The following is a 134,244-nucleotide window of genomic DNA, read 5'->3' as shown; positions in this document are numbered from 1 at the left end:
AAAAAAAAAAAAAAAAAGAAAATTTCAATTAAAGACATTAGAGCCTCTGAAATTAAAAAAAACCCGTGGTGAGCTGAAGCTGTTTGTGCAGAGCTCCTCGACCTGGGCTCTGCGTGCCTGGTGGCCCTGGCTGTGAGGTGACTTTGGGGGGTGACAGGGACAGGCGTTGTGCTGTGGGTGCAGTGGTGGCCATGCACTCAGCTCTCCCTCACACTTCAAACCACTCTTTTCCTTTTGTTTCTACGTCCAGCGGTGGCTCATGTAAGAGGGGGAAAGAGCATTTTGCTGCTGTGTGGACCAGAAGCATTGCCCTGTGCTCTTTGCTGTCTGTCCCGAGGGACCCCCACTGGGGGGTGGCTCCCGTGGGAGCCCCACCCTGGGGTCAAGGTGTCCCAGGGATGGATGGGGCACGGCAGGGGCTGTTCCCTGGGGACTTGAAGAGGAAGGCGCCCTGAGCCACTGTAACCCGAGGCGCAGGAGGAATTCGCCAGGTCTGGGGAGAAGGGGAAGCCTTGCCTGAAACAATGAAGGGAGCCTGCTGGCTTTGCCAGTGTTGTTTTGACCTGGGAAAATATTATTGCTGAGCAAGAATAGAAGGAGCCGACAGCGTTTTCCTGGGCTGGACGCGGCGATACGGGAGGACCTGATGCTGGGAGGGCACCGGGAGGAGGGTACCAGGCTGGGTGGAGGGACCACCACTGCCTGGAGCCAGCTCTGCTTGCAAGCCCAGGGGGAGGATGAGGATGGAGCCGCTGGGACTATATCCTCTGTGCCACTGGCATCAGCAGTTAGGGCACTGGGACTGCCCTTGAGCAGGGATAGGATGTGTGATGGGGTGAAGGTGTCATCTCCAGCTTGGGATGGACCTTGTCTCCCTTGCAGGATCTAGATGAGGCATTTGTCACCAGGATGGGGCATTATGTCGCTGGCCATCTCCTTGCTGGAAGTGATAAATATCCTCCCAGCAAGAGCAGGACTTGGTACCCCAGTGTCCTGACCTGTGGTGTCTGGATTTGTCCCAGTACCACCTCCCCTCTTACAGGGACATGTGTGAGAGATGCTCAGGCTGGGTGTTTCCCTGGGGTCAGCAGCAGTGGCCGGCGCTCTTCCGGGCTGGAGGGTGTTTGGGGACAGAGCTGTGCTCATCAATGGTGCTTTGTCCTTCTCCTTCTGTCTGGCAGGCACAGTGGCCTGGCCTGGGGTCGGGATGGGTTTTCAGAGCCCCACAAAGCTGAGCAATTCCCTCTGTCCCTCTCCCTCTGGCAGCTGTGGAAGCTGTGTGGGCGCCACCATGCCGGCTTGATGACCCTGAAAGTAATTTCCCACTGGAATTCAGTCGAGCCAGTGCCCCCGTGTCATCGTCACTGTGAGGCATCCCACGAGATTCAGGCTTGGGCTTGCTTTGGGGGCTTTGACTGTCAGACCCTGTTGCTTTGGGATGTGATGTCCATCCCAGGGATGCAACCTGTCCATCCCCGGGATGCCCTTGTGCTGGTGCCTCTCCCCAAGTGCCTCATCTGTACCATGGGGGTACAGCCTTCCTATCAGTGACTTCTGGTGGCAGTGGCAGCAGAGGGCTTTGTCTGGCAGTTTCCCCATGGCACTGGCTGGGTGCCTGCTATTGTGTCCTTGGCTGGCACTCAGCAGGGACAGGACCTGCCTTCTGCCCACCCTGTGTCCGGTCTCACCACCACCCCAGCTCTGTGTGAGCCCAGCCTGGGGCTGATGGCACAGCCCAGCTTGCTGTGGCACGGCTGCAGTAGGAGTCTGGAGTGGTTCAGCCAAACCTTGCTGGGGGTGGCAACCTTGCCTGAGACCCTGCTGCTTGTTGGCTCTGCAGCTTTGTCCTTGGCTGGCAGGGAGAACAGCACTCCAGCCGGGTTGAGGCTAGGATGTTCATGTCTCCAGGAAGGGATGGAGACACATGCTGCAGTCTGGAGTGGCTGTGAGCAGTGTTGCTGACTCCAGGACAACTCCATGATACTCAGAAGCAGCAGCTCAGAGGAACCCTTGGGGCTGGGCTGGCTTCTGCTGATGCTTTCATCTCTTCCTGGCAGAGCTTTTAGGCACCAACCGCTCCGTCCTCTTCTTTGGTCACCGCGGCTTCCTGGGTTTCCGCTCCCTCTACCTGGATGAGTATCGTGACCGGCTCTTCATCGGGGGGAAGGATGTGCTCTACTCCCTACTCCTGGACAGGGCTGGTGCAGATGCCAAGGAGGTGAGCTGGGTGCTGCTGAACATCCTGGGGTATCTGTCCCCACCCTGGCCCCCTGTGGATCTGTCGGTGCCCAGCTGAGCCAGGCAAAGTCACTCTGAAACAAGACCTGCCCTGGGGACAGCCTCAGCTCAAGTGCCTCCAAGTTATTCCCTAAACTTGTAGTGCCTGTCAAGGGCAGGCTGGCTGTGGTAGCTGGAGGAAAATTAGTTGGCAATAGTAATTATTATCAGCCTAGAAGACTGGTGGTGCAGCTCACTAGTGATTCCTGCGTACTGAGCATTGTTTTGGACCTCACTCTTCTAAAAAACTGCCATTGGGAGATTGAGTGCTGCCCATCCCCATCTGGGCATCCCCTTCACAGGCCAAATATTCAGCTGAATGCCTGCAGAGACAAGGAGCTAAAGGGATCCACCACTGCAAGAAGTTTTTCCAGGGTTCACCTGGCAAATCCCCCAAATCTCTCCTGGTTCCTTGGTGGGAGAGGTGATGGACCAGAATGATGGTGCTGGGTGGTGGCTCCTCTCCTCTTTCACCCTCTCCACTTTGACTTTGTTTTTCAAACGTGGCTCTGGGCTGTTTCTAGCTGAAGAAGGAGGAGGAGGAGGAGGAGGAGGAGGAAATGAAGTGCCCCTCGGCCTGCTGGGTCACTGCGGTGGGGTCAAGGGCTTGTGTACCCAAGCTGCCCTTGGTCTGAGAGCTGCTAAAGGCTGTGTGGGACATGGACTCCATCACTCCTGCTGTCCCCTGGGCACCCTTTCCCCAGGCCACCCACAAGCCCACCCCCCTCCAGGCCAGCTCCAGCCATCCCCAGCATAACCACCCAAATCCAGCCCAGCTGTGGGCAGTGACTGCCAGGATGCATCTCCCCAGGAGGGTCCTGTTCAGGGTTGTAGGGTGGGAGTTCTGGGCTGGGTGGGCTCCAGGGAGCTGTGGTCACTGTATCCATCCCCTTGTCACTGGCAGCCTGGGGATGTGGATTTGCATGCTGGGTCCCTGCTGTCCCTGGTCCCTGCTCCAACAGACCCTTTGTGTTCCAGATCTATTGGCCACCACGCCCTGGGCAGACGCAGGAGTGTTTTCAGAAAGGGAAGGATCCAGGGGTGAGTCTTTCCCCATGTGTGTTCTGCTCTGAGCTGGGGGCCCCCTTGTGCCAGATGGCTCACCCCATGTTGGGGCTGTGCCATGTCACCTGACAGGGATGTCCCTGGGGCTCAGGGGCCAGTTAATCCTGGTACAAGAGGGAAACTGAGGCAGGGAGTCCATGGCCAATCCTGGCCACACAAGAGGCTTGCTCCAGGCTCTGGAAATCCTGTCTCAGTTGCTCTGCTCAGCCCTGTGGCCAGTGTGTCCCACTGTGGCCGCATGAGCAGGCAGGGATAGCTGGGCTCTGGGACCAGAGCTTGGAGGGACCAGAACCCCCATGCTGTGCTCCAGACCCCAGCAACACTGCCTGGCCCATCCAGGCTGTCCCTGATGGTGGGAAATCTGTAACGAGCTCAGGTTTGGTGACCTTGTTCCCTAAACCTTACCCCTCTTTGCATCCCCCTGCCCCAATATAAAACAGGACTGTGGCGGGGAGAAAGTCCCCAAGGCTCCCCTGGCCCAGACAAATTGCTCCCAGGAGTCCCTGTTCTGCTCTCTGTGTTTATTTTACCAGCTCTCACCGACAGATCCAAGCCAGGGCAGGCTTAACTTTTTATTTTTCTTGAACATATATTTTTCTTCACTTGCTATTTTAGAGGCTCTTTGCAAAGGGAAAATAAACAGCAGGAGGCTGGGAACCCCCGGGGCGGCTCGGCAGCGGTGTTCCCAGCAGATGAGGGGCCTCACATCCCGCTGTGGAGGGGACAATGGAGGGCAGGCAGGGCTGGTGCTGGCCAGGGGGAGCTGCCAAACTAATGGTGGAGAAGGATGGGAGCCCTTTTCCAATGGGAACTGCCAGGAGAGAATGCACAAAGTCAGAGGTGGCAGGTCTCCAGCCCTGGGAGTGTCGCTGCTGCCGTCCCCCAGAGAAGGGGACAATTCCAGACAGCAGCGACCAGGGCTGTTCTGGAGGCAGCCCAGGATGCCTGTGGGTCTCTGTCTCCACTGTTTCCTCCTTTTGTTTCATCCCTGGCGTAAGCAGGAACATGACAGGGAAGGATGTCTCCACATCTGGTCATGTCCTGGGCGCCAGAGATTTGGTGGCAGGGTTTGGAGCTTGCAGGGCAAGTGATGTTGCTCCCCTGTGGACCGTGTGACAGTGCACAGGTGCCTGTGGGCAGGAGATGCCCAGGTGGCAATTGGATGCCTTGTGGTTCCCCTGGGATGCTCTTGGCAGCAGGAGGACCAGTAAAAAGCTGTGTCACTTTGCAATGGGCTGGGGTCCACCCAGATGGAGTCCATACAAGCCCTGTCAGTGGGCACAGGCTGCCACCCCAGATCCCTGGCACCAGGCTGGAGGCAGGGAGCCAGGGCTGGGGCTCACCCACTGTCATAGGGCCCCAGGCAGAGGCAGGGAGCTGGGGTTGGCCAAAGCACCAATACCTGGTGACCCTTCCTCTCCCCTGGTGTCCCCCCAGACTGACTGTGCCAACTATGTGCGTGTGCTGCACCCCTACAACCGGACACACTTGCTGGCCTGCGGGACAGGTGCCTTCCACCCCATGTGCACCTTCATCTACGTGGGGCACCGTGGCGAGGTAGGGCAGCATCCCCAGCAGGACACCCCTGGAATGCAGATCCCCATTGCCTGCCTCTCTCCTGAGGGGCTTTGGGACTGCATGGGGACACTGGATGTGTAGTTTGCTCTAACCTGAATACTGGTGGCGGGGGGAGTGTCAGGAACCAGCTCCCTGCTGTCCCTTTGTCCTTCTGCTACCCCTGGATTGGGGTGGGGGTGGGGGGGGGTGTAAAATCCAGCTTTCCCACCTGTCTGGCTTGGGATCTCCTTTATAAACATGTCCCCAGGGGCTGGTGTCCTGACAGGGGCTGAGGTGGGGGTGGCATTTGCACCTCTCCCAGCTCACTTCTCATAAACCAAGTTGGCTGGGGTGGAATGGCAGGACAGCCCTCAGAGCCCTCCCCACAGTCTGGCCCTGTCTGGGCAGCAGGAGCCTTCTCTATACCATGATGACTCTGACCAGGCGGGTGGGCAAGCAACAGGGCTGGTGGATCCCCTTCAGCTGCTGTGCACCCTCATGGGATCAGTCTTGCCTCAAAAAGCGTGGATCCTGCTTCCAGATGGTCCTTTGGGTGCACTGAGTGCAAGTTGGGCAGGCACCTGAGCTGGCCCCTGCCTGCCTGGTCACAGCCCAGGGCTCACCTGCCTGCTCCCTCCCCAGCACACCTTCAGCCTGGACCCTGCCAGCGTGGAGAACGGCCGGGGCAGGTGCCCGCACGAGCCCAGCCGTGCTTTCGCCAGCACTGTCATCGGTGGGTTGTCTTCCTCTGGATCTGGGAGCCTCTGGGGTGTGTCCCAGGGATGGTCCCCGTGCCACCCAGCTGGGTGTTTTTGCAGGTGGGGAGCTGTATGCTGGCCTCACCGCAGATTTCCTGGGACGTGATCCCGGTGTTTTCCGCAGCATGGGGACCCGCGCCGCCCTGCGCACAGAGGTGGACCAGCGCTTGCTCAACGGTAACAGCTTCCCTCTGCCTCTCCATTTCCCCCAGCAGGGCTAATGCCAGGGACCATGAACCTTGTGGTGGCCAGAGCATCTGTGGCCATGGTGCAGCATACCCTGTGCCAGCAGGGAATGGCACCAGGGCAGCAAGGTCTGGGGGATGGTCCCGGCTGGCATCCAGCCCCAGCACGGACTGGGGGTCTGGAGCTGGTGGCTGTGCCCTGTCTCCCCACCTGACATGGCCAGATCTTGCTTGTAGATCCCAAATTTGTGGCAGCCCACTTGATCCCAGACAATGATGACCGGGACAACGACAAAGCCTATTTCTTCTTCACGGAGAAGGTGGTGGAGGCAGACAGCAAGGAGCACGCCATTGTCAGCCGTGTGGGGCGTGTCTGCGTGGTAAGATGCTGGTGGGGACCATGGGGGACAGCCATGAACCAAGTCACAGCAGTGGCCCTGATACTCCCTGTCCCTGCAGAATGATGCTGGTGGCCAGAGGGTGCTGGTCAACAAGTGGAGTACTTTCAACAAGGCCCGGCTGGTGTGCTCAGTCCCTGGCCCTGGTGGCATTGACACCTACTTTGATGAGCTAGGTAAGGTGTGCATGGAGGTGTATCTCACTGGGGCTAGACACTTAGCTGGTGGCCACTCACTTAGTTGGATTCCAGGAGAAAAAAACATGCTTTCATTTCCAGAGGATGTCTTCTTGCTGAGGACGAAGGATAGGAAGAGCCCGGAGATCTATGCCCTTTTCAGCACTGTCAGGTGGGTGGTCCAGCTCCAGCCTCTGGGGACATCTAGCTGCAGCTGCCCATGACCTGCCCTGTCACTGTCACCAAGGGTTGCTGGCGGCTCCCCTGGTCTGTCTGGGGTTGTCAGTGTTCCCACTGCCAACAGCACCAAGCATGGCTCTGCTCAAGCCACTCTCCATCCCCTTGCAGCCACGTTTTCCGGGGTTCTGCTGTCTGTGTGTACCGCATGTCTGACATCCGGGAGGTCTTCAACGGGCCCTTTGCCCACCGAGAGAGCCCCCATCACCAGTGGGGTGCCTACGAGGGCAGGGTGCCCTACCCACGGCCAGGCGTGGTGAGTGACTCCCTGGAGCTCCTGGTCCCCTCTGCTCCTCCAACTGCTCTTCTGGGGTGGTGATGGAGCCATCCCCCATCTTCTCACCTGCTGGAGAGGTCAGCTGGTCTGGCAAAGGGGTGGAAAAGATGGATTCCAAACTGGAAGGCAGAGAGGGACCCAACACAGCTCTGATGGGTGATGGAGGGGGAAGGAGTGATGGGTGCTGGGGTGGCTGGGCTGAGCTGGTCCCCTCTTGTCCCTGCAGTGTCCCAGCAAGACCACCAACCAGCCCCGGCGGCAGTACGGCACCACCAAGGACTTCCCTGACGAGGTGCTGCACTTCGCCCGCGCTCACCCGCTCATGCACAAGCCCGTGTACCCCCGGCACCGCCGGCCCCTCCTCGTGAAGACCGACCTGCCCCACCGGCTGCACCAGCTCGTGGTGGACAGGGTGGAGGCCGAGGATGGGCAGCACGACATCCTCTTCCTCGGCACAGGTGAGCAGCAGGAGCGGAGTGCAGGACGGAGCCGCAGAGCTGGGGGTCCCAGTGGGCACCCCCCTGGGCTGTGTGATGCAGGGTGCTCACACCTCCATCCTCCTTGGTTCCCAGATGCTGGCTCGGTGCTGAAGGTGGTGGTCATGCAGAAGACTAGCTCAGCCGTGACTGAAGAAGTCATCCTGGAGGAGCTGCAGGTTTTTAAGGTGACATTTACTGCCCCACTTGCAAGGGAGGGGGTAGTGGAGTGGGCTCAGGTTGGGGACACATGTGGGGATGGAGGCTCAGGGCTGTCACTGGAAGGTCTCAGGGTTGTGAGGGCAGAGGGTGGCTGGGGGTATTTTCACCTTCCCCAAAGCATTTCTGATGCTCTGCCATGCCCTGATGTCTCTGAATGAGCCGGGCTGTCTGTGATGAGGATTATGCCAGCCTGATGTCCACTCCCCTCCCCTACAGATGCCTGTGCCCATCACCCAGATGGAGATCTCCGTCAAGCGTGTGAGTACAGACGCGGCTCGGCCATGGGGCTGGGGACTGGCCCGTGATCACCTGTGGTCGCCAGCCTCTAAAAGCCATGTGATGCTTGCCCTGGGATGTCCTGGCTGGGCCCCCAGGAGCCAAGCCCATGGGGGTTGCCAACAACACCACCTTGGTGCTGTTCCCCCAGCAAACACTGTATGTGGGCTCCAGCCTAGGGGTGGCCCAGGTACGGCTGCACCAGTGCGAGTCCTACGGCACTGCTTGTGCTGAGTGCTGCCTGGCCAGGGATCCCTACTGTGCCTGGGATGGCACTGCCTGCACCCACTACCAGCCCTCCGGCAAGCGCCGCCAGCGCCGCCAGGACGCCCGTCACAGCAACCCTGCACACCAGTGTCTGGACCAGAACCTGACTGGTGAGAGACTGGGGGGCCCGCAGGGCTGAGGGGCTCCTCCAGGTGCCCCAAGATGTCCTGACATGCACAGCCCTAGCACACAGAGGGGCTTGTAACCATTCTGCTGTTCATCTCATAGACCAGGGCATGCCCCAAGAGAAGGTGGGTGCTGCTGGGGCTGGGGCTGGCCACTGGGAGAAACGGGGATGAAGCCCCACAGTGGCCAAGGGGGGCTGACACCTGGGCAGGTGGAAGCCTGGCTCTGCCCTCCCTGTGAGCCTGTGCCTGTGTTTGTCCTAGTGGATGATTTTGAGAGCGTTGAGGAGAAGGTGCTTTATGGGGCAGAGGACAACAGCACTTTCCTGGAGTGTGTTCCCCGGTCCCCACAGGCCAGCGTGCAGTGGTTTGTCCAGAGGCCCCCTGATGAGCAGCGGGATGAGGTGAGGCTCCCTTGCTCCCCGCCCCCCTTGTGGGGATACAGGAGGGATGTGGGGCCAGACCTGGATCCTCCCAACCTCCTGGTGGCCGACAGGTGAAGACAGATGAGCGGATCCTGCAGACGGAGCACGGGCTGCTTTTCCGCAAGCTGCACCGGCATGACGCCGGTGTCTACTACTGCAAAACGCTGGAGCACGGCTTCACCCAGACGGTGGCCAAAACCACCCTGGAGGTGATCACCAGCGAGCAGCTGGCACACACCTTCCCCCAGGGGCCAGGGGACGAGCTCCCACACCTGCTCTGCCCTGAGCCCCGGCTGGTGCCACAGGCTCCCAAAACCTGGTTCAAGGACATCATGCACCTCATCAGCTCCCCAAACCCGCGGCGGCTGGAGGAGTACTGTGCCCGCCTCTGGTGCAGCAGCCGCCCCCACCACCGCAAGAACAAACTGGCCCAGGCCAAGCTGGTCCTGGCTGGTGTGGACGTGGCCAAGAAGGGACGGACAGCCAAACCCCACAGCGAGAGGAACCGCGTGCCCCGGCAAGCACCGGCCACTTAGAGAGGGAGGGGTAACGGATGTGGGGCAGCGGCGGGCGAGTACCAGCTCCCTGTGCTGCTGGTGGTGCTGGGGGCCTCTTGCCCTGCTGGGTGGCTTGCAGTGCTGCCAGCCTGGTCCCCCTGGTGAGTGGATGGGCAGGTCCCTGTCACCCTCAGTGGCTGCAGGATCACCTCACAAACAGGCGGTGAGGTGGGACACGTTGCCCCCCCCTTGCTCTTGCAGGTGATGTAGCAGCTGGGGGCCGTAGTCCCTGGGTGGGCTGGGGCACAGTGGCACGGTGGGACCCAGGCCATGCTGTCTCCCAGATGCTGGCTGGATCCCTCTGTGAATACTGGACCGTGTGTGGTGCCGTGGGAGCGGCTGATGGCTCCAGGCTCTTTCCACAGCAGCACAAAGCCTGGGGAAGATGATGCCCGCTCATACTGGGGGAAAGCCAGCATCATCCCTAAAAGCCTCTATGTGCAGGAGGAGCCCTGTCACCCACTGTGCCTGGGGAGCTGGAGCTGTGCTGTACCACCCAGGGTGGATCCTGGGCGACAGGGCTCCTTCCTACCTTCCCTTGGCACTGGGACACACTCAGCAGTGCCAGCCCGTTCCTGGGTGCAGCTCCCCACTTCCCCTCTGACTGCTCCACAGCCACAGTTTTAGGGCTGGACAGGGCTGGGGAGAAAAGCAAACGGCTGTGGGCAGGTTAGACCTGTTCCTGGGTAAACACTGGGAGAGGCACTAATGCCACTGTTGTCACTGTGCCCAGGTGGGAGCAGGGACAGGCAGAAGACAGCTCCAGCAGAGTTTGGGGGGCTGCACCACAGCTGGGGTGGTTTCTGCTGGTTGGTGGCCCCACAGGGCTGGGTGGGACATGGCTGGTTTGAGTGGACCCCTGCTGCCTGGTGGAGCTAAACCAGCACCCAGGGCCTTCCCCAAACGCAGGGGCTGGGGGTAGGTGCATGGAGGGCACCTCCAGGCTGCCAGCAAGGTGCTCCTTGCTTTCCTCACCCGACATGAGCTCACTCATGGTCAGCCCAGGGTGATAAAGATCTGCCCCTTCCTGAGGCAGGGCAGTCCCACACAATGGTGTGAACTGCAGCTCTGCTGGGACCAGCATTGTTCAGAGCTGGAGGAACGGGAAAGAAAAATAATAATAATAATAATTAAAAGGCCCTAAATAGCTCACACAAAGCCAGGTCGTGATATCATCTCTCCTCCCTGTGTGTGTTTGTGCTGCCGCAGTGGCTCCCCGGGAGCAGAGGCCCTCGGCAGCACTGCCCCATCCCATTGAGACAGACTGGGGGTCCTGGCCCCCTTCTCCAGCTCCCTGTCCCACCTCTCCTGCAAACTCCATGTGTCTCCTGGGATGGGAGAGCTGCGGTGGGGCTGGCAGGCTGGGACATGTCCTGCAGGGAGGGGAGTGGTGCTGGTAGTGCTGATTTACGGGGCCAGACGGGAGCCAAGCACGTGGATTTGGATAATCGCAGGCCTGGGGGCACAGGAAAACAACGGCCAACAAGCAGAGACAAGGAGGGACCTGTGTGGAAAGCCAGAAATGAGACAGGAGTCTGATTCCTCAGGGCCTGGATTAAACAGCTCTGCAGTGCCTGCACTTACCCGTGCTGGAATGCCTGCACTCTTCTGCCTCTGAGTGATCCCTGTGCTCCACAGAGCAGGGGCTGGGCTGCCCATTTTGGGGGAGGTAGCAAGAGGGGGCCTGAGGTGAACTGTGACAGGCTGGAGGTGGCACCAGAGCCAGCAGTGCTTTAGATTGAGCAGGAACAGAGACCAGAAGCAAACAGTCCCCCAAATAGTGTCCCCCTTTTGGGGTGACTGTTTGTCCCTGCTCCCACTAAGTCTCTGAGGTGGCTGAGCTTAGGCCTCCTGGGTAGATTTACCACTATGGCTGGAGCAGGAAAGATTTTGTCAGGGCTGCACACAGCATTCTGCAGGCTCACAGCCTTGTCTCTGCTGATCACCAGCCCACTGAGGCAACCTGTGTCCCTAGAAACTTCCAGGGGCTGAACAACCACGAACACACCCTGATGCACCTGGGGGTTGGAAGGAGACACCATCCTCAGGCAGATCCAGCAGAGGGGAGTTCTACCTGGGCTTAGCTCTGTCCTGGGGCAGGAGTGGGGTGAGGGGAGCGCTTGGGGCCGGGGTGTGCGTGGGAACAGCCACAGAACAAAGCCATGCAGGGGGAGACAGGCCCAGCCGCCCGTCCCACTCCTATTTTTATCCCACTTCCTAAGGAAGTGCAGCGCAGGGGCGCACGCTCACCCTGGAGCCTTACAGCCTCTGAGGCGGCCAAAGTGGAGCTGCTGGCCAGGTCAGGGCTGGCCCCAGCTTCACCAGCAGCCCCCACACCTCCACACACAATCACAGAATTGATTGGGTTGGAAGAGACTCCTGAGATCATCAAATCCAACCCAACACCACTGTGTGACCCAGACCATGGCACTGAGTGCCAGTCAGCCTTTCCTTCAACACCTCCAGGGACAGTGACTCCACACTTCCCTGGGCAGCCCATTCCAGTGTCTGATCATCTGTGCTGTGAAGAAATTCTTCCCAATGTCCAACATGAGCCTGGTGCAGCTTATGGCTGTGTCCCTCTCATCCTGTCTTCAGCTGCTTTGCAGGAGAGCTGGGCAGTGCAGCCCCTCACTGCAGCTCCTCACCAACAGGGCAGTTCAAGCTGCCGAGCCTGAACCCCGTCATCGTCATCATCATCATCCCCAAACAACCCCACAAACAAAACTACAAAACCCTGCCAGGCAGATGCACCCACTTTTGTTATTCTTGCTGTTTCTTTCTGCCCAACATGCACGTTTTCAGAGACCTTGTTATGAGCACTAAGCATGGGGTCCACCAAACAGTCCTGGATGTTGCAAATTCTGGTAGAGGCCTCTGCCCTCAGCAGTGCTGTCAAGTGTTACAATAAGCAGATCCTCCTTGAAGGCACAGGGACAGAACTAAAATAGTATTCAAGTATCACAATGTCTAGAAAATTACAGGCATAAAGCTCAGGAGCGTGTGCTATTAGCTGCATTCCCTGGACAATAAAGGGAAATAGCAACACACAGTGAGGAAAGTGAAAAAAGAGAGGCTGGAAATCAGTCACCAGAAAACACAGAGGAGCGAGATGTGACAAACCCTATTGTTTTAGAGGCAATAAACTCTAGACATCCATCCTTCCTGCCCAGAAGGAAGAACACCTCAGCATTCCCACTTTTCCAGGGAGCCCGCGCGGCCCTCAGGCACCAGCTGCCTGCGCGCGACCGCGCGTCGCAGCCGCGTGACGTCACGGCGCACGATGACGCACAGGGGCGAGCGACGGCGGGTCCCGCAGTCGGGGCCGGACATGGCGGCGCGGCCCGGCCCGCGGGAAGATGAATAAGGGCTGGCTGGAGCTGGAGAGCGATCCCGGTGAGCGGGGGCTCGGCAGCGCGCAGCAGGCGGGACTGGGCGCCGGCCGGGGCACGGGTGGGGGCGGTGAGCGGGCTCTGATGGACACAGGGGCAGCGGGGCCTGGGCTCGGGGAAGAGTCGTGAGGGACAAGTCAGGGGGGCTGCAAGGGGCAGGATGGGGGTGTGGGGTGTGCGGGTGGAGTTTTAGGGAGTGGGATTTGTGGTGCATAGGTTTGAGTTTTGAGGGGGAGCTGGGGATGGGAGGTGAATTGGTAAAGTTTGGGGGGGGGGTGCGGGTGTGGGGTGTACAGGGGAAGGTTTGGGGGGCTGGGGCTGTGGGGGCGTAGGTGAAGTTGTGGTGGTGTGGGTGTTCAAGTGGAACTTTGTGGGGTGCAGGCCTAGGATAGGAGGGTGCAGGAGGGCAGGAAAGGTGCTGAAGAGGCCGGCACCGAGAAACTGGGAGCAGGACGGTGACAGGTGTCCCCTTCCCGCTGCCCTGAACGTGGATTCTGTGGCGGAGTCCCGGATTTGTTTCATGGGTTGGGATTTCAGGGCCAAAGCTGGTGTTGGCTGGGGCATTATCTGAAATGTTTAACCCTCTGAGTCTCTGTAGTGTGGAATGGGGTTGTCCTACAAGGAGCTGGGAGTTGCTCTCTAGGATGGGGTGGTGAGTTTTTGGGGTGTGGGTGAGGAAATTTGATCACTGGAATTATACTTGTCTCTTGCATTCAGCAAAGGATTCTGTTTGGTGTCAGAGTCACCCCCAGTTTTGTTGCTCTTGATTCTCTTTACTGGTACTTGGAGAATGCTGAAATCATCCCCATCCTCTTCATCATGGCAGAAAGTCCCAGGACATAGTTTGGATTCTCACAGCTGGGAGGGAAGGTTATTTGCTTGGGAAGCAGTCTGTGTGGGCAGAGGCAGGTTTTTTAGGATATATGGCAGTTTGGATGCAGGGCTGGCAGCTGGGACAGATGTTAGGAGTGACCCATGTACTGCTCTCAGCTTTTCCATTCAGCATGTCTCATGAGCTGAATATCTTCCCACTGGCTCTTGCCATGGGGCTTGGGATGAAATCTGTGGGTGCTTTAGTTGTCAGGAAGGATCAGTAGATCCAGGTTTGGGCTGGCTGCTGTGTGGGGAAGAGAGCCTTGGGGACATCCAGACTGCTGGCATAGGGTTATGTGTACGTGTGCACACCAGAATGTGTCCCTGCCAACCCATATCATTTGGGATGGGTGTTTGAGTGTTCCAGGAGAGGTGTCAGCAGCAGGACTGTGCCTTCTGTGGCTGCTGAGGTAATACAAAATACTGAAATATGGCAGAGAAAAAAGTGGGGTTGGAAGGGACCGGGAAGCTGATAGGGTTTGGTGCAATGGCCTGGCCTCCCAACTGGTTTGAAGCATGTTATTTCCACAGCATATTTCTTCTCACTTATAATTTTGTAAGAAATATGATGTTTTCTGCTAAATTAATGAAGACTTCTTGCTCCCAGGAGTTTTGTCCCTGCTTTAATCATTTTAACTTTGGTGTGGAAGCCCCTTGGGCTCTTCTTAATTGAGCCACATACATCAGGGTCCTTAAAATCCATTGCTTACAGGGATGTTTCCAATAAGGACTTCCAAGAAGGACTTAATCCTTCTTATTGGTATTCCCTGGACTTCCTCCCAGGCTTCCAGCAGCCTTTCTAAGGGAGCTAAAAAAGCAGGTTTGTTATTCCAGTCTCGAACTCACTAACTCCATGTGCAGAGTGACTGCCTGAAAATTGGGCTGTTTGCCTTTGCTCAGTCGCTGATGTCTGATAATCCTTGTTTTCTTGCTGTTGTCTCTGTATTTCTGGTTATGTCCTCCTGAATTTTGTAGTCACTGGATACAGGCTGTTGGATTTGGTTCCCCCAAAGAGACAGGGAGATGAATCCTCAGACTTTCCCCTCAGCCCTGTTGCTGTGATCTGGATTTCCCCTCACTGGCTTTCATTAATGTGAACAGAAATTGTATATTTTTAAAATATCTTGTAATATCTTCAGCCATTTTTCTCTGCGGTTACAAGTGTGTGTGTCATTTCGGTGCTCCCTGCTGCTCACTTGGCAGGCCATCTGCAGGGGGTCAGGATGCATTGGGCTCTGGCAGGAAAGAGTTGGTTCAGGTCCTCTTGAGGAAGAGGATGATCAATGGGGATGAAGGGGGGAAGGGAGTTGGAGCACCTCTGAGTTCAGCAGCCCCACTGCTGGGACTCGGTGTGATACTGGTGCCACTCTGCTGTGGATTTTCTGGCTATGCCTTGGCCTGGGACTATGTGGCACTCTCAGGGGATGATGACAGCAGATTTCCTTTCTGCTGTCTTCAGCCAGAAGTAACCTGTTGCTTTTGTTCCTTTCAGGTCTTTTCACACTCCTGGTTGAAGATTTTGGTAAGTCCTAGAAACCTTTCTGAGAAGTCGGTTTTGTGCCTGATATTACCCTGTCCTTTCTGGTGGGCCTTACACCAGCTTCTCTCCTTTGTCTGCAGGGGTCAAGGGAGTGCAGGTTGAGGAGATTTATGATCTGCAGAGCAAATGCCAAGGGTGAGTCAGAGGCCTGAGAGTGAGTTTTGCAAAGCAGAATGGTCTGTGGGCCTGGGAACGCATCACCAGGTGTTCAGAGCTTGTGAGCTTGTCTGTTATGGAGGTCAGGGCTGTAAGTGATGGACCAGAAAGGCTTCATCAGGTTTGGGGTAGGTTGGGGACATCCTCCAAGGGATTCATCTCCCTCTTACCATGGAGAGGTGGTATAGTTGCAGTGTGAGCTTTCTTCCTGTCCTGGTGCTGTGAAAAGGCTTTGCGGGTGTTGCTTCTTAAAAGCCATTGCTGAATTCCTTTCAAGAATGAATTCAAGGTAGGTGTAAAAGCAGGGGACTGGCCATGCACTGTTCTGCAGGTCAGTCAGTGTCCAGAGGGGAATTTCCCATTTCTTTGTCTTCAGCCTCTTAGAACTTGTCAATCCTCAAAGTTTTCTTGATTGTTGGCTGAGCCTGTAGCATCAGCGCTGGAGTGTCCTCAGTAGTGTCGGGCTGGGGACATTGTGGCAGGGATGGTCACTTCCAGAAAGACAGCACTGGTCATTCAGGTTTTCCTCTCTCTCTTTGCTCTGCCTGTGAAACAGAAGGTTTCTGATGCTGGGCAGAGCAGCCCCACTGGTGTGGTTGGCCCAAAGTGCTGCAGCTGCTGCTTTCTCTCTGCAGCCCCGTGTATGGGTTCATCTTCCTGTTCAAGTGGATTGAGGAGCGCCGGTCCCGCCGGAAGGTCTCCACGCTGGTGGATGAGACGTCAGTGATCGATGATGACATCGTCAATAACATGTTCTTTGCTCACCAGGTAGGCTCCAGGAGGGGGGAAAGTTTCTGTGGGGTGTCTCCTGTGACACCTCAGGGAAGCAGTGTGGTATACTGAGAAGCTGCACTGATCTTGCCATGAGGGCAGCTCTTCTTTCCTTGGAGTGTCTTCCCTGAGCTCCAGGTTGGAGGGTATCCAGTGAGGGCTGGGTGACTGTGGCCTGCACTGTGAGCAGATGCTCATGGGGCATGGTGAGGCTCACTTTGTGATACTGACTCCCCTTCTTCCTGTGAGAGCTGAGGTCAAGTCAGCTGCTGTCACAAGTGATGATGGTTTCTGCATCAGTGCTTTCAGTTGATTGTTGTCAACACTGAGAGGTAGTTGAAAGGCTGCCTTGTTCCTGCTGGTTAAGTTGGTCTTTGTGTTACTCTCCAGCTGATCCCCAATTCCTGTGCCACCCATGCCCTGCTGAGCGTCCTCCTGAACTGCAACAATGTCGACCTGGGGCCCACGCTGAGCCGCATGAAGGATTTCACCAAAGGCTTCAGCCCTGAGGTAGGACCAGGGTCAGGCAGGACTGTGCAGGGGTGGCACAGGTGGCTCTGCCTTCTGCTCCCCTCTTGGGGTGATGCTCTAAATGAGCTGGCTCCTTCCCTGCCCTCTGAGGCTGCACGCTGCAGCAGGATTGCCTCTTCTCTTTCATACACCTGCCTTGCCTTGCTCAGAGTCTTGGTCCTCTTCAGGCTGGGCACAGCTCTCAGCCTTCTGTCATGTTACTCGCTGAATCAAAAGTCCTCTCTCCTCCCTTCACACCTACTGTGAAGTCTGATTTTCCCCAGCTGTAATTTATTCACTAGAAATTGTGTGCTTTCTCCTCTTGGACTTTACCTGTAAGAGGATGTAGAGCCTGAGGGTTTCTGTCCTGGTCCTGTGGGTAGATGGAGGGAGGGAGTGGGAAGGTGGAAGGTGAAGCATTTTGTTTGTTCCTTGTCACATCTCAGCTGTTCTCCTCTCTTGCTGTTGGCTGCAGAGCAAAGGCTATGCCATTGGCAACGCCCCGGAGCTGGCCAAGGCCCACAACAGCCATGCCAGGTGAGTGAGGGGTGTCTGCAGCTCCCTCTCTCTGGAGGAGGCAGACTCTCCATGACCTCTCGCCCTCACAGGCCAGAGCCGCGGCACTTGCCAGAGAAGCAGAACGGGATCAGCGCAGTGCGGACCATGGAGGCTTTTCATTTTGTCAGCTATGTCCCCATCAAGGGACGGCTCTTTGAGCTGGATGGGCTGAAGGTCTATCCCATTGACCATGGTAAGAGTCAATCTGTCCCTGCTTATTGACATAGGTGAATAACACCCTGGTGTGTCCAAATGTATTGTTTTTCATTGCCTCTTAGTGTTAACTGGAGTTACTGGAGAATCACTCCAGTGGTTCCCTGATTTGTCCTGAGTTTTGACAGCTAATTTTGGAGCCTGTGTGCTGGGGACTGTGCCTAGAAAGAAGTTATTTCTAAATGCATTGCTTTTGTTTTTCCAGCCTTGCTATTTTCCTCCCCAGTCACTCAGGGCCATGAGGTCCTTCAGCTCTGAAATAACTTCATATAGCAAGGAGAATTTATCTCCTCACTCACTCCTTATGCCAAATAATCACTGTGTGTTGAGGCAACTGGTCCAAACAGATCCCACTGGAGTGCCTGGGTTACTCCCTTCTCTTACAGCTTGACCCCTCAGTTCCTTTTTTCGGGCAGTTATTTATCCCTACCAGGTTTCTGCCTGTCAGTCCCTTTGGTAAGGTACCCACTTCATGTACTTGGTTTACTTAAGCATAGTCTGCTTTGCTAAGTCCAGCTGTATCTTGTTATCACAGGGCCATGGGCAGATGATGAGGAATGGACCGACAAAGCCAGGAGAGTGATCATGGAGCGCATTGGCCTGGCCACTGCAGGGTAATGTCCTGGCCCATGGGGCAAGCACTGGCCTCTTGCCATATTCCCCTGAATTATTTGTACTGTGGTTTCTGAGTGGCAGGATGTGGAAGTGGAGGTTGCCTATGGAGAGGTGCAGGTGGCTCTGCCCCTTGCCTTCTCTTGCCTGCAGAGCATGCATTCCCTGTGTGATGCAGAGTCCCTGCAAATGCTGCACAGCATTGAGTGGCCTGGTTAGGTCTGTGTTAGCTCAAGTCCATAGGAGAAGGAATCGTGCTTCTGGTCTTGAGCTGGACCTCTTGGATGCTTGGACATGAGGGTGACAGCACTGGCACAGGTTGCTTAAAGATGTTGTGTAATCTCCATCTTTGGAGGTATTCAAAAGCTGTCTGGATGTTGTCCTGACCAGCTCTGGGTGATACTGCTGGAGCAGGGACTTGAGCAGACGACTGTTCCTTCCCACGTCAACCAACCTGTGACTGAGACTGTTTTGTGTGGGAACTGAAATGAACCTTGCACTGCTTCTTCAGGCACTGTGAGGTTGACTTGGTTTTGGGGAGAAGCCTTGGGAGTGTGGGTGTTAAATGCCCAGGCAGGAGGTGGGGATGGGGCTGTCACCATGATCCCGTGGCTGAGGGCTGCTGTCTTTCCTGCAGGGAACCGTACCATGACATCCGCTTCAACCTGATGGCCGTGGTGCCTGACCGGAGGATGAAGTACGAGTCCAAACTGCACATCCTGAAGATGAACCGCCAGACTGTGCTGGAGGCCTTGCAGCAGGTGGGACAGCCCAGGCCCTGAGGGAGTGCAAGGCAAATAGGCTTTTTCAGGGCATCTACCTGTGGTGACAGGGTCCCAGTTTTAGGGGTTTTGTTTGGCCTTGGGAAGAATCTTGTGGGAAGAGGAGATAGCCAGCCTCACAGCTTGGCCATTGCTGCTCATCTGGGAGGTGGCTCACCTGTGTCATTTGCATGCCTGGGACTTGGTGTTGGCTCACCCTCATGAGCTGTGCAGCGCTTGAGTGGGAAGGATGTGGTTTGGGTCATTGCTGGTCCAGCATGCAGTTTCTGTGTCATTTGCTTTCAAGCTTATCCGAGTAACTCAGCCTGAGCTGATCCAGACCCAGAAGTCTCAGGAGTCTCAGCCTGCTGAAGAGGCAAAGCCAGCCAGCAGCAAGACCGTGACTCCAGAGAACACTCATCCAGGTAGGACCTTGTACCAGCAGTGTTGCCAGCCTGGCCTGCCATGGAGTGAGCACAGGGTGGTAACAACAGCTGACTGACCTGGGCTTGGGGCAGTTTTACTGTCAGCTTCACTTTTTTTTCCGTGAGCCCTGCTCCATGCACGCTGTGCTGGGTGTGGTGATGCCTGGGAATGTGTAATGTGTTGGAGGGTGCAGAGCTTGAAAGTGTGAGGGCTGGAGCTTGGGAACACCAGTGATGGATGAAGGCGGTTGGGGTGGTCTGGGGGAGTGAAGAGCTCTTCTCTCACCTGGGTGAATAAGGGGTGGTGGAGGATATGAAGATGACAGTGCTGGTGATGAAAGGCTGTGCTGTGTTTGTGTGGCAGATGGCACTGATGAACCCACCAGCCAGGGCCACCCCACGGCCACACAGAGCCCACCCAGCAAATCCAAACCGGTGCCAAAGACAACAGTGAGCGGCATCAATGGGGCCCCTCCAGCAAACCCCAACCCCATTGTGCAGAGACTGCCAGCCTTCCTGGATAATCACAACTATGCCAAGTCCCCCATGCAGGTATGCTGGACTGCCAGACTAGTGGCACACCTGATTCAAGCTAAGCTCTTTGCCTGCAGTATCTCACATTTGTGGGACCACAGCTGTTAGCTGGCCTAAGCCCAGCCCTGCCTTCCAGCTAGCCTGGCCCAGCACTAACCCAGGCTGGGAGGGGAGAGGGTAAATAAAGATTGACCTGACAAAGGATCAAAGGATGTTAACCTTAATGTGGGTAAACTGAGCAAAAATGGGGAAGGGTTCCTGTTTCCTCTCAAAAGAGCCAATTCCTGGTGTTGGGCTGGACCAAGGACGAGTCCATTGGCTTCTTCCTCCTTGCCCTGTTACCTTCAGCAATTGTGTGTTGCAGGAGGAGGAAGACCTTGCGGCAGGAGTAGGTCGCAACCGAGTCCCAGTCCGACAGCACCAGCAGTACTCGGATGATGAGGATGACTATGATGATGATGATGAGGAGGAAGTTCGTAATACCAACTCAGCCATCAGGTGACAGCTTGAGCTGAGGGTGGTGGGCTGGGAGCTGACATTTGCAGAACTGTCAGTGAGGATTTCCCTGACCTCCTTCCTTTGATCTTGATAGTTATGTTCTTCACCTGCCATTTTACTTTTCACTCAGTGGATTTTGTGAAGTCCTTTTCTAGCTCTTTACAGCCAACTCTGAATTTCAGCTGCCCTGGGAGTAACTGTGTATTGGCAGGAGGCTTTGGGGCTTTGAGGAAGCTTGGTTCCGCAGCAAGAGCACTTTGGGGGCTTTGGAAGAAGAGCAGGGGGGTACCCAGCACCTTGTGCCCTCTAGCAGTGTAGGGATCCCTGGGACTGAGTGGCTCAGTGGTGCTGAGGTGTGCTGCAAGAGAAGCCGATGGCAGTGGGGGTGATGTTGAAGTGTTTCAGACCTTGTTTTATCCCAGCAGGCAGCCTGGACTACTGAGCACAGGGCTGGCAGTGTGCATGCTGGGCCCCCACCTCCTTCTACCAGCTTCTCACCTTCCCTGCTGTGTTTCTGGGCAGGTACAAGAGGAAAGGGCAAGTGAAGCAAGAGCACGTGGCAGGGGCTGCAGATGGCCAGCTCTCCGTCCTGCAGCCCAATACCATCAACGTCCTGGCTGAGAAGCTGAAGGAATCTCAAAAGGATCTTTCCATTCCCCTGTCCATCAAGACGAGCAGTGGGGGTGCCGCCGTGGCAGTGGTCACCCACTCCCAGCCCTCCCCCACCCCCAGCAATGAGAGCACAGACACCGCCTCCGAGATCGGCAGCGCCTTCAACTCCCCGCTGCGCTCCCCCATCCGCTCGGCCAACCCCACGCGCCCCTCCAGCCCCGTCACCTCCCACATCTCCAAGGTGCTGTTTGGCGAGGAGGACGGGCTGCTGCGTGTCGACTGCATGCGCTACAACCGGGCTGTCAGGGACCTGGGGCCCATTGTCAGCTCCGGGCTGCTGCACCTCACCGAGGACGGCGTGTTCTGCCCGCTGGCTGCTGCAGGTAAGTGCCTGCGTTAGGGGGTGCTGTCTCGCCTGGGGTGGCAGGACAGTGACCTTTGACTTCAGGGGCGGATGCCAGTCCTTTGTGGTGGCTCCAGTGCTTCCTTCCCACATGTGTAGATGGGAAAAACTCCCCCTCTTCCATCAAACCCGGTGAAGAGGCCCCGGTTGCGATCAAACTGGAGGAGAAGGAGGGCAGTGAGGCCAGTGACAGCAAAGAGAAGGTGGGACTTGGCAGGACCAGTGATCACCCTGGGGGGGAAAAGTATTCTCCCAAGGTGAGTTTTGTGCTGCGACAGCCCTGGGAACGTGGAGCTCACCCGGAGGCGCAGCAGCGCTGGCAGTGACTGAACTGCATGTGCACGCTGTCCCCTCGCGTGTCGTCGCAGCCGTGCCTCGAGGCACAGGGCAGTGCAGGTTTTGTGCCTTGCGTCATCTCGGGGACCTTTGCCTTGGTAGTGGGCACAGCCCCTGTCTCTGCAGCTGAGACGTTCAGCCTGCTGTGCTCTCTTCTGGGCCAGGAGCTGGTGAGACCCTGCATCCCCACGTCCCAGCCCGCTGGTAACTTCACAGCCTGTCTGTGCCCTCCAGCCAGGGTCAGGACCAGGCTCAAGGCAGCACAAGTGCACCAAGCTCTCTGGAGGAGAGCTGGATAGAAACTTCCCCAAAGGGAAGTCTTCAGATTTTGTTTTTGAGGGGAAGGAGACCCTGGGGAGGGAAGTGGGGGCATTTCTGGTACACAGGCAGCCCTTCCCCCTGTCCTGAAACCAAGTATATTGGGCTGGGGCAGAACCCACCTCCCCTGGGGCTGGCCATAGTGAATTCCCTACAATGAACTGATCTTTCTGTTTTTCCCCTGGCAAGTGCTTTTCCTTTGATGGATTCTCCCTTTCCTAGCACAGAAAGGAACACCTGCCAGTTCACCCTGCTGGCTCCTGGGCTGTGGCTTATGTTTTGTGCTCATGTTTGGTCTGCTTGATCCTGGTAGGAGCTGCTGGCGCTGCTCAAGTGTGTGGAAGCAGAGATTGCAAACTATGAAGCCTGCCTGAAGGAGGAAGTAGAGAAGAGGAAGAAATTCAAGGTGTGCTTCTTTGCACTGCTGCTTTACCTGCCCAAAGGCTTTTGTCTGGAGTGGTTTTATGTAAAAATGGGAGAGTGGTTCAGCTGAGAATGGCAATGAGCAGCATTCAGAGTCTCTTCCCTATTACCGAACAGCCCAGCAGGGCATAGCTCTTACAAGACAGACCACAGCACCAAGGCAGCACTGGCAGCCTGGGGGAGGGTGATACAGTGCCGGGATGAACATCAGCACTGATGGGAGGCAGGGGAGGGTCAGTAGATACCTCCCCTGCCTACCCTCACTTTTTCCCAGCTGCCCTTGGTGGAACATACTGGCATCTGAACTGGGATGGAGACAGTCCCAGTTGTGCACTGGCCCAAGATAGGCTGGGAGGTGGGTCCCTTCCTGCTTCAGTCTTAGTCTGTATGCTGGGCCAGGCATGCCAGTTCTTTGTCCCCTGTTAATCTTGAACTCCCCCTTCTCTCTGCTTGTGGATTATTTGTGGATTTGTCTCTTTGTAGATTGATGACCAGAGGAGAACCCACAACTATGATGAGTTCATCTGTACCTTCATATCCATGCTGGCCCAGGAAGGTGAGCTGTGCTCATGGGACAGAAGGTTTGTGTTCAGCCGGGGGAGCTGCACTGAGCATGATGGAGCCTGGGCCGCTCACCCTGCCTGGGCTCCCTTGTTTAGGCCAGGCCTGGGGCACAGGCTCAGTCTGGGGAGCCACAGATCCCTGCTTTCTCCTTACAGTTTATAGTCCCAGGAGGTGCCCACTGATGGCTTTTGAGCAAGAGGGGCAGGGCTGCCCTCTGGCATGGGTAATCCCAGCACCCCAGGCCCGTGTGTGCTCTCCCTGCAGGCATGCTGGCCAGCCTCGTGGAGCAGAACATCTCTGTGCGCAGGCGGCAGGGAGTCAGCATCGGCCGCCTGCACAAGCAGAGGAAGCCGGACCGCCGGAAACGCTCCCGCCCCTACAAAGCCAAGCGCCAGTAGCCAGAGAGCCAAGACTGAGAAACAGCAGTTGGGTTTTGTGGCTTTGGGCACTAGCACTTGGATCTATGTTACCCTTTGCCCAAGGAAGAGGGACCACAGTGAAAAGCCCTCAGCCCAGGTGGAGCCTGGGGACAAAGGGAAATCTGGTTTTTCTCTGTACCCAAGCTGTGAAAAGCAAGAACCTGTCTGGAGGAGTCCCTGCAGCAGAAGGGAGTCTGGAGTGCTCAGCTTCCCTGACCAGGCCATGGCAGCACCCAGACATTGTCGCCTCCATCTCAGCGCCCTGCCTGAGGACTGTGACCGGAGGGAAAGAGCCCACCCAGCTGGGGCTGGGTCTGGCCTTGTGGGAATGCTGGCAATGCCCGAGGCTGTGCTGGCCGCAGCTGGCTGTGGCTTGTGTCCTCCTGCATTGGGGCCTTCAGCTCTGTGCTTCCCTGGGATGTTCATGTCTCTTTTCTATCTATCTTTCTCCCTCCCTTCCCCAAGCTTATTTTTGTTCCTCACCCAGGCTCTGGCCACTCCTGGCAGGGTGGCTCCAGGGACATGCCACTTCTGCACCCACCCCACACTGCACTGGCTGAGCTCCTGGGGATGGTGACACCTTCCCAGTGTAGCTTGGCTCCCCAGTGGGCCATGGCAGCTCTGTTTCTGGATGAGGGTGGGTAGGCTCGTCTGTGGAGCTGGGCCTTGTGCCTAGCCCTCTGTGGTGCTGCTGGGGATGGCCTGTGCCTCTTGCTGCCCTGGCTGCTCTCCTTGGGACCAGCTCTGTGACCCTGGCAGTGTCTATGGGTCATGTAGTATTGCACCAGGCCCAGGCCCCAGAGAAACCCCGGGTGCCTAGCGTGGCCTTGGTGGTGCTGGGCACAACAGGAGGGTGGACACTGGCTGTGGCTTGGTGAAGCAGGGGCAGATGTGTCTGGTTGCTGCAATGGTAGAGGTGGGATGGGGGCCAGCAGTGGAGGGAGCCACAGGTTCTCTTTCCCCTGGATGGCTGCTACCCAGAGCTTGCTGGTGCAGCCTGGCTGCCTCTTGCCCACTGCCTCCTGCCAGTCCCCAGGAGCCTGGCAGAAATCTGAGATGTCAGAGGTGAGCATTGCTCTCCACTGCTGTCCTGGGGTGGAGCTGCCACAGGAGAGGACTCAATTTTTTCAATATGTGTACAGATTTTGACTATGGAATGAAACAGTTCTTTAGGTATTTGTTGAAGGAAAGAAAATCCTTCTGTCTCTTGCTGTGTCTAATATCAAGTGCTGTAAATAATGAATCTGTCTGAAGGAATAAAGCTATCCTGTAATGGCCATCCACAGAAGAGGTGTGTGAGGGAAGGGGGTGGGGGGCAGTGGGGCTGGGAGCACCACGTGCCAGCTCCAGGCCCTGTTATCCCTGCTGGCAGCTCTTCCGTGGTGCAGAGATTTTGAAGTCATCACGGGGAGTGCAACACCACCAGGCTCAATTTATTGACACACCTCAACAGAGGGAAGGGCAGGACTCACCTCAACAGATGGAGGGCAGGAGGAGAGGGGGGCAGCAGCCCAGCTCAGGCCCTCAGCTGCAGTGGCATCCTGGGCTGGCTTGAATGCATTTTCTGGCTAAAAGTCCAGGGCACAGATCAAGGCCGTACCCCGTTTGATCCAGTGCTTCTCTGGCTTGTCTGTAGGGATCTCCACAGCAATCACGTAGTTGGTGGAGTGGCCCGTTGTTGACAACGTGCCTGTAAATGGGAGGGTGGTGCTGCTGCACACTGACCAGGGAGCCCCAGACCAGTCACCTCATCCAGGAGCCCTTTGTCCCCACCCTAAGCCAGGTGACTGCCTGAGCAGGGCTGGGGGAAACAGGCTTGAGGGGTGCCTGGCCGCTCCATCCTCTCAACCACAGCAGGAGAAATCTTTTCTCCCTTGCTGGCCGCTGCCAACTACCTTGTGCTATGCCCACGTATATCAGGAGGAACTCCCGGGCTGCCCATCCTAGCTGCCCCCGCAGCTCCCCTGTTCCTGGGAAGTCTGCTTTTAGGGCACCTACCTGCGCGAGTGAGAGTCTTATAGATGGGGCAGAGGTAGGAACCGGATTCTGGAGGCTTGCGGTTGGGCTCAGGCACCAGCCAGATGACAGCCATCTCCGTGTAGAGCTCCTTGGGGCGTGACTCCGCCAGCTGACCCGCAGCGGCGTCCCAGCGGGCGCCCTCCAGGAACAAGCCGTAGATGTAGCAGCCCACGTTGGGCTGGTGCGTCAGCTCCTTCACCGACTCCTTCATGACCTGCCCAGGGGAGGGGCCGCCGGGCTCAAGGCGTGTCCCTGGGGGCTCAACCCCGAGAAGCCTCTTAAGCAGCTCTTAGTTAGGCTGGCGCTGCCAAAGAAGAGCGTGCCACAGCTCTCAGAGGGGCAGCCTGTGACAGAGCTGGTGGAGGGGGATGTGAGCAGCTCTGGAAGCAGAAGCTCTGCCAGCCTTGGGGAGGTGTCTGACAGTGTGGGTGGGTGGGTGGGTGTATCCAAGCACAAAGATTGGGCCATAGGCAGCTGTGTAGCCTGGTGGCTTCACCTCTTGGGCAGGTCAGGGACTTTGTGGCCTTCTAGCAGGATATTTCAAATAAATTCAGACTTTCCACCTGATTTACTGACCTTGAAGCCAAATGAGATGGTGTCAATGGAGATGACAGACTTCCTGGCGAAGTTCTGCAGTGTCCCCGTGAGGAAGGCCTGGGGGAAGAAGAACCCACTGATCCAGAACACGGAGGGGATCCCATGGCTGATCCAGTTCTGCAGGAATTCAATCCGCTGCACCAAGTCGTTCACCCACGATGCCAACGGCTTCAGTGACGGATAGGCCTGTGGGACACCCACAGAGGGCAGTGCTGAATGCAGTCAAGGACAGCCCAGACCTTGTGCCTCAGTGCTGAGAGCTGCCCAGAGCCCAGGGGCTGGGAACAACTGAGAGCTGCACTAGGCAGGAGACCAAGAGCCATCTCCATTGTGAGACAGCCCAGTCCAGCAGCAGTTGATAACCCATTCCACTGGTTTGGGTGCGCTCTGGCAGGCATCTGGGCTGGCTGGGGCACATACCTTGGCATTCCATATTTCGGGAACAGTGTTGTTGTACAAACTGCTGGCCATCAGCTCCAGCCGAGAGGACATCACGACCAGGCCCTTGAGAGCTTTCAGCAAATCCCTCAGACTTGAGGCAACCTCGTCCAGGAGCTTGTTGTACCTACAGAGAAAGGGCAGAGGGAGCAGAGTGACTCGGTGCAGTGGTTTATTGCCCACTGCCTGCACACTATACACAAGTATAAAGAAACTCCTCCATGTAACCCTCAGCCCAAATCCTCTTTATCAGGGTCTCACAGCTGCTCCATCAGCCCTAAATTTCTGACTGTAGGAGATGGAGACAGAGTCAGCCAAAGGTCCTGGCTGGGACAACACAGTTGTTAGTGTGACTGGCAACCCGCACTGTTGTACTGAGGTTTCCCAAAGGTGGGTGGCAGCAGGGGCCTGCAGATCTCTGCTGTTCCCTAGGATGTGATCCCACTGGAGTTTTACCTGATCACCTCTTGCACCAGCACTGTGTTCATGGATTCTTCATAGAGCAGTGGGTATTTCTGGATCACTTCCTGCACGTTCATGGGCTCAGGCAGCTTTGCCAGGATGTCCTTGGAGATCTCCTCCACAATCTGGAGGGAAAGCAGCAAGTGGCAACATCCTTCTAATCCAGCTCTATGGCTGCTGAGAAGGGGCAGAACTAATGCTGGCATGGCAGTGGCATGGCAGCCATCAGGCAGGGTGGCACCTGCTGAGAGCCGGTGCTTGTGGTCACTGCCCACACTGGGCACTGGCTGCCAGAGCACTGTCAGGACTGGGACACCCACCTCTTCCCGGCTGCGGCCTCCCAGTGTGATGGTCTTGGGCTGCAGCTGGGCAATGGCCCCCAGCAGAGCAAAGGTCTCGTTCTGAGCAAAGGTGATGTCAGCATTGTCGTGTAAACCAAAGAGCTCTGGGCTGTCGTTGAGAGGCAGGTCCTTGACATATTGGAGGTAGCCCTGGAGAGGAATCCACACAGACTGTGAGGCCAAGAGCAACTGAAGATTCCCAGGTTCTTACAAACTTCTATTTCCCCGGGGACCTGAAAATGCAGTAGGTTTCAGAGAGGATAGATCCCCTTTGCACTGTGACAATCGCCCTGGCTCTATGAGCTGCAATTTGTGACTTGAGTACTTACACTGAGGTCAGAAGAGGTACTGATCTGCTTGTAGATACCTGATTCGGAATAGACAAAGTCAGGACTTAACACCTCAGGTTTGTAGAAATCTTCCAAAATGCTCATGATGCAGCGCCGGTCCCAGTCATCGGTGACCCGGCCGCCATAGTTGATCTCCCCAGCTGTGTATTTCAGAACCTGCAAGAGACCCCACCATGGCTCTGATCCATGTCTGCATCATGAGCCTATTCCCTTGTAGGAGGGGCAGCTCTCACCTTGTAGGGAACTTCTGCATATTCGTTCAAGAACATGAGCAGCTGACTGATGCAGATGCGGAGGTCTCCGTCTGTGAACTCATAGGGGATATTGAACCCCAGAGGCCCAAACTTTCTCCTCTCCAGCATGTTCCCATGGAAGAAGCAAAGTGACAGCAACAAGGATTTAAACTCTGTGACCTGTGGGAAGCAGGGAGAGAAGTTGCTCAGCTTGGGAGGAGACATCCTTAGAGGGAGTCAGGTCCTGCTGGGGCCTGGCAGAGCAAATGCGCCAAGTCAGAAGCGTCAACTGGAGCTTGGAGAGGGGGAAACCTCTGTCAGGCTGCTGTGCTGGGGAAGGCCATGGCTCACTCCTTGCTTGAAGAGAGCTGCAAGTGTTTTATGCCAGGCCTCCAAAATACTGTTGCTTTTGTTTCTCAAAGTAAAACTTCCAAGTGGCTCTTCACAGATGTGAGTTTATGAGAAACCCCTCCTTCCCTAGCACGTGGATTCTCTAATGGGAGGGAAGATCTATGCCTGGAGAGGAGCAACATCCAGGTGGAAAGCATACATTGAAGCAGGCATGGAATGGGGACAACAAACCAAAGCATGATCTGGGTCTTACCTTGGAGCAGGAATTCAAGAAGTCATCACTGAAACTAATGTAGGACTTGAGCAGGTTGGCCTTGACGCCACGGGGGGGCTCGATGGTCATCTTGGAGCCATTCTGGAGAATGGACACAGGGAAGTGGTTGCTCGGCAGACTGGTGAGCCAGAGGCGGAAGTCTGGATGCACCTGGAAGTCCAGAAGGCAACAAGTGCTCAGAGGGTGCAGACACAGCCCCTGCAGCTGCTCCTGCACCGACCCTCTGGTTCTATGAGGAGCCTATGTATGGATCTGAACAAGAGCTGGGCTCCTCCCAAGCTCCAGCCTCCTGTTATCCTCAGAGTGGGCACCTGCTCAGTAAAACATCTCACCTTGCCGGGGTCAATACCCTCAATGAGTCTCTCCAGTGAGGGCATCCAGCTGGGGGCCAGGTGGCAGTTCTGGAAGAAGACCCAGTTGCCCTGCTCCATGGCACTGTGCAACATGGCTTCAGCACGGGGACCCTGCAGAGGCAGAGAGGGAGAGCTCAGAGACCCTTCCCATGGCGTGCTGAGCAGGACAGGGAGGCAGCTCCCTGGAGCTGGGTGGAAGGACCACTGTCCAAAGCTATGGCCTGGCTTTTCCCCCATGGCTCAGCTGGATCTTTGCTGTTTGATGGCACAGAAAAGTTTTTTACAGCTTTTACCAGTCTGTGAGGGAGGGTGGAGGGAATAGAAGAACTGCAGATGGATTCAGGAAGGCACTGGAGTGGGAGCTGCTGCAGCTCCCACCCCAAGGGAGTAGAAGCAGAAGGCTGGTGAGTAAGGACCCTGGGGCACGAGGGTGTTTTCACAGTGCTGCAAGTGTTTGACCTATTTGGAACTTGGTGAGGTTGATACAAGCGCCAGGGCACTGCTGTTCCAGGTATGCACTGACACCTTACCTGTCCTTGGCCCAGAGAAATGGCAGAGAGCTTCTGTGTGAACTTCATTTCTTCAGCAAACTTGTAGAGGTCAGCAGCAGGGTCAGTGCCTGGGGACAGCACGAACACCAGGGGAGTGGTGGCAGTGGACTCCTTAAACACGACTGAGAGGTCAGTGGTCTGCAACAGAGAGTTGGTTAGAGTGGAGAGGCCGTAGTGGAACCTCATCAGCTTTCCTGGCCTCCAGCTCTCCTCCAAGGCTCCAGCATCCTCTTGGGTGCCAAGGCCAGGAACATGTCAGTGAGGGCTGTGTAGAGCTCTCCTTTGGCTGCATTAAGGTCAGGGCATGAACCACTTTCCCATTTGTCATTCAAACTCTCCCCTTGTACCCCTGCAGTATCTGCCCCCTCCTAGTGTGGTTTAACTGGTGGACATCAGAAAGGGTATCCCTCATTTAAGACGTAGTTATTTTTCCCCAGCTGTGGGAGGAACACTGCTGCAGACGGGGACGAGCACCCTCACTGCAATTGGTGGCCCATATATCACAAGCTCAAGGCTTCCTGCTCCATTCCTGCCCCCACCAGCACCTGCTCTTGGCCGGTTACCTGTGGCTCAATGAAACGCTGATCCAGGTTCAGCACCACGAAGTCCTGCATGGCATTGGTGATCTTGTCTCCACGTAGACACCGCAGAACCAGCAGCTTCTGGAAGGGATCAAGGCCATCTTCCCATTTCCCGGGCAAAGGCTCTCTGCAAAGCAATTAGGGTACATTTTGGGGGAATGTGCCAGATCCCACACTCTACAAGTACCCAAGTTGCCTGCAGGCAGCCATTGGGGCTTCATAAGGGACAAGGACCTTCCAGTCCTTTGGTTGAGGTTGTTGTCTGTAGCTCTGAAACTATCAGCAGGCAAGCCAGAACTGCTTCCAATGGGAAAGCAGCAAATACTGCTGGGATAAGGCTCTGCCTCAGGCAAGCAAAGGTCACCCCTTAGGAGACAAGGCAGTGCCTCATCCTTTCCCTTGCACGGCACTGCACTGGGAGCAGAGCTGGCACTGTGGTTATATCAGCTATTCTTGCTTTCCCAGGGATGTAATGTGCAGTAGAGCTAAGCTAACAAAACAGGGGACACTTGCCTGTGAGGTTTGTGGCTATCAAAAATGGTCCTGAACCCTTCAAGGTTGTCTGCAAAATCGTTGTCGAAGCCAGAGAAATTCTTCAGGCTGCTCATGGCCAGGATGTCTCCCCATGCTCTCTCGTTCAGCCAGGCTGGAGCTGGGTTGTCCTTCATCTCCTTTATGGCCCCTCCTGACAGCAGGTATCGCCACTCATTCTGGGAACAGGATACGATTTGGTCATGGATAACAGCCTACCCACCTGAGCCCAAGGCACATGGTGCCATATCCAATTAAAATCCCATACTATCCTTCTGGCTGCTCTCCTGCCAGGTGTGTGTGTCAAGGAGTAACTGAGCTGGAGGGTCTGGTGAGATCAACATAGTGACTGCTCAGCTGCCACTCTCTGCTAACCCCTGCCTGCTCTCTCTGAACTCATTAACCTTTGCAGCAGTCTGGCAGGAAACTGGCAAAAGCTGCAGGTGATTCAGGCTAGGCAGCTCTGCATGTAGACAGAGAGATCGGTTTGAAAGCTGAATAAAGATAGAGGCCCTTTGTTTGTCCAGCAGGCTGCCAAGCCTGTTTCTAACCCCAGGGAACGAGGCTCCTTTTCCACCCAGCACACAATTCTAGGCTGAACAGGCTGTGCTTGAGCTGCCCTGATGGGATCCCTTCAAGGACTAAGGTGACTTGCTCACCATATCGATCTTCCCCTCGTTCATCAGAATCCGGGCGCTGACCAGGAAGGCAAACATGAGCTTGTGCTTCTCGAAGAGGCTGCGGCACACGTTGCAGTAGAGACTGAAGGTGATGTAGTTGTTGATGTTCTCCACCCGCTCCGTCAGCACCTCTGAAAAAAAGGCAACAACCAGACAAGGGTGCTGGGTGCCATGGGGGACATGGAGGGTGCTCTCCATGTCAGCTCTGGGTTCCTGCTCACAGAGGCACACCCCCACCCTGCCTGGGAAGGACAGATGCTGCTCTCACACACAGACTCTGTGCAGATGTGGGGTGAGGGACAGGAAAGGAGGGGGCTGTTCTGGGCAGGCACCTGATTTCTCAGAGTTACGGATCCCCAGGAGGAAGATGTTGAGGAACCACTCGAGCGAATACTGGTACATGGGGTCCACGTTGGACAGGTCTGAGACACAGAAGTAGAGGATCTGAGAGCGGACAGCCACAGGCACATACTGCATGCGGGTGATGTTGATGTCCTTCTCTGTCTGCTCTGCCACCACAACCTTGGCCTGGAGGACAGAAGCAATGTCATAGCTAGTGGAGTGCTGGCAGGGGATGCACAGCTGCAGCGAGGAGAGCACCTTTCACTTCTGACCTGGATCTCTCCTGCCTTCAGCTTGGATGCCTCCAACACTTTGATGAGCTCCAAGTCATCTACAGGGTTTCCTTCAGAAGTGCTGAGCCGATACAGGATCTGATCTTCTATCTCCTTTAGTTCCTGACGCATCTGGGCGTTGCTAACAATTAGCTGGTTTCTGTCTTCTTCTAAGTCAGGCCGCTCTGCAGCCACCACTTCTCCCAACAGCTGGTCTTCCAAGCCACTACAACAAAAGTCATGGAAATGAGGGTGTCAGGTGAGGGGGCAACATGCCCAAGGGTCTGAGGACTGCAAGGAATGAGTCTGAGCAGCATGGGCAACTAATGGGGTAAAAGCAGGTACCTGGGTGAGAGAGTAAAGTTGATGAGGGTGAGCTTTGTGGAGACCTCGGGGCTGTAGTGAGGGTTGGGCAGCTTGGTGGTGATGTACATCTTGAAATCATCATGGTAGGGGATCACTGTATCCCCCAGCTTCAGCACGGTGCTGCCTTGCTGTTTGAAGGTCTGTACCAGAGGAGGACAATACAGTAAGGTTAAGTAAGATGGTTAATTACTGTGAGGGAAGACATCCTTCTGTGCCCTGGGCTCTGCAGTGAGGAGGGAATCTGAAGGCTCTCAGGACAGAGGAGCTCCAAGCTTCCCTGTGGAACTAAAGGCCTGACTGTGAAGCCAGCAGTTGTATTTCATGGCCCTGCCTCCCAGGCAGAGATGCCTGCTGGTAGAAGGCCAGCATGTGCAGGAGGCTGTCAATGTGTTAGAACCCTGGCCAAGGCATGGCACTCACTCATTCACGTGAGTTCTGCCTGCCCACAGAGACCCATGAACACACCACAGCCCATGGCACCCTGGCCAGCTGGGCCCTCACAGCTCAGCCAGGTACCCACTGCCCTCCTTGCCAAGGTGAGAAATAGGACCTCTTTCAGCAGGACAGGCTCAAGGACTGGATCCAGCTCCTCGCCGACATTCTCCAGCAGGAAGGGCTTCCCAAAGGTAATGGTGTTTTCCAGAGTGGAGAGGAAGTCACGGTCACTCAGCTTGGCCACCTCCAGGCTGTTTGTCCTCTCCTGAAAGGCAGCAGGGGAGGACAGGGTTTCTGTGGTGTCCTGTCACCTTCACGTCCAGCTCAGGTGCACAGTACACCTCTCACTGGACTAGTTTAGTTCCCTGGGGCAGAAGAAATACATTTTCTTGCTCAGCTAGACTTTGGCTGTTTTGGCAAGTTTATCCCACATCAGCAGGCACTAGAGACAGCTCAATGAGGCAGCAGAAAAGGGGGGAAGCAGGGACAATGTCCTTCACAGAGCTATACCTATCTGGAGCCCCACACTGCTAATTGAGGGCAGAGCTTGCAAAGTGACAGCAGGTGGGTGGGAAATGCCCTCAGAGCAAAACAGGAGCAGCTGCCTCAGCCTCCTGCCTGATCCTTCAAAAGGGCCAAAGAGGTGGTAGTCAGTGTTTTCAGCACTTTGGTAGTAGAGACTGCTTGACAGTCAGGTAATGCTACTCTGATCCCTCCCTCTCTCTCCTAGAAACCTGAAAACCATTATGGGAGATGCTGATGATATTTTGTGAGGTGAAGTCTCCCAGAATATTAGTGGAGGGCCAGAGTGGGAATCTGATGCTTTGCTTGCTTACATGAGGGCTCCTCCTACCCTGTACCCATTTCTCTGAGACAGGAAACCCAGCTGGGATGAATGTGGATGTGGAGACTGTCTGGTGGTGGATAGCTTGGGCTGGCACAGCCTGGAGTTTTGCAGCTCTAGAGCCCAAAGCCCAAGGCCGCTCTGCACAGCTCCTGATAGAAAGCTGTTTCCCCTATCCTGGTAAAAACAGGCTGAAACCTGGCTTTCAGCCCCTCAGCTCTTACCAGATTCTTGATCCACTTGTTTGCTTGTCCTTGTGGGTCTATGTAGTGAGTCCAGCGCAGGGAGAATCGAGTTATTACCCCGTTCTCCACCGACAGGGCATCGTTGGGTAAACCAGCAATCTGACAGGGTAGAAAAAATTGTTGAGACACCTAGTAGTGCACATGGGTGACCAGAGAGAAGCCCTAACCCCTGAGTGCTCCCTGTGGGTGGACAGGAGATGGTGATGAAGGTACCTCTGCCAGCAGCTAAGCCCTGGGATGGGGCTGTGCTGTGAGGTCAGGCTAGGGCAGGCTATGGCCAGAGCTTGGCTCTGGGCATGGGGATTGTAAAGGACAAGTCTTACAGGTCCAGGCTGATACCCTCTTTTCTGCTGCCCAGGCCTGGCAGCAATTCCAGTTCTGCAGCGTGGAGATACTTGGCCATTATCCAGCCACTTGGTCTGGGGCCTGTCCTTTGGTCCTGGTGAGTGGTGAGCTGATTGTTTAAGTCTTTACCTGAGGCCTCTTCTTCCTCAAGAATTTGGTTTGGGCTTTTTTGCAACTTGCCTGCCAGGAGCGGATTTCCACGGGATCTCCAAGGGTGTTGATGAGGCTTGCATCATCACTGTGAGGAATGTTGTTTTGGACCAGCTCTGTCATCCACTCTGTGCACAGTGCTGCACGGTAGTCTCCCTGCCATGAGAAACACCATCATAGCTTTTCTTTAAGTTGCAGCTGGTCTGTTGAGAGTATCTAAACCCTCCTGTTCCCATTCAAATGAGCCCTGTGCAGCTGCTGGCACAAGTGGAGAGAGATCCTGGAGGGATCTTGACCCTTGTGTCCTATTCCTTTCTCCCTGGGCAGGACAGCAGAGCTGAAAACTGAGTGCTGAGCACTGCAGACTTACTGTGAAAGGGCCCAGGTAGGCCACAAAGCCAGCTGCAACCAGCACGTCTCCAGAGCTGTTGCTGATTTTGTCATCCAGGCTCTCCACAGTGTCCTGCCAGCGCACCTTCTCATCAGCCAAGCTGTTGATGAGCTGTGGGATAAGTTGCATGTGTGAGAGCTGCTGTGGTCTAACCTTGTATCCTGGATCTGCTGCTCTCTAGGTAATGCTGCAGGTGACTTTGGTGACCAGAGGTTGGTGTGGCCCCTGACATATTTGAATTCTGTTCCTGGCTTTAAGCACCCAATCCTGGGGTTACTGGGCTGCTCTCAGCTGTCCTGGAGACCCATTGTCAGCTGAGGAAGCTGTGCACAGGGGGACAGCAGCTTTTTACGTAAGTGCCTGGCTAGCTTAGCTTTCCAGTCCTGTTGAGCTGCTGAGATCAGGCCAGGTAGCTTCAGCCTAGGATTGTCATGAGCTGCAGGCACAAGGATGTTTTCACCACTGTGTTCCCTGATCTGAACTTGAGCTGCTTCATTTAAGCAGGCAGAACCAGCTCTGTCCCTTACCACATCAGCACGGGCCAATCTCTCCAGACACTGCTCACACTTTCTCTCCAACTCCTCCTTATTGGCTTTGCAGGCCTCGTACTTGGCTTGCAGGGCGGCAATGCCATCTTCAACCGCCTTCAGGCGTTGCTTAGCTTCGTCCAGGACCAGCTGAGTGGCACGCAGGTCCTCCTCTGCCTCCCGCAAGGCTTGCTGCACAGATCCACAAGGAAACAGTGGGTATGTCGGGTATGGAGCCAGGCTCTTCCCCCAAAACCCAGAGATTTTGGAGCAAGGGTTGTTTTCCATAAAAGAGCTTGTTGATAAGTGTTATCTACTGATATCTCAGTCAATCCCAGTCCCTGGATGACAAAGGTGTTATGTCCTGACCTTCAGAATGTCATGATTCCCAGCATCTCCTGCAGAAGGGAGCTGCTATTACTGTGTTCCCAAACACCAAAAGCAACTGGGTCACAGAGTCTCTTACCCGCTTGGGCTCCACGACCTTGGCCACAAAGTGGTACTTGTGCATGGCACGCACCCACTGGCAGATGGAGGTACAGGCTTTGGAGACCTTGGCGATGGCAGCTGGCTGAAACTCATCATTGTCAATGTAGGGCTGGATGGCCTTGATCACACTGTCTGGAATATTGTCCTGTCAAGAACGGTAGGGGAGAGACTTTCCTCAGTCAAATCTCTAGCATGCTCATCACTGATCTCCTAAGGGCTTCCCCCAAAGGCAGCAGCATCCCAGGACCTGACAGGATGGTCAAGGCATCACACTGGAGCAAGAGGAATCAAATGGCTGCATGTTGAGGTCTGGGAGCCACAACTGCAGGATTGGGTAAATCCCTTCCCATACAACTTCCATCTAGCTCCTCCACACAAAAGAGCAGGGGGCCAGAATGTGAAGACTTGTGTGTCTGGGTCCCATTGCCCAAGGCAATGATGTACACCCAACTCCCCTGAGGGCTTCCAGGCCAAATACACCCTCATTCTTGGTGTTGTTGAAGGGTGTTGCCCACAAGGAGCTCAATTTGTTACTGCTGTGAGAAGGATGTCTGTGAGGCAATACCTGATCCCAGTCACAGCTTCCTTCTACCTCTTCTTACCTTATCATAATCATACAGGCTGTTCAGGAACTGCACTGGGTCCTGGAGGAGGGCCCTGCCTGGCTCCCAGTAATCATCCACCTTGGTGCCTATCTTTTCTCCTGCCACCCTTTTGGGCTTTTTTCCATGCATAATGCAGACAGCTTCAATCACAATCTTCACACCAGGGGGAGGCCGCTGTAGGGCTCGTACCTGCAAACACCAAATGGAAACAGTGGGTTTCTGGGACATGGGGTGTTCATCCCTCCCTCAGCTGGGACAGAGGAGACTGGGACCAGAGTTAGGATACTTAGAGGATGCAATACACAAGCAGGAAGGACAGAGGCATTTGAAAGGAAAGCTGGTTATCAGAAAGGGCATGGAGAAAGTAGGCTGAAAAAGCCTGCTCTGTTACTCTAATAGGGGTGTCCCTATGGGCTAAATAGATCTTGGTGAAGGAGCTAAATCTGTATGGCCCTAGGAGAAGGCTGTATGGAAATGGGGCACAGGCAAGCTTTCTCCCTTGTTCTATGGGCTCTCATTTGTTTTCTAACCCACCACAGCAATGAGCTGGTCTTCAGCACTTGTGGAGGACCTGCTTGAGTCTCCCCTCCATCAGGCACCTCGGAGTGCTGCTGCAGCACCCTTGAGAGATGACTGTGGGTGTCAGGACCTCCGAGGATGACTCCTGCTTTTTCCCTTCTAGTGCTGACCATCCTTGCCATGTTCAGCCGGAGATTTTCCCAGGCCTTCTCACTGGACACTGTCAACAGAGCAGCAGACTTTATGGCAACGCTGAGGCTGATCTACCCCCATGCAGACACCCTCTGTGAAAAGGACTTTGAGTGTCTCTTTGACTGCCCTGAGACAAAGCAATTCCTCGAGTGGTTCTGCAGCACAGTGGGTGAGGAGAATGTGCTGAGCCCAGCTGAGGTGGAGGCCTATGAGGCCCTGCTGGCTGCAGGCAAGCCCATCCTGGAAGGCGATGCCCTGGAGGAGGCCCTGCGGATGTGCTGCCATGTCCCGCAGCTCCCGAGCTCAATAGTGGATGAAGGGCCCTCTCAAGAGGCCTTGCAGCAGAAGCTTCAGGAGCTGAAGCACTATCGTGACTGCCAGCTCTGGAGGTACAGGAAGCTGTTGGCTTGGACAAACAAGCTGCAGCAGGAGCACAAGTATTTGGAGGAGAAGGAGAAAGCAGTGAAGCAGGAGTTGAGGATGGCTCATATAAACCTGAAAGCAAAGATCTTCAAAACCAGAGCTGTCTTGAGCCAGGTCAGCAAGGCTTCAAAGCAGATGTCAGAGTGTCATGGGAACATGGGGATGGGCCAGCTGCCAACATGGCTGTGCCAGATAGATCTTGCTCCTTACCTGGAGCAAGAACAACAGGCCACTGATGTATTTGAGAGCTTCATCCAGCAGGTCCTACCAGATAGTGTTCAGGCTCCAGATGCTTGGGAAGCAAGTGCACAAGGCAAGAGCAGCCTGAAGGAAGGGTTGGAGGCTGAGACACAAATGGACTCATACTGTGAAATACCAGAAGAAAGAAGAGGAGCTCCTTATCAAGAATGCACTAAGACACCATGGCAGGGGGCACCAGTAAGCTGGGGAATATCGGTCCAAGGCTCAAAAGCAGAGCTCCTAGAGGAGGGAGGGAATGAGAGAGATGGCAGCCAGGAAGTCACAGAGAGAAGGGACACCAAGAAAACATCAATGCCAAAATGTCTTGGGACTGATGAAGAGGAGCTGCTGGAGGACCAAGACAGCTTCTGGAAGGAGCTGGGCCGACTAGAGACAGCACATATCTGTGCCCGGAGGGAGGTTATAGTCACAGCAGCAAAAGTGGAAGGCACCCGTGCTGCGCTGGAGTGGGCCCAGAGGACTCTGGAATCTCTTGAGAATAACCAGGTAGGGACAGTGCACCCATTCCTCCACCATCCTATGTGGTAGGCTCTGCCTGTGGCACAGGCAGTCCCTCCTGCTGACCACTGGAGCACAGCTGACAAGTTGGGAGGGGGTGGCAGAGCCAGGCAGCGCAGTGTCACCAGCCTGTTTGTGTCTCCCTGCACAGCAGGCAGCCGAGGCTGAGCTCCAGAGCCAGGCTGCCATGCTCCAGAGGCAGCTTCACACCCTGCGTTTTGACATCAGGCAGGCTCTGACACGCCAGCTGCCACCCCTGCTGAAGGCAGAGGCTCGCCGCTTTCACCTGCCCATCCTGCACAAGTACTTTAGCCTGGAAGTTTCCCGCCTCCAGAACACTGCCAGGAGGCAGGAGGAGGCAGCTGCATGGCTGTTGAGCCAGCACAGCCGCCTGGATCTGCTGGAGCTCCAGCTGAAACGGGAGAGAAAGGAGCTGGAACAACAGGCTGCTTGGCTGGAGAAGATCGAAACCATGACAAGGGAGTCCCAGACCAGGCTGCAGGAGCAGAAGAACTACTTCAGGCCCTCCCAGAAGGGTCATCCACACAAATGGATAAGCCCCAAAGACCTCACTGCTGTACGGTAAGGGCCTGGGAGGGTCTGAGCTTGAAGAATGAACTAGGTGTTGGGACAGTGGCATGGGAATGGCCGAGACAGGCAGCAGACCCAAGCTACCAGATAGACTAGCAGTGCTATTCTGCCAGTGCAGAGCCACTGTGAACTCCATGGTGGTGTGAAATCCCCCAGATCTGCTTCTTTCTGGCTGGCTTGGACTGATGAAGCAAAGTATGGGCTTGGAGAATGGAACGAGTACAGAGAACAGAAGTGTCCACTCGAATGTTAAGGTAGAGAGTGTAGAGGCAAGTCTTCAGCCATGGAGAAGGAGAGCTGGGCCGCAAGAAAGCACAAGCTGCTTAGAGCAAGACCTTTCTCTGACTAGGTGTTCTGCATTGACTGGGTCTTCTCAGTCTTCCCCACACAGATTTGGAGTAGCTGGTGTCTGGCAAAAAGAAATCACACACTGGCTCTTGAGCCAGCCTGGTCCTTTATGGTGCTCTTCCCAGAGCTCCATGACATGGGATGCTCACCAGGAATGGCTGTCCACTCACTGCTGATACACATCAGCTTGCATCCCAGTCTTACAGTGCACACCAACCTCAGAGCCCTGTTCTTCCTCACTACTGGTGCTCTACTCACAGCCCTGGCTGGCTTTCCCCTCTCACAGGCTCTGGGATATGCTGATGGGGAAAGATCAGGAGCAGCAGCCCTTCCGCAGCTATGAAGCCATGGCAGCCAAGTGCTCCCAGCTGTTTCAGGACAAGAAGGCACTGGAAGCCCAGCTGGAAGGTCCTATGCCCCAGGTGTCTGCCCTGGAGTCCTCCATAGAGGTGTTGTACCACCAACTGTACAACAGCTCCAACCAGCTGCAGCTCTCCTCGCCGGTAAGGAAGCACTCCTCCTCCTCTGGGCCATGCTGGGTGGCAGCAGGTGAGCACAGGGAGCCCTCTGCCATCCCCCTGGGTGCAGGGGGGAGACCTTGCTGCCTGTCAGCCACAGAGGGAGGGGAGGTTGGCCTGATCCTTGCCTTGTCCCAAAAACCATCTGGTGAGGCAGTGGCTGGCTATGGAACAAAGGTGATTCTCACTGTCTCACATGTACTGTTCAGGGCTGAGATTGGGATTCCTTAGCCAAGGTGTCCCAGTAAGCCACCTCTGCTCCTTGGACTGGGAGGGTTTGGAGGCCAAAGCTGGGTGGGTAGTTTGTTTATTTGGGGCTGAGCTGTTCCACAGATATTAAGAAAATACCCTTATTTCTCCATATTCACATGAGTTTGGACTCTGTCCCTTAGGAGATCTCCAAGCTGATGCAGCAGTTGATCATCATGCAGGATGACCTCTATCAAAAGCTGACAGATCTCCTGAGTGACTTGGAGATCAAGCACAGGTCTCTGGAGAACCCCGTCCTGCAGGCAGAGCGCAACCTTTATGTGCATTTTTACTGCAATGAGGGTCAGCTGCGAGAGGCAGTAGAGGAGCTGGAGAAGCAGGCATCAGCTTCCTCCAAGAGACCACAGAGGGAGCTCCCCTATGGAAAGGAGTAGGTCAAAGGGATCCTTGTTCCCTGCCACAGTAGTGGTGTCCTCTTTTGGTTGGGCTGGGTCCTTAATTCTAGACTGGGAGAGAAGTCTGGTGGTCTCTACTCTGGTGACAGGTTACTTGGACCATGACCTGGCAGCTGGACTTAATAGAAACTAAGAGATTAATCCTTAAGTACAGAGTTTCTGGGGGCTGGTTTAGATGATGTGTAAGAAATTGATGCATCTTGTGGCATTGGAAGCCTTGGATAGACAAGACACTTCTCATGCCAGCTCTACAAGAGGATGGGTGCTGGGGGCAAGTGGACCAACACTGTCTGTGTCTTTCCCCACTTTCTGAGGAAAGGGGTTTTGTGTGTTTTTGGGAGAATAAAAAGGTCTGTTACTCAACTGCAGAGCAATAAGCCTGTCCCTGTGTGGTGAAATCTGTACTTATTGACTTCTGTCTTGGCTATGGGCTGTGATGCTTTGCAGGCTCAGAATCACCCTTCTTTCTCTCACTAGTCTATTTCAAGCCAGTATGCCTTGAATTCAGCCTACTGCCTCTTCTCTGCCTGTGGTGGGTCCCTCTTCAAAGAGCCTGCAGGTTCAGGGTGCTGCCAGCTCTGTCCCTGTGCTGCACAGGCAGTACTTGGGGCTGCTTGGTGGTACCTGCTGCATACTCCCATGGACAGGCAGTGGGGTGAGCCCTCCTCCACAGCCTCTCCAGGACATGCTGGAAACATCCAGGGGCCATTTACTGCCTTTCTGCCCTTCAATTTACATCTGAAGGAGTGAAGGGGAGAAGCTGCATGCCCAGAGTGAGCCCAGGGGGATGGATGGAGGAAAAGGCTGGGGATGTTGTAAGCCTATAGAAAGGGTATTGCTGCAAAGGGAGATGCTGTCCTTGACCAGACTTGGCTCTGCCACCCTCTCACTTGACACAGTTACCTCTGTAACATCATTTCTGTTGAGGTTCTTCAGGCTGGCAAGAGCAGCATCCAGGGCTGGGAGGGCTTCATCCAAGTCCTTCTGAGCATCATCTGCAATGGCTTGGGCTGTCTGAGCTTTCTCATTGGCCTTGGCCTCCTCAGCCTGCACAGCACTTCTTGTCTTTTCAGCCACAGCTGTGTCCACCTGCAATAGCAGAGACAGCCTCAGAAGTATGCTGGAGGCAGAGCTTGGCTTGGCACTGCTAGGAAAGGATCACAGCTGTCCTGGCAGCATGTGTGTCTTCTTCCAGCACATCTCTGGGACATAACTGCTGCAGGGGATGCCCTTCTTACACCATAATGGGAAAAGGTTTTTGTCAGCCTGCATAAACCATCCATAAGTGCCAGCTCTGGCTATGTATGGAATTATGTTAGTCTTGCAGGAATTAGCTGTGCTATCCATTTTCCTACTGGCACAAGTAGAGGATGCATAGGGCTGCAAATCTGTAGGGAGACTGAGGAATGGGAAGATATGCTTAGGGGTTTGTTTCTGAAACTGCCACTTCTGCATACCTCAAGGGTTAATACACTAAAAAGAGGCACGAAGGAAATGTGGAATACAGCCAAATCCTTATCTGCTATGTGGGAATATAGGTGACTGCAGACTCCCCTCTCCATGCAGAGCTGTATTGTTTGTGTCCCTATTCACTCTGTCCCAGTGTGCCCATCCCACAGGAGGAGACAGGCAGCGAGGAACACAAGGAGAGAAGGCAGGGACAGCCAGCACAGAACAGTTCCCTCTTCTGAAGTGGCATGAGTGACTGTGTGATGATCCCTGAGGTTTGGGGGGCAGGGTGCAGCTGGATCAGCTCCCTGGGACTGGGATGTGGAGGAGTGATCCTGTTCAACAATGAATCTGGCTGCCCAGGCCACCTGAGGATTGTGTTAGTGTTGCTAGACTGTATTTGCAAGGGCCTGGGAGCTGGGAGCACGGCTGACTGACCCCTGGGTGGTGGTTTCAGACAAAAACACAGGAGCCATCCCTTCTGCAACTGGTGCTCACCAGCAGCAGAGCAGGACCCCAGCAGGAGGCAGCTTTTGCTGTCAGGGCAGCTCTGCACAAACATCTGCCAGTCTGAGGCGTTTTACCTCTGATCAAGCAGGATTTTGCACAATCCCTGCCAGGCCTCTCCAGCTTGTGTCCAGTCCAGTCTGAGCAGTCAGTTAGAAAGTGCAGGGCTGCCCAGCAGCAGTACCTTTATCTGTTCTATGGTTGCCTCGGTGTCCTTGGCTGCCTGGGCCAGGAGAGGGCGGGAGGACTCCAGCTCCTCCTGCATCTTCGCTACATCCTCTGCTGTTCGCAGGAGCTATGGGAGCAAAGCAGAGTCAAGAGCAGGGCCAGCAGCCATGGAAAGCCCTAGGAAAGGGCTGTGCTGCTCTGAAGGGTGCTCCCTGCCAAGCGTTGGGCTGTGCAAAGCACAGGTCTTGCCCTGGGGTTCCTGTTTAAGCAACAATCTGACACTGTGGTGTGCTTATGAACAGCACTGCCTAATGTTGCCTGCACATGCTAGTCATTACTTCATAAGCTCAGGGCAATGAAACAGCAGAACAATGTTTCTGTTAGAGGGCTTTACAAGGTTAGCAAGGAACATCCTGAGAGCTGAGCTACACGCAGGTCTGTGGCCCCCAAAGACTGGGGCTCATTATTCTTTTAGAGCTGTTACAGATGCAGACCTTCAGAAAGACTGGCCCTGGCAGAAAGCATAGCTCTCACTTGCTTTAGCCTGAGTTTTTTCCTGTTGCACAGGACATGTGTAGGACATCTCACTGCATCTCTGCAGCTGTAAATACACTGCTCAGAGTGTGTAAGGGATCGTCCCAAAGCTTTCCTGGGTATGAGGGACAAACCTTGTCTAGGCCACTTTGCATCCTGTTCTTGGCTGTCTTCAGTTCCTGTTGCTTCCTTCCAATGAGGGAACTGAAGATGCTGAGGAACTCCAGGTAGCTTTTGGGAGTGATATAATTGTGTCTGCCCAGTTCTGCTAGGAACAACTGGCATTTCTTTGCCACACTCTGGTGGATTGCTACACATACTTGAATCTACAAGGAGACAGGAAAGAAACAGTATTATTTGGTACTGAACACATGAAAGGCAAATCTATGTGATGTCCAGAGAGAGCAAAAGGGGCTTATGAAGAACCAAACTCTAGTCACAGCAGAGCTTATGTGTGTCTGGTGGCTTTAGTGCCATAGAGGGGTGACAAATGGCCAAGACAGTTTTAAGGCATACAAAAGCTATGCAGCTCTGCATTTGAATGATCCTGCCATAGAACATTTCTGCTGCAGGGTAGGACACTTCTGAAGGTGTGCCCTGCATCTGTTGTCTTGGATGTCTCTGTACCCAGAGACACAGCACACTGAACATACAGGAGCAGAGCATTCTCGAGTGTGGCACGTACCATCCCGTTGATATCGTCATTACCGCTACCAAGAAGTGGGAGTTCATTCAGGAAGGAGGAGGCAACGCTCTGCAGGGCTTCAGCAGGCCACTCATTGAACCAGTCAATGGTGCAGCAGTTCACAAGAGAGGGGAACTGCCTCAAGCGTGCGCGGAACACTTCTCCGATCGGGCTGGGGGCAAGGCGTGCAGAGAAGATGTGTTACAGCTGGCTCTAAATACAAGGACAAAATATCTTTCCCTCTATGGAACCACCCTGAAGTCTTGCAGAGCAAGAGGGACAGGAATACACCCAGGAAAGGAGGGAAAAGGGGAATGAAAGTTCAGGCAGTGAGCTGCGTGCCGAAAGGTGCAGGTCTGAGCCCATTCCTAGGCTCGGGATATTTTGGAAGTATTAAGATGGTAGTAGGGTAGTAGGATCTCTCTCTAGGGACAACACTTAAGGGATAAGAAATAAATGTACTCTGAAGTGTATTTCAAGCAGGTGTGTGCAGAGATCACATCACCAAACCATAATCATGGCCCTGATTTTTCTAATTGTTTTTGCACTAGAGTACCCTGTACCTTCTGGTATCCCTCCTGCAAGGGAGCAAGCTGGCTCTATGCATTAGATTCATGGTAAACATGGTGCAACTGAGCCCCAAATTCAAACAAGGTATGTCTGTAACAAATGGCTCAATGGTGCAGAAAGGAGGAGCTATCTTGTGTTTCATCTGAATCACACATAATCATTCTCTTGAAAAATTAAAACTTCATCTTGAGACCAGCAAAGTGTAAAAAAATAAAAAAATCAAGTCTTAGGGAAGATGTTATGCAAACCATACTCCTATTTTTCCTCCTTCTCCAAAGTCTGGAGCTTGGAAACAAAGGTCCCCATTATACAGGGAATAATTATCATTAAAAGCATGGAGTTGTAGGCCTGAACTGTACCTCATGCACAGGACCATGTGGATATTGCTGCGAACCCGTGCTGTGTATGCAGCCATCAGATTTGCCTTGGTGGGCTGCTGCCCCAGATCTCGAACAACAGGCTTCATAGCTGTCATGATCTGGTCTTGGTCCTCGGGGTTGTAAATGTTGGGAATGTCACCAGAGTTGAGCAAGTTGTTGATATCTTCGAGGAAGGATTCACTTTTAATCTAAGTAGATGGTAAAAAAAACCCAGTTTCTTAAGTCAGAAGAAACTCATGTCTCACATGCCATGGAGATAATTTCTGCATAAATACAGCCCTCAGCCTCAGTTATAAGAAACAGTTTTTGTGATCATTTGGCTCCAGGAAGGCACACCCTAATTCTTGTCCAGCACTTCCAATTAAACAGCCATATTTCAGCCATTTCAGGGGTGGGAGGGCGTGTTTGAGATCAAACATCCTTCTGCCCATTCCCTGTCTCCTTACAGACAAATTGAGCTCAGGTTCTTGCTCCCTGTCCCTGCAGTCAGACCCCAGACACCTGGTTGCTCCGGGTCTTTGTTCCTCCAGCACAGAACGCTTCATTATTAAAATAAAGCTTATCAATGTGGGAGACAGAGTAATTGTAGGGATGTGTCACAGTCTGTGGGACGATCTCCCTCCAGCGCTACACTCACCTCTCCACCTTTGCTACATCAGAAATACATAGCATCCATCTCCTTGACTAAATGCACCCTCCTGGGCCCCTTTGCTCCCACATATGCTTCTCACTGCAGGGAAAAGGCTGCAAGAACAAGTAGCATTTGACTGATGCTCATCTCACTGCTTAGGGCTCTGCCACGAGGGAATGGTTCCTATGATAATGAAGGCAGTAAAAAAGCCTGTGGGGAACATAACTGTGATTCCAGAAGTGGAAATTGGCCTACTCATTAGCAAGTTACAGTTTACAGTTACAGCTAGCATTATCCTGTGGAACCAACAGGCGTAAGGTCCTAAATCTACTCTCTTTTTGAAAAGGAAAATAGTCATTTTACTGAGGACTTCTAATATCAGTGGCCAACAGTGCTTAGTTTCAGACAGCTAAAATCTATGTACCCACCTAACCCTTGGATGGAGCTGAAAGAAGCTTCCTTGAGCAAGAGAAGAATCCACCCACTCACACACAGCTCTGCAGACCCTCTAGCAACAAATGCACCACCTCTGGTTTCCCTGGGGCTCTTTTATAAGAGGATGAATATAAGCTACTGAAGAAATACAAGCTGTGTCTGGTTTGTGTCAAGTTCCTTAATACTCTGTAGGGGAATTTATTTAGCTTAGAGATGTGTTTTTGACCCCTTTTCAAATGGAATCCACCATGCTAATACTTTTGTACCTGTGTGTCTACAAATAAGAAGGTCTTGGGTAGACTTTGAAGGCCTGCTTTCATCATGACCTTCCTCACATCTTCTCGCCATTCGGCCATGCCGTAATTTTTTGACAGTTCAATCTGGAAACATTCATTTTCTGCCCTAAAAGAAAAAGAAGCCTGTGGAGTTACATCAAATTAAACCATTCTCTTCTGTCAATTCCCAGTAGGTCTTGTGGTCTCAGGGTGAAAGCTGTTTTTCTATACTGAGTCCTGAGCACACGCTTGTCCTTGTGCACCAAGGACAGCCACCAACCCAGGAGCATGTTTCACACAAAGCAGAGATACCTGAGCTAGCTAGAAACCCAGTACAAATGTGCATGTTAACTGAGTCCTAGCTCTTGACTCATTTGAGCAATCAGCAGCCAGAAAAACATGTAACTGGCAGTGGGAAGGGCAGAAAAAAAGATTCTCTGAAGGCAGCCCCAACGGAGCTGCTCCTCTTTACATGCATAGGTGGGAGTGCATTACTTACATGTGAGATGCCAGTCTGGTGAGAGACTGTCTCCCACTTCCCCCAACACCCAGGAGAAGAGCATTCCCCGGAGCCTGCCGCAGAATCCGGCTGATTCGGCAGATGTGCTGTATCGCATCCATGAAAAGCACAAGCTTCAGTTCTGGAGTGTTGCTTTGATTGTACTCCTCCAGGTAGTCCTCAATCACAAGCTTCAGCTGTGAGTAGAAACACTCAGTTGTGGCTACCAGATAAAAGCAATTGTGTGGGTTATTGTCTGCTGGCACAGCCAGGAGTAGGGGAGGGCAGAGCCTGGTGCTTAACAGTGTCTGGGAGCAGCTCTTCTCCAGGCTCCCTTAAGGAACTGCCATTGGATGGGCTGAATTTAGTTAGTGGTGGTGGTGGCTGCAGGTGCTCAATGGTGACCTTAAACTAACTCAGGCAAGTGACTACAGTCTGCTGTTCCCAGCTGTGCTGTTTGCCTCGAGAAACAGCAGGGTGTCGTTCAAAATAAAAGAGCTTATGGCTGCCTGATCCATACTGCTTCAGGGCCTCCCTCTGGGTTACTTTCCTTGCTCTACAGCTGACCACTGCCTGCTGCTGAATCCTGTGGCTAGGATTCTGGCTGGAAAGCACAGATGCTGGGGAAGAAAACAACACTGACTGTAGATGGGTAGAGGAGCATACTCCTCTCCCAATCCAGCCATCACATAGAATAGCTGCAGGAGCAGTTTCTCTTGCCCTTCCCAGGGCTCTCTTCAACAGCACCCTCAGGCCAGAGGAGGAGATGAAGCATGAAGACATCTGGGATTTGATCCTACCCCCTCAGCAATCTCACTGTGAAGCTGGAAAAGAAACACCAGCTGGAATTCATACAGCACTGAGATCCCTGCCTAGATGCCAAAGTCCTGTGTGCATCAGTGGGGACTGTGCAGCTGCCTCTATGTCTGGCTGTCTCAGCTGTGTTCACCTCAGTGGGGGACAGGCCTACCTACTTTGCAAAAGGGATTGGAAAGCTTAGTTAATTACCAGCCCTTGTCACAGAGCTATCACAAGAGGAGAGACAACAGAATAATCATCTGTTTCTGATAATGAGTGCAAAACGCACCACTCATTGCTTTTGCTTAATTACCACTACCCAAGTACTCCCAGTATCTTCTCCAACAGGGAGCCTGGCAGTAACATTAATTACTTTTAAAGGTCAATTGTGAAGTCCTTAATGGCAAAAGTAGTATTGTTTGGGGGTAATGTGCCATTTCTTTCCAGCAAATTTCACTTTTCAGTCCCAAGTGTGGCTCATTTGGGAGATTTGGCATAGCAGGCTGCCTCCAGGATTGCAATGCAGAGACAGCTTGTTCCACCTCAACTGCCCATCACAACAAAAACAGCCACTATTCATATGTGTGGTAGGATTTCACAGGAGACCCCTGGGGTGGTTTGTAGGTTCAGACACCTCTAATTAGAGCACCACTATTGTTACTATTACTGTTTTCCTTTGTTTGCAGAAGACTGGGAAGATGTGAGCATAGTTCACAGGGTGATTCCCAGGGTCCTTACCTTATCCTGGCTGTCGATTGCTTGGTATACTTTGACATTGGCACCTGGCTCCATGAAGTCTCCAAACAGAACTGGCTGGGAGGGAATGACCTCCTGGAAAGTGGTGCCAAACTCCTCCATTTTCTTTGTCATTAGGTTGTCAAACCAGGTCCGGTCCTCCTCACTGACCAAACGATCACGGAAAACCCGGCAGCTCTCGTGGTACCAGAGTCTCAGCAGGTGCTCTTTGTTCTGGTAGGAAATCCCAGCAAAACAGCCCCGGTGAGAGAAGCAGAGAAGTGTTATGAGCATTGCTGTCAGGAAAGCTGGTTCCTGCCCAGCATGTGGCCAGCTCCACTCCTGTTACAAGGCAACTGGAGCGGAGAAAGAACTGGGCGGAGGAAGCTGCTTTCCCTTCTCCTCTCAAAAACAACTCTTGTCAAAACAGCTGCTTTGCAGAGAGCTCATTACAGCATCAGTTTATCCCCCTCTATTTGCCCATATGTCAGGCTTTCTTTGAGAGATTTAAATTTTATGTTCTTTGTTCTTATCGTTCCCCAGTTTGATTTAATTTTTACAGTTTTCTCGTGTGTTTTTTGAAAGATCCTTTTATTTGGCTGATAGCACAGAACCTATAAGTATTTAGAGTCCTAAGTACTTCCTGTGATAATTCAGTCTCTACTGGCCAGGCTGGAACCAGAGCAAGGTCCTCAGGAGAGATGAAGGGGCAGAAGGAGGTAATAGGACAACACCTCTGCACTTCCTTGGTCCCTGTCTGATCCCCCATGTCTCCATCCAGCCCTCTATGGATGGGCTGTGTCCTGCTGACTCCCTGTGGCCACTCACAGGCTTCCATGCCAAGGAGGGACTGTGATGAAGGGGGAGTCTGCCTGCTACTGGTACCAGGCAATAGCCAAAGGGGAGGCCACCACACCCACTGAGCAGTATCAAAATGCATCTTCAATGGGAAACTGAAGCCAGTTTGCAGGCCTGTGAATGAGGCTTCAACTAGAACACTTCTGGTCTTGCCCTGGGTGGCAGGGCTGTGCTGATGGGAGGGAGGACTCACCTCGACCTTGCCAGGCTCAGCCATGAGCATGCCCTGGAACACCTTTGAGAGGTCTCTCAGGTTGAAGGTATAATGTGACTTTGCTGGTGTGGGCAGCAGCTGGGATGTGATGGTCATGTACACGGAGATCGTGGCATCGACTAGGGGCTCATTCAAGTCTTTCACTGCATCTGCTCCCGCTGCAGAAACAGAAGTAGTTGGAGAGGATGTCAAGATGGGCTGAGAAGGTCCTTGCAGTGCAGGAAGGTGGCACTGAGTGGCAGAGGTGCTGGCTAGGACTTGGGCAGGAACACACTTTTTTCTGCTTTTTTCTGCAGAGACTGAGGGACCTGACCAAGCACCTGCTCACTGCAGTGGACAGCTGCCAATGGGTTTATCAACTAATGTGAACCAGATTTGGGGTGGAAGAATGCTTTACACTGATTCTGTGGTGTGAAGATTTCATGCCCCCCAGGAACAGAGGAGGCACTGCCAGACAGGTAATTGATGCCTACCCGAAATATTCCAGACAGGCTTTCCTTCTCCCTCCTTGCACTCCTGCAGTGAAATCTCAGCTACTTTTAAGGTAGAAGATGTGAGTGCCCTCTTAGCTAAACCCTCTGCAATTCATTATGCTCAGCAAATGCAAAGCCACTGAGGAATAATTTCTTATGCAATAGTCTGGCAAGATTTAAACACAGCTGCTGGTTTTAGAGTGCAATTTTTTTTCCCCTCCCAATGAAGTTTATTACAAACACTCCTGGAGAAGTAGAGCCCTGTGACACCCCAGCATTTTGCACTTTTTTGCATTATTTCAAAAATCCTTTAGTTTCTTTCTAAATCACAGCTAGATGTTTCAATGTGCCCCTGAGATCACAGTCAGGTACTGGTGCTTCTGAATATTGCAAGCACTCAGAAAGCTCTGCTTTACTTCTCCCATAGCTGACTATTCTCACTTCTTTCTACTAGCAGATTTGCAGATGAGGACATATTTGCAAAGATGATCCTGAATTCCCACCCTGTCAAGTATAAGAGGACTCATTTCACTCCAAATGAACCCTTTTTTCATGGTGGCTGTAGCACCATGCTCAGATCCACCCTGCTCAGCTGTCCACAGGCTGCAGCAGATGGAGAGTAACAGAAGGCTCTGCTTCCACAGAAGGCTGTTGTCTGGCCAAGTGTCTGTCTGCTGAAAGCACAGGTAAGCTGTGCCATGCTGCGCTCACCAGCTTGTTCTGTTCACAGTCTCTCTCATCTTTCTGCTCTTACTTACGCACTGGATTTCTGTAACTTTTTTCTCCGAGGAGTCCATCTAGAAAAAGACAAAAAAAATCAGTTTTAGCTTTACCTGCTGAGATTAAGAATATCTGCATCACCCATCACAAACAAAATCTTCTTTGAAAGGCCCAGGCTACAGGATAACATACTGCAAATGTGAAAGACAAAGCTGAAGTTTTCTGATTTGCACCAGCAGAATTTGGCCCTGAGACTAAATAGTGTATGAGCTCACTGTTTGCTAAGCCTCATAAAACACTTTCCCTAAAGCATCTTTGAGTGACTACTGCAAGTTCCAGCTTTCAACACTTTGATCAGATCATCAATATTAATTGCTCCCCTTCCAAACTCTGTAGTCATCAAGGTGACTTCCAACATGAGGAGAAGGTGGCAGTTTTCTGCAGGACTTACCCATCCAGCTGCCAAGGATGGTGGAGAAGATCGTCTTCTTGCTGCTGTCATCCATCTCAGTGAAGGAGAGGTAGTTGAAATGGCGAGTGAGGCGTGGAGTGACAGGATTCCTTCCCCCTCCAGGAGGTCCCATGGCACAGACAAAATTAATATCTACCAGCTTCTTAAAGGTACCTTTGAGAGTGCAAAATCGGGAATGAGTGCTGAGTTGTAGGTAAAAGCCCTCACCACAAATCTCCAGGGCAGGTATACAAATCGAACAGGCCAATCTTGCCAAGAGCTCTGGGCACAGGATCTGGGTCCTACCGATCTGTTTCCGGTCGTACCAGCCGTGGTGGTCCATCCACTGCCGCAGCAGCTCAATGGGTGGCTGAGCTCCATACTGCTCCAGCATGGGCATGTTCAAGTCGTCGATAAAAAATATGAAGTAGCGACCAACTGGAGGCCCGAACACTCCCTTCCGCCTGCAAGGACAGAAACCGTGTCAGGACACAGGACAACTCCTCTTGCAAAGGTACTTCTAACTTGATCCAAAAGCACGTTTTTTTTTTTCCCTCCTCATGCTTCCTGAGTCAACAGTTTCAGCTATTTTTACACTTGATGCACTCCTTTGTAAGGACCTTTGCATGGAAAAGATCTGGAGCAATGTTCGAGGCACTGGCTTCTCTCCAAGTGAAATTTTGTCTACTTATGCACAATGCCAAGGAGTAATAGGTGCAACTAAAAGCAAAGCTTGAGCCCATGAATCTGTTGGAAACTTCAAACCAGTGGCTGAGCCAGGAGGTGAAATGGAAGCTGTTTACTGTGGGGAGTGGGATTGCAGGTGGGCAGCCCCATTTTCTCCCTTCATCACTTTCTGTAAAGATCCCACACCAGGGTTTGCAAACACCTGTGCTGTGAAATGCAGTATTTCTAAAATAACTAGAATTGGAGCAACATTTACCGACCCTCACTAATCCTTCTCACTTTCTTGCCATTATAACAAGCTATTATTGGCTCTCACAATCCCATCTCAGGTGTGCTGTGTGTCCTGCACGTTATCCACAGCTGTTCGTGCTCAGGGCCCCTCCAGGTCTTGGGATGAAACTCAATAACCACAGTGATAGAAACACTGAGCTCAGGGATACTGCCTTTGCACACACAGAAAGGAATCTTGCCTCTTATCCAGTTTACTGTCGATGAGATCCTGGGTTTGGTTAGCAGAGGTGCGTGCTGAAAACATCAGGAAGTGGGTGATGTATTTGTTAGGCAAGTTCTTCAAAAGCTTGTCTGCAATTGTGAGAGTCTTTCCTGTGCCAGTGGGACCGATGCAAAGAACCTAGAACCACAATCAGCAATGCAGCATAATCATAGACAAGCAGCCTGTGTTTCCCAGCACTCTGACATTTTCTGGAGGAAATGTAAGTTACTGCTCTTTTAGGCATTTGAAGATTGGGAGAGGACTGCTGGGCTTGTTCCTTCAATAAGGTCAGCTGCCCAACACCAAAATCTCTTAGTGTGGGGTGGAATCCAACCAGAGAAGTATGAAATGGAACTGTAGAAAACAGGTAAAGAGGGATGGTGATGGCCTATCTAGCAATTGCTGCATTTTGATAGAACAACTGAGTGTTGATATTCCTTTGGGATGCTGGCATGTTGCCTGGGGATTGAATGTATAACTCCTAGTGCTTAAGCACAGATTTGGAGCAGAGAAATACAAATCCATGGAAGTGGGAAATAATTTCAAAGTTTTAGGTAGCTTTTATATTCTAACTGCACTGGGAGAGGAAGAGGTTGAACCACAAATTCAAAGACAAGGTTGGGCACATACTGGCTTATAGTTGGTGAGCAAGAGCTCCAGCAGATAGGCCATTCGGACTGTGTTCATCGTGGGCACAATAACATCACAGAAGTTGGTGTCTGGAACCATGGTGAACTTTGCTGTAGCATCCAGCCACACCTCCCAGTGCACCTGAAAGATTGGAGTCTGCTTAGAGGGTGCATCTATCCCTTCTAGGGAAAGGAAAACTATTTCTGCTATTTTCCCTGTCACCACTCCCCGTGTAATAGGTTGGATTCTGATGAGAAATTGAGATTTCCAGCCCCTCTCTTTAGTCTTGCCACCCTCACCTCTCTGTATGGAAATGCTGGGAGTGTTTGACTTGTTACTTTTGGGAGGGACAGACCCTGAGAGTTAGAGGTCATTGTCCCAGCAGCAACACCCCTGCCCTCCCTTCTGAGAACTGGGATCAAAGCGGGATGGAGCACTTGTGGTATCTGCAAGAACAGGAATTCTGCTCATGGCAGAGGGCCAAAGGGGGCTTATCTGGGCTCCTGTCTTCCTGTTCTGGGCCATCACCCACATTGCACTCAGAGGCACATGAGGTTTTCTACTTGTACAGGATATGGATCTCTTGTGCTAAATGGAAGCTGCAGATGTCCCTCCCAGAGGCCACTACACAAATGAGATAGAGCTTCTGCCAGGGCTGTGCTGGAGAATACAGGAGAAAATCAACATTCCTGACCACCCCATGTGGCTTTCCCACAGGGACCACATTGGCACCTTCTGTTAAGCATCTGACACTCATGTATGAATCTTTGTTTCATTTCAGGAAGGGGAAGCATTTTCCTTCATTTTTTAATTCCTTTTAGCCCAGAGTCTGGTGTCTGTCAGTCAAGATGACCCTGACATGCCCTACACTGATATCTCCTGTGAAAAAGATAGAATATTTATCTGCCTTGCTGCTACTCCAGACTCTGCTGCACATAGCTCTTCTGCTGTTGTTCACTGCTTTCTAACACAGACCTATCCACCTGAGCTTCCCCCTGTCCTCCAGCAGCCACACCTCTGCCACCTCTCACTTTTCTGAGCAATGACAGAGACACTCAGGTCTCAACTGACCAGCTCTTGGCTGAGCTTTGAAAGATCTGGTTCACAACTCTGAAGGCAAGAAACTGCCTTACTGATTCAATGAAAAGCTTAATTTTGATTTAGACATTCTTGTTTGCTTCCTATAGGCCTTTCTTCTCTGCCCTTGATGAGAAAATCTTACCAAATCCTGTAGCACTGTGTTGCTTCCTGGTCCCTCCTCCTAAATTAGCTAGCTTGGAATTAAAAATTAAATATTTTACCTCTTTAGGGACTTCATCATCATCTTCTTCAGTACTGCTAAGCCCAGCATCATCCAGCTTATAGTCATAAACCAGTCCTTCTTCTGGGAAGAGTAACTTGATCTGTGAGAATAAAGCTGTGGTGAACATGGCTGCCACTCAGCTGAACTCACAGAAGGATATTCACTACTTCAAGGAAGTCTTTACTAATGGGATTCTACCCAGGCCAGGGGCTCAGGTCTATCCAAGAACTATTCCAGAATAGACCAGGGGTCCCTTTGAGAAAAAGGTATACCAGATGGCAACAGGAAGTCCATCCAAAGCCTCCAGGCATTCAGCTCTGATCCCCACTCCTTACTTCTAAGATCTGCTTTTCCTTTACTCACCCTTTCCTTTGACATCTTCTTCCTGAGCCATGAGCTAAAGGCCTCACGACCTGGGGAATCTCCAGTAGCACCCACACTCCAGATTAAGGAAAATATAAACCAAGGTTCAATCAGCTCTCCCATACGAGCAATCTTCTCCCGGGGAATCGTCTTAAATCCCTTAGAACCACAGACAAGCAGAAGAAAAATTCTCAGGTATAATTAAGGCTCACAAACCCCAGGCTCTTCTTAATTTGCTCATAATTCTATTCAGCTTCTATGTAGATTTTTCTAGCCAGTTTTTCACAGGTCTTGTTAATATATTCTGTGGATTAAAATCTGTTGTTTCATTGGCGTATTTGAGATACTCCTTTTGCTGAACTAACGCCACTCAGCAGGAGATGGGAGAAGAATTTAGTCTTAGGTTTTTAATTTGAAAATTGTCCAGTCTTCTTCAATACTAATTCTCAAAGGACCTGCAATCTGAAGTGCATCACTCCTCAGCTCTGATCTCTGCTTCCCACTCATTCTCCAATTCCCTCTGCTATAAATAAAAGTGAACCTCTGCCCTCCAGCCTGGTAGGCATGGAGCTTATCTTGTGTTCCTTCAGCGGGCAGAGCATAATCCTTCCAGGTTTACCTGTGCTTTGGTGGATGCTGTATTACCTTCTGCCATGTGGATGAGCTACAGCATGACCTTTCTGCACCAACATCTTGCTCGCTAGTGACTAACCCTTCCTGTGACTTAGCTTCCTTAAGAGTTACAGAGACAAGTAACAGTGATACAGGTAGCAAAATCTACCTTAACGGGAATGAAAGGCTGATACAAACATTCCAATATCACCAGGAGGCTCACTGTGAGGTTACTGTCTGTAGAGGCAATTATCTCCTTCACAGAGCTTCGTATAAAGTCGATGGCCTCCTGGAAAGATACGCAGGAACATCTCAGTGTCACCATCCAGCACACTTGTCTTTGGTTTTACCTTCTTGTTCACCTCTGTCGTGTTATGTTTAGCAGGAAGAGAGTGGCTGAGAATGCAGCCATTTCCAACTGCATCCCAAGTACCACCATTTTTACTGGAGAAAAGCAAGATGAACCCCTTGGTTCAGCCTTGACACCAAGAAACCTCTGGGACTCCCATGTGGTTCTGTGCAATAGTTACGTGCATCTTGTGCTATCACTGCTGTTAAATGGTTTGCTCCCTTCAGAGCTTTCCTTTGTAGCTCCAGGTTCTTCATTAAAATAATGGCTTATCAGCAAAGTAGAAATAACAAGACTTGTTTGTACAACCTTCTCCCTGGAGGTACTCTAAGCTATAGAACTGCACTAGGGATGGTTTTGTCCAGAATATAATTTAAAAATTAAATAAAACCAACTATAATAACCAATGAGACTTAGTCACATCTTCAGAGATCAGTGAGTAACCTCTATTAAAGCCACAAAATTCACAGAGAAGTTCCCATTATAGATATTATGCTGATAGGAAATGTTCCCACAATGGCATTTAAATCCAGGCCTTGACAAGTCTGGGCTGGTTGATATTCAAGATGACATGGAATCATGGGGGTAGAACAGTAGCTCACCTGGAGGAATCTCTTGAAGAGAGATGCCAGCTGCTGTGAGAAGCGCTGCATGACGTCTGGCATATTTTTCAGCCAGCATTCAACGAAGGGCTCCAGCCCCAAAATGCTGGGTTCCAGGTAAACCATGCCACAGCGGGAGACTGTAGCAGGGGAAGCAACAGCCAAATCCTGGACTTCAAACATCATGGTCATGCCCTGGAAATTACAAAAGAAAATAAAGGATAAGGCTCAGTTTTGATACTTATTTCAGTGCAGGGAGGAAGGAGAACAGACAACAGGCAGCAAACGTGGGAGTTAATGAGTTACCTCTGTCATCTTGATGATTTCCCCTGAGCTGAGGCACAGCTTCTTATTGTCATCAAGTACCGTGTTCATGTTCTCAATCCACAGAGCATCCACTGGCCCATCAAACATGTACCACTTCTTGTTGGAGTCAGTGGCCACGGTTCCCCGGCGCATGAGTGTGGAAAAGATCCCGTCTGTCCTGAAAGGTAGGAGGAAGGCAGGGCTTGGCCCACTCTGGTTTTGCTGAAATAAATGGCGAAGTTCCCACCACAAAAGGCAGTCTTATCACGGTTCATGTGTCTCCCTTATCCATGAGCTACAAAAAGGTCCACCTCATTCTTTTTTTTACTGAGACACATCTCAGCCTGGGTGACACCACAAGACAATTTCTTTGGGCATCAGGATCTGGAATTCATGTCATTTAACTAGATGTCAACCTTCCCTTTAATATCTCTGTCCTCAGTGAAGAGTAAAGAGGCCTTGCTAGCATCCAGTTCAGGTCCCTGGAGGTGCCTCTTTTTCTCAAGGTTACAAGGATAAATCCAGGCTAAAGAGCATGACCCTACTCTCTTTATAACTGAAGTTCCTCAGCTGCCTGTGAACCTGGCTGGTGCTGGAGCTGGTCACCAGGAGAGCAGACACAAGGAATGCTGCCTGAGTGATGGCAAGAATTTAATCTGTACATGGAGCCCTGGAGCGCAGTTTCCATTCAGACCCTGGACTTGACTTTGGATATTAAATAATTATCTGTTATTTTTATAGTACTAGTGAATTCCAGGGTATTGTTACTGAGATCAAGGGAAAACAATCTGTTCTAAAGCTCAGCTGATTAAAGTAGATGGATTTGTCTGTAAATATATTTTACACAACTGCTGCATTTTTCTTTTTGTCACGTTGACATACCTGTGTAAAGTCACATCATAAATAAACTGTTGAGATTATTTGGAGCTCCTATAAAAAATCCTTCAGTAAATATGTACCAGATCCTAAGCTGGAAAGCTCTGGTCACAGCATCTGTAATGCTTACTGGCTTGAACTTTTCCTAGAGGTAGTTAGTTTTATTTATGTTTAGTTTACCTCATTTTACAGAACACAATCTTCAGCTTTGCCCTGAAACAAGTGCTGGCTGACAGGGCCAAAGGGAGATTCACGCTGCTTCTCACATCCTAGCTTATGGATAAAGTGAGCTGCAAAGTCAACCTCAGGTCAAATATGGAAACGTAAGCAGTAGGACCTGGCTGTAAAGAGGGCAAGTGGCCTATTGGTTCTCGTTTCCATACCATGTAAGCAAGCAGGAGCCCTGGCAACACGAATGAAATCTGTCTTTCTGCCTCAAAGTCATTCCTCATCACTCAAGGATACCAGAGTATTTATACAGAACAATTCAAGTGTGCAGTACAGAGGTCACTTTTCTTCAGAAGCAAAGCAAGTATTTTTAAGCTGCTGTATCTTAGGAGCAGGGGCATGTGCTCCAAAGCTATTAAATGATTGTTCTGCAGTTAATGCTGTGAGCTGAGCTGCAGGAACTGTCTGGGCATGTGCTGGCAGACAGGCCAAGTGCACAATGAGGGATGTCAGCTTAAATCGCTGTGACTGGCTGCTGTAGCTTGGTGGGGATATGGACTTGATCGCTTCTGGTTCTGTGCCACCACCCCAAATGCTTCTCAGCCTTGAAGAGAGGACGCTCAACACCAGAAATGTGTTTTCTGTCTGGAAGAAAGGAAAGGAGGTTTTGTACTTTACCATTCATGCGTTAGCAAGTTGAACTCTCCATAAAGCTGGCCCATTGTGATGGATTTGGGATTCAGCACAAAGTAGCGGACTGCTTCGTAATTCCCACCGCTGGCTGCAGGCTGACCTTTCAGTGATGTCATTGCAGCTGCCAGGACTTCATAACTCTGCAAAAGCAGGACAGACAGAGAGTTAACTGCCATGGCTCCAGAACGACAAAGCCACTTGCTCTCACAGCAATTGCATTCAAATGCAGTGAGAAAAGAGACATACTGAAGGGTAATATCATAGTACAGAGATGCCTAGCTGAAATAAAAGCACAGAAATTAAGCACTCTATATGCAGGGGAGGAGGAAGTTAGATCTGTGCAAGAGGCCTGAAGCACCTAGAGAGGTCCAAGGATGTCTCAAGCCTTAGAAATCTGCAGCACAACTAATAAGCCTCAGTGTAATCTCACAGCTCAAAAGTGTACCAGTAATATACCTCCCCATGACTATACATTATTACTAACAGGCAGCATCTTTGTGCCCTGACTTCTATCTGAGAAAAGCTTTAAATGCCAGTATGGGTCTTCTCTGAAACTTAACCCTCTGCAACACTGGTAGGTGATGGTTTGCTGGGGCCAACACAGTGTCTCACCCATACCTTTGTCTTCCCAGAACCTGTTGGTCCCACCAGCATCAGGCCGTGACGAACCACAGTGGTCTCATACAGTTGGATGCATTTAGTCACAAAACCTGTACAGGAAGATGATGCAGAGTGGGTCTGGGAACACATATCTTTCCTAGGGCAGTATGCTGGACTAAAAGCCCAGGTCCAGAGGGAGCTTGTGGAGAGCCTTTCCCCTCACCATCAACATCCTTCAGATTTGCCTGGATGCAGGATTTGCGGATGGCTTCTTCCAGGATGCCATAATCAATAGGTGTTTCTTTGATATTTGGAAATAAATCTGAGACAATACCATTGAAGAGCTTGAGGTCATCCTGCAGGAATTTGGGTACGTTGGCATCCCTAATAGCTCGCAGGCAGATCAGCTCCTGCACAGATTTAAGAACTCAGGACTTCAGAGATCCTTCCTCTTGTATGAGGCTGCAGAAAAGGCCCCATGAGTCTATGTCAGCGTGAAGTACAAACACATTTACCTCATCCATATCAGGATTCTCTCTTTTGAGATTGCCAGCTGTTGAGATGACAGTCTTCACAGCTCTCATCCCAAAGTCATAATGGTCCTGAAAAAGGCACAGAGGAACCTATGTCGTCAGATAGAGGAGCACCACCTATAAAAGTAAGCTTAGGCATGCACTCAGCAGGCAAGAAAAGAAAAATTAAAGAGTTATGCCTTCAGAACAATTCCTCCTTTAGCCAACTCTACTGTCAGTATCCTTCAAACAACTAATTAGTCCTCAGCTGTACAGTCTATGAATTGAGGAAGGTGAGAGTAAGTGCACAATGAAAAATCCTAGATGGAAGGAAAAGCAGGCAGGGCTGTTTGGCTCAACTGTCCTGCCACTGTAATCCTAAATAGGATTTAAGGTGAATGCAAGTCCAGCCACAGGAACAGAAAGGAGAATTAGAAAGAAGGAAGAAAGATGAAGAATGGGTATAGGGACCTTTATGAGATATGCTATCACAAGGCACCAAGAAAACCATCCAGGTACTTCATGCCTGGGCTAAGTCTCACATTTAGAAAGCATTCATGGACATGAAGGCATCTACCTGGGCGCTGAGCTGTTCTGACAATAGTTTGAATGTTGTGGTGATCTTCTTTGCAAGGATTTTGGCTTCATTAAACCCAAAGGAGTAGAGTGAGATCTCAGCAATCATGGAGTAATCTGGGACCATCATAGCCACAGGACGAAAGAGAGCCTGGAACATACAGATCCAACACAATGTCCAGAACACTGTCATTTCTTTCTTTTTTTCCCAGAAAATTGAAAAGGCTGAGTATCCATTCCAGACTGTTTAGAGGACACAACATGAGTGTGTGTGGCACCTGTCACTGTAGCATCCCTGCAGACTGCAATCTGAACAATGCCCTTTCCTTACACATGTGGTTCAAGTCTCAAAGTGATCCTGTAGACTCTCCAAAAGCATCACACCCTAACTCTTGTCATGGACACACTGGTGGGTCCAGGTAGCATCCAGCACCTTTATTGCCCCTCCTCCTGTGCAGCCTGCCCTCCTTACCTTCAGGTTATCGGGCAGTTCAGTGCGCCCAGCGTACCCTGGGTTCATTGTGATGAAGACTGCACAGGATGGGACCAGTGGGATCTCTGTGCCTTCAAATATGAAGGTTTCCACCTAGAAAATTAAAAATATGATCATCCTCAAAGAACAGAGCCTGACCTGCAAACTGAATAATGTAGCAGAATCTTCCAAGATGAGAACAATAGCTTTTAGCTGTTAAATTATAAAGCACAAACACACACAGCTGCCCACAACAGTAGTGACTCAATCTGGTCCCACTGCAGGAACCCAGTATTACCAGCAGTATTTTTCCCTGTACAAAAGACTGGGGTTGTGGAAGATTTACTGATGGGTTAACTTTTCTTTTCTTTTTTTTTTAACTCTTGAACAGACTTCTATCCCTTCAGCTGTAAACAAACGTCTTGCCATTTATTTTGCACTAGAGATCAGACCTGAATGAATTCATTGGAAAGAGGGCAAAGAGAAACCTAAATCCTTTTTAAAGCTGTGTAGGTAGTAATTTCAGATGGGGGATAAAGTAATGCAGAAGAATTTATGGAGAGCAAGTTTCTAATTCCAAGCCAAAGTCAAGGAGATTCAGGTCTTAACCCTTCTGGGCCTCCAGAGAACAAAGCAGAGGCTGGCTGCTAGACTGGCTGACAGCTGAATCTCCATTAAAGCCAACAATTCACAACAATTCACAGCAATTACAATGCAACTCTGTGTGCACAAGTATGTGTTTTTCTGCACATAGTGGGTTTTGTGAATCCACCAAAGCTTGGTTAACACATTTAGACAAATTTGGTGTTAAGCAACTCATGTCGGAACACTGACTGCCTTTATCACAACTCCAATTTTGATCAGCTCACTGGATCTGTATCAGAGCGTCACCCACACCAAAGTCTGCTGGCACTACAGGTCAAGCTGAGAGGTACTTCAGCCTGTGAGAGTGTGGGCAACTCTGGCAGCATAGGCTAGGGTGAAGTTAAAAATTCCCCTGAGGATGTTGACTGTAATGGATTGGTATGATGTCCCATAGTTAGGACATTGTTCAAACCTCTCCTCAAGGATGTCTGTTCAAGTCGCCCCTGAGAAGTGAAGCTTGAAGGTTTGTGCAGAGACAAGGACTTGCCTGAACTAGCTCAAGTGATTTTTTTGCCTGCCTTTGCATCCACATGTTCCTTACATACCCTCTGCTGCTGTGCTTTCTGGATGGTTGTGATCTGCTGGGCCACCACTGAAAGCACCTCGATATCGATGCGGTTGAACTCATCGAAGCAAGCCCAGGCACCAGAACTGGGCAAGGAAGGAAGAATGAAGGGAGTCAGGAGCATCATACAGGAGCAATCTTGCAGTCAAAAGTTCAGCTATAGCCAGAAGTTATATATCCACATACTGGGTAGGCATAACAGAGACCAGAAGTGAACACAGAAGGGCCCTGATGTCCCATGGCAAAGTGACACAGCCAATGTGTCCTGGTTCAGCGGACACCCTGACTGTATCCCAGGCCACGTGATGACTGCCCATGGCAGTATCTTATCCTAGAGCTTGGGACAAATTCTCCCTGATATAGATTTCAGCTTTAAAGTGGTGTCATGTTGAATTCCTAGTTTGTACCTGAGCTGTAAGTGTAGCAGATGCAGTTTATACAACACTTAAGTCCATTTTTCAGAGTTTGGAAAACTCTGAAAATAAAAAGGTGGAAGCATGATCTTCCCATAAGGCATGGCTTAAGAAAGAAGTCAAATTACTTACAAAGAAAACATCTGAGAAAAGAATATCAGCCTTTGTTGGAGTAACTAATTCAGATTCACCAGTGTGCAACAGACTAATTGGACCAGCTCTGTTTGAAACGTAGAGAACAGAGAAGCCTCTCTGAGAGGATCCCTCAGGGCTTAGAGCAGTCTCTCTTGGCTGCTCAATTTTGAATACTCTCAGCAGATTCTCTTCTTCTTAAGATTAAGCAGCTTGTGGGCTGAATCTCAGTCCAACATGGATGATATTAAAATAAAGGCCAAAGCTGCAAACATTTGCACAGGTGGATTAGTATATTGTGGATTAGTGCAAAGCATTTTAATTTTGCCTTAAATGAACAAGGATCTCCTTTTATCTCTTTTTTTTTTTTTTTTTAATTGGATCAACTGTTCCTCCTTTCTGGCTGGAATTTTGTAACCTTGCTCATTCTGGAACTCAGTAATGCCTTGCTAGGGCATCCCTCAATAATGACACTCAGCATTTCACTGTACCTGGCTAGTCCCTTAAAAAACTTGCCCATTGCCATAAAGTCGAGTTGGTCAGAGCAGTTGAACACTACAGTTTGGATTGCCAGTGCTTTGCCCAAGTCTTTTGTTGTTTCTGTTTTGCCTGTTCCTGCTGGTCCTGCAGGTGCTCCTCCAAATTTCAGGTGCAGAGCTCCTGTAAGTGTCAGATAACACCTACAACAAAGAAGAGACCAGATGATGAAAAAAAGCATTTGTACTACTGATTTCAGCAAAGAGACATATGATCTGTCCAGCTGGAGACAAGGAGAAATCCACATTCATTATTCTACAAAACTGCTTAGATATGCAGCATTCTGCAAGGGAGTTAGAGCTATGTGGCCTTGATTAGTATTCATGGGGGCCTGCATGGATAAATCCTTCTGCCACTGGCTACAAATTCATTCTGTAGAAAAAGGACAGTTACAAAAGGGTAAAACTATTATTTCTGCTGCATATTCTAGAGTACTAGCTGCTACCTTCTGGTTTCTAGAAGACCTCCTTAGCTATCAGGTGGGCATTTTATTTGAGAGCACTACATTAAGAATTAGGAGAGTGAAAGCAATCAGTCTGAGCACTGATCACTAGGAATACAGCAGCAACCAATGCCAGGGTGCTCCAGTGCACTTGTCTCAGGTAGTCCTTTACTGTACAAATGGATTCTATTTACATACATTAAGATGTAGGACCTGCATGGTCAGATCCTTTGTTTAATCCTGTTCATCCAGAAGAAAAAACAATAAAGAAAAGAGAACAAAGGTGAGTTTGTTACCCAGAAAACAATGTCTTTACCTGTCAGTGAGGGGTGTGATAACCAGACGGCCAGTGTTCCCCAGATACTCATAGCCATAGAGAAACTCAGCATTGACTGCTCTGATGTACAGGTCATCTCTTGTCCAGTAGTATCTAATGGTGAGTGAACATGACATCAGAAAGACAAACACTGCCTGGCAGACAAAGCAGCTCATGAGATTACAGGTTTGGAGACCTGTATGTCAAGGGATTTCCCTCTCAAGAGCAGAAAGGATAAAGTGACACAACAGGGTGGACAGGAGTTCTCACAGGACCTGGGATCAAGCACTGCACCCCTTGGGCAGGAGCACGGCCTTTCACAATGAAACATCATGGTATGGGTTAGTTTTTATTGCCAAAGAGGATGCCATCAAAACTTAGATCTGTCTCAAACTCCTGTTTCCATTTGTCATGGACACAGCTGATGGGTAAGGAGAATGCAGACTGGCCAGGGAGGCCAGCTGAGCTGTGCTCTCTAACCTGAGCTGAGAGATCCACTCAAAATCATTCATGCTTGTTACATTCTCCTCAACCAGCTTTGCTGCAACATCCTTGGCATGGACCTCGATCACAATAAGAGCTGACAGCACTGCTCGCTGCATCTTGGACAGTCTCCCACGGACCAGGGCCACCAAATCTGCCAGCTGGGGAAGGAAAGGAAAGTACCCTGAAGCAATCTACTCTGTACCAATGCAATGCAATCAAACTCAGGGCATGCTAAGTCTATTCTGTACTTGAGCAACTTCTGTCTCTTCTCTTGTCAGAAGCACAAATGACTGCTCAGAAAGCAAATGCTATTCAGGGCTGGCTCAGAGCTGAGTTTTGCCTACACCATTACCATGTTCAGGTGAAAAGAAAGAGTTAGAGCCACCATGAAGTCCAGAGCTAATAACTCTCAGGTATTAGGTGTGATTAGATGCACAGAACTGATATGAAGGATGCAGTTTCCTCCACTGTCCATCACTTCAGTTCTTCACTTTTGGCTTCTTGAGTAACCCTGGAGAAGTTATCTTTCACCTTGTTATAGTGTTCAGGTGGTGATCATATTATCAATCCTGTGTATTATTTGGGGTTTATTATGACAAATACCCTAGTAATTGAGAAGACAACCTATTTTATCACCTGTTTTGAACACTGCTATGCAAAACCGTGTCTCTGTTTCCCCAACAGTATTGTCCTGGCTATATTTATAACTTGTCTGTGGTCTGATGATTGAAAAGTCTCCATCTGGCAAAATCTCACCCTTCCATTCATTTTCATACCTGAGCACTCAGCTGTGGGTAAAGCCTGCTGGACAAATCTCCAGCTTCCAGAGATTCAGACACTTCCTTTGTCCAGAAAATCTGGCAGCCAGCAATGACCACTTGGCCAGGCCATTGCAAGACCCATGTGGAACGTGGAGTCTTAAAACAGGAAAAAACAGGTGTGAGAAAGGGGAAAAAAGGTGGTAAGACATTTATTTATTTGTTTATTTATTTCTATGTCCTCTTGCTCTGAGATGCATGATTAACAAATAAGCACTGAATTCTTGTTTAAGAGGCTTTCCTTTTCTTCCCCCTCCAGCTGCTATGAAGAAATTGTCTTCAGGCACTGGGTACAGCAGGCACCTTCTCTCCACTATGCCACCTGCAGTAACCAGTTACAAGTAACCAGCAGCAGGTGAAGAGCAGGAATTTGTGAGACTCAAAAGAATATTTCCCCTCCTCTGGCCTGTTCTAACTTTCTTACTTTCAAATTTTCAGTCTGAATAAGAAAAAGTAACAGATACAGCCAAGGCCTCTTTATTTTTCAGCCTTTCTCCTTACCTAGATTAGAAATTTCAGTTTTACACCAGCATAGGTTTTATACAGAAACCAGAGCCAAGATATATCCCCTATGCACTGACTGAAACCAACAGTTCATGTGCCTTGATTACTTTTAGCAGCCCCTAGCTCACTGTGAGACATGAGAGCTGAAGCAGAAGATCCTTACAAGGAGGAAGTAGTCTGGAGAGATAAACAGACATGGATTCATACAGGGTTGTTTTACGCTGTAGGAAAGCTGTTGAGGGAGTGTGCAGGGTTTGCATTCTGCTGGACCATTAGCTTCTTGTCCAGCTGCCCATTCTGCACTTACAGGCGCAAAACCCTATTAAAGGCTGTGTTTTGAAAGTGGAATAGAATAGAATAGAATATTCTTGCAGAAGTTCATCAGCCCCATCTCTGGTGACCTCTATGGCAAGCCTGGAACCAACATATCAGAGAGCTGCCAGTGTGTGACAAAAATCTTACCTCTGGATAAACACCAATTGATTTTTCTATGTTGTCCCGAACACTGGCCTTCATGGATTTCTCCACTTCCAGCAGCCAGTCCTCCACATTCTCACTGGGACGGATGGCAGTAAACAGCTTCACCTCTTCTCCTTCACCAGAGTACATGTGTGTGATCTGCAGGTCTTCCTGGAATTTCAGCTAATGGAAGAAGCACAACAGGAGATATGAGTGGAGGATTTCTTTTCTATCCCTGCCTTCCTGCCCCTGGGGGACAGCCAGCCTATACCAGTGTTTGCTCATTATAAACCTGGTGCCAAACTTGGTTGCCAGTAGTGATAATAAAGTGGGCGACAGACGTGCAAAATGACCTCTCCAAATAATGGAAAATGATTGTATGAAAACAAGAGATTCACATAGCTTGTGACTTGAGTGAAGCAAATCAAATTATAGGTAGGATGAACATTTCTCATCGCCTGTCTAGGATTCAGACCCTTGACTCCCGCACAATTCTGTAGACTCAAATCATTTCCCTTGATGTCACAGTGCCTGGTTTTAAGAGTAAAATTTTAACAGCTTCTCTGGTGCCCCAGCATAACACTGAAAGTCCCCTTATTTATTCCAATGGCTTTGCACCAGGTTTCCAGTTCAATTTCCTTTCTATTTTTCCAAACTAATGACTAGGAGATTGGTTTTACTGTCTGAGTACTGTGGTGGTTCGAGCTGTGACTAGCTATGGAGTCTGAAGTCTATTAGGAATAACAAAGAGGAAAAATAGCCAGGTTAACTCCAGCTCCTAGGAAGGGATGAAGGCAGAAACTTAATTCAGCTCAGGCTTGTTCAGTCTTTGTCCCTTCTGGGGCTGTCAGCAGGAGTGGGATTCCATCCTAACAAGGTGCCTGCGAGTAGAAAGCTAAGTCAGAGCTATTTCTCCTGGCCCTCATGGTGAGATGGACACACATCTCCAGAGGGAGTGTCCTCTCCTCCTAGAATGGATATTTAAGTGAATTTCTCTAAGTCAACTTTTGCAGATGCCTATTTTCCCCCATTTGTCTGAAGGGCACCCAGGTCATGGGCAGATGCCTGGCTTTGAGATGTCTGAAGTGAGGTTGCTGGAATCCCACTTCAGGACAGTCAGCACCTTCCAATGCCTATGTACAGTTACAGCTTCCCAGGAGATACATTTCCACACAGCAGAATGTGAACAGTCCTCCAGACCTCAGAACGCCTCCAAATTCCCATGACACAGCTTCCCAAAGGTAGGCCAAGCCACCTGTGTGCTTGCTTTGCCTACCCGTGCAATGTTCTCAAAGCACTTGTGGAGGTGAGGTTGTACAGCAGTGGGGTCTTTTGTCTGAGACAGTATTTCCAGCAGCTCATCATCTGAAAGGAAGTAGAACCTACAAACAGAGAGAGGTGTGAGGAGAGGCTCTGTTTACTGCAGCAGCAAGGGCTAAGTCCTGGCATGATGTGGAACAAGCCTTTTGCGAAAGAAACTGTTTCTGACTGCTCACTGATCTCTTTGTGTTTGTGTAGATGAGCTGCCACCATCCAGCCATCTCCCTTTTTGTAGAGACAGACTTCTCCCTCTGCAGAAGTCAGTTATTTCCAAGCAAAGAGGGTTTAAATGAGTATCAAAGAATATAAGTCTTCCTTCAGGAATAAAAGTTACTTGGAGGTTTTAATTTTACCCCACCCTTTCTACATAAATCCTGAGGCACAGATATGCAATGATGCTATCACACTGCCCTTAACTCACCACATTTGTGTGTGCCTGTTTTCTCCCCATCAGATGGCAGCATTGAAAGGCACAGCTTTGCTTATGCTTGCAGGCCATGAATAAATCCTAAGCTTAGGTGGTTTTGCTCTTTCTTGGCAGAATGAACTGCAGTGAGCCTCTCATATTTTCTGAAACGGGGAGTGCGATCTACCCCTGTGAAACTCGGGGTTACCTGGGAAAAGCGCTTCTCTTTGTCTCCAGATATTCACTCAGTCCTTTCTGCACAAGTTCAAGTAGTTTGTTACAATTTTGCAGCTTCTCCAGTAGCTCTGGATCAGGGCACAAAGTAATCACCTACAACAAAATGTGTAACAGAGGAAGCATCAGTATTCTGAGCATGTGGGAGATAAGGCAGTGGAGATAATTGGGTTGCCCAGTGATGTTACTGACAGGATTTAAATGACTCATTTGCAGGAATTCTCAGGGATCTGGAGAGGTGTAAGCTTTGTGGGAAAGGAGGGTAAACAGCCCTTATGGAGACAAGCATTTCTGGGTTCCCCTAAATACCAGCATTTGTAATACGGAATACAAGTGGTGAAGGAATTCTGGGAAATGGAGACTGGAAAACAGAAGAGAGCAGAGCACTACCATCAGAACACAAAAAATAGGCAAAAATAATGGTTCTAAAAGAGAATCAGTCTTGAGGGAGGATTGATTACAACCACAGCATGTTACAAGAGTCATAGGAGGCACGGTGTCTGTGTTAGAGGAGGAGGAATCTGGTGGGGTGGAGACTTTAGTTGAAGGCACTACCAAAGTGGTATGGGAATGGCTCTGTCCATTCAGGCACGAGAAAAAAAGGCCAAATTCTGAGAAAAGAAACCCAGCACAATGCCCTGTACAAGGCTATACAGTTAATACAGTGCTGCTTATGTCCACACCATTATAAAAACAGTGACTCAAAGACACAGTCCTTGTGTGAGCACAGCTTCAAGGTGTTTGAGATACCTGCACTGGCTTTCATCAGGGCACATACCTCAGGGTTTGCATTGGCTTTCTTCATGACATGCCTCCAATCCTTATCCACGGTGTTGTAACGCTGGCTTTCCACTGGGAGCTGTCTTTTGATGTCCTCTGAGCTAAAGATTGGCTCCAAGTAGAGCCAAGAGCGCTGACAGTTCAGCCACTCCTCTAGGACATCCTAGTGAGAAGCAGAAAAGCATATCAGGATACCATGCTATGAACCTGTTCAACAAAACCATCCAAACTGTGCACCAGAACATGTTTAAAAAAACAAGAAAGGGAAAAAAAAAAGAAAGAAAAAAAAAAAGAGGTGATGCTGCACTTACACTTTCCATATTTCTAAAATCTACCTACAGGATCAGGAACTGCAATTTCCTTTCCAAATAATTATCAACTTCCTAGCACTCCCCTTTACAAAACTTTTGTAACTTTTCTCCTGCAGCACTGCTATTTTGTTGTCAGAGTCCTGCTAGGAGCTCCTGGTTTGATGAGCAAGTGCTGGCACAGTCTGCCAGATCCTGCTTAAACAGCAGTCTTCCTACACCTGCTTTCCTACACCGAGATGTGGATGATTAGCATGGATTTCACAGGGTCTGTAAGAATCTGTGAGGTCCACTCAGTACAGTATGATTAGAGAGACCAGTAACACTATTCACAGCAATAGGCAAGTTCTGGCCCCACTAAAACATGTTGCAATAGGCAGCAAAAGGGCTGCATTACTTTCCTTGAGTCAGAGGGCTTCCACAGGCCCTATTCTTCCCTAAAGACTGATACTCTCTTGATAATTGCCCTTCCAGTTCCCAGCAGCAACTGCAGTGTCCACATTCAAGCATGGCAGCACAACCCAGCTGCCTGTCTTCCCCACACATGTGTAGCTAAAAATCAGTACCTGTGTCATCTTCAGCTTAGTTTCCCACAAGTTCATCCTTTCCTCAAAAGGTTTCTTGAAGGGTGAGAAAGACATGCTCTGAACCAGGACAATATGATCATCTAGGAGCTGAGAAATGTCATCGGTGCTTTTCAGAATATAGGTTTTTGTGTTTTTGTAAAGCATCACAATGAATGAAACAGACTTCCATTCCATCTCTATCTTGTTGAGTGCCTGGAACAGAGGGACAAGTAATTTAATTTTCAGATACAACCTGTACAAATGGTTATGCCAGCTTCCACAACTTTCTTAAGGCCACTCTCTAGAAAATGACAGATTTTTGCTCTTGGATTCCACTGGAAAATGCAGCTGTGTATTTTGTGCAAAGTACAGTCAGCAACAGCACATTTCCTCTGCATTGTCCACAGGTTCAACACCTCAACACCAGTGCTGAAACCAACACCTTGAGGGGAAAAAATGGCAATTTCACCTCCAGGCCTGTTTATGCTCTAGATGCACAGAGGCTGCCAGCAAAGGGATTGTTAATGACTATGATTAATGACAGCTTTGTCAGAAGGGGAACTATCCATTGGGAACTTGCCTGAGATTTCAGAGAACAAGAGCTGCCAGAAGGTCAAGACCATCTTAGATCACATCTGAACTGATGAACTGAAGCTGAAAGACCATCTAATCTATGAATCTCCAGAGCTAGAAAGGTTTCCCGGCACGTTTACTGGTTTAAAGGATTTGCCATCCCCATTCCCAGTCCCTAATCCCCTGACATAACATTTGGATGGCAGAGTGCAGACAATCAATTTATTTTAACTTAACCAGTCACTAATCCCACAGTGCAGAATGAGATCCAAGCAGTGGATCAACATAACCATAAAGCAGAGCTGTTAATGCCACAATTGAAATTCTACAAGACAGAATAAGTTCTTCTACTGTGTGAACCCAGTTGTGTGGCCATTGCTCCCTTCTGTAAGGACAGCAACAGCAACCTTCTTACTTGTGCTGCAGAATGTGTCTAATGCTCTGGGACAACAGGAACATCACCCAAGGCAATGACTGCCTGCTCAACAGAAACCTATTTGAGAAGCAAGCAGAGACACAACAAGTCCTCTCTTCTCACATTTTCGATGGCATACTCCTTGCTGGCTGTCTCAGCTACTTTGAGAACACTCTCCATGTGGTCCTGCAGGTTCAGTTCCAGGCAGCGACCAAACGTCATGCTGGGCTCCAGCTCAACACCGGCCTTAACCTGGTTTGACAGCATCTCCCAGTGCCGACTCCTCATCCCAGGATTGCGCAGCCCTTGGATTAAGGGCACGTACTGTTTGAAATCATCCATCTTGTCACGAAAGCTCATGGCGACACTCTGGCAGTCTTTCAGGGAGAAAAACAGAACAACATCAGCAAAACAGTGTGTGAGGAAGCTGCCTTAAGGAACTCCTAGAAGCTGTCTAAAGCCTGGTGTGTATGTAGTCACATGGTATGGGGTAGGTAAGCAGCAGGAGAGAGCACTGGAAAATGCAGGTTAAAGTAAGGAGGATGTGAAGGCTCTCTCTACATGGTCACTAAGCCAGGATTCAAGCCCACTCCCAAGAAGCAGATCTGCCTGTTATCAAAAGCTTGTTACAGGCAAGCCCATGCTAAGCAGAAGTGTGCCTTAGGCTAGAGCTCACCAGATGAAGAGAGGAAGACAAATTTAACTTCTTAATATGGACTAAAGCATGATCATCTGCCAATAGATATTTTGGATGTCTCAGTCATCATTTCAAGATACTCATTTCTTAACAAAACTTCATTTTAATTTATCTCACACCACAGCTAACATCATCCTCAATAGAAGATGGACACTTAGGAGCTCAAAACAGGCTGGGATCCCAGTCTGGAAATGGAAAGTGTGCAGAACAGGCCCTGCCAGCCTATGGCCACGCTAGAGACAATCGTAGTTCTGCCTCATATGAAGGACAAAGTGAGGGAAAGGGCTTTTCTCTCTGGGGGAATCCTAGAAAGTCTCTGCACTGTTCACATCCTCCCTTTTTTTTCAGCTTGCGCTACTCTGTGAGTAAAACAAGGGGTAGGTAAAGACCATGGGACTTGCTTCCTTTCTGAAATCTGGCTTCAGCATGCGCCTCCTTTTATTGCACCTGCATAGCTGCACTGCACGCTCACAGCAAAGATGTGACCACCTCGCGCTCTCTGCTGGGGATATGCAAAGGCAAGCCAGACTCAAGGACAAAACAAATATGTTTGTATTAAATAATACCAGGCACCAGAGAATATTGCAATGAACATAAGCAGGTATTCTTAGTATTTCTGTTTATCATAGTGATTCATAGTTACTCACGCATCCACTCATCACCTCCTCCATTGGGGCTGATTCATGGCATTGTTTAAGAGCAAGTTCAAGTTTAAAAGGATGAATCAAAAATCACCCACAGCAAAACTATATTTCAATCTAAACCATCTGGCAGGAGATTTTAGAATTCGCTCTCAAGAATGACCAACACATCTCTGAGAATCAGGGAATGGCAAGTTAAGCTACAACTGAAGTCTCAGTTTCAGCTTTATTAGGAGAAATGGTCAAAAGACCTTCATGTGAATTGCAAGGGCTGAGCACAATCATCTAAACTTCACACACATTCAGGCAAGAAGGAAAATTGTTATTATATTGCAGAGATAATTTCATTTTATTCATAACAAAATCAAAACCTCTTCTGGCTTGCCATTAAATGCACTGGCCAATAAAGAAAACAAGATTGGCCAAGAGAACAGCACCTGCAAGACCCAGATTCAAGTTCCCTTGCTTCCTGACTTGCACAAACCCACATGTCTAGCCAGTGGGCTATATAGTAACTCTCTGTGACTAGCCTGGATTATTGCACTATATATATCTCTATATATCTATATTTATATGTATATCTTCATCTATATATATATATTTGAGTAAATGCTATCCGCAGCATCAGAGGGAGGCTGGTGCTTCAAGCATCTAACTAGTATCTAGATGTGAATCATCATAGTTTCAGGAAAAAAAAGCGGAAAATAACTTTGCTAGCATTTTCCCAGCTGTCTCTAATACACGTGTGACATCCCCACAATCCCTGTTTAGAGCACTCTGTGACATGCTTCACATCAAAATGATATGCAACAACTTCCTTTCCCCAGACTGTGCATCTACCTGGTGAATCCTTGAACTGCTTCACACATCTCTGCATGGTCTTAACAGAGTCATTGACATTCTTTTCTAGCTCCTCTGCCTCAATTTTAAGGAGAGAATCATTCATCCAGCTCTCGTTCCACTTTATCCAGTCTGACACTGTAGTCCAGAGATCATAGTATGGCTGGAACTCCTTAATCATCCTGGACACCCCACTGTACTTTAGAAAGAGATGAAAAACAACATAAGCAACAAGTGTATTCAGGTCCAAACAACAGCTTGCATGTCAAAAGGCCAAAAAACCCACCTATTTTTTGAATCTGAAGCCAGCAAGGAGAAAACATGTATTCCAGGAGGATATATCAGACTACCTTCTCCTGGGCCAACAATATGTATTCCAAGGGAGAGAAACCAGCAAAAACCAACATACATCCAGTGGAGCTGTGCCTGTACCATGTGTGTGGCATGGAAAGCATTCTTTCCACTTGCCTCTACAAAGCTCTCCTGCAGAATGAGATTTTGATGGACAGGCCACACACCATCAGTGAAAGCACACACCACACATGATATCGAAACTTGGCTCCTTACAGGGAAGGAGAAGTAACCACAGACTGAAGGGTAGAAAAGGATCATCATGTGAACTCCACTTCTGGTCTGCAGCCAGGCTTGGCTGGATGTGGATGACAATGACTCATTGGCAGCTGAGCAGCTACAAGCAAAATGAGTGTTTGCAACTATATAAACTGTTGCTTTAGGAGAACACCACGCTCCAAGCCCAGCCAGCTGCCAGCACCCACTATGCAACCACTTGCATTCACACCTATAGACCTGCAGCAACAGCCTTAGAGAAATAGATGCATCCTAACTGCTGCTTCAAGACCTTCCCCAGCCAATTTCTCCTCATGAACATCCCTCAGATCTCACTGTGGGCATCCAAAGTCTCTCACAGAAGTGGAAATATCAGATCCTGATCAACCTTCCACATTTGCCTGGGATCAGCTCTTCTGCAGCCCAGTGGAGCGATGAAGCAGTATAGTCAATCTACAGGACTGAGGAACAGTTCCCCAGATAAACCAAAACTGCATGAAGGATTCCTTCCTGAGGAACTACATCTCATTATTTGCTCTACCTGCCGCCTAGAAATCCCAACAAAGATCAGAGTCCTGTAGGTACAGGACCTGACACTTACATCAGTAACTCTGATGCCAAAGAGTCTTTCCCTGTTGTTGTAGAGAACTGCCATTTCCTGAAGCTCCTTCTGCTTCTTCCGGACATCCCTTGCATCTTCAGCCAGCTCATGGGCTTGGTTAACGTCTGACTGGACGGAAAATCCACCTACAGTCAGCTGGAAGAGAAAAGGCAGGCATAAATTTGGATTCTGAAGCTGTGTGCTGGTTCTAGAGATATCAGCTTCCTGGTGTGCTCTTTGTTACATTCAAGGGCAAGATTTTTATGCTTATGATTTCATCTCCTCCAAACCAATTTCACTTCTGTTTAGACCATGATGAAAGGGGTGAGGAGAAGCAATAACCACTGGTCAGGTGGAGGAAACTGTAAATGTGATGACCAGTTGCTTGTCTTCCTTGTGACGATAGCTAAATCCCCAAGGAATAGGAAAAATAAATCTGTCCCCAAATTTGATGCTGAATTTATACTGATATTTGTTACAGAACCAGTAAAGTGCAAATGATAGCTCTACTAGTCACTCTGTGTTTCCAAGCATTGTTTAACAACACATATCTAGAGCTTCTCTAATAAATTTTGTGTTTTGTTTCAGTAGCTTGGGTTTGTTTGTTTGATTTGGATTTTGCTTTGGTATTTTGTGTGGGTTTGTTTTTATTTGTTTGGGTTTTTTGATCCAGTGTTGGGGTATTATCATTTTGGGAACCTGTTTCCAAGAAAATCTAGGTCAGTGATTCCACCTTTCTAAAATGCCTTTTTTCCCCTGAATTAAAAGACTTTCTGAGGAAAAAATAAAACTCAGACTGTTTTAGCAGACATCAGAGGTGTCTCAGCTCCAAAAGTCTGCATTTATTTCAGGGTCTTTTCCCACAAGATGAGTTCCATGGCTGAATGCTGTATTTTCCCCCTTGATGGCAGCGCATTACAGGAGATGCTCTGCAGGGAACTGAGTACACAAGAAAGAAAAAGGAGGTGCCCGTGTTGCCTGAGCACCAAGAATTGGAACATTGTATAAACACCTTCTCAATGAAAAATGAGTATTTCTGCAGAGTCTTTTACACAAAAAAGGAAACTCTTAATAAAAAGCCAACAAAAAACCAAGGGAGGGTGTGTTAATATTTGGTCTAACTACATATTCACCTCAAAACTCATCTGAGTAAAATCTCATCTGAAAGTTCCCCACCTGGCTGACCACAAGAGCTTCAAGACCCCCTTCTAGGGACAGTTCATTGTCAGGGGCTCAATACCTGCATTTCCTCCAGTTTGTCTTGAAATTCTTTCTGATCTGCAATCTGCATTTTGCGAAATCTTTCCTCATCCTCTATGTGCTGGAGCCGAATGGACTCTGAGTCCATAGACATTTTCACTGGCCAGTAACTGGCAGTCCACCTGCACTCACATGATACAAGAAAACAAATGGGGGGAAAAAAAACAGGAGAAAGAGACAAGCTTTTTGAGCATATGTTTGAAATGCTGAAAATAACAGAACGAGAAAGCCAAATCCCACCAAACAAGGAGGCTTTACAACAACAGAAACACATGTGGTTTCAACAAAACATTTTTTTCCAGCTTGTCTTGTTGATATGCAGTCCTCGTGACTAGGCTATTCAGCTGGAGAGAGCTGGGGAGAAGTGGAGGGCCTTTTTAAAAGGAACAAATCCACTACGCTGCTGAAAAGCTAGGAGACAGCAAAATAACAGTTGGCATCCAGAGGGAATGTCTGTCTTTGAATGTATTTGCAAGGAACTGAAAAAAAATGGGGTCAGAGTCTCGGCTTATGGCTTTTCAGGGCTACTGAAAAAGCCAGTCTCCTGTTAAACAGGGCAGTGAGGGGCCAGAGTAACCCAGATACAGGGAAGCCTTGGATTCTGCAGAGTGCCCTGGGGAGAGTGTTGTAGATCCAGGAAAGGCTGCACAAATTGGCTGCTCGTGCTAAGGCAGGTTTCTTGGTTCTTGCTCAGCCACAGCCCACCCATTAGTGCCTCCACTTGGACCCTCAGCCTGTGTGCAATGCCAGGTAAAGGTTTGCACATTACACTCACTGGAGCTCACACCTCTCCCAGCACCTGGGGATGCAGCCATCTCCTACCTGTCCTGCCCGTGGCAGGTCTGGGCAGTGGGAATACAGCCACGCCTGTTCCAAGCTGGCCTGGGGCTGAGCTGCTTTCCTGCAGCTTCTGTGGGGTTTTTGCACCTTGCACCCCATGTTTCTAGTTTCAGAAGAACTCTGCAGAGACTAACTCAGGTTGCAGACAGACTGGACCAAGCCCATGTCATAAGAGAAGTGCTTCCTGGGCTGAGCAAGCTTTAGAAGCCTTGCAGCTATGTTTGTAAACTGACCCTGCGACTGGGGCATAGTCAGGCCACAATCAGAATAATAAAAGTAAGAGGAGGATTCTTGGAGAAGAACTGCAGTAATAATAAGGGTTCAAATTCTCTCCTAGTCTTAAGAAAACCCTAGGAGTGCTCCTATCTTGGAACTGTTCATTTAGTTTCAGGCACAGACTAAACGATGCACTTTGAGACCTTGAAAATGTCTCAAACCATCCCCATCCCCCCCAAAAAAACCAACAAAACAGGAACCAAAAAAACCCAAACACACAGAGAAAAGGGTTCTACTATGTTAAACAGGTTAATAGCTACCAGTTTGCCTTGCCCCAGGCCAGAAGGCAGCATGAACCCACACTTCTTGTCTACAAACTTCATTTCAAGAATTCAGTGCTCATATAGCCTGAAAGACACTTAAAAGTTCTGCAGGAGCCCTTGATAGACACATGGCCCCTGAAGCACTGAGAATGGTAATTGCTGCAGAGTCCCACTTTGACAGTGGCAGAAATGCCTTGTGCTCACTTGTCAGTGAAATCTTCTTCAGTAAGATTGTAAAGGAAGTCGTCCATGACCTTGTAATCTTCCATGACTTCCTCAATCAGTTGCTGCACAGGGTGAGAGAAAGAGAAAAAAAGTAGACACCTTTAGACCATGCTGATTCCAAGTCTCTGGTGTACACCTCATTTTCATGAGGTGCCTTTGAAGAGCGTTAGTCACACAAGCTTAATGTGATGTGGGCTGCTTCTGTACTGTGTGAACAGTGGGAATGGATTTACAACCCCTTGTTCTGTGAACGATCATGCCATCATCACCCTCTGTTCTATGGGAATGAAAAGAAGTGTGACCTAGTGGATAAAGCACTGGACAGAAATCGAGTGTTTTAGGTTATCCTCCAGTTTCCCTCATTGGCATGGACGAGTCAGCTTACAGCTTGATGCCTTTGTTCCCCATTTGTTCAGCTGGGAAAAGACTTACACTTCAAATAACTTTGCAATAACTCGGCGCTAAAATGTCCTATTAGAAAAAATATATTAACAGCAATTTGAGCACTGGGTAACAGAAAGATTTTCTTTAAAAAACAGCATTCATTTTTAGAAGATCGCTATTCAGTACACAAATGCAGAGTGGATAATGAAGGCAGCAAAATGCATACATAAGTATTTTAGGCAAGATTTTTAACTGCTATTTTGTTTTGCAAAGAGATTTAAATTTATGATATATGTATTTAAAAATACAAATCTTAGGAATTATAAAAATACAAAGCCAGGAATCTCGTGGCATTGCACACAAAGACGTGCAAGTGAAAAAAAGGGTTCTGCTTCTGAGACACCACACATTACATTGACAAATTTCCTCCTCGCTTCCCTTGATGTCCCTGTCCAAAGGAGAGCCTGCCCTACCTCCTGCACTGCCAGCTGCTCAGGCACTCCCTTCAGCCAGTCCCGCAGCTCAACCAGCTCCTCGATGTTCTTCGGTTTCTCATGCATTTTGATGCTGATGGTTTCATATGCTTCACAGATCTGCAGCAGGACACAGCAAAGGCCATCAAAAAGTCACCATTTGCTAACAGACAAACTGGGAAACCTGCCCTGATCCACCCACTTCCCATTCTGAAGGTGGTCTAAGTGATGAGTACATGGCCCTGTTCTGTTTTTTTCTTTTCCCATCCATCTCATTTGAGCTCAAACAGAATGAGACTGCCAAAAAAAGAGGAAGAAGAACTGCAGGTATGTAGTGGAAATGATGTTAATAACAGATTTAGACAACCAGCTGGCAGAGGCAATTACCTATATTTCAGTTTTCCTCAGAGGAAGCAGGACTTTCCAGTTGTCTACTAAACAGATTTTTTAATCCACTAACACACTTTTGTAAGATGGCAAGGTGTTGAAGAATTTAATCTCAAGAGCTATAGCTTTCAGGCTGTAATTCAATATTTTATTATTCAGTAAATATTATTTAATAAATTCAGTAATTTATTAAATATATTTAATACTTCCTTTGGTTGAGTTTGCATATGTCCCCTATAATTTTAAATAATCAGCCCAGAGTGATGTTTAAAATATCCTCATTAATGTGGCCTTCTGGCCATTTCACAAAAACACAGCATCCTCAAAAGGAGAAGGACAAGACAAGACAAGACAAGACAAGACAGATAATCCATTGAACCAGATAACTTACTTTCTGCACCTGTGAATGGAGGGTTTTAGCCAGCATGTCCAACATGGCAGTGGCAAGTGCTTTGTGTTTATCAGAGAGACTATGCCTAATATGTTCTATTATGACTTGAAAGGGGCCAATGATAATAGAACTAGGTAGAATGTGGTCCAGGGTCTCCTTTTCAGACATGTACATGCTTACTATCTTCATCACCTCCTGGGTAGGTGGAAATTGCTCTTCATAGTCTCTGTAAATTAAAACACCAACAAAAAAATGGCAGTGCAGACCTTAAGAATATTTGAGCATATAGGCTGTTTGTATCCACTCAAAGGATAAAGAAATTAAATTACTAAGGCATACATTTATACAATAGGTGCAGAGTGGAATAAGAGCACAAAGTATTTTAGCAGCAGAAAAGGAGTAGAAAAAATAGATGAAAGAGGAAAGAAATATGGCAAGAAGAGAGGGAGAGACAAAATAAAAGCACTGGTGTAAACAGGGCAAGATCAGGAGGCACTTCAGGGGAGGGTAGGCACTTCAATGTATTCCAGGGAGAGACAGGAATTTGTTAGATGGGATTTGTAAATTGATTAAGTTGGAATAAAAAAGGGCTTAATTCCCACTGTTTGGAGAAAACATACGACCTAAACTAAGTCCATTAAAGTAACAGAGGCTAAAGGACAGAACAGGTGCAAAGAGTTTTGGCAATGAAAACAATGAGGTTGAAACAAAAGAAAACATTACTTTCTACAGAATGCTATCAGCCTGAGCAGACACTATATGAAGGAGGTCAGAGTCAAGTATGCTAACTGGATTCTCAAACGGGATGATTCATTTTTAGGGCCATTAATATCTCCAATTACACTGACAAGCATGACAGGAATGTGACTGGTGTCAGAGACAGGAAGAAATTCCCAGTGCCACCACCAATGTCCTCTAAAAGCATGGACTGTCACCCATGACTGAAGGCAGCCTCTGACAGGGGCCTGATCTCACATCTGAGGCACGTGGTCTCAGAACAGCCCCACACTCTCACATCAGCACATCCACACAACAGCTTCCACAAAGGCTTGTCATTGGGGTCACAGGGGTTCTGTCAGAAGCCACTTACTTTAGGAAGTACTTGATGTCATTGTTATTTATCTCTAAGAACTTCTCATATCTCCTGCCGTAGGCTTGGAGAGGGATCCGAGTCTTTTGAATGGCAGAGCGCACAGTCTCACGTAGCTCTTCCACTTCTGGCTCCTGCAAACCCACTGATTCCAGCATGGGGCTGCCTGTGATTTCCATGTTCTCCAACACATACTGGAAGAGGAAGGAAAGAGGTCTTTCAGTACAAACAGAGCTAACTGTGCCTCCTCAGGAGAGTGGCAAAGCAATCCCTGGTGGCACCTTTGGGAACTCCTGCAGTCCACACTTCTACATTGTGTCAGGAATTGTTTTATCAGTTTTATGTGCCCTCCTCCCCAAAGAATGAGGATTTAGGGAGACAGGGCTTTCACAGTAGCAGACAGAAAGATGCATATGCAGAAGAAAATTGCATCAAATGGAATTGGAAAGAGTCTTATTTCTGCTATGAGTCTGCTTTTACCAGCCACCAGGCACTAGGGGCAACCAGGGCGTCCATGTGTCCACAGAACCTGCAGCACCAACGCAGAAAGGACAACCAGACAAAAGAGCTACAAGGCTGGGGAGATTGAAGAAATCCTATCAGAATAGAACTGCATTAGCACAGTGCTGTGCCCAGATTAATTTAACTGAATTCCCAGGTACCCACTTCTGCACCTCTCGCCCTCAGTACAAGCTCAGGGGTGTCTGTGCTGAGCTGCAGTGCACTGACACATGCTCAGCTGTATCACTGTTGATGCAGAAGTGTTCACCTGCTCCAGCTGTGGGATACTGTGAGTTGCCAGGATTCCATTGTCGAATAGAGAAATGAGGGATGTCTCAAAGCTCTCCACAGAGGGGCTGAAGAGGATGCCACTGCCGTCTAGCTTAATGTCTGTTACAAAGAGTGGATTCCTTTGAGGCCTGTGGTGGGAAGAGATAAGAAAGAACAGGGATGCTTTTTGAGAATATGATACACAACTGTATTGGTCTGGTGCTGATACTAAAATGCCTTCTGCACAGGAAAGGAAAACAGATGAGAGGACTGTCTCATGCAGATGAAGATATAAAACACTGTGTTCTCAATTTAACAGTAAAGACACTGAGAACCCTTTTATATCAAAGGTGAAGGAACCATCAATCATGACATATCAGGATCCCCAAAAGTCATAACCTTATCTTGAGAATTGGAGCTTCTTTACAGAAAAACTGCAGGTGCTCTTCCAACTAGGCATTCAGTACCTCCAATATACCCTTAAAATGCAGCTTCTGGAAGTTAGATCAGTATTTCTCAATCTTGCATGTGACCAGCATGGCTCAGGATCAGCTGAAGTCAGTGTCAAGACTTCCACTGATTTAAAGGGAAGAGGCCTCATGTGAGTGGCAGGGCTTTTTTCTTCTTTTCTTCTGGCTTTCCATTTCTAAGTGTTCCTTCTTTGATACCACAAAAAGCAAAAATCCTTAAATCAATACCCAGTGGAATAAAATTTTAGGCACTGTGATAACCTAAATTTGGTGTTCTTTAGAGATCCCAGGCCAGATTCTAATTCTGAGGTTTCATTTAAGAACGGAATTAAGCAGCTATGCTCCTGGCATCCAGAAAAAGCTAGCAGTAACAATCTGCTCCCCCAAGAATGCTGGAGGTGGCTGATCTTTAGAACAGTACATCAAAACAGCAGACCTTGCTTCTGATGGGCTGCTCCATATCACTAACAGCAGCTGGAAAGCTGCACTAACAGAGCAGCCAGCTCTGTGTCCTTCTTCCATACTCCAGTGAACATGTCAGGTGGAGGATTAGGGAAAACTGCCCAGTTTAAAGGCCCCATACAGAGCAAAGCTTGCTTGCAGAACAGTAGTTAAAAAGACAACACCACTACACTTTTCTGCTCTTTCCATCCCTTATTTTTCTTTCTTTCTTACATGTAGGGACTGTTGGTGATGTCATCTCCCCATTCCATGTCCTTTGAGCAACTCAGGACACTCTGGCAAGCATCCAGCACAAACTGGGTGAAGCTGTTGAGCGAGTTCTGTACCAGGTACCGCAGAGAGTCCTGAAGCATGAATCTGATGCGCTCCATCAGCTTACACAGCTTGGACCTCTGGTATGCATCCCAGTCACTCTCCTCCAGGTTGAACCATTTGCCTGCATCACTAAGGCTGCTCTTAATCGCAGTCTTTATGGTATCGATCCAAGTATCCTTGAGAAACTCCTGAACCTAGGGCAAAGGAAAAAAAAGCAAGCTGAGTAATCCTTCGAGGGCTGATGGGAAAACGGTATGGCAAGGTGAGCTGTTGGAGCAGAGAAAGGCTGTTGGACCTTTCTCTGCTGTGAAAGAAAACTGTTCTCTCAGAGCTGTGGTAACTAAAAATAGCTCTCAACCCCCCGCCTCCACATGTGGCATCTGAACCTGGTCATATATCTCCTTTGCTGACAAAAGACCCACAAAAAGAAAGCCTGGTATTAAAAAGTGGGAGTGCTCTGTTCTCTGTTTTATTCACAGTGTTTCCTTTTTCTTCTCTTTCTATAGAGTGGTATCCCTGGAGCTGCCTGTGTCAGGGTCCCTCACAAAAAGTTGTATAGACAGTATGATGAGCACGTAAAGGACAGAATGTTGTCTTCTCTTGACAAGTGAGAAGAAAGAGCAGAAGAAGCCAAGGGCAGCAGCAGTTTACAGTATTTTAATTTATTAAAATACCACCAAGTGTCACTTCTGCTCCACAGGCAGCTTGCTGTTTGTGTGTAATAAAAGAACCTTAGTCACTGAGTGGATGACAACATTGCCTAGCTGAAACAGCATGGGACTGGGAAGGACCAGCACACTCTCTGCCACTGATTTAGTGTGCAACCCTGTGCAAGCTATTCCATGTGGCCACATCCAGGGTGCAATGTGCTGCCCTCAGTCAGAGGACATGAAGATCCTCTGGTGGGAATTACCACAGAGCTGCAAATTTTTGTCCTACTGTCTATTGGCATTGCAAGCAGAGTAATTTAATTAAGTATATAAAGAACATAGAGTGCAGAAAAGCATTATCCTCATGAGTGTTTCAGGAGGAATCAAGGATCTTGTGCCTTGCAGCTGCATGGATGGGGAAATAAAGAAAAATAAATAAAAGGAAGAAGAAAAAAGAAACTTTTGAGTGCCAACCAGGACTCCTATCTGTGTATAAACCAGGTGGAAGAAAGAGGGGCTGCAGCCCTATGTGGCCACTTGTTTAACACATGACAAAGAGCATGGTCAGCATTGGCTGATCCTAACCAGGGGACTATGACTCTTTCAGCCCATTTTCCCCATATCCAAATAAATTTGACAGGCACATGCAAATTCCTCCCTTCCCCAAACATGACAGCTCCTTTGACAGCTCATCAGTTTCCAGAAAAATCAATCTGCAGCTGCTGCATCTGCCTAATACACACTGACAGCACTGCTGGCTGCTCCATGTGTTCACCCCTCACACCTCCTCTGCTCACCTGAGTGAAGGTCTGAGTCTGGATCTCTTCAAATTCCTCCAGAGAGACAAGTTTGGTTATGGTTGTGTTAAACAGAGACATGACAGCTGCCTTGTTGCACTCCTCTTGTACCTGTGCAAGGAGATGGATGACTTCTGGACTGGTCAGGAGTGAGGCAAAGTTGAATTCTCTCTGTTGTCTACGAAAAGGATAATCTGGGGTAGAGACAAGCCCTAGCACCAAAAAAAGAAATAATGTCATTGCCTGCAACAGCCATTTAAGCTTCTGTTTTTAGAGTACAGGTCCCCTTGGGAAGCACTTGTGAAAAGGACTCTGCTCTAATGCACAGGCCTCATCATGCAGCAGCTTCAGCAGAGGGCTGGAATGAAAGAGAGAGTCTGCTCTGCAGCAGAGACCTTCTGCAGCCTCCCATTAGGGGCTGAGGTGCTGTCTTGGTGCCTGACCTTCCCAAAGCTTTGGCTCATGAAGTTTCCATGAGAAAGAACACTGGAACTGAAGAAACTTACCACTGAGGCTCCAGGGCACAGCTGAGTCATCTCATCTGTGAAACACCTCAAGGCCTGTGAAGAAGGTGCTTGTGAAGCACCTCAAGGCCTTCCTGCCTTTGGAAGATTCAAGTGCACAAAATATACTCCCTTCCCATCTTTTACTGGGGCCATTTTCCTCCTGTTTGGGACTCCAAAGGAGCCTGAGCCCTCTTCCACACCCGAGGCACTTCCCAGATGGGCACAGCAGGAAGCAAGGCAAGGCAGTCAGCCCCAGCACAGTGGTAAACTAATCACACTGCCAAACTTTTGGTGTCATTAAGGGTACACTTGCAGAGTTACTGCAGCTTAGCTGATGAGTTCTAATGTATTATAGTGAGGTAACATGAACATGCAAATATACCCTAAAAAAGGGGAGACATACTCAAAAGTCTCACATAATCTCCTGCTGCTGCCCCTTGTGAGCTCTAATCATTACCATGAACCTGAGTCACTACAGCAAAGCATGAATCCCATCAAAGACAAGAGGTAACCACACTGAATGCAAACTGCTCCACTGTGTCCCCTACCTTTCTCTGGTGCTTCCTTCTCTTCTTTGTCTGGCAGGGTAACATAAGAAAACATCTCGGGTTTGGAAGCGACAACTCTGTCAAAGCTGATCCTGTTCATGGTGTGTTTATACTCTAATTCCACTTCTTTCTCCAGGCTGCTTATACAGTCTAACATGCTGTTACAAGATACAGAAACACTGAGAACCCATTGCATGGGTTTGAGCACATGCATGCTGTATCACTACTGCAAACTCCACCCCTCCCTCCCAAATTTGCTAACCCAGAAGCTCACCTACCACTGAACACATCAGGAGTATTGTGCAGACAATGAAACAGTCAGCAAAAGTATCAACTGGACTTTTAATGACAGAGGCAAACAGGGAGTGAGGACTAGGACTGTAGCCTTCTTCTTAAGTGCCTTTTCAGTTCAAAGCAACTGGGTAGAAACATTAGGGAGGGAAGGAGAAATAACCACAAACTAAAGAAAGTAGCTGGCAGCTCTGGAAAAGTTGGGCTATCCAAGCTGGCCTTTCATTTGCCTCCTGCTGAATGCCTCTTGTTGTCCATTTCCTCAGCCAGAACACTCACATAAGTGCTGAAACCCTGCCTTAGGAAATCATCATCCTTTACCTCAAGCAGGCAGAGTACCTTTCTTTATCCCTACATTTCTGCTTACAGAGACTAATTGCTCTCCTACTTTCCAGTTCAGGCCAGCAGATCATGCAGCTCCTCACACCTTCTTATTTCTGAGCAAGGCAATCAGTCACGGCTGATTCCCTGCAACACCACCAGTGGCTCATGATTCATCAGCCCAGGGACATTAAAATGCCTCCCCAATATGAACTGCATCACAAAGAGATACTGCATTATATCCAGGTGGAGATCTCCTGTTCTGTTGGCCTCCCCCCATGCAGATCTTTTGATTTGTTTTAGCAGCTATTAGTTAGGTAAAAGGGTCACCAGCAACCAACAGCCAGGTCTCTGGAGACAACGATGGTGCACTGAAGGTGCTCTGCAGATCAGTAAAGTAATGACTGATCTGTTCCTCAAAAGCACAGAGAGACAGCAATGTCAGCCATGTCATTTTTGTCAACCTTCTTGCTGTTGAAGGCCATTTAACTGCAGGTGTAAATATGGCTTGGTGGGTCTGCATATGGAATCTACTTCAGCTGGGAGCACTGACAGACCACCCATCCTGTACACATGTCTCTGGGCCTGCCATCTGACTACTTCTGATGCCACTCTGGGCAACAGAGTAGTGTGCTTGTGCACAGAATGGAAGGTAGGTGAGATCTGCCTCCACTGACACTTGCTTTGAAGCCCTATGAAGTCCCACAATGTTTATGGACTGAAGGCTGAGCCCCCAGACATGTACATGATGCTTTACCTCTTCTCATCCTTCATTTTGGGAGTCTGCATAGCCAAGCGCCTCATCCTCTTCAGGCTTTTCTCACTGATGGTATCCAGCCCCTCTGTGGGCATGCAGTCCACGTAGAAGTGGTACATGAGCAGCCCCTGTGTCTTCTTACGCAGGCTGTCGGCAGAGGCCACGCGCTCCGCAAACACCTGGGGATCCTCGGCCAGGAACTGCAGGCAAACTCGTGGCACCCAGTACTGACATGGCAACAATGGAGCTCTTCCTGGGAAATGAAAGTACAGCTTACAAGAGTCTGCAGGGAAAACAAAACTCAGAATGGTTTGCAGTGCTGACAGCAGCTTTTTGATAGACAGGATAATTGGGCTGCTTGCAGGAGATCAAAATGAGGGACCAAAGCTGAGGACAGCGAGACATAAAGAGCATCCTCAAACTTTTCAAGAGAAGGGTACTTCATTTTAATCTGTCCACATTCCCTCTCAAAATGGCATTGACCCAGAAAGACCAACATTTTACTCTTCTTGAAGACAGGAAGGATGGGAGAAAGAATAAAAAGAAAGGTGTCTCCAAAGTGAAAACCTCAAACCTCAAACAGGGTCAAATTAAGATGTGGAGCTCTCTTCCCTGGAGGCTTTTTCAGACAAGTTAAACAGACACATATCAAGACAGGTAACAGTGAAAGGGATTAAATGACTTCTTGGTGTCCTTCCCATCTCCAGCTAGGAAAAGCATGGATAATGAACTGGCTCTCAGACTACATGACAGGTCCCAAAAGACCTTATTTGAAACATACCTTGTGGAGTTATTCCTCCATTGAGGATGGGTCTCCCTTCTTCATCACGCACTAGACCTTTCTTGTCTGTTTTATGAACCAAGTAGAGATCTGTCTCCTTGTCATAATCCAGAACACCAACATCAATCCACTTGTAGATCAAATCCTGGCTTTTGGGGTCCTCTGAGAGAGCCAAGGATTAAAACAGGGTTAGTCCATTTACCTGAAGGCTACAGCAAATGGACTTTCCTGATCCGAGTGGTGACGCCACATTTGCTCATTTGAATCTCAGTCAATCTCAGAGTTTCTGCTGTGACTAATTAAATAATGAACTTAGGTTGTACAGCTTAGGATTTTCAATGTTTCACACACACCAGACAGAAATGTATCTCTATTGATACCAATATGGATACAGATCAGGACAGCATTATGCTGTCCATTCAACCTGAGAAGGGATCAGGCGTGGTGCTCCTCAAGACAGCAGCAAGCAGAACTCAGCCATCACGTGCTGGCTGCCCAAGCATACACAGAGCTTATGCCTTATGCTTCAGTTTTGCAGACAGTCAAGCCTCTGGAGGCTGCTCCAGAGCTGCAGATGCTAGTTCCCATGCTTTTAAGGTACTGCAAATGTGTTAATATGAGCTGCAGCCACAGCTGGACATCAGTACAACTGTACCTAGTAATGCCTTCTCATTGACAAGGCTCCAAATGGTGGGAAAACAACGTCCACGTCACTTAATTTGGCCCAGGTTCACTGTTGTCTGAACTCATCTTCTGATTCTGCACTTGCAGTGAAATCCAGGCAGAACATACTGCACATGGAATTACCGAATTCCATGAAGATAGCTTTGCACCAATAAAGAGAAATTTTGCCTGTGCTGATGAACAGCCCAAAGGCAAAGGCAACTTCTAAAAAAAGTGGAAACAGTCCAGGGCAGGACTGGCAGTCAGTGAGATCTCTGGTCTCTTGCTCTGACTGCCTGAGCCTGGTCAAAATGAGATATGGCTTTTCAGCTACTTAGAGCTATGCTCATCAGAATCTGTGTGTTCCCTTCTGCTGAAAGGGCCTGTAACTGTTAGTGTTGCCCCACTTGAGCAGTAACTGATTCAAGTTTTACCATGTCCAAGTACATCATCTGTAGGTAAAAGGGCTTTTCCCGGCACTGGCTTTCTATCAGAAGATCCTGGCTCCAGTCCTAGTGAGATCCACTCTTCTGGAGTTCGACAGTCAAATTCATCATTGTCAAATACCTAAAAAGCAAGGACACAAATGAAATTAAAATTTACTTCAGAAACAAGAAAACCCAATAAAAAATTTCATGAGAGGAAAACATCAACATGCAATTCCTAAATGGGCTACAAAATATGGAAATAAGTCCAGGTGCAAAAGCTGTGCTGATATTTGGTCGACAGTCTTCACCCAAAAAGCAGTATCTGTACCTCCAGCCCTTTCCTAGGGAGAGCAGACCAACACTTGGAGAGGTTTCCTGCAGCAATACTGCTGACTACTGCATTCAGAAGGAAGCAGGTGACACCTTTCCTTTGGACACACAAAAGCCAGTGAAGGAGCACTCTCAAGGACTACTAGTTTTGTCAGAAGTTGTGGGTACCCTGCAGAAGATGCTCAGCATCTTGTAGAGACCCTTCAGTGCCTAAGCCAGCTCCAAAGCATTTCCTTGTTTTGTTGCTTGTTGTGTCAATACTGGCTAAGTGTCCTCAGAAACCTCCTGTGGTATAAGCAATGAGACAGATCACAAGTACCAAATGTGCCCTCTTACCTTTAAAGGGAGGTAGATAGGAAACACAGTATCTTTTTTCTCCTCAATAGGTGGTATATTGTCAGGGTCATAGTGCCTTGGCATCAGCTGATTGGAGTCTATCCCCTTGCTGGCCAAGAGCTCAGCAATATCAAAGGTGAGATAGAGCCGTCTCCTCCTGGTTTACATCAGAAGAGGAAATAACCACTTATGTGCCTGTAAGCATCCCCATGACTACTACTCCACTTTTTTACTGTGCGCCCCTATCAGTAAAAACATTTTTAGTACACATTGCATCCATTTCTATTTCTTCATTTATAGCACAAAATAATTCAGTGGAAGTGACCTAGAATGATGAGTTATTCCCATCTATAAATTATATACATGTACTACTGTACTAATACATTATAGAGAATACACAAACCCAGAAATTAAAAAAAGAATGACACAAAGATGACATAAACACTATTTAAAAACCATGTTTTCTTCACGTATCCCAGTGAATTTCTTTTGCACCCTCTGCAATGCATGCACGCCCCACTTTGGAGACTATTGCCTTACAGGACAAGGTTTCCTTAAGGATTTTTGATATGTTATGTCTTGAAAGCCAAAAATCAACACCCTAATCTGCTGTGTCCATTTCATGATGATGCCTCTAGCCATCTTCTGGTTACTTACCTCTCTACTTCAACCTTCCGAGGGTTTTTCCCTGGAAGCCGTTCGAAAGGCATCTGCACTTTGGGATTAAATGATTGTACAGGGAAATCTGACTCATCAAGGATCTCAGTGGATGGTCCAACCATTTGCTTATCCAGGAGACTTTTAAAGTTCCCAGGAATCTGGAATCTTGTGACTAATAGACAAAGAGAAACATCTGAAACCACCAGGCTTTACTCTGCTTTACAATCACACAGGAGGACTCTGCTGTCTACTGGGCTGTCTGCAGAAGTCACTTCACTAGATTTGTACGAGAAATCAAGCAGACATCAAATAGAAACAAGAAAGACCTTTTTTCCCTGTGACAATATGTGATTACGGTTTTCCAGTATCAAAACAATGGCACAGAAGAAACCTCCACTGAGAATTACTGTCATGCAGATTTTTGGGAGTCAGGGCACTGACCTGGCTCCAAGGAGCTCTGTTTCATTCCCAGCTTTGCTACAGACTCTCTACATGATAGTGGGCAAGTTACTGTCTCTAGTGCACATCACCCTCAGAAAGGGATGGGATCCCCCTGCCTCTCTGGGGGCCCTGAGACTGAGAGTCAGTTGTAGCTGGGAGGAACTTGGTCAAGGTGGTGATAAAGGGGAAAATAAATATTACAGGGGAAAAGAAGCTGCACAGGTCATCTTTGTCTCCTTAAGTGCCTATTCACACCTTGGGACAAACCCCTCTCTTCTCAGCTTTTGCTCAATCAAACCACCCACTCAGTTCAGCAATGGTGTGAGAAAAACTTGAGTTAAACAGCCAACAATCTCACCATTTGGCCAAACGTTTTCAACAGAAATTTGGACTAAGCAAAAAGTATACATTTCCAAGAACTGGCAGAAATTAAACCATGTCATTTACCCCATAAATAAACCAAACTGTTTATATTGCTAAACAAGTTGCAAATAATAGAACAGCAGCAAACTGGGAATTTGAAGCTTAACCTAAATTAAGTAATTGCATGCAAGCTTTAAAAAGCACTATTCCCTAGACAGAGCTAAGCATTGAACTAAAAATAGATTTTAGTGGAGTGAGAGATTTTCCTTTGATGAACTTTCACATTCTATCAAGGAGAAACTTAAGAGTCAGGTTTGGAATTGGGTATTTTGAATGTCAGGCTTTGAACCCAATTGTTTACTGTGTTGCATTTGCTTCTGGAATCATGGACCTGACCCTTGATTCCAAAGCAATTGTGCAGAGCAGCCAATAATGCCAAAGCCAGACATGTTTTAAGACAGTTAGGTACAGGAAGGGTCCTATAAGAGGTCATTGCCCTGTCCTTCTTAAATGGCCCGTGACTCAACCCTTGTAGCTGTACATTGTCTACCTAGAGACTAAAGGAAATAGTCATTAACTGGCTCCTCTCTTTCTCTACCTCCCTCCCTCAGGAAGGGCAGCTAGCCTGGCATGAATGTGCTCTTAAACACTTGCATGGTCCATAATGTAATTTTGAGGAATCCCTAAAATGCAGCTCTTTAGCCTCATGCATATCTCTTGCTTGGGGTCTTTACGGAATGGCCCTGATTTGTATTTGTTGTCAAGGAGCACAGCTGTTCCAATTTAGTCACTTCACTGTTGCCAAATCCATGGCACCATCCATTATGGCACTTTGTGCACTATCAACTATTTATGTCAATACTTAGTGTTTCATTTGCATTTATATTTCCAACCTGATGGCTTCTTCCCCCTTGAAGAAGCAGCAGATCATAAATAGAGTTCTGTCTCCACTTGTTAAAGATGAGTCTAGCTTGTCAAGATTCACTTGAGGAAGCAGTCATTTGTCCTCACTCATGAAAATAAATGTCACATCTAAGCACAGGAGGGTGGTATATACAGTTCCCATCTTTCTCTAAAATCCTCTCACACACACATTTTCTTCCCACCCACTGCCAGTCTATGATCCATATCCCCAGGAGTGCTCCAGGGGCCAGGAGACTGCTGGCAAACCTTCAACCATTCTCTGTTCCTATATTTGAGCATCCATGACACAAGTTCTTCTTGTAAGCAGGTGGCATCAGCAGCTCTGTACACACAGAGAGCTGTTGCATCTATGGAGAACAATCCGCTCTGGGGTGCAGCTGGGTGCAGAATAAATAAATGAGGGAAGACCATGATTTTGGCTATGTCTAAATCCCGAAAACAGCTTTCACAGGCAGGTCCCATTTTTGGGGTTGTCATCTACAGGGCCAGCAGTTTAACTTGATGATCCTTGTGGGTCCCTTTTAACTCAGGATATTCTATGATTTTCACAGGAAAGGGACACTGCTGGCTCCACGCACAGTAAGAACACATGCAAATTCAGTGTTCTGGCAGCAGGACCAGAACTCCCACAGGCACCAGCACAGTCCACCCTGAACCCTGGGGGAAGTAGATATATCCAGGAGAAAAGGAAGCATGGTTTTACCACCCACTCAGATCACTTTACTGCACCTCTACATGAAATTCGATTTTCATGGGATATTCAAGCAGCTCAGCACCATTCCTGAGCACTGAAAATGAAAGCAGAGCACAAACCCAGAGGGAGCAGCCTAATTCCCAACATGCCCACTATAGACAACCTTAACAGTTATGCCCAGTTTCCTGCCCCACCTCCTTCCCTCTCAGTGTATTTACCGTTAGGGGTGTGCTGCTCCTGGTTTGCCTGGTTCACCAAAGACCGGGACACGTGGGGGCCACCAGAAGCACCCTGGAATGTGAGGGAAGTGTCAGAGCACAGTCATGGCATAGTGTGAGTGGGGATCATGGAGGTACAGAGAGAAAGTGTGACTATAAGACTGACTTTACCAGTTCTTTAGGGGCAACTGAGACTGTGAGTAATGATCAGAAAAGGCTCAGAGACACAAATACCTGAAAAGTTCAGCCCAATGCACAGAGACAGAGGATCTCCCAGCAGCATGTGGCCTGATGTCAGGATGTTGACTGGGGACTGATTAGGCAGCCAGTCATGAGGGTTTTACTATCAAATATCACCTACAGTCACAACCACAAGCCTGCCCTGCCATACTGGCATCCCAAACCCAGGCAATTGTGACAGTGCTGTCACTGACTACGAAGGAAGGCAACACAGCTCTGACCAGGATGAGCCTCACAGCTTCACTTTGTAAAGGTCAAGGTCTTGCACAAAGGCCTCTGAGCAAAGGAAGGGCTAGGACCTCAGGTGAAACCTAAACGTGTCCACACCAGCTGTACCATCAGTCTTTTCCTTACAGGACAGTGTGGGAGAAAGGACTGCTCTTTGCACTTACCCCTGAGCTACTGGAGGCTCCTGGAGTAGGGACATCAGCAGAAGCCTCGCTGCTGGTACTGGGACGGCTCCTACTCAGAAAATTCCTCAATTCCTTCCTTGCTTTCTCCATCTTCTCAGGAGAACAATGCTGCGACGTAACCCTGGGCTTGCTATGAGTGGAAAGACATTGAGCCTGTCACACACTGTATCTTTGGCACTCCTCCACACCCTCCCACAGTGCTGGATATCCTTGACTTGCTACCATGAGTGGGTAACACGGAAGGTTCGATCCCCTGATTCAATACCAACCGCTGCATTCATGGCCTGGGGGCCATCAGACTCACATGGCTGCCTCAATGGCTCACTAACCCTGGAGAAAGAGATTGCTTTATTATTCCAGATGGGTTTAAGAGTGGGAAAACCAGCAGTATACACAAGAAAAGCTGCTTTCCTTAAGCAGCAGGGGCTTCCCGGATCTGTGGCAGCATTCAAAAGGCTGCCAGGAGAATTTGGGTAAACTGGGACTACAAGAGAAGTACTACTTTTGCTGCACCCAAATCCCTTAAAAACCTTGTCACGCTTGACTCCAGTGGGAGTAGGCTACAGCCTAGGATACCAACACAGCTACTCCCAGGTGTAAGTCTGCCTCTTTCATTTAAATAATTCATGACAGATGTTTAAGCATCACCTAACACATATTAAAATATAGCCAGAAGCTCCCCTCTTACTCCTCCTGCAGGGGATATTTTTGCTCAGCTCACAAACAATTTCTGCTCTTCCACCTTGGGAGATGCAAGTCCAGGCAAGTACCACAGCTGCACAGCTTTACTTTATAAGAACCTTTGTGCACTGAGAGATACCAATTAAGAACAGCTCTCAGACTTCTGGCAGGAGGATAATGCAACCCTTGATTTTAGGCTTCTCTAAACAGAGAGATGACTATTGTAACTAATTAGAATAGCTAAAGTGATACAAACCCCTCCAGCCTGCACACACGTGCACTGATAAAATGATGTACACATACCTGTGTAGCTTATGCCTATAAACTATGAGTCAAAGCTCTCCATGGTGTCTCTCAAAGACACTCTGAGGCCAATACAGCTTACCCAGACTCCCCATCCAGCCCTACTTGACTAGTGGTTTGTCTCCTGCACCCTTGCTAGGACTTTTCTTACTTCTGGTAGCCAAGCCTCTGTTGTAGGAGTCTTCCAGCTTCCCACACACAAGTGCTGAAAAGACCTTGCCTGGTCTTGAAGGCCACAGCTGGCACAGTACTTGTTTAGAGTCTCATCCTGACCAGGAGACAATGCCACAGGATCCCTTCCTGCCATGCCCTCTCTGCCAGAGAATGGAGTGAAAACTCTGCTTGCCCTATACTCTTGATGAGGGAGGGCAATCTTTTCAAAATTTCACCTTGCTGCCTGTCTGTGAGAATGAATCGGGCACAGCAGAGAAAGCATTACATGCATACCAGAGATAAGAGGGAATAACTGTGCTGGTTTATTACTGCAGGTTCAAGCCAGTGCACAATTTTGAGAAGTTGAATCAAAAAAGAAATCAGATAATAAATCAAGGTTACCATGATGCGAATCTTTTAAGTGAAATGGAGTAAACTAACAGATTGGAAAGACCTGGGAGATGAGATCAATAATACCCCCTCCCCTCCTTCAAGCTAGAAAATCTCAAATCTCTCTCCTCTCAGCTTTGCTTTGGCATGGCAACTGGAACCTCACACCCTGAAGAATGAATTTTCCATGGAGGATTTTGTTTTTATTAGCTATTTTATGCTCTGGCCATATCTATTTTAGCAGCCCAGCAGGACTGATTGGAATCAGCCAAGATCCAAGGATTCCTGATGAATCACTGCTGGACTCTTTCATGCCTGCTGCACTGGCTCGGAGAACAGCAGCAAGGCAGAACAACCCTGCGGTGCCTCTCCTGATGTGTCACCTGAGCATCCTCTCCTGGGGAGCAGGGCCAGCGTGCCAACATGACTTGCTGTCCTTTTGCCTCTTACCACCAGAATCCTAAAACCATGCAATTAAAGAAGCCAGCCCCAGGACACAAGATTCATCTGAACTTTTAGTAGGGGTGAGTGACTGAACCCATTCCCAGTTTAGCAGGACTGGGACCTCTTCCTGGAACCAAAATAATGTGGCTGCTGCCTATGATGGACAAGTTTCCATGATTAGGGAAAAGTGCACCAAGCCAGCCCAGAGCAGGCCTAATTCTTTGCTACTTTGCTTGCTGTGTATTCACTCACACCTCTGTAAAGTCCATCCTGAGCACTTATGTCAAAATAAAGCAAACCACTACTCAGTGTCCAGATCACAAACATCAGTCATGATCTCCCAGCTGCACAGAGGGAAGGTCCCTGTGTTTGCAATTGCAAAAAAACCTGACATACACCACTTAAAATAAAGAACAAACAAAGGTATCCAAAGTTTTCCCAGTATTTCCCCAAACAAATCAGTAAAACAGCTTGTCTGAGAGCACTAAAGCTGATGTGGATGTGGGAGAACTGCTAAGCACAAAGGGAATCCTACTCTCCTGTCACCTCATCTGCTGGGATGTGTCTGGGTTTTCCAACAAGGATGTTTCCCAGAGCATGGTGGGGAGCTCGCTTCAGTGCTAGCCTCCAGTTTGGTGGTTGGGCTGGTCCCATCCACCTCTCAGGAATGGTTTCGAAGCTGGTTTCAAAGATGAGAGGAGACCCTCTCATTTTTTGACTCAGCCTAAGTGCTGAGCCAAGAAGTTTACTGCAGAGCAGTTCCCTCTTTCCAGGCTTCCAACATCAACTGCCTTTCCACACCCCTGAAAGAATGTGCAGCATGCAGCCCTAGGGCTGTCCTCCCCTCCCTCCATCCAGGAGTGACCCCAGACCCTCATCCTTGGGCAGCAGAGCTTGGTATGGATTGCCAGAGAGAGAACATCTCCCATCCCACAGCGAGCACACAATGGCAGTTCAAGCTTTCAGCCAGCTCTGCTACAGCCATTGCTGATGGTACCACATAGCTTGTGCTCAATGACTCCTTGGTTGTTCCAGGGATCCTGAAGAAGAGCACTGAAACTGCCCACTGCCCTGTCACACTCCAGCTTGGGGCAGGAGGTTGGATCCTGCCACATTCACAGCATTCAATCCTTTCCTACTTGGAGCACTTTCCTCAGGACTGAAGCTCTCCTTTGACAAGGAGAGGCACAAAGGTGGAGGAAATAGGAGTCCAGCTCATCACAAGTAGCTGAGATGTCCTCCTGAAAGCAGCTTCTCTGCCCTCCTCAGTAATCATTCTCCCTCACTTGAACAGCTGGGAGTATCTCCCTGTTCTTTGCTGGCAAACATCTGGATGGCACCGAGCTTTAGCTATGAAACCTTCTCCTGACTGCTAAGACACCTATCTCTGCAGTAATTTAGTCATGCTCCCCTCACACCTGAAAAGCATGTTTCCTAGATATACCAGGTACAATGTATTATGCTAAATTGAACTATTCAAAGTGAGAGCATATTCTTATGGCACTGCTGACACAACATTAGCTACAGCGTCTGTGTGTCATTGTGGCAAAACTATAATTACAATTTCTCGGTAAATCCAGGCTTTACACATCCAAGAAGTCAAACTCCCACATGTCTTGCTCAACGTCTGGTATGAGCTTTTTGATCTGTTGCCTCTACTTCAATTCTTTGATCCAAAGCTTTGACAAAATGGGACTCTTTTCTTTCAAATAAGGTTTAAAACGGCTAAAAATTGCAACAGAACTAGAGAATAGTACTTTAAATATCATCTAACCCCTAAGCAAAACCGCAGATTGAAACCTAGTATTTATCTAAAATCTATTTATCTGTGTGCATAGACAGAACCCCAGCTACTAGACCATCTGGACACCAACATGCAGAAATTCCCTCTTCCTATAATTTAAGCCATACAATATAAGCTCAGGCAAGGTGATGTGCTCTCAACAAACTGCTTTAAACACCATCCCATACTTCAAATCCCTTCTACTTTAAAAAGAGAGTTGAAAGTAATTTCGAGTTTTATAGCAGCCCATTCCCTCCAACAATTTGCAGAGTTTTAAAATTGATTTTCCTCTGGGTTTTAAAATGCATTCTTTTCTCCGCGGGAAAGCACCACCGGGTGCGGGGGGAGCAGCACGGGCGGGAGGCGGCCGGTGGTGCTCGTTACCCGGGGCTCTGCGGCACGGCCTGGCCTCACAGCCCCGGTGGTGCCGCAGGACACCCCGCCGAGCGTTTATACCCCGACTCCAACAAGGTTTGTGTCATTTACGAAGCACGACACGGATGAAACAAACAATGCTGTCGGTTTCATTTCTGAAAGAGGCCGCGGTGCGGGAGGAGCAGCCCAGGGGCTGTTAACGTGCGACGTGTGGGGATGGGGCAGCGCCAGGAGCAGCTCCCTGGGCACCAGCCCCGGGGACACCCCGCTCCCAACGCTCCGAGAAATCCCGGCCCTGCCCGCCACTTCCAGTGTCCTCAAAGCACGAGAGGACTCCCTCACGATTCACACCTGCTCGCCCGCCCGCCCTCCTGGCCCGGCCCCGAGCCCCTCCTCGGAGCCCGCAGCCGCAGCCCCGCTCCGGGGGCCGGCGGGGCCCTGCCGGGCCTGCCTGCGGGCGGTACGCACCGACCGACCCGAGTCCGCCCCGACCGAGCCGAATGAGTTCGCCCCGACCGAGCCCAGTCCGCCCCGACGCCGCACGCGTTGCCACGGGTGCAGGGGCGGGCAGAAGGCTCCGGCTGGAGGCTGCCGCTCCCCCCCGCGCGGGCCGTTGGGCTGGTCCGGAGGAGGCGCGGGGCAGCGCGGGCCGGGCAACGCCACGCCCGAGCCGGGGGGGGGAGCGCTCTCCTGGGGAAGCAGGGTCTGCCCCAAGCTGCGGCTGCAGCGTGGGGCTGTGCAGAGCGCCCTGTGCCACCTCAGAGCCAGCACCCAGCCACCGCAGGAACACCGCAAAGCTCCGGGTGCCGCTTCAGCTGCCGCCGCAGGGACATCGCAGAGCCCCTGGAGCAACTTACGAGTCACCGCTACGGAGTTGGCACCGGCATCTCTGAGTTGCCACCACGGGGACACCTGAGTCACCGCACTAGGGCCAACGCGGAGCTGCCACCAGAGGCTATGGCTGTGGAGCAGTGCCACCGAGCCACCACCAACCCGTGCCTTCCAGGGCTGGCATCTCAGCAAGGAGCCACCGAGTGCCACAGGGGACAGCCCCCCATTCTCCATGTGAGGAAGGCGTGGGGCTGGGTAACTGCAGTCCCGGTGCCATCTCCACAGCTGTTTGCTAACCCTGCCAGACACTGTCCAGGAAGGTCCAGCAGATCCTTCCTCCATCCCATCCCCAAAACGAGTGAAGGTAGTCAGGGTGCTGATGTAGAGCTGCAGCTTGGCTTATCTAAACCAACCTTGTGTACCCATGAAAGTCTGGAGCTAAAAGATCGTGTTGGGTGGAGATGGGCCTGGAGAACATGTCATCCCTGCAGAAGGAAAAGTGGCATTGAGTCCTGTTGAACAGGCCCCAACAAGCTGGTCTCCCACAGAGGGAATGGTGGGGAAGGGACAAACAGTGCCAGCCCTGTGGGGGAGTGAGGAAGAACAGGTTTAGATTATTTTGGGGGAGAGAAAGGAGGTGGAAAAGCTGAGAGGAAAGGATTTAAAGAGAAAAAACCCCAAGCCATAAGAGATCTACTGTGAAGGAGTACAAAGGGCAGAGGAGGAGGAGGAGGAAAGGGTGAAACAGGAGATGAGTGGAGGCTCCTGCAGGAGAGCTGTGGCAGGCGGGTGGGCAGGGCTGCTTTGTAGCTCTTTTGAGACCCCCACTGGTCTCAAAAATTTGCTGCGTGGTCCAGGATGACAGTAAGTCCTGCTGCCTCCCAGCTGTGCACCTGGGAGAGGTGCAAGTCCTAGAAAGCAGGGCCAGAGGAGCAGAACAGCACAGCTGGCAGGCTGGCCCAAGGGATGCCCACTAGGCCTGGTGAGGGGGCAGAGAATTAGGCAGAGGCACCAGGATGGGGGGTATGCCATGGGGAGGCAGTGGAGCCCAGGCCGAGCACACTGGCTCCTCTCCCTGCCTGGGTACCTGCCGGGGGCAAAGGCCTGGTAGTCAAGGGTGAGGCATTTGTGTCATCCAAAAATTTGCAAGTGAGGGGATGTGAGGTTTGGACAGAGAAAGGTGAGGCAGGCAGAGCCTCAGAGAAGAAATAAGCTTCTCCAGATAAGCAAGCTCCCTCACAGCAATGCTCAGCTGCTGCCAAGGTGTTCACAGGATCAGCCCCATGCAGCAAGGAGGCCTCTGGGTGGATTTGCACTCCATGCTGAACTGCTCCCAGCCTCACTGAAAGCAGCGGATGCTGGAGAAACTCCCAGGTGTACGTCCTCTGTCATATTGCTGGCCTCATCGTTTTACTTAAGTAAGGAGCGCTGCTGGCTTGCCTCAATTATGTTTGATATAATTACAGCTCTTGCTGGAGTTCCCTGGAGTCACATCCCAGATGGCTTCTCTGATTGAGAGGAAACAACGGTGGAGCCCCGTTGCCCTTTGCATGGGAAAATTATGCATCCGTTTCATGCTGGCTTCATCCCCCCTGCAGTGGGCTGGGATTCACAGCAGGTCTTGCTCTTCCTGTGGTCAGCTGGGCTTCATTTTGGACCAGGATTTCAAAGTTCACCACAGAATGCTTCAGCAAGTCAGGAGGGGAAGGCCCCACTGATTTGCGCCTTCACAAACCCACCAGGTCAGGACAGAAAGCAAACAAGTGTGTGAGCCACCTGCTCTCCATCTGTGTGCTGCCGTGTCTGATCCATTCCCTGACCTGCCTTCAGAAGGCCTTTCTGGTTCTCCAGAGCCTAGCTCCCAGGTGTTGCAGCAGAATTTGCTGGCACTGCCTTCTACTTCCATGGGTGCTCCTTTAGCCCAGGAAGACCAGGCAAGAGAATGTGTTGCCTACCCACTAGCAAAGGGCAGGTTCAAAGTGGCAGTGGTGATGGTTGGCACAGCTGAGCATATCAGTCTGAGCTGAGATCCTGTCCCCACCCCGGGCCAGCACAAAAGGTTTAATGTTGTCTTTCTTATGACAGTTCTTAGTGCTCCTTTTCTGCCCTGGGCTCTTTTGAGGCCACAGATTCGATGCTGAGTTCCCAAGAAAACAGTTCACCAAGAAGAAGTTCCTGAGTCCCTGCTGAAACACACTGGTCAGTGTCTTCCTCAGTATTTTCCTTAGCGCAAGGATGTTTCAGAAGAAGGAATACACTATTCTCCCTGTCTCCTGTCACACCACTGGAGTGAAAGCATGAGCAAAAGCTAGCAGAGTCTGAACTCACAGGGAGGGAGAGAACTTTCACACAGTTACCAGACATGAGAATCAAACCAGTTTCAGTAGGTGTTAAGATGTGAGCCAGCACTGGAAAGGAGAAATATGTGAAACATACTAGTGGCTCATTGTGTCTCTGAGGCTCTTTTCTGGCTGAAGAGCCTAGCTTTCCTTGTACATGGTCTGAGCTGTTGGGAGCCACTTTCCTGCTCTTCTCTTTCTTTTCACTTATTTGGCTCTCCATCTATCCCAATGCAATAGCCAGAAAACATATATCACACCAAAACTTGCTTCTACAGAGTACAGCCTTCCCTTAGTTATGGGAGGAAGAATAAAATAGCAAAAATCTCGACTTCTGTGGACCTTGGAGATGATGTGCTGCTTGTTTTGTTCCATCACTTGCACCTACCCCCTGCCGTGGGTGGCAGGCCCCATCAGATTTAGCAGTGTTTCCATACCCACCCCACACACATTTTGCTGAAGGTGTAAATGATCCTTAAAGCACAAGGCCACTAGAGAATAAGGCCCTAGATTTCTGTCTCCACACCTACATGTGTTCCCACACACAAGACACAGCATTAATCTAGAGTAAAACACCACATGTTGACAATGTTAAAGTACATTTGACAGAAAATACTCAGATCAAACCCCAAGACCCCTGAAAAAGTCATAAAGCAGGGAGAGGTCTGGCTTCTTGTTGCCTCAGCACTTCTCCTGAAGGGGCAGGTTGATTCTGGGGAGGTGATATCAAGCCAGATTCTCTTTATGTTCCTGCTGCTTTCAACAGCTCTCTCAACACAAAGCTGTTACCTTGAATTCAGTCAGGCTGGGACCAGTGAGCAGTTTGTAGCTGAAAGTTCTATACTTTCCAGCTAGTTTTTGCTTCAGAAAGTGAATGAGATTTTGATAGTGGCATTCTTGTTAGTTAACTTTATCCTTCATCTCCACCATTATGCCACAGTGCATCATCTCCCTGGTGTGTGCTCTCACACTGGGGATCACACCATTAACCCAGCCAGAAGACTTCCCCAGGGAATTTGCAGGCAGAGGTTACTGCCTCAAGAAAGACTCACAAAAAGCTGTCCAGAAGGAGGAAGATGACAGTGAGGATTACCAGGGCCAAGCCTGAGCCAGCAGGGATGAAGAAGATGAAAAGATAAAAAGCCTCAGTGATGAGATCTCAGCAGTGGTGGGCAGAGGATTGGCAGTAGCCAATTCCACACAAATGGTTCCGCTGATTTAGCCAGAACTGCCTCAAATGCAATGCTGTTGTTCTCCATGGGGCTGCTGACAGAAGGAGCTTGTCAGCCAGCAAGCTCCCAGTAAGCTGGGAGATTCTTCTGAGAAGAGCCCATATGTACTTTACAGGCACCTTGATTCCAGAGAGGGTTAGTGGCAGAGGTGCTCCCAAGTCCCCTGGAGCTAGACCCTTAAATGCCTCAGAAATCCCAGGAGAACAATGGCCAGATTTCATGCAGATGACAGGTCATCTGCCAGAACATACACTCTGTGTAGCTCAGTAGCTCCGCAGCAAATACGGTGCAGCTACTTCCTCATTACTTGCCTCCTTATAGAAAGGCTGGAAAATTTCCCTGAAGCTTCCAGAGGTACTTTAAGCTTTTCATGAGAGACAGAGGCATCTTGGCTCCCTACCACAAGAGAACTTGCTGGGGGCTGTAGAGAGTTCTGGTTCAAGTCTGTGGTCTGAACCAGACCCATCAGGCTCAATGTTAACTCTCCTCTCAGCAGGTAAATGTTGAAATGATCTGGCTTTGAGCAAAAATTCCAGCCTTTGCTAACAAACAGCAACAGACTCCTGTGAAAAGCCTTTCTTTCAACCAACTGGCATCTGATCAAGGAATCCCCAACCTGTTCAGATTTTTTCCACTGGAAAGCATGTGCTAAAAGCTGGAACAGATCATCATGTGAACACCGCTGTTTCACATGCTGCACAGAACAGGGCCTGAGCCAGCAGGCTGAACAGAGCAGAAAAACCAATGCTGGTGTTTGCACCATGAGAGGACAGCCCAACATTTTTTGATTTAAAATGGCTTCAAAACAGAGTTTCTTGAACTTGCTCATCAGCTGATTTATTGCACCAGGTGCCAGCCTGACTTCCTGCCATTATTGACACAGTGCTGTCAGTAGTTGGGCATTCATACCATTTGTCTGGCTGGTCCATCTATTCTTGAAGTACCTCTCACTTGGCAGGGAATATTCTCCATAAATATCTCTTTTAAATACAAGAAACTATTTAAAACTCTTGGTGGAAAGTGAACAAAAAACCAGAAACAAACAAACCCCCCCAAACCAGAACAAAAACCCCAAGAGAAATTTTTTGCTATTTTCCATCATATTTTTGCATTCAACTGGTCATTGTAGCAATGTAAATATGAAGATAGATACGAAACCCAGAGGAGAAAGGGAGCAGAGTTTGGGCAAGACCTTTTGTTGGCTCTCAGCCTGCCTGCCCCACACCCAGTGTAAAGGGAATTATTGTCCTGCAGAGCAGGTGACATTTCTGGGGATCTCAGTGGGAATCAGATTCCTGAAGCTTAAGGCTGAGCTTCTTCTGCCCAAAGAAATTGTAACCTGCTTTGTGAGTGCCAATCTTTTGCCTTGGTACAGGGAGCAGAGCTGAGAGAAGGTAAAATCTGAAGAAAGCTGTGGCTGTGGCATTGCTGGGAGGAACTGGGAAATCAAGTGAGAGGAGTTATAGCTTCCAAATGTGTACCGACATCCTGCTAATTCCCAGATCTCCCCCTACTCCCTCCTCTGCTGACGTTCCAGTCCCCACTTCAATACCTGCCAGGTCCTTTTAGAGAGCTGACATTTCCATTCCTGACATTTTCTGCAGCTCCATCTGGGAATTAATGTCCGGATATTAGCAGCGATGGGGCCGTTTATCATAATTAGTCTCATGAAGCTACTAAGCATCCAACTATTTTTCATCAGCGCCGAGGAAATAAACTGCAGAATCCAGTAGACGAGACGGACGATTTATTTATTGATTGATTTATTTTGGTCTGTCAGGATGCAGCTTTAAAGTTTGTCGAGATGAGCAATGCTCCTCAGAGGCAGTGACGACAGTAGGGCTGGCTCACCTTGGGTGTACAAGTTGCAGAGAATAGGTCCCCAAACCCCCTGAGACAGTGAGGAGGCATTTCTTATCCCATTATTATCCTGTTATCCTAGGCTCTAGCCTCCTGCACTTATAAAATGACAAGATGTGACAGGTTGAACCTTGTCTGGACAAGCTCAGGAAGAGCCAGCTGATAGCCCCATGATGGCATTATGACCAAAAGCCATCTCCAGGCATGGATTTTCTTCTCTGTCAGGAACAAAGCAAGGGTGCTGTGTACCCTACAGGAGGTGGCACAGGGGCCAGAAGCTCCAGGAATCTCATTTGACTGGGTGTACATGGTTATGCTTGGACTTTAAGGCTAAGCAGAGGATGCTGCAGGCAGCACGTGTCTGTCACCTTCCAGAGGTGCCTGGGAGCAGATGAAGCCGTTTTCTCACTTGTCGTCCCAATTGGAGCAAGGCGAAGTACAAGCTTGTTGTTTTCCTTCCCCAAAGGACTGGGATTGAAGGGCAGGGAAGCAAAGTGCCACACACAGATCTCACGCTGTGTCCACTACAAGCAGGGGAAGGTTCTTTGGAAGGGTACTATGGGGTGGATCCTACCTCTGCCAGAGAAGGTGGCTAATGCTTGCTGTGCTCTCAATCTTAATTTTGGGGGGCCAGTGCAATAGATTGTCCATATTTCTGTGAGTTCGGCTCCAGCTCCCTGCTCTCCAGGCATAGCTCATGCCTGAGCTGCTGAAATCTAACAAGGGTTGTTATCTATCCTGATGGCTACTACTCAGGGCAAGGAGCCTGTATTGATTTCAGGAGCTCTTCTACCATTTTGCAAGCCTCAGTGACCTCCTTACACTGAGTTCTGAGTGGGATGAGATGGGAGATCCCTGGCAGGGTCATCTGCCCTGTACCACACTGCTCTGCATGGCTCGTAGCCCATCTGCCTGAGAGTGAGGATTACAATGCTTTGTGGAGCTTCTGTCCAGAGTGAGGCATGAAGGGCTTCTGAATTCAGTGTTGCTCTTCTCTCTAACCCCATAAAACCCCACAAAGTCTTGCTGCATCCCACACACCTCAGTGCTCACCTGCAGCAAGCCCACCTCCTCCCTGCAGGCTGATTATCAAGAGCTTTCCATCCTGAGGTTTGCTATGCAAACATCAAACATTTGTGTTTAAATATTACACTCTTCTGCTGATGTGAAGCTAGTAATTACAGCCAGATGGGACCTGGCTCACAGGCAGACACAGGGCCCACACGCTGCTCAGTGGTGCCTTTCTTTTTGCAAAACCATGTGGCCCACCACCAGCAGATATATCAAAAAAGCTGAATGCAATTAAAAACAATGGGGGAAAAAAAAAAGGCATTCTAAATATATCGTGCAATGTATTCCAGGTGAGCACTAAATGTTCTGGCTGCAGTGCCTGGCAGCCCTAGTACTATACATGGGACATGATCCAAGCCATCGTGCTCAAGCCATACATCCCTCTGGGCACAGCCTGGTGATGACATGCACTGATTTGGTGTCAGCACCTCCTGCAGCATCAGCAGAGTCTGATCCTGCAAAGCCACCCTCAGCTGAGGAAGAGCTCTTTTTGCACAAGGGCCTGATTCAGCCCACACTCTAGTCCATCAAAATGGACCACCCTATAGGGGTGTCACAGTCCCAGGGCCACCCTGCTGCTGGCGTGAGCTTAGAGCTGCTGCTGCCTCCTTGGCTGCTCAGTGGAGGGATCACCTTCACTGCACAAGCCTGCACACATTTCTGCCTTGCACAAGCTACCCAGGGTAGGAAACACTTCATTTGCTATCACCTCCGGGATTTCAGGTCTGCTTCTATTCAAGGCAAAACAAAAGCATTGCAGTGAGTGGTGGATTTTTTTCCTCTGGATCATAGCCCACAGTTCATATTCACATTCCACATCTGATTGTGTTTTTAATAGATAATCCTCTCCCCATTGCCTTTCCCCTACACATCAACCAAAAGGTGAGCAGGAGCATACCAGTTTAAGCAAAATGGCCCCACTGTTTGTCTTACCCACCACCTGTGTTGTATATACACACACCATAAAGTGCCCAGGAAACAATTCCCTCCTTGCCCCTCACACCTGATTGAGTTCCAGCAGTAACAGTGATGCAGGTAACAGCCACCATTGTTGCCTGAAAGAAGGGCTAGAGTTAGCCCATCACACACAGTTTAAGTAGCCCCAGAAACCACTGCAGGTGATGCCATTACAAGCTATAAAGGCTACAGCCCTTCCTCTGCAAATCAATCCAGCTCTGTGGCTCACCCTCTTTTTCACTCTCAGGATGCTTCCAAGCCAAGCAGTGCAAAGCCAGAGCCCAATTTCTGTCCAGACAATCAGGGATGTTTAATTCCTCAGGACAGCTGCTAGGATATATCCTCCATGTTGTAATAGTCAGCGTTACACATATAGCCATGGATGCTCACCCATCCATCTGCAAATGGTGTCCCACAGCCAGCCTGCCAGACAGGAGCCAGCAGCTCTGGTTGCAAGGAGAGGAAAGTAAAAGCAGCAAACAGGAAAAAAAAAAAGAGAAATCATTGCTTTGTGAGAAACCATAGAGCCGTAGCAAACACGTGCTGTCATTTGAGACAAGGGCCAAGCCCTGATAGGTTTCCCTGTTGGGGAAATCAGGATCAGCCTTGGCGGGAGGCAGAGAGCCTTGATCTCACTTGTCTGCCATCTCTCTGGGGTTTGCTTCTCCCTCCTCCTGTGCTCTACAGGTTTCTAAATCCCCAAGTCTTCCTCAAAGGACCATGAGTACAGCTTTCCAAGGAAGCTTGCTTCTGATGTCATATACCCCAGGAGAGCATTATCTGCTGGGAAAAAAAGGGAAAGAACAGGAAAAGAAGGGAAAAGAAAGGAAAAGGAAGGAGTCAATGTCTCTCTGCTTTCTACACCCAAGAAGCAGAGCTCTGGCATACCATTACCAACCCTTGTTTCTGCAGTAACCTTATCCAGCGCTGCATGGGTCTGTGCAAGCTCTGTTGTACTACTGTTGCCTTAATGAATAATGGATCCCCCTCCACCTACCCTCTCCTCTTCCCTGTTGGATCTCATTTCATGTTGTATGAAATGGTATGTTTGCTGCTTCCCTGGGGTTGATCTGAACATTCTGATTCCCATCTCCAGTTCCCCCTCTTCCCAGGATGTGAGTGTAACCCAAGAGGGCCCTGACTGGTGAGGGCAGAGCCTGTACTGGGGCCACCTTTGGCTCCTGGCTTGCCTTCTGCTAGGAAACAGTTGATCCCTGATATTCCTAGAAACCTGTAAGTTCTCCTTCTCTTCTGGAATTTTCCATTTTAAAGACTAAAGTTCCAGGAAAAAGATTCTGATTCTAAGAAGTCTCTGTGCCTAAAAGAATTATATCTACAATTCTACACGAGCTTGGGCCACAGAACATTGGGGGTCACTTCTACAGTGCAGTCTGAGGAATTTAATTTCCTTTGTTCTTGGAAATACCCAGCTTTATTGAGCTTTATCTGGTAAAGTGCAGATAAATATGTTTTTATTCTCCTTCAGAAGCCACAGGCTCAGCAGTGAGGTAGCCCCAGTTTTGGCATGGAATATGCTGTGGCATTTAGCAGCATCTTGGGTGCCTCTTGCCTTATGTCCTGCTGCAGTAGCACCATGATCCAAAGTGAGGATTGGTTAAATTCAGATAAATCTGTTTTGAGTGGTTCGTAGCATTTTTAGGTTTGTAGACATTAAGGTCTGTCAAAATTGTGTTCTGATCCCAGTTTCCCAGTCTTTGTCCTTTAGTCATATCACTCCAGATTACAGGAAGCACCAAGTTCACATGTCCTTTTCTGCAGCTGTACCTTACCACTGTGTCTTCTGGCACCCTCACAAGCCCAGTTTTTAATCTCTGCCACACTCACTTGGTGTTTCTGCCCCTGCAGATCCACTGACTTTGGGGGTTTCCATGAGGAGAGCCTGTGCTTAAAAAAGAACTGTGAGGATCTGAAAATCAAAGGCAAGGATGTCAAAAAACCTGCAACCAAGAGAGTGGAGTGCAATATAGGTAAAAGTGTAGTGAGGGAAGGGGAAGGGGAAGGGGAAGGGGGTCCTCAGTGAGAAACCCCACTGCCAGAGGCCTTTGGAAAGACACCAGATCAGTTCCCTGGGAACTAAAGCTGCCCCTTGTTATTGACAGCAACAGGAAAAACCCACAAGTGTCATAATTCAGACCACCACTACTGTCTTTTCCTCTTGGCTGAATGGAAGAATCGAAGAGAAGAAGCTTTTCATGCTCTGTGGGTAGCAGGGTATCTCCTTGCCCTCAGCTCAAGAGGTTGCAGGCTCTGAGCTTTTGCATCTGGATGGTCAGTTCTCATGGCAAGCCTTGTGTCCTGAAATTTAGAAGCTAAATCATCCTTTTACTGCTTTTTAAAAATTAAAAAACAGTTGAAGTTGGCAGGACCCTCTGGAAACCTCATCCAACCACCTGTCTCAAAGAAGAGCCAGCTCAAGCAGGTTAATTTGTACCACATCTCATCAGGTTTTGAGTATCTTCAAGGATGGAGACCCCCTCAGCCTCCCTGGGCAGACAGTTTCAGTATTGGATTACCCTTCTGATGAGGTTTTTTGTTTAAAGTTTAACTCAACAACTCTTCGACAAAAGTGACTGTAATAAGTGACTGTTATAGAACAAAACATGCATATACACATGAATTTGCCCAAAACAATCTGGTTGCAGCAAGTTTATTGTTAATTCCACAGCTGAGCCATTTTCCAGAGGACCCTCGTTCATCCCACGCACAGGACTGACTTTGCACTGTTAGCAAGAAGTCTCACAAGGCTTTTCCACAGTGTTGTTCAGTGCACGAAGCCCGAGGCAGGATTTACTGCACATTATTCAATTTCTGCTAGGGAGGTAGGATTATTAGTCTCCTAAAAAGCTTTTCAATTGAGTTCACTAAAACAGCTGAATGTTTCAAAACTGGTAATGATTTTAGCTTTGCAAGTCCCCTGCCAGAGGATGGGTCTATGCTATGGATGTTTTACAGAGGACGAAGCTTGAGCCCAGAAGGGCTAAAGGGATAGGGGGATGCATGGACACACCAACAATTAGGACATTACAGAGCACTTAAAGGTGTAGCAACTTCCCTTCAGGTCAAGAGGCTTTAATAAAGCCAGTGTCCCATGGCAGACCAAGCTGCTGCACAAGGAGCAGCTCAGTGCCTGGGTGGCAATAGCAGGGTCTGTGCTTGCCCTGTACCCAACATTGCTCTGCCTTAGTGTGCTCACCACACCAAGTCATTTCCTGCAGCCCATGGCCAAAGAGAGGTTGGGCTGTAGGAAAGAGGGAATTGGTCAATTCAAATTAAAAGAGGCTGAGATTGTCCAGACCTGGGTCTAGGCAAGTCTGGCTCATGCTAGCCTAAGCACTTTGCATTTGAAGGGGGAAAGCTGAAAATAAAGAAAGCACCTTGAGAGTCAAGCTCAGGCAGACAGGTAGCACAAAGCATCTGCCATGTGTCCTGCTGGCCCCAGGACTGGAGACCTGTAGCCTTTGTCACACAGGTGGTGGCTAATCCTTCTCCCACAGCTGTTTCTATAATCCATGGTGGCACTAACCCTCTTGTCTATAGTCCAAGGAACCTTTTGTCTTTGAACCAGAGACCACTGCAGAGACCCCTTTTCCTGATTGCCCCTAGGAGGGAGATTTGGCTTTTGTTTGAGTGAAGGCTTTCCTGGTTCAGCATGGGAGCAGGGAACATGACACATGTTCCAGGAATTAAATCCACTGCAGGAACTGGAAAGATTCTAGTCCCCTAAAAGCTGATCCACAATGCAAAGCAGGAGGGGAGAAAGGAAGGAAGATGGACAAAAAAGACTTTGCAAGGAACAGACCAAAGGCAAGTCTGAGTTTCACTGTCTATGGAGGAAAGCAGAGCCACCCCCCTACCTCCCTCCATTTCCCAGCCCTTCCCTCTTACAAGCTGCAAGTCCCTGGGAGGCCCCTAATCTGCTTTGCTGTACAAAAGACCCAGTCTACTGGCTTTCCTTTTCTTTTTGCCTATTTAGAGTTGAAGTGGGGATCAGTTTCCAGGCACGAAGGCGAGGAGGGGGAAGGAGCAGCATGCAAGGGGTCTCTCTGCAAAACAGATCATGTGGAGGGCAAAAGCTCAGGTGGTTTGGGGTGGGCGGGGCACACAGGGACACGCGGTGTCAGGAGTTTTCAGGATGCTTGCTTTCTAGTTACTGAGCTTTTCTGGTGTGCTTGGGTATCACAAGCAAACCGATGGAGAAGATAACTCCTTCTATCTTTTGTTTTACTTGTGAAACAGGATCTCCAGTCTCTTGATCATATTCAGAGAATTTTTCTGCACTGCTTCTGGCAACAATTCAGCCTACCTGTCCAGGACTCCTACCCAATGCTAGATGAGGTCTTGTCAGTGCTTCGCAAATGCTATTAATAATTTCCTGCTTCTACTGGCAATATCCCAAACCCCTCGGGTCTCGTTCGCCTTTTTGTGCCTTTAGCTCATTGGTGGTTCATAATCACCCATGACTGCTACAACGAAGTTCACCTCCTCCTCAGTCATGTCCAACTGACACACTCCCTGTCTAGCACAAAAAACCCCAACCCTGTGATTAGTCTTGCATTTCGTGCTCTTGAATTTCAACTCATTCCTGCGTCTCCGTGCTCAAGGTTGTCTGCTGCTTTCTGTTTGATCTCTTGTCTCCTCTGCATTCACAATGCCTCCCCCTTCTGCGTCATCAGCTGGCTTAACCTAAGCGCTTCCACTTCTTATGACAACATCATTCATGGAGAGAATAAACAAGATCAATCCCAGGATCAATTCCAGAGAAACTCCAGTGGTGAACTCTGTCTAGCCTGCTACTGCCTCTGTCCAGAGGTACAGCTTCTGTGCCCGACTTCTATTTCTTCCCACTAATCCCATCATCTTCAGTTTAATTAGTAATTTCCCTGTCACTCCATTGAGCACAGCTTGGTGCATTTGTCTAGAAATTTGTCTAGATGAATTGAGATGAGCCGGCTGTCTCGGCCGAATGCTTTCCATGGCCTGCCGAGCTGGTTCTGCTCCAGCCGTTTAACCGAGCTGGCCTGCAAGTTTTGTTCCAGGTCTTTGCATGCTACTGACCCATCCTACAAACTCCCCACGTCCCACAGTAAAAACATCAAACAAACCAGGAATGGGTACTACATTCACAACATTCAGTGTGGTTCTTTCTCTTCTGCAAGAGGCTCTGCCTCTGGAAACCTTGCCATCACACCTGCATTTTGGCATTTTGGTTTGTTTGGAAACAAAACAAATACCTGCTTGTCCTGGCTGTAACACATCAACGTGTCTGGCTTTTGTATCTTAATTTGTTATATCATTCAGGCTTTGTACTGTCATTCTCTATCTTGCATGTTGACCCCACACCCAGCATCATCATCCTCTTCAGACTGACTGGGAGCCCCATCATGAACATCTTTGCTCCCAATAGAGGCCCTGTGCTGAGTGGATGCCTGACTGATATTTTCCCTAGTGTCATAACAGCCTTTGTTGAGATTTAGGTCAGCCAGTTTGCTATGTTGTCCATACTGCTTCCAGGTTTCTAGAGTATTCTGGATTTGTCACCAAAACTGGTAGGGGAGGACATGAATCCAGTTGGAACTGAATTTCCCAGAGCTGAACTCATCCTTTTCAGGATGAAAACACATCCCAGATCCAGTTCTCATGGGCTCAGGGAGCTTTAAGGTTTTGCATTAGCTTTGCTAAATGCTGTGCTGGGGGACCTGGCAGTCCCTTCTGACCCTCAGGCACTGGGTTACAGATGTTCCCACTGCAATCCAGGCCTGTCAGAGGCAACTTTGATGCTCTCTGGGAGTGGACCAGATCCTCTCTAGTGCAGACAACACTAGGTCTAGAAATAAGGCATCTTTTCCATGCCTTCATCTGAAAGGCAAATAACAAAGCCTGTGGAATTAAATTGTAAAAGTCTCTCTGTCAAGCTACTAAAAAAACAGTTTTCCCCAGTTTAATCCAGCCTGCCAGGGTACTGGGATCCCCAAGCAGGGAGAAGTCCATCCTCAGTGAAGGGAGATGAATGGACTCTAAACAGAGGGATGAAGAGACTCCTTGTGTTGTAGAGGAGGATGGGACAGATCCCACAGCCTGTAAGGGGCAGATTGGACAGACTCCCTGGAGGGTCACCGCTCTGTGTTAACCTTTGCAGGAGATTCCCTGGGTGTCGCTTTGCTCCCGGTGCCTCCCGGGATGCTGCCGGCTGTCAGGGTACCCGGCTTCCCCGGAGACCGTGCCGGCTGCTCCCAGCTCACCTGCCCTGCTGTGAGCACCAAAAGCGAAGCTAGAGCCTCACCATGCTGCCCTCTAAAGCCTCTGTCTTGCGGTGGAAATAAATTGCCTCAGATTCCCGTAACTCAGGCAGAAAACCCAGGCCCCTTGCTGATAAAACCAGGCAGCCTGGACAGCGTTGCCCTGGCAACCTGCACTTTCTTCCCCATCCTTTTGTTCGGCCTCGGACCCAGACTTTTGTACCCAGCCATAATGGGGCCAGACTCTTGGGATGTTTACGGGGTGAGGTGAGAGGAATTTCATTCAGCCGTGTCTTGCTTGGCCCGTCTCCTTCCGCAGGGTGAGGGAGGAATGTTATTGACCAAGGCCCCATGCAGCGACCGAGGCACTAAAGAAAGGCACTTTAGACTTTCCGACAAAGAAAAGAAATTCCCGCCCTCCCCCATGCAAACATACCCCCCTGCCCCAATTCGCCTTTTGTTTCCTTATTTCTCTTTTGGTAACTTCCCTGCTCACCCGCTCCTGCCCACAGCTGCTCTCACCAGGCACAAACAAAACCCTTCAGCGTGCCCCGTGCCCCGGGTGCCTGCCAGCTCCGAGTTGCAAGGCATTCAGTAATCCTCCTGGATCCCTATCCTCTGAGGCACCTTGACAATAAAACAAAGCTGGATGTGTACTGAGTTTGCAGTAGCAGGAGTGCTGTGTGGCTGAGGCCAGGGCATGGAGCAGCCAAGCACAGCAGGGAGCTGGAGCAGGACCCCAGCCCACGCTGAGACCCTGCCATGCTCAGTCCCTCGGCCTCTGGTTCAGGCTGGAAAGGGTTAAGCACACCAGGTCCAACTGCCTGCTGAGAAGACAAAAGTCTGCCTTGACATCCAATATTGAAGCTCCCAGGGACACCACTGAGGAATTCCCATTAGCTGGTGTTTGTGGAAAGCCTTATATCAAATGCCAAGGACAGCCAGTTTGCTTTCCTCGTGCCAGTGACTGGGAGAGCAGCAACACCTTCCTGGCACTGCATTTCAGGGAAGAAGCAATGCAGACAGAGACCAAGTGGTGCCTTTATGGAGGAAAGGCAAGCAAATCTTTCCCCTTGTCCCCCTGCACAGCTGGCAGCTCCAGCAGTGGCCAAATCACCCTGGAGAAACTCTAGCCTGACTTGACCAGACATGTGCCCGGGTTCAGGTAGCTCATTTCAGAGGAGGACCCAATATCACCACTCTCTTCCTGACCTTCAGACTTCACAGTGTCTTGGGAGAAGTCAAATAAATCCACAATTTGGGCAGAAGACTCTGAGGACCCGTTACTGGCAACGCAGTTGTGTTTCCCACTCAGCCTGCCCCACTCTGCTCTGGTTTCAGGGCACCTGTGCAAAGCCAAAGGCATGGGCAGAGATGGGACGCTGGGAAGGATGGGCACTGGGTTTTGTCCAGTTCTGCTGGGGGCATAAATAGAAGATAAAACCCAAGTTGGTGTTGTTGGAGTGGATAAGGACCCCTTGAGAAGCGAGTGGCTCCTGCTATGGGCAGTGTCCCAGTACTTGGCCATCCTGGGGATCTCTGCCCAGCAGAGAAGAGGCTGAAACTTGTATCAGAGACAATAAGTGTCTTATGGATGGTGAGAGGCACTGCCAGAAGATTTTCTGTAATCCTGAATGGTTTGTTATGGTATTGCTCTCTCCCAGCTGGATTACCTGATTAAAATTGAGCTCATGCATCATAGCCTTTCACTTCAGCTGGCGCTGCAAGAAGATGGAGAAATAAGATCCAGACACCAGTTTTCCTAACACTTGTCTTTGAGACCCTTACTCTTCCATCATGCCCACTTAAAATTAAAAAAAAAAAAAGACAAATCAGCAAATAGATTTAAAAATTGATTAGTGAGCTGGACAGCAGAGCAGAGAGGTGACACAGACGATGGAGGACCAGAAGACACCTTCTCCTGGGACTGTCGCCAGCAAAAACTAAAGCCCAGGGTATGCCCAGTTGGCTCTTGACAAAGGACTGGCACCATTTCAGTGCTGCTTGCCTCAAAGGCATGAAAACCCAGTGAAAAACTAGGCTGGGAACCAAGAGGAAGCAAAATGCAGACCAGCCATGAATAATGGGGCAAATGTGTCAATGCTAACAGAAATACACAGCAGCCCTTCCCATTGTCCAGACTTGGCATGGTCTTTCCAAAAGCTGCTGCTGAAGTGAGCCTTCCTGGATCAAACAGAGTGTGCCTGCAGGCGTGATCCCCAAGCTGGGTTTGATTTACGTGTTTAGGGTTAGTGATTCAGCCACAATGAGGGATCACACTCTGGAGACACTCTCCCATTGCTCCTCCATCACCTCCACCTCCCCCTCACCAGCCTACTGACCCCCTCATTTTTGGGCAGGTTGCCTCAGCATTGATTTTTCTTTTCAAAAGCACTTCAACTTGAAGTGCTGAAAATGGCTCCTGAGCAACCCCGAGATGTGGAGCCAAACTGAAAAGGTCCCTTTTCTTGCATTTGCAGGAGTGTTAGCACTCATGTTTTTTATGTTTCCGTGTCGTGGGACAGAGTAGAGGTCAGGGCAGGCAGGGGGAAGCAGGTTTATGTACACTTACAAACAGATCTCTGTTATGAGGTGTGGCAGGAGAAAGCTGCTTGTGGACCACAAGAAGGAACGAGGACTGCAGTTCTCACTGCTGAGGATAGAGGAACTTGGGCAACAAGAATATGCCTGAAGCAGCTGAGCAGGGAGAAAATCTCTGGTTAGGTGTCCCTGCTCCCCCAGTCCGCCTTCATCACTAGCTGCATCAACACTGAGGATACCAGTTTTGTTCCTACGTAGTTCACAGCAATCTTCAGAGGGTTACAGGGTCCCTTTGGGGTCTCAGTGAGAAGATGTGGTGCAATGTCTGCAAATGGTGCCTTCAAGAGCAGCTAATCAGGGACATCGGAACTGTGCGAGTGGGAATTGTGTCAGGCTGGCACAGGAAAAGTTCTGCCACTAATGTCTCATCAAGCCAACGCGGGCTTAACCTGTCAGGCAAAACAAGAAGTGGTAGAGACAGAGTACCAGTTAATAGGCTTTAGGACATACAAAGCAGCAGGAAACCCATTTTTCTCCAACCACCCACATCCCATACGGATGTAGCTTTGAGAGTTTTTTTCGGCTTTGTGTTGGTGGAAACAAAAGCAAGTCCCTTCTGCAACCCATTTGAGCAAGAAAAATGAGATAGAGGCTCCTGGGGAGGCTTGTTTTATCAGAGATGCTGGTGCTGAGGGGGTAGTATAGAGACCGATGAAGTATGAATGGTGCACTAAATTTGGGGCTCTCAGGGATGTCTCAGACAGGACAGTGACAGCATTGCATTTCCTCTTGCCTTGATCCAGATGGGTTTGTCCTGTCATTGCCACAGACTGTTGACAAAAGGTTAGCTGTAATGCTGCCCCCCTCTTTTTAAAGGGCAAATCAGTGCCAGTTTGTCACAGCAGTGAACTTTCTGCATCCAGCCTTGCCCAAAAGTTCCCAGGAGAATTACGAGACACTTCCTCTTCATGGGGCCTGCAGCAGATGTTCAATGCAGCCAAAGTTAACTTGTTTGTAAATCTGATGAAGTCAAGTCGGGTTTTTCTCCTGTTTCAAATATTAGTTACTTTGATGTGCATAAAACACCTTGGATGATCTGTAAGTCAGAGACTTTTGCCTGGAAATACTTCCCTGGGATCACTTCTAGAAGGGAGAGAGAGAAGGGGAGGAAGAGAGAGAGACATTTTTTATGAAGCTCCCTTTCAAAAAGCAATCTATAACTTCAATTTTCAGATCAATGTTAAAAAAAGAACAAAAAACAACAAAAACCAAACAACAAAAAACCCTAACTAAAAAAATCTATCAAATTATTCTCTTTCTACATTCTTCTGACACTGCTTTTCTCAGCCCTCTCCTCCTCCCAGCCTGTTAGCTGTAGGAGCATTACAGGGTGCTCAAGGTGACAGGACATGATTTGATTACAGCGGCTGAGCTCTGAGTGCCATCAGTTCCTGCCTTAACCTGCTGTTTGGGGGGAGCACAGCAGCTGTGTTTGCCCTCTAAAGGTGGGGTTCTGTTGCATTGGTGGGTGATAGGAGATGGAGTTTGCTATGAAAGGCGAACTGTTGGTGTCATTTTTAATTAATTTGAGTTTTGTTAGCAAAGCAACAGAAAAAAATGGCAACCAAAGAGAGGGCAGCTGAAGAAATTCCTAGATTTGCTTTTTCTGTCTGAAGAGCAGAGACAGAAATGTAAAGGGGATCCAACAAATGGAAAACACATCAAGATGAAGCAGAAAGGGTGTCAACTTTCCAGCAAATTACACACTCAGTGTTTAGAGACCACAACTCTGATTTCCAGTCCTCTGGGATATTCCAGCACATTGTCTTCAAGCTGGCTTCCTCATTCAGCTGCAGTTGGGTCTGATGGCTGGTGTGGGCTTCAAAATGGTGAGAGACTAGTATTAATAAAGGCAACAGCCCCCCCACCCCCTTGCTGTATTTTAGGAATGGCCTTTTGCTGGACATGGCACATTGTTTCCCTTCTACAACCATCCATCAAGGACAGTTCATCTCAGACTCCGATAAATCCTATTATTTCAGCTGCACATTTCCACTGCCTCCAAATCAGCAGCTGATGATATGCAGAGTGTTGCAATAAATGTTTATGGCTCTGCTTCTCCTCAGCCTTTAATTTCAATGGTTTGATGTTGATCAGCCCCTTGAACAGCCGCTCGTTCCCATCATTACTGATGTGTGCAAACAGCCCGCGCCGGGGACCAGCGCCAGCTCCGCTGCCGCGCTGATCTTGGCTTGTTAGAGGTGTTTCCAGATATGATCTTATAACTCATGGAAACTAATGGTTTCCTCCAGCCCTGAGTTAGCATCCTCTGCTACAGCACAAGCATATGCTACAGGAGGTGTTTATGCATGGCTGAATGCCCTGGCTGTACACATGGCTGGGGATTTTATTAAAACCTATACCCACCTCGGTGTTTCTGGGCAAATTCACAGCCGAGGCACACTGTCAGTTTAGGAGCTACACACTGGCTGTGAAAGCTGGTAATGAAACATTCCCCCAAACCAGCGAGTGGCCGTTTCCCTGCCAGCCTCCTGCCTTTGCCCACGGAGCAGACAGATGCAGGAGAGGATGCTGCTGCTCTCCCCTGCCTGAAGTGTTGCAAAGGCCAGAGGATGCTGCCCTGGAGGTGAGGACCTGCTGGTGTGAGCTGCTGTGCAAACATCTAGTTTTTGCCCCATTTTGGACTCAGCCAATCCAGCTATGAACTCTTGGTGCAGATTTGGGGCAAACAGCCTGTGCAGTGAGTCCAAGTCCTTGTACAGATGCCAGTGTGGACTGGGACCCCAGCACTGACCCTGTCTTGTGCCCCACTGTGGACAAGGTCAGGTTTTCTCAGCCACACATCTTACCAAGACACACAAGTCAAAGTTCTAGGCCACCATGGTAGTCAAGTTGACAGTGTTTCATAGCTCCATGGAGACAACAGCTCCGAAGCCCACAGCAACAGCAAAACCTGTGGGACCTGAATTGGAGGCACTTCAAGGCTGCTGAGGACCAGGACAGTGCTTATGGGGAGGAGGAGACAAAAGGTACATCACCAAGTTTGCAGGATGTGTTTGGAGCGGGGGATGCTGCAGCTCCTAGCAGAGTGGCCCCAGTGTTACTGGGGGTTAGAGTTTCTTGGAAGATGCTCCAATTCTGATACCACCAGGGATGTCATTGTGCAGGTATCATGACTGAAGGTCTTGCTCAGAGATGGTGCAGGAGATGGACCTGTGCTCTGTAACAAGCTCAAGGCTGTGGCTGATGGACAAGGGACACAAGAAATAGTGGTTTCTTCACACTGTAGTGCTTTGCAGGTGTCCCTCCAGGAGAAGACACAAGTCCACAAAGCTCAATTGTGCTGGGATTTTATGGATATGAGCCCACCAGACCTCAGTGCCTGTAGGGACACAGAGGTATCAGGTGACTGCAGCCAGGGACCACATCTGTCCCACATCCCCACCATGGGGGTCTGACTTGCACCTGCAGCTGTGGCAAAGCTGATGCTGGGAGACTCAGACACGAGGATGCAAGGGAGGACCAGGAGCTGGGGATGGGTGACACCTGCGGATGTAACGGTGACTCCACCGTGAGTCAGGAGTGATGCCCTTGAGGAGCAGGAGGAAGGTTCAGGACAGATATACCTGCTGGCCCAAGCCTGGGGAAGGGGAGCAGGGAAGATGAGCTGGGGCGCTCCTTGCCAGAAAAAAATGAAGTTCACAGCTCACTTGTCAACACGGAGAAGGGAAGGGGGGGAGCTTCCTGGGAGCGGGATGGAGCCCGGGAGCATGGGTCGTTAGCCTTCTGCTCACATCGGCAGGGGAAAGCAGTTTCATTTGCTGGCCTGATTGGACTGATGAGATTTCCATATTCTTCATTAAGGGGCTGCCAGCAAGCGCGGCTGGGCTGCCATTTCCCATTACTCACAGCCTATCCATTATGCAAAAGGCGAAAGGGAGAGGGATGAGCCCGTGAGCCCAGATAGCGGCTGTAATGATCCTGTCAGCCTCCCCGGCACCGCGGAGAGGGGAGCCCAGGGTGCTGCAGAGCCACCTCGGAGCGCTGTCTGCCTGCTTCCCTGCCTCCTTCCCTGCTTTCCTGCCTCCTTCCCTGCTTTCCTGCCTCCTTCCCTGCTTTCCTGCCTCCTTCCCTGCTTCCCTGCCTCCCTGCCTCCTTCCCTGCCTGGGTACGTGCTCTCTACGGCAGCTGCCAAGCTGGTGGCATCAGGCTCCATGTCTTATCCTGCCCTCTCCATGCCCAACATCAGCTCTCCTGCCCTGCCCCACGCTCAGCACTGCAGCTGGGGGACGAGGTGAGGCAAGTCCCACTGCAGCGAGGCCACTGCAGAGGGAAGGAAGGATGAATTACCAGCCCCAGGATGTGCCCACCGGCCTCCCAGCCATCCGAGGGGGCTGCAGGACCCCCTGACCCCCAGCCCCTTTCCCATGGCAGATGAAGTGGGGCTGCCTGGTGTTCCATGCATCCCTGGTGCATCAGGATGGGGTGACAAGGAGCAAGGTGAAAAAGCCTCCTTTGGTCATGGCAGGATAGAGGGCAGAGGCAGGTCCATCTGCACCCCATTGACCCCCAGGTGGGCGCTGCTCCTGCCTGGGGGCTCTCACCACACCCCATGGGAGCTCCAAGCCTTCAGGCTTGAAACCCTACTACTCCCTATCCCTCCCCAAGGATCACAGGCCATGTGTGGAGCTGTTTGATGGGGCTCTGTGCCCATTGAAGGCAGGGATGATAGAAGGATCATCACCTGAACCTGGATCCACCCAGAGAGAGCCTGTGCTAGGGGAGATCAGAAAAATTACCCCTCAGCCCTAGTATTGAGCTGGGTTCCTGCAGGGAGGTCTCGGAGCCGGGAGCTCTTCCCAAGGTATCCGTCATGCCTGACCTCAGCTGTCACCAGCAGGCAATTATCTCAGTGCTGAGAGATCACGGTGGGGATGCAAGGACCCAGCTCTCTTCCTGCCTCCCCTTCAGCTCCCTTTTCCCCATCTCGCTTGCCACAGTGGTGCAGGCAGCAGGAACCTTCCATCGGACAGAGGCTGCAGGAAAAGCAGCCCCTCGGAATGCTGCCTCCATCCTGGGTTGTGGATGGAGCTCCCTGCCTTGCTCCTACCTCCCTGGAGATTGATTCACAGCATGGGGAGAGGGATGGGGTGCCTGCACAGCCTCTCGGTGCCTGTCAGCCGTATTTCACAGAATTGTTTACGAGTCTCGCCTCCCTGGAGGGAGTGTGGGTCAGCTCCAAGTGAGGCTGCCACCGGCAAGGCTGTGCTTGGAGGAGGATGCCAAATGCCCAGACGCTGGAAGGAACAGGAACACGTGTCAAGGGAGAGTTTCCATTTATTAGTGACAGTAACCTCAGCAAAAAATAGCCTGGTCTTTGTCACATCTTCATCCCTTCAGTGTCTCTGCGGGGCACAGGCAGAGTAGCTCTAATTGCTCCCAGGTGCGGAAAGCAGAGATCAGAGCCCAGCATCTCTCTCCTCACCCTCTCAAGCTTCCTTCTTGCCTTTTTCTCTTCCTCTCCACCCTTTTCTCCACCACCCCTCTTTTATCTTTCAGCACCAATATGACCAGCATATGTGCCTGTCTTTACTGCTCCTTCCCTGCCCTTCATCCCTGCCTACCACCTTCACACACCTTCAGAGGTCTTGGTCTTGGTGCTAGGTCCCTGGGAGGCCGTCCCCTGACCTCCTGGCCACTTTTGGGGAATGCCATGGCACAGGCTCTTGTCCATCCCCTGTGTGCAGGCAGGAGGAGCACACCAAGAGGGACAGGCAGGGGCAGCACCTGCTGCCCCACGGTCAGGCCCTGGCTTTGGGGTGGGAGAGCCACTTGAGGGGCACGGGGACAGAAGGGTTAACTGTCCCTGGTGCGGTGCCATCGCTGGGTGCCCATCAGCTGCCCCGTGTTGCACCAACAGCGGGCACTGAATCCCTTCCTTGTTGGCAGCGCTCCAGCCTGGCGGAGGAAGCTGCTGAGAAAATGCAATTACAGCAAACAACAGCCACACGCGCAAGCGCTGCAATCCACACCTGGCACTAATTAACTTAATTAGCCCTTAATGAGCTACACTGGTCGGAAGGCCTATTTTTACTTAATTATCCCCTAATGTGCTTGGCAGAAAGTGGGGGCCCTGATGGATGTAGAGGTTTACCTGGCTTCCTCTACTCCAGCAGGATACTCCATCATCCCGGCATCCCTATCACGAGCTGAGCTGCCCCTGAGTGGAGCGGGGATGAGCCTGGGATGGCTGGCAGCCTGGCACACAGTGGCACCTGCCTGGCTGATGGCAGGGTTTGCCTATGCTTAAGGAGGACCCTGTGTGGCTTGTCCCACTGTGTCCCACCTCCCCCAGGTCTGGGTGACATTTAGGAGAGCCTGTGCTGGTGCACTGCTTGAGTGAAGTCATGGTGCTGGTGCAAAAGGCTTTCCTGGGATGTGGTGGCCTGAAGCTGCCAGGCTGTGCCCTGCAGTTCCTGGGGGAATGGCTGGAGGAGAGGTGGTGGGCCAGGCACAAAGCATGGAGGCGCCCCAGGGAGCATGACACACACACACACACACACACACACACACACACACACACACACACACGTGAGAGGGGATAAGGCCATTGATCCCTGAGGAAAATGGGGCTGGGAACAGCCCAGTGCCACCAGAACAGCTCTCCTGCATCCTGCACTCTCCAGCTGCAAACTAGGTGAGAGGAGCTGGTCCCAGGTGCAGGGAAAATGCTGTGGTCCCTGGATCCAGCCCTGCTGTTTCCACAGCAACCAGCATCATCCAGCCCAGCCCTGGTAACTGCAGCATCTCTGGGGGCTCCCTAAGAAAGCCTGTCCCAAGCATCTGAGTTAAAGGTGCGGGAGTCAACGCCTCCAAACTGTCCTGGGGAGGCTGAAAGCAGCGTGCAAGGGCTGGCTGTGACAAGCCAAGCAGGCAGTGACAGGGTAGGGAGGGGATGGTGCCTGTCACTGGCCCTTACTCATACCATGCCTCAATGTAAAGAATTTTTAAATTAAGAGAAGAGCAGGAGCCAGGAGGGCAATGCTGCTCTCCCAGGCTTGTCAAGCCGCTTCCCAGATGGATATCCCTGTAAATTATAGATCGAATCTGCCGTTCTTTCCAGCAGCAGTGGAGCACAGAGCTGATGACAGGCTTGAGAAGGAAGTGGCTGTCTCCCACAGCATGGTATGGCTGGCCACTGTGGGGTTGGTGCTCTTCTCTCACCTGCCCTGCAGTGCCACCACCAACACCACACAGCCAAGCCTGGCCTTGCCAGCAAGTGACTCTGGGCTGTGCTGAGGCAGTCGGGCAGTCCTTCATCCTTACCCCTTCCTCATCACCTCAGCACATTCAGTGAATGGTGCCATGTCCTGATATTCCCTTGCCTTGGGTTTGGTCCCTCTGCCTTCCTTTGTTCCCAATCCCATCCCTTTGGTGGGATGATTTCCTAAAGCTATTTTAGTGAAGTTTCTCTTTTGAATTCCTTCCTTGTTAAGTTTTGCAGCCCAAACCTCAGCAAAACACTGGCCTTCCCAAGGCAGGCTGTGGTGGAGAGACATGGTGGGTCCCATGGTCACTGTCCCTGCATGTCTCCCTCAAGACTCTCTGGGCTGATGGATCCTTTTTGTCTCTGACTCCTTTGTTTAACAGTTTTAGAAACAGTGAATTGGCCTTTATTGCCTTTCCTGGGTCTTAAAGGACTTTGCTGGGTGCAGGAAAGGTGTGCAGGCTTTTGGGAGATTTCTTCTGTTCTGGAATTTGGTTAATTCACCCCACTTTTCCTGGTGACTCTAATCAGAAGTGTGAGACCCTTTATTCATACACTGAAGTGTGTTGACTGTTTAAAGGAGGGTTTAGAAGCAGATGTTGGGTGGATCTGAGGGTCCTGGCTGCTACCCTGGCAGCAAAGGGCCTGGCCTGTCCTCTAAGGGCATCCTGCCTGTCCTTAAGGGGATTTCTGTCCCAAAGGAACATCCTGCCCTGGATGGGACTCTTGTCCCAAAGAGGCATTCTTATCCTGGAACAGGGAATCCTGTTCCCAAGGGATGTCCTGTCATGGACAGGGGTGCTGTTCCCAAAGAACACCCTGTCCTAAATTTAGGTCCTGTGACTAAGGAACATCCTGTCCTCAAGGGTTTTCCTGACCTGGATACATGTCCTCTCTCCAAAAGGGTTTCTGTTTCCATGGAACATCTTGTCTCCATGGGGTGCTGTTTCTCCAGGAGGTGTCCTGCCTACAGATATCCTATTTGAGGTGGAGCTCCTGGCTGCCCAGCCCAGCTCCACAGGATGTTTCCCACCCTGCTCACACCAGGGCACAGCTGGGTATCCATGAACACCCTTGGCAACCCAGCTTTCCATAGGGGACCACTGCTCACCCAGCCTTGCCCTCACTGCACCCCCTCCCCACGGATAGGGCTCCTGGTGCAGTTCACAGCAGGATTACAGCAGCGCTTCCATGAAGTAAAAAGGGGTCTTGGGTCACTCAGGGGAGCCCTGCTGGGGGGACTGGCAGTCATTCCCAAAACTGGGGCTGTTAATTTGTTGTTGTGCAGAGAAAATAGGGCACTGAAGTGTGTTTGAAGGTGAGCTGATACAGATTTATTGGTGGCTGGGCCTCTTTGGGAGAGGCATTTAAGTAGTGCTAAGAGGATGCTAAGAGAGGGTTTCCAGCAGTGAAATCTCTCATTTGTCCCTGAAGGAGAGTGGGGGGCTCCAGCCATGCAGCCCACCTGGAAGGCACCTGCCACTGCATCAGCATGGCTGTTTTAACCACAGCCTGAAGCCCCCAGCCACGTCCCCATCCCCTCCCACTCACAGCTGGGTCCAGCATCCCTGCCTTTGCCGCCTGTCTCCACCACCAAGCAGCATTTTAGCATCCAAATTCAACATGAAGAAGCTTTTTTTCCAAAGGCACCTTGCTCCTGGCGACCCAAGGGTGCTCCCTGGGGACAGCATCCACCTCACCTGAACACCACTGCCTGCCTCCCTTACGGGGGAAAACCCCATGGCAGGGCTCAGGCATCGCCCTAGCTCGGGCTTTATGTTTGTCATTATATTAATCTCTCATTTGAAATGGATACAAGGAGGAGGGGGGAGATAAATTAGTCCCATTCTTCTGGGAAGAATGAAGTGACCCTGCGAGGCGAGGGACGACCGTGCCAGCCCCACCGGCCCAGGCAGAAATGCTAATTTCTCCTTTCCTCCACCAAAGCTGGAGTAAAAAATGCTAATGGGGCTGACGGCGGGCTGCAGATAAAAGTCTGTGTCTGCTCGCGCGCACACAGATGGGTTTGAGCGCCGCGATAAGCTGGCAAACAAGGTAATTAAAATAATTAAAATGCTAAACAAAGGGGAGGATGGAGACAAGCGGTACAAAGGGCTGGGAGGGACGAGCAGCTCCTGGGAAATGGTAAGTGGGTGCGGGTAAGGAGGAGGGCAGAGGGATGGAGGTGGGTGGGCTGGGAAGGAGAAGGGCTGTGGGGTGCACCAGGTAACCATCCCATCGGGGAGCCCCATCCCTGCGTTGCAGCTGGCCCCAGCCAAGGGGACATCTGCCTCTTCCATCCCCTGTCTGCCCCGGTGTCCCCTGCACAGGTGACTGGGAGCAACCTAGGAGCCCAGGAAAATTCCCACTGCCTTGGCAAAGTTTTCCAGTTTAAAACAAACTGCCCCCAAAACAGGCATGTTCTGCTGCTGGAAATTGCTATCTCAAAGTCTCCCTTTTATTAACAGCATCCATTAAAATATGAAAAAAAAGTGATCTTGAAATTAAAATTAATTTTTGTTTCAGGCCAAGAGAAATATTGGATTTGAGCAAAGTAAACTTTTATTTAAAGCAAAGTCCTCAGGTGGCAGACAGCTTTCCTCTGCAAGGAGAGCTGGGGTCTGGAGCCAATCTAGAGACCTCTGTGCCTCGCTGAGGCCAAATCCCAGCATCGCCAGCTGCAAATCCACACTGGTGCAGCACTTGGCAGGGATGTCCCTGATGGGCTGCCACCACCTCGCAAGGTGCAGCACAGAACTGGGATGGCCCTGCCAGCCTGTGTTGCCCCATGCCAGGTTCAGAATGCCCCAAAGGAGTGCACTTCTCCCTGCCCGTGGCTGTGCATCCATCCCTGGTGCTTTCCTGGTGGCCGTGGCCCCTGGAGCGAGGAGCCTGTGAGACAGTTTTAGCAGGAGCCACGGAGGGTGGGGAAAAAGCAGATGCCCTGTGAGATGCAATGGGGGGGTCGGGGCTGAGATCCCCCCTCTGAGCTTCCTGCTGTGAAGGAGCTGTAGCCAAAAAGCAGGCTGGGGGCTGGCAGCCTGCCCGCGGTGAGCTGAATCTCCGGCTGCAGTTTGAAGCTCGCAGACAGCTATTTAACACAAACAGCCAAGCTGTTATCTTTTCCCTTAGGGCCACCATCCCTTTCGCTTCTCAAATGCCAAATTACAGCCTACATTTAATTTCAATGCCACGGGGAGATGCATGTCAAGGGAGGGCAGCTTCGTTTAAAATTAGCCACATTAGATTAGTGGTGATACAGCCAGGGAGGAGGGCTCGGAGAGAGGAGAAGTGTCCCCATGAACTTTGGGGGAATTCCTCTAGGAATGTTGAGGATTTGGGCTCCAGCAGAGCCAAGTCTGCCTCATCTGCTGCATCCCTGGCTCCAAACGGGTGCTGGTTCTGGCTGGGGGTATTCCATGTTTCATGGGGTCAGGGAAGAGATCTGTGGTGCGGAAGGCAAAATGCGGAGCTGGCGCAGACAGATACAGGGCACCAAGTGTGCTTCCAGCCATCAACCACGAATTATTTGTCCAAGGGACATTTTAAAGTATCTTCAGTGAAAATAGCATACTTTTTTCTGCACAGCACACTTATGGGAGCAGGATGTGAGGTGGTGTTGGTTTTCTGACCACAGCATTGGCACTGGTAGGATTGCTGGGAGCTTTTTGCCTGGATATGGGTTGAACAAGCAAGAGGGTAAAGACCAAAGAGCCTCTGCTAGAGCACAGCTACGTTCTGCTCTGGTCTGAACCCCCAAAATGATGTTTTTTGGCGAGGGGATAATCAGAGGAGGTTGAAACCAGCCATGTGCACATGGAAAGTGTCAGCCCAAATCTCGATTTCTTTTTCTTTACATTGAAATGCAGAAATGCTAAAATTGTGGGCAATGCTTTCATGGGGAATAGTGACAGCCAGGAAAAAAAAGAGAGAGCCCGTAATTGCAGGCTTTCACTGACAGCAAAACAACCCTTTAATAATAACTAAATACAAGGAGTGCGCAGAGAGCAATCTTCTCAGAAAGAAACAAACACTGATTTTTCTTTTTTTTTCTCCTCACCAGAAACATGTCTGCTACAAAACGGCTGGCTGGCATCACCCACATCTCCTTCAGCCCAGAGATTCAGTTTGTCCCACCAAGGATTTCCAGGTGTTCTGGTGTGTGGCAGGGCAGGATGAGCCCTGGCTATGCCCCTGTTCCCTCCACGCCTGTGCCCAGCGGTGCCTGCACAGCCACTCCTGGGGGTGTATGATGGGTTCATGGCAGGGTCCAACATCCCTGTGCTCTGGGAACCAATCTGTTAGTTTTAATAAAGCTATTAAACCTCAAAATCCCCTGGGGTAGAGCAACAAGGGGTGGACATGGACAGGGATTGGGAGCAAAGCAGAAGAAACATGGAGAAGGTCCCCAGGAAGGTCCCTGCTGGAGGGGGGGAGCGGTGCCACCCCTGCTGCAGCTCAGTGGTAACTGGCAGCCCTGTGGCACAGGGGAACTGCTCCCCATTGCACAGGTCCTTCTGTGTGTCCCCATCTCAGGGCTGCTCCTGCAGGGGTGTTCCCACACTGCCTGCGCCCCTCATTCACCTCAGCTCACCCCAGGTGACACAGGGACAGTGACAGGTGACACAGTGTAGCTTCAGCAGGGGCAGAGGAGATGTTGATGGGTCTGTGGCTGGTGCCGTGTGTAATTCAGCATCTGTCTGTCACATCAAGCCAGTCCTGCAGCATTCCCAGCTTCAATAGACCCCTCTGTCCTGCTCTGCTTCACCAGACTCCCTGCTCTGTGCAGCAAATCCAACACCCTTGTTGTGGGCAGCTCCTCCTCACCCAAAGACCACCCAAAATACAATTTGCCTTGCTATGCAGCCAGCCAGCGATTTTTACAGCAGGTGAGGAAGCGGCGGCGGAGGAAGGGGGGAGCATGGCCAGGCAGAGCCGAGCTGCAGGGATGCTCCATCAACATGCAGAGCCACGTGCCGCTTCGACAGTGGCCGGACAGCGTCTGGCTCATCCAGACAAACTGCTGTGGGGAAAGGTGGGAATTCAGCCCCAGAAATCACGGTGGAGAAGGAATCCCCTCACCCTGAGCCCAGGACAACGGGCTGAATCCCACCTATAGGACCTGCCAGCGGGAGCCCTTTGTGGCCCTTAATTAGGCTGTGATCTAGGTGATAGCTCCGTTTGGAGGAGCGAGGACAAATCTTCGTCTTGTACAAAGCAGTGGTGCCACCCCCAGCCTGTCCCCTCCTGCTCTCTCACGGGTGGCGTTCGGGCTGGGGAGCTGCTGTGCCAGCTCTGGGCTGGCCAAGCCGCCGGGGCCAGCCCTGGTACTCAGGAATCTGCCGCCTCGTGGGGCTTCAACTAATGTGACTTGCATCTGTAATTTACTTTTAAAAGGGGATTCTTGCTTTCTCTCTCTCCACCCTGCCTGCTGGCTGCTCCTGGATTTTCCAAGCAAAGGGAAGGGGAAGAGGGGTATGAATAAAATATCATCATGACAGCTTTTATATATATATACATGAACCCGCTCTGTCAGGCTGCGAGCTTCATTTTTAAATAAGAAGCTCAGCTCCATTCCCAAGAGGCCGGGAGAACGCAGCGGGCTTTTAAGAGAAGGGACCAAAACAGAAGAGCATTTTCCTCTTCCATCACATCAGACTGGAGCTGGGTTAATTACGCTTCTCTGTCCTGATTTAAGCACGGGAGCTTATTCAGTACAACTGTTCCTTTATTAATGAATTGCAACCCAATTTTAACCAGAGGAAGCTGACGAGGAGGAAAAAAAAAAAAATTGGAAACCCTTTTGCCAGCATGCTCTGTTTGCCTCTGCCTTTCATTTACATAACTTCAAAGTGATGCATTTTTTAAACCAACCTATTTTCAGGTCTGGCTGGACTGCATGAGTGCATGGACATCCATGCGGATGTGGCATTTCTCCGTGTACGCCCACTGCTGCTGCAGGGTGCAGCAGCTCCTGGGCAGGGCTGGGATGCACCATCCTGCTGGGCTGGGACATGGCTCTCCATGCTCTGCTGCTGCCCGAGATGCTGCTGGCTCTGGGTGAATATCACCATGAGCTGTTGACCCGGTGCCAGCCAGTCCCTGCAACATATCCCGAGGTTCCAATCCTGCCCTGGCCCGTCCTCCCTAGGATGGACCGAGGGGTTCATGGAGGATGCCCCAGGGAACAGGGATACATGCTGCTCCAGTCCTGTGCTCGGGGACCTCGGGGTCCCTCTGTGTCTCCCCACAGCATCGGGGGAGTCGCGGGCATCGGCGGCGCCGCCACGCGCCAGGGATCCAGGGACATATGCTGCTTTTTCACACCGCGGAAACACCACCTGCTCGGCTTCCTGCTCAGCCCCAGGCAGGAAGAGAGGGGAGCCCATCACCCCAGTGCCCCCCGGCATGTCCCCACAGCCTCCTGCACCCAGCAGGGCGCGGCCTCTCCCTGCCAGCTGTGGGCAGCCATGAGTGACCTGAGCTCTGGAGTGCCGTGGGATGGCACAGCTGATCCCCAATGCTCTGCAGGCAGAGAGAGCTGAGAGCGGCTTCCCAGCTCTGTGGTGTGCCAGGAGCCAGCCCGGTGCCAGCACCCACCACTGACACCTTCCATCGGCTTGCTCCACACACGGGAGAGGTGCTGGGGTAGGGGGGAGCCTCATGGATATTCATGAGCAGAGGTTTGCTGATCAAAAGGCGCAATCCTGTTTTCCTTTATAATATATCTGGTTAATACAGACTTAATGAACAAATGAATAATAAATTAGACCAATTTTGTTTTCTTTCTTCTTAGAAAGGCAGGCGCAAAGGGGGCCTCTGTGAGGGATTGATTGATAGCAGGGGCTTGCTGGGAGATCTGCTCCTCAAACCCTTATTAAATATGAAACGAATAATGGTGCAATTGGTTTATTCTTGTTGCGGTGGTGGACGCAGGGAGAAGAGGAGGAGGATGGGGAGGAAGAGGGATTTTCAACTGCCTTCACCCCACACTAAGGCAGGGTTCAGGTCTCTGGACAGGCTGCTGAGCACCTCGGTGGTGGTGATTGCACCGATAACCAGAGCACAGTGTGGGCACAAGCTACAGGAAGCAGCCGGCACCAGCACGGCACACGGCCCAGGGTGATGCAAAGGCATCGCGAGGGAATGGAGCAACACCACCATTGCACCAGCTGGATCTGCAGAGCCCCTTCTGAGCTCAGCTCATCACCTCAGCAGGGTGATGTCTGAGGAGGTGACACCAGGAGAAGGATGAAATGACAAGCTCCTTCAGGGAGAGGAGTTGTGGCCACCCGTCACGGCCGCGAGCCGGGGATGGCAAGGGGCCGTGGGTCCCTGCAGGGCAGCACAGCTCTCTGAGTGCTGCCCCCGCCGGCTTGGCTCACTGCAGCCTCCGGGCTCGTGTCACGTCCCACCTGCTGATGTGAAGCACTGGGACGAGGTGTTGAGTCACAGGCCACTGGCTCATCGTCCACCTGGCAGGACTGGTGGGAAGGCAGCTGCCCAGGACAGCCCAGGGTGTTTCTTAGGGAGCACTGGGGCTGGCATGCAGGTCTCTAGAAACAAAAATCCCTTCAGAAACACCCTCCTGGCCTCCAACAGGCTTCAGGGTCTGGGCTTGAGTCTCCACAAGGTCCCACTGAGATGCTTGAACCACCTGGACTCCCTGCAGAGCCAGTGATGGGAGCATCCTCCTGCCCTAGGACCACAGCATGCCCCTCTCCCTACACAAGGGTGCTGGGGTCCTTGCAGGGTGATGAATGTGGGTGTCATGGGTGGCTTTCCCATGCCCTGCACCCCTATGCCCTGCCAGGAGAGCCAGGCAGTGAGTGACTCCAGGTGGGTGCCAGCACCCCAAACCACCGGTGACAACACACACAGCTCCTGTAGTAAAGCAGGTGCTTGTGGAAGCTGCTCCTCTCCAGGTAGCTTCCCCCTGCCATCATTTCAATCAAAAAGAGATGGAATTCCCAGCTGCTGTGATCTTAGCGCTGCTCCAGCTGCCTTGGCCCAGCCTTGCCGCTTTTCTTTGAGGCTCAGAGCCCCTCACTGGAGTCCTGGTCGTGATGGGAAGCTGGGCTGGGGATAAAAGTGCCGCTTACCTGCTTACTTCTGCTCCAGCGCCCAACGAGCAGCAACACATGGATTACCAAAAATAATTCCCCCTAGGAAAGGAGGGGGGAAAGAGAGGGGGGGGAAAAAAAAAGGCAAAAAAGAAAATAAACCCTATGCTGTGAGAACAGCCAGCTAACCTCGAAAGCCTCTTACCTGGCTAGATTTAACTGCCTTTGTTGCTGCATCAGCCTGAAAAATCCCCTCTCGCATCGTGTCGGTGCTGCTGGCAGCTCGGAGCCGCTTCCCGGCCCTTTGTAATGAAAGGCGGCTCTGTGCGGCGCGGCAGCCGCGACTCCGCTCTCCCCGCTCCGGCTCCTCTCCCGAGAGACCCAGCTCTTCTCTCACACTGCTTTTCTTTGCGGGCCTGTGCACGGGGCTCCAGAAATGGCCTGGGGAGGAATTGCCCGTGTTAAACACTGGCCCTGGCATTAACTTATCTTCTGCCTCCTTGAACCTGCTTATCGCTGTGATCCCAATTGCAGCACTTCCAGCTCTCTCCAAAGTGGCATTTCTGAGCCATATCTCCAATCTACTAATTAACGGCTTTATTAATGCTAGAGGAATGGCATGGGTTGGGACAGGGAGCATGAAGGGTACGGGAGCTTGGGCGAATCCAGGGTGCTAAGGTGGAGCCCGAAGATGTCCCAGGGAGTTGGTACTGGTGGGACACAGCTCCCACACCACAGTCCCATCCCCTCCTTTTCCAGGGCAAGCCCCAAGGCCACCTGTGCCACCACGATTCAGAGCCTGGCATCTGTGCCACGCTCCAGCCAGCAGCATAGTGGGGCTGGGAGTGAGCAGGGGATGAATGGGACCAAGCCTGGGTGCCCTTTCCCCTTGGATTTTTCTGCCACCTCGGCACAAGCCCTCAGAGATGAAGAGGGAGCCAAATCAGCTGAGAGGTATCAGAGAGGGACATGTGGATGTGGATGGGGTGCGACACCGAACCCAATGTTCCCTCTGAGTTGGTGTCACCCAGGATGGTGGGTGACAGCCACCTTGCCTGGGAGCATTTGGCAAAGGCGGCAGTAGCCAGCTGGAGGACACAGAAGGGTGTTCATATGTGTGTGGTTTGCGGGACCTGAGCGCACCTCAGGGCCTGGAGCTGCATCACCAGCGCAGCATGCACATGCAGCACGCCTTGCCATGTGTGTGGGGACAGCCACAGCCCCTTCCCTGCACCTGCCACTGCTCAGTGGGAAAGAGGACGGTGACGATGCTCCATCCTGCCTGAGATGTTTTGGTCTGTCTCCCAGGGTGGGCATCCCTGTCCCGGGCTCCTTGTGCCTCTCCCTCCCAGGCCCACATCTCGGCTGTGACCTCCATCGCGGGCTGTGTCCCCATCCCGGGCTGGGCTCCTCCTGCGCTCAGAGCGGCCCCGGGAGCGGGGGGGTCCCGAGGGGATGCCGGGCGGTGGGTGGGGGAGGCGGGGGTAAGGCAGGGGAGGCAGCGGCGGGGGCGGGGAGCCCCGGCCGGACTCCCATCCCCGGGGCCGGTGCCGGGCAGAGCCGGGGGCGGGGAGGGGGCGCTCGCCCCCCCTTCCCGCTGCCCGCCCCCGCGGCAGCGCGAGTCGGCGGCGGCTGCAGACGGGGACGGCGGCGCCGCGCAGGTAGGACCGACACCGGCAGCGGCACCGGCAGCGCGGCCGGCCCAGGGGGAGCTCGGTGCGGGGCAGGAGCGGGCGGCGGGGCAGGTGCGCCAGCCTCCGTTCGGCTGGAGCGGCGGGGAGCGGCGCCGGGTCCTGCCCGGCCGGCACCGGCCCCGGGGATGGGAGCGGCGGAGCCCCGAGCGGGGGTGTCCCCGCTGCTGCCGGAGCCGGGGTTGGATCCTGCCGGGAGAGGGGCGGCCGCCTGGCCGGCCGCGGCGGAAAGGCTCCGGGATGGAGGATCGGCGGTCCTGGGGACCGCTCGGGGCGATGGGGCGCCTCGGGTGCCCACGGAGAGCGAGGCCGGGGGATGCCAGGGGCCGGCGTGGGCGTGGGTCGGGCGCCGGCTGCCTGGCGGCAGGTGGATCCGGGGGAGGGACACCTCGGGGGGACTCCTCGGCCGCTCGCTGTGGCCCCCCATTTCCCCAGGGGTCGCTGCTCTGGCCACCTTGGTGGGGCCGGGGGAGCCTGGGGGGAGAGCCCGGACGAGCGGGGAACACCCTGGCAGGCAGGAGTCATGTCCTGAGGGGCCGAGCCCTTGTCTCCTCTCCCCGCAGAGCCCCGGCCCGCGAGAGACCGGATCCCCGTAGGCTCACTGCATCGTCCCGGGTGGCCTCGGTGGGCTACCGGGGTGGCCGGTGGCTCTCCGGGGATGTGATACATGTGACACGGCTGAGCTCCCTGCTCCGTTCCCGGCTGCCGCCTCTTCCCTCTGCAATTTTCCATCCTCCCATCTCCACGTCTACCTCTGCAGCCTCTGGTTTCTTTTTTATCCTTCCCTCTTGTTTCAAGATCCGTGGGTTTGTGTGGACTTTTTTTTTCCCAGCCCACTCTTCCCCCCCCCCCCCCCTCCTGTTTTCTCATCCGTGCTCTCGCTCGCTCGAGCCCTCGTCTTTGTTTCAGCTGGGAAAAAAAAAAAAAAAAAAAAATTGCTTCCCTTGTAAAGTTGGCCCTGGCAGAGCGAGCCCCTGGAGAGCGATGCTGCCCGGGTGGTGCGGGAGCCAATGGCAGCCCCCGCCGCCCTCCAGCCGCGGTCCCCAGCGCGGGGGGACACCGCTCGCCCCAATAAATACCTGTCACCTCCCAGGCAGGGCAGTGTTGGGGTGGCCCGCGGTTGGGGGGCACTGGCGGTCTGACACAGGTACCTCCGCGGAGCTGCTTTTCCCAGGGTGGGTTTTTCTCCCAGCATGATTTTGATCACGGGCCCCGTGTCTCGGTTTGGGCACCTCTGTCACTCGGATCTGTGTGTGGTTCTGGTCCCCGGAGGTCCCGTGGGGCTGGGGGGGCCCTCGGCCGGCCTGGGGTCTCAGGGGGCTTGGGGTCTCAGGGGCTTGTGTTTCAGGTGTGTGCTGCTATGCCCAGGTTTGCCTTTGTTTGGAACAGGGACGGGAATGAGGGACGAGGGAGGGGGGGAAGGGGAGAGGGGGGGTTGGTCTTTTATTTTCCCTTTTGCATGTGTCTTTGATACCGTCCCTAGGCGGGGATCCCATTTCCCCGAGCCGCCTTTGCTCTGCGTGGCTCCTCCTGCGCTGCTGGGATTCACACCAGCCCCAGGTAAACGGAGAAGCCAGGACTGCTCTGTGCTTCCCTCTCCCCGTACCGCGGGCAGGCAGCCGGATCCCGGCTGCGATCCCTGCTCGGAGCCGCTTTGTGCCTGGCTTTGGCCTCTCTGGCTCGGCTATCGCCTGCCGGATGCTGGCGGCAGAATCTGGCCCCTTGTTTATAAGCGAGGGAGTAGTTTTGTCCTTATCTCCATCTGCTACGGAGGCTGGAGCTAAAATTTCTGTGGGATGCTGTGGATCACCCCGGGCGGCAGCCGGCGTGGGTGCTACGCCCAGGGGATGGAGTGCCCAGGGGAAGGTGTGGGCACCCCGAAGGGCAGAGCAGCGATGGGGTCTGTTCAACCCAGAGCTGGGCTCTTGAGGACCACTGGTTTTATCCATGGATTTATTGTCTGGTGTCTCTGTCTCCCCTCTGCTCTGCTTCCTTCTACATCTCTAGGCTGGCTCTAAAAGGCAGGGAAGTGGTGATGCTCGGGGCGAGCAGCGCACAGAAGGCATGCGGGGTGTTTCGGGGGGTACGCACACACGAGGGTCTACAAAACGCCCACTTCCTTGTCCCCAGGAAGTTGTTTTTACAGGATGCCGTTGTGGCTTTGGGCACCCGATGATTTTGATGAACTAAATAAACGCGGGTGGAGAGGGAGGTGAAGGCACCGAGCCCCGTGGGCAGCGCCGGCCGGGCCCCTCCGGCTCACCGGGGTCGGTACGGCCGCGGCGGCTGCAAGGGCTGTGTTTGGAGCAATGACGTGTGCGGTGACGGGAAGGAGGGAGGGTGAGCAGGGCACCATCAGGAGCCGGAGCCCGGCCGCATCCTGGGGCTGCCGTGGACATCCACAGCGGGAACAGAGTCGGGGAGGGCGATGAGCGAGGGATGGCGTCTTCCCCTGCTCTGCCCTCCGCCTGCCTCTGAGCTGCTGAGCCCCAGCACAACTGCTGCGAGCCCCTGCTTGCCCCTGCCTGCCCTCTCGAAGCCGCTTGAACTCGGCCACGGGGAAAGAAGGCCGGGCCTAGGGTTCCCTCCCACCTCCCCCCTTTTTTTGTGTGCTTTTAGACATGAGACATTCCTGAGCGGATATTCGTTGCCGGGGCTGGGACGCCTCCTGCCAGACAAAACTCATGAGAAATAGGGGAACTAGTTTGGGATTTTTTTTTCTCCAGTGTCTTGACCCTTTGAGTTATTGAAAAGCCAGCTGCAGCTCAGCCCTGTATAGCGATTCCCATGTCTCCAGCCGGTCATTTTGGGTCTGTAGGTGGCTTGTAGAGAAGTCATTGTGACTACGGGAGCAGCAGCTCACACTGTTGGGGTTTTTGTGGCAGGTTACATGGTTTTGTCTCTATTTCCTCCCCTCCCCAGTTCAGATGTGTAATTATCAGAATCGTCAAAGTGTAAGTTACAAAACAAAAAGCTGCTGTGACATAGTCATAACTGGCCTCAGTGAGGTCAGCCTTTGGAGCTGGGACACCCAGAGGAGCACCCTGCCCTGACCCATCTCCTGGCCACCATCCCATCACCCACCTGGCCAGTGCCAGGGGAAGGAGGGGAGATGCAGCTAGGCAGGCAGGGAGTGGGTGACCTTGTGAGGTCCCCTTCGTCCTGCTCCGCTCCACCACCTCTCGTTTTTGTCCAGGCACTCACTGTAGACATCTCTGAAAGCTCTAATCTGCAAAGCCCTGGGGGGCTCCACACTGCACTGGCTGCTATTATCCCCGAGACAAAGAGGGACAGGCAGGCAGATTACCTTGGCCTTTAGTTTTTCAGCTGGGAGCAAAGAAAAGCTTTAAATGAGCTTGCTGCCAGAGAGGGATTGACGAGGCAGAGCCCCAAATGCCCCACACTCCTTCCTCTCCTCAGATGCTGCGGGACCCCATTTCTCATCCCTCGGGCTGTCCTGTCACTCCCTGCTCTGCTGCAAAGCCCCAGGGCGAGGCAAGGTTTTGTCTCAGGGCTGGGCTCCTCTGGGGCTCCCCTGCAGCACCCTCAGTGTCTCAGGCCCTGGAGCACCTGGGCCTGGCCTGGCCAGGAACAAAGTGACGCTCACACCCACCTTGTATCCACCATCTCTGCACCTGCTGGTTACATTTCCAGGCTGGAGCGGTGCTGGGCTCCCGTGGTCTCGTCCCACCCGGCTCAGGGGCTCCTCTCCATGCCAGGGGCTGCATCCCATGCAGACTGGCCCCGTGCCGAGACCACAGCGAGGGGCAGGTCCCCTCCATATGGTGCCCCTGGCCGGCTCCCAGCGCCGGGGCAGGTGCTCTTGTCGGGACTACACAAAACCCCATTGTCGGGGCCCGGAGGGCTCCCCTCCCCGGGCAGGGGCCCGTGCCAGCCCCCGGGCTGATGGCTCAGCCTGGCCGGACACGGCCGCATCCTCCTCTGGGTGCCCTGCAGAGGATGCTCCCCGTGCAGCCGCTGTCCCCCTGCTGTCCCCTCCCGAGCGGCCCGGCAGTGCCGACAGCCCTGCTGGGTGGGTTTTGTCACCCGGCCGCTGAAGTGCTGATGGTTTTATGCCCAGCACTTAATTATTTCCCCGATTGCCAGCGCCATGTGCTGGCGAGCGGCGCTGGCTGTAACCCCGCCGAGCCTGACGCCGCCGCTGCAGCCCGGGGAGCTAATGGCAGAAGCACACCACACGTGGAGTTTAATTATTGGCTTTCTTCCTTAACAGAGTACATTGGCTGACCTTAATGCAATTAATTAGGGCTTAATCAACTTCTGGTGGCTCTGCACAGCACACAGTGATTCCTGCCTTTCCAGGAGGGTTTATAAGAGGTTAAAGCGGTAGAGGGCAGGGTGTGGTGTTGTTTGTGGGGTTTGTGGGGCTGTGCTGATAAGTAAAGTTAGTCAGGAATTGGGGTTGAATTTGTGTCTTCCCGGGCTGGGCTTGTTGCTTGACATGCTAGTAAAGGCAGGGGAGAGGTGAGCTGGACTCAAAAGCTGTGCCTGAAGTGATGCTTCTGCACAGAAGTGCTTGTGCTGCGTGTTTTTGGCATCACACTGAGCTCAGGGGTGGCTTGTGGTGGGAATGTGGCTGGGTTGTGCATTCAGCTCCTGCTGGTGGGTGGCACTTAGGTTTGCACCCAGAGTGCTGGAGGTGATGTGTGGGGAGCTCCTTTACCTCCCTGAGCAGCTGCCAGCCTTGGGGACAAGAAGTTGTTGGTCACTGGCTGTTCCTGAGCAAGAGTGAGGCTCCTTCCCCTCCCTGCCCAGCAGCATTTAATAATTAATAGCTCTCATTAATATTACAGAATGCCTCCAGCACCCCTGACATGGGCCCTGGGCTCTGCACCCCATGGCTCCTCTTGGCTTGCCTGCTGCGTGCCCCAAAAGCTTTTGGAGCCCCTAAAAAGGGGCTTAGACACAGATGTCCAGCATAAAGATTTATTTGCAAACCTTGTATCTCCAAACCAGCAGGCACCTGCTGGCATTTCTGGTGATAGGATGCCTTGTCCTTGGGCTCTTGGCTTAACCTGGGGATGAAGTGACAGCCTTGGCCTTGTAGAAAGCCCCTGGCAGGGGAGGGGCCCTGTGCAAGTGGTGGCCTGGTGTCCTGGTGTCAGCTGTGGTGATGGTAGCTGA

The 134,244-nt window shown here is 50.7% G+C and overlaps 4 protein-coding genes across 8 annotated transcripts in view; 3 read left to right on the top strand and 1 right to left on the bottom strand.

The window, feature by feature from the left end:
- SEMA3G (semaphorin 3G) overlaps positions 1 to 10,436 on the top strand; it is an 11,968-nt gene extending 1,532 nt beyond the window's left edge. The window contains exons 2-16 of the mRNA XM_015641432.3: positions 2,058 to 2,218; positions 3,256 to 3,318; positions 4,780 to 4,899; positions 5,542 to 5,632; positions 5,718 to 5,834; positions 6,080 to 6,222; positions 6,302 to 6,416; positions 6,519 to 6,588; positions 6,765 to 6,909; positions 7,157 to 7,388; positions 7,503 to 7,594; positions 7,845 to 7,886; positions 8,056 to 8,281; positions 8,561 to 8,700; positions 8,793 to 10,436. Coding sequence (XP_015496918.1) covers positions 2,058 to 2,218; positions 3,256 to 3,318; positions 4,780 to 4,899; positions 5,542 to 5,632; positions 5,718 to 5,834; positions 6,080 to 6,222; positions 6,302 to 6,416; positions 6,519 to 6,588; positions 6,765 to 6,909; positions 7,157 to 7,388; positions 7,503 to 7,594; positions 7,845 to 7,886; positions 8,056 to 8,281; positions 8,561 to 8,700; positions 8,793 to 9,257 — 2,222 coding nt within the window. The 3' untranslated portion in view covers positions 9,258 to 10,436. The remainder of the gene's footprint in view (positions 1 to 2,057; positions 2,219 to 3,255; positions 3,319 to 4,779; positions 4,900 to 5,541; positions 5,633 to 5,717; positions 5,835 to 6,079; positions 6,223 to 6,301; positions 6,417 to 6,518; positions 6,589 to 6,764; positions 6,910 to 7,156; positions 7,389 to 7,502; positions 7,595 to 7,844; positions 7,887 to 8,055; positions 8,282 to 8,560; positions 8,701 to 8,792) is intronic.
- Positions 10,437 to 12,578: 2,142 nt separating this feature from the next.
- BAP1 (BRCA1 associated protein 1) lies at positions 12,579 to 24,475 on the top strand. 3 transcript variants are annotated; one of them, XM_015641404.3, is made up of 17 exons: positions 12,579 to 12,674; positions 15,036 to 15,065; positions 15,164 to 15,218; positions 15,875 to 16,007; positions 16,401 to 16,520; positions 16,996 to 17,057; positions 17,129 to 17,271; positions 17,827 to 17,905; positions 18,541 to 18,664; positions 18,972 to 19,089; positions 19,454 to 19,641; positions 19,988 to 20,121; positions 20,644 to 21,116; positions 21,236 to 21,339; positions 22,104 to 22,196; positions 22,697 to 22,769; positions 23,042 to 24,475. In XM_015641404.3, the coding sequence occupies exons 1-17, from the start codon at positions 12,638 to 12,640 to the stop codon at positions 23,173 to 23,175; spliced, it is 2,100 nt and encodes a 699-aa protein (XP_015496890.1). In that variant the 5' UTR covers positions 12,579 to 12,637; the 3' UTR covers positions 23,176 to 24,475. The 3 variants fall into 3 exon arrangements, with proteins under 3 accessions (XP_015496890.1, XP_015496889.1, XP_015496891.1); XM_015641403.3 differs by having other exon boundaries at positions 21,236 to 21,393; XM_015641405.3 differs by lacking the exon at positions 23,042 to 24,475 and adding an exon at positions 22,933 to 22,954 and having other exon boundaries at positions 21,236 to 21,393; positions 22,697 to 22,794.
- Positions 24,476 to 24,687: 212 nt separating this feature from the next.
- Positions 24,688 to 95,555, bottom strand: DNAH1 (dynein axonemal heavy chain 1). The gene is made up of 79 exons (XM_019008140.2): positions 95,438 to 95,555; positions 90,820 to 90,970; positions 90,188 to 90,260; positions 87,545 to 87,719; positions 86,888 to 87,044; positions 86,228 to 86,360; positions 85,131 to 85,292; positions 84,350 to 84,602; positions 82,981 to 83,138; positions 81,927 to 82,138; positions 80,378 to 80,673; positions 79,231 to 79,381; positions 78,462 to 78,655; positions 77,372 to 77,597; positions 76,594 to 76,713; positions 75,716 to 75,798; positions 74,113 to 74,254; positions 72,873 to 73,028; positions 71,705 to 71,903; positions 69,650 to 69,903; positions 68,539 to 68,751; positions 67,663 to 67,827; positions 66,859 to 66,980; positions 66,201 to 66,306; positions 64,928 to 65,107; positions 63,920 to 64,060; positions 63,138 to 63,301; positions 62,658 to 62,771; positions 61,854 to 62,042; positions 60,798 to 60,903; positions 59,608 to 59,721; positions 59,137 to 59,286; positions 58,563 to 58,649; positions 58,271 to 58,457; positions 58,066 to 58,157; positions 57,433 to 57,587; positions 55,711 to 55,888; positions 55,405 to 55,599; positions 54,623 to 54,742; positions 53,842 to 54,000; positions 53,477 to 53,578; positions 52,176 to 52,316; positions 51,523 to 51,683; positions 50,672 to 50,829; positions 50,366 to 50,539; positions 49,953 to 49,991; positions 48,701 to 48,879; positions 47,653 to 47,883; positions 46,117 to 46,313; positions 45,609 to 45,744; positions 44,256 to 44,464; positions 43,327 to 43,498; positions 42,776 to 42,967; positions 42,124 to 42,234; positions 40,887 to 41,072; positions 35,966 to 36,157; positions 35,341 to 35,508; positions 34,875 to 35,066; positions 34,327 to 34,458; positions 33,987 to 34,112; positions 33,441 to 33,560; positions 32,488 to 32,637; positions 31,917 to 32,077; positions 31,572 to 31,797; positions 31,290 to 31,485; positions 30,937 to 31,088; positions 30,260 to 30,456; positions 29,729 to 29,873; positions 29,145 to 29,303; positions 28,594 to 28,725; positions 28,241 to 28,411; positions 27,637 to 27,816; positions 27,383 to 27,559; positions 27,033 to 27,203; positions 26,707 to 26,837; positions 26,233 to 26,377; positions 25,792 to 25,998; positions 25,195 to 25,429; positions 24,688 to 24,886 (listed from the first exon to the last, which is right to left on the bottom strand). Exons 2-79 carry the CDS (start codon positions 90,928 to 90,930, stop codon positions 24,765 to 24,767), a joined length of 12,567 nt encoding a protein of 4,188 aa, XP_018863685.1. The 5' UTR covers positions 90,931 to 90,970; positions 95,438 to 95,555; the 3' UTR covers positions 24,688 to 24,764.
- Positions 36,611 to 40,360, top strand: LOC117245061 (HAUS augmin-like complex subunit 3). 3 transcript variants are annotated; one of them, XM_033517519.1, is made up of 4 exons: positions 36,611 to 37,849; positions 38,016 to 38,443; positions 39,087 to 39,303; positions 39,711 to 40,360. In XM_033517519.1, the coding sequence occupies exons 1-4, from the start codon at positions 36,626 to 36,628 to the stop codon at positions 39,960 to 39,962; spliced, it is 2,121 nt and encodes a 706-aa protein (XP_033373410.1). In that variant the 5' UTR covers positions 36,611 to 36,625; the 3' UTR covers positions 39,963 to 40,360. The 3 variants fall into 3 exon arrangements, with proteins under 3 accessions (XP_033373410.1, XP_033373409.1, XP_033373411.1); XM_033517518.1 differs by having other exon boundaries at positions 38,013 to 38,443; XM_033517520.1 differs by having other exon boundaries at positions 38,013 to 38,443; positions 39,087 to 39,349; positions 39,711 to 39,865.
- Positions 95,556 to 134,244: the final 38,689 nt, after the last annotated feature.

The sequence above is a fragment of the Parus major genome, chromosome 12, assembly GCF_001522545.3.
Source record: "Parus major isolate Abel chromosome 12, Parus_major1.1, whole genome shotgun sequence".
NCBI lineage: Eukaryota > Metazoa > Chordata > Aves > Passeriformes > Paridae > Parus > Parus major.
The sequence above is the reverse complement of the archived record's forward strand: the minus strand, read 5'-3'. Positions and strand labels throughout refer to the sequence as shown.

Bases quoted from the DNA above. Each gene is read 5' to 3' on its own strand.
- BAP1 (XM_015641403.3), top strand. From the start codon at position 12,638: ATGAATAAGGGCTGGCTGGAGCTGGAGAGCGATCCCG. The intron at 15,066-15,163 runs GTAAGTCCTAGA...CTTTGTCTGCAG, and splicing joins ACTCCTGGTTGAAGATTTTG to GGGTCAAGGGAGTGCAGGTT. The intron at 21,117-21,235 runs GTAAGTGCCTGC...CCACATGTGTAG, and splicing joins CTGCCCGCTGGCTGCTGCAG to ATGGGAAAAACTCCCCCTCT.
- LOC117245061 (XM_033517518.1), top strand. From the start codon at position 36,626: ATGACTCCTGCTTTTTCCCTTCTAGTGCTGACCATCCTTGCCATGTTC. The intron at 37,850-38,012 runs GTAGGGACAGTG...CTCCCTGCACAG, and splicing joins AATCTCTTGAGAATAACCAG to CAGGCAGCCGAGGCTGAGCT. The intron at 39,304-39,710 runs GTAAGGAAGCAC...TCTGTCCCTTAG, and splicing joins AGCTGCAGCTCTCCTCGCCG to GAGATCTCCAAGCTGATGCA.
- DNAH1 (XM_019008140.2), bottom strand. From the start codon at position 90,930: ATGGAGAAAGCAAGGAAGGAATTGAGGAATTTTCTGAGTAGGAGCCGT. The intron at 54,001-54,622 runs GTAGATTTTGCT...TGTGGTTCTAAG, and splicing joins AGCCTTTCATTCCCGTTAAG to GGATTTAAGACGATTCCCCG. The intron at 31,798-31,916 runs GTACCTGCTTTT...CTTTTGTTGTAG, and splicing joins AACTTTACTCTCTCACCCAG to TGGCTTGGAAGACCAGCTGT.